The sequence below is a fragment of the Micromys minutus genome (genome assembly GCF_963924665.1).
Source record: "Micromys minutus genome assembly, chromosome: 1".
Lineage (NCBI taxonomy): Eukaryota > Metazoa > Chordata > Mammalia > Rodentia > Muridae > Micromys > Micromys minutus.
Genome location: NC_137969.1, coordinates 174673558 through 174808557, shown reverse-complemented (window position 1 = coordinate 174808557; position 135000 = coordinate 174673558). Strand labels below are relative to the sequence as shown.

At 45.4% G+C, this 135000-nt stretch overlaps 3 protein-coding genes across 4 annotated transcripts; all 3 read left to right on the top strand.

The window, feature by feature from the left end:
- Window positions 1–2117: 2117 nt before the first annotated feature.
- On the top strand, window positions 2118–26466 carry COLEC11 (collectin subfamily member 11; the record flags this gene model as incomplete). Of its 2 annotated transcripts, none has more annotated exons than XM_080931123.1 (6): window positions 2118–2256; window positions 6257–6328; window positions 22286–22357; window positions 25301–25354; window positions 25797–25892; window positions 26057–26466. In XM_080931123.1, the coding sequence occupies 6 exons, from the start codon at window positions 2124–2126 to the stop codon at window positions 26464–26466; spliced, it is 837 nt and encodes a 278-aa protein (XP_080787249.1). The 2 variants fall into 2 exon arrangements, with proteins under 2 accessions (XP_080787249.1, XP_080787248.1); XM_080931122.1 differs by having other exon boundaries at window positions 2124–2256; window positions 26075–26466.
- A 17284-nt stretch (window positions 26467–43750) lies between these two features.
- ALLC (allantoicase) lies at window positions 43751–75653 on the top strand (the record flags this gene model as incomplete). Its single annotated transcript, XM_080940010.1, has 11 exons — window positions 43751–43840; window positions 46797–46847; window positions 50364–50451; window positions 51560–51685; window positions 52823–52902; window positions 53631–53763; window positions 61759–61914; window positions 62464–62537; window positions 70180–70288; window positions 73442–73566; window positions 75444–75653. The coding sequence occupies 11 exons, from the start codon at window positions 43751–43753 to the stop codon at window positions 75651–75653; spliced, it is 1242 nt and encodes a 413-aa protein (XP_080796136.1).
- Window positions 75654–76913: 1260 nt separating this feature from the next.
- On the top strand, window positions 76914–113230 carry DCDC2C (doublecortin domain containing 2C; the record flags this gene model as incomplete). Its single annotated transcript, XM_080916107.1, has 10 exons — window positions 76914–77200; window positions 82109–82160; window positions 88417–88493; window positions 92807–92935; window positions 99014–99151; window positions 100466–100508; window positions 102345–102468; window positions 104269–104369; window positions 112645–112713; window positions 113156–113230. The coding sequence occupies 10 exons, from the start codon at window positions 76914–76916 to the stop codon at window positions 113228–113230; spliced, it is 1095 nt and encodes a 364-aa protein (XP_080772233.1).
- Between the last annotated feature and the right edge of the window lie 21770 nt (window positions 113231–135000).

Sequence of the window (135000 nt, the reverse complement as noted above, 5' to 3'; positions counted from 1 at the left end):
AGCAAGGCCTCAAGATACCAAGGTCAGCGAGTGCAACCCTCTCGGTCTGTACCCTAAATAGTATACCCTTCAATCCTGCACCCCTTCCTTAAGCCTCACCTCTGCTTATGCTATGCTAACTGCCCCCTTAGGCCCCACCTCTACTTAGGTGGGCAGTCACCAACTCCTGCCTCTGAACTTTTCTTTTATTGCCTCTTGTGGCGACTCTTTTCAGAGCCTAAAGAGGAGTCTCAGATGGTGTCCCTTCATACTGCAGAGACGATTGATTCATCACCAGATGCAGCCTTCCTTGTCTGACACAGAGTGGCAGTATGTCTGTGGACATCTGGACTCCACAAATTTTGGGGACAACCCATCTTTGGAATCAAACGTAGCAGGGGCTTGGTGTTGCCAAAGTGGGTGTCAACGCAGCCAGGTAGGGGGCTCTGCAGATTATAGAGGCTCTTGGGACTTGGTCTGTGCCCTTGATTTGTTTTCTGTGGAGAGATGAACAGGATGATCTCACTGGCTGTGTGTTGGTTGGTCCCTTGCCTCTAATAGATAGATGGCTGGAGTCAGGCGGGATGCAGAGCATCTTTATCTTTGAGTTGGGCAAGCTAAACCATTGCTTTGTCCACCCAAGTTTTGTAGCTTGTTAGCCATGGGAGTGCCACAGGCTTCTTTGACGACATAGACAAATCTAGACCTGACCCCTCCCTCCCCCATGCTTTCTCTTCTCAGGAGCCCCAGTTCTCCAGACCTGTAGCTGATCCTTCCCTTGCATTTCCCACAGAATCCAGTGACAACCAATCAGCACACCCCAACTATGCCTTTCTTCTCCACCTCTGCCATACTGTCCCCACAACCCTTTGCTACTGCATACTGTGGTCTCCTTTGTCTGGCCTCCTCAGCCCCACTTATTCCAATAAATACAATCTCCAAAGAAGAGCCAAGTGGACTTCTTATAAAGCTATGTCCTGATCAAAAGCTTTTATGTTGTTTTGAAGGACCCCAAGTCCAGTAACACCAGCTCTGAGTTTTCACTCTGTTCCGTGGGGGCTTTTTCTCCTTTGTATTTCTTCCCAAGCTTCATTCATTCATTCCTGACACTCCTCCTCACCTCCCCACCCCCATCCATCTCTAGATTGCAGTACAGCCCATGTATGTTCAGGCCATCTTGCCCTGCCTCTTTTCCCAGGGGAAGATTGCTCTTTTTTGCTGCCTCTGGTTTTTCTCTCCATCCTTTTGCCTCTTTTTAAAAAGATTGATTTATTTTTATGTCTGTGTATATTTCCATGTGAGTATGTGCCCACAGAAGCCAGAAGAGGGCACTGGGTCCCACGGGAGTGGGACATTACAGGTGGTTGTTCACTGGCACGGGGGTCCTGAAAACTGAACCTGAGTCCTCTGCAAGTGTAGAGGGACTCTTAACCACTGAGCCACCTCTCCAGCCACTGTGTCTCCTTTGACTGGAAAGGAACTTTTTCTCTACCTCAGCACCTGGAGCTATACGTAGCAGAAGGTTGGCACTTGGAAATATTGCTAAGTGATTGACTGACCCAGGGGCTAGGTGCCAGGGAGCATCAGAGATCTTCTGGGATAGATAATGCTGACACCATTGTGTGGCTCTGATTCACCAAGGGGAACCCCCTCCCTCTCTTGCCACTCCAGTTGGCCTTTCTCATTTCCTCTCTTCCTTTTCTGCTCTCAAGCCATCTAGTGCAAATCTCTGTTTGTACTCAGATGTCCCTGCGGGCTCTCCCCCACCCCCAGTCATGCTCCAAGCTCTGCAGGGAGGCTCATTGTCTTCTTCAAACCTGAGTCTCTGCCATTAGGATATGTTGGACCTTCTGGGCAGGCCTTGTGTTCAGTGACTTGTTCTGAGGGAGACCAGTCAGTGCAAGTGACCTTCAGCAAAGGCTTAAGGAAAGAGGTCTGGGCACACTTGGTGCTCTAGCTGCCTGGGAACTTCAGGGACTCTTCAGTGGACATTGGTAATTGGTATGTGACCGATCTAGTGAGAGAGGCATCAAAACTCCGCATGACTGTGGCCTGCTGTTTGCAGTGCACTGCCCTGTCAGAGCCTGTCAGCCTGTCACTCTTTATGGCTTCCTTCTTCCAGGAGTCCACGTCTGCCTGCACACATGATGATGAGGGACCTAGCTCTTGCAGGCATGCTGACTAGCCTGGCTTTCCTGTCCCTGCTGCCAGCTGGATGTCCTCAGCAGACCACAGAGGACGCCTGCTCTGTGCAGATTCTTGTCCCCGGCCTCAAAGGTAATGGTTACTCTGCTGCTCTGGTGTTGCCTTGTTCACGACTCTGGGTGTCTCCTGGATGGCCTGACACTTCAGCACACACTCACAAAGACTGGCTCTGGACCAGGCACATCCTGGGAAATCTGCCCAGCTGTTGGGTCTGGGATTCCATGACTAGGAGACCAAGGTTCCACAACATTTAAGCCCTTTCTAGTCAAGAAATTGTAGATTTCTGGTTAGCCATGCATATGCAACACAGCCTTCTCCTCAGGAGCCTTGGGTAAAGGTCCACCCATGTGATCCTTTCCTCTCCTGAATGAGTCAGCCAGCTGAGGTCAGCCAGCCTCTTCCCTATTCTCTGATGCCAGAGTGTTTACATCCCCTGGCCTGTAGGAATAAAATCTACTTGCAGAAACATTTGCAAATAGAACAACAGTCCAGGGATGCCTGTGGCTTTTCTTCAACGGACAATGAGTATATCCAAGTATTTCATGCTCTTTGTGAATATGATGGGCACGCCCCTTCATTGTCAGGTCATATATAACCAAAGTGTGACCTGGCTGAAGGCTTTGTGTGTGTTCACAGATTTAAATCTGATTTGAGAGGACTCAAGTGGTAAATTATTTCTTCCTCTTTTTTTTTTTTTTTTTTTAAGATTTGTTTATTTCATGTATGTGAGTACAGTGTCACTGTCTTCAGACACCAGAAGAGAGCATCAGATCTCATTACAGGTGGTTGTGAGCCACCATGTGGTTGCTGGGATTTGACCTCAGGACCTCTAGAAGAGCAGTCAGTGCTCTTAACCGCTGAGCCATCTCTCCAGTCCCCTCAACTTTCTTTTTGAGACAAAGGATCTCACTTTGAAGCCCTGGCTAGCTGAGAGCTCACTATGTAGCTAGGCTGGATTAAAGTCCCAGATCTCTGCCTGCCTCTGCCTCTGGAGTGCTGGCATCAAAGGCGTGCACCGTCATAGCTAACAAAACCAACTTTTTATGATAAAGTACTTTCAGGACATACGTAATCATGGATAGATTTGGGGAATTGCATTCGGGGGAGCTTCAGAGCCTGGGTATCAAGGTGTTTTGGGGGAGACCAGCAGTGGGAAGCTCAGGAGTCTTGTCCCCTTCTATCCACTATGGGTGAAATGGGAAAATTCTCCTGGAGAATGACATATAAGTGAAGACACTTTTCTGATTGAGAGATAAATTATTTTTTTTACAGGTTGTGTGTGTGTGTGTGTGTGTGTGTGTGTGTGTACACAAGTGTGTGCTTTGTGTGGGGGCTAGAGGTCAACTTGTTGTTCTGCAGGTATATCAACTTTGGTTTTAAGATAGGGTCTCTCATAGACTTGCTGCTTACCAATTAGTCTAGTCTAGCTAGCCAAGAACCCCAGCGGTCCTCCTGACTCTACCTCGCCAATACTGGAATTACAGGTGTGTACTGTTATACTTGGCCTTTTGTATGGAGTTTGGAGATCAACTCCAGTCCTACCCTTGCTGTAGCAAGCATTTACTGACCGTCATTGCCTTAGCCCCATGCATCATGTTTTAGAATGTCCCCATTAGTGCGATATTTCTCATTTCTGCTCTAGTGGTGCTGTGCCAGAGGCTTCTGGTGAGTTGGGAATCAAGATGAGCAGTTTTCAATAAAATTAGAGACAGACACAGGATGAAAGGGGAGGTTGGGTAGAAGTTGTGTGGTGGGTTTAGTGACCTTCTTGCCTTTTTTATTAAGAGGTGAGGCCTACAGGTAAGTCACAATGTAGTGGATGATTGCCTAGTTCACTCAGCTTTATCTAATCCAGGTAGGGATTAGGAATCAAAGAGGCTATGGTCAGCCCAGAGCCTGACCTTGGCCTGTCACTCAGCTCTCAAAGCCCATGTTTTTATTTACACATACCCACCTGTCCGCCTCAAATGAGTAAGAGCCATGTGCCAACTCTGGGAGCTTTCTAGAAAACTTCTAGAAAAGCTGGAAGGTGTGCTCAGGGTTGGCTCTCAGTGAATATTGCCAATGCTCCGCCCATGGGTGAGGCCTTCCTTCAGCTGCTCTTAAGTGATTTCATCCCCATGGAGAGACACACTATGGTAGCTGCTTACTGTGACACACACTAGGAAAGAAAATGTAGCGCCTCCCTTGCCCCTCTTTGGTGGGTCTCTGCAGCAGGAGGTTTTGCTGTTGTTTCTCCATGGGTGATCTGTTGTCCCCTGTGGCCCTGCCTCTCAGTCCATCCCTGGCAGGCTTATCTGGATAGCCTTTGCTTCGTTTAAGCAAGAGTGCCCATCCATGTGTCTTTCCTCTGCTCTGCTAGCTGCTTCCTGCTCACTGCAGTTTCAGCTGTAGAAACCATTTCCTTCACTAGGGAGACATCCGATCTGAAACATCCTATGTCACTTTTGCTGGAGTTTGTGCCTTCTTCCATCCTATACCCTATGTAGCTAATGAGACTCCTCATGTCAGTTTGACTTAAAATATTTTTCCTCCTGGGTAGCTCTCAGAATGTTCTCTTTGTGGTGACGTTCCTTCTGCAGTGTCGCTGACACGTCTTTGCTGTTTGGCCCTGATTTTTCCCCCAGTGATTCTCTGCAGGCTTTTTATTGTGTTCTTGCTTTCATTCGCCCCCGACCCCCACCCCAGTACTGGAAAGTGCATCTGGCTGCTCTTCACAGGATCTCAGGCATTCCTTTTCTCTCTGCTCCTGAAATTCCTGTGAGATGGGTTTAGGCATTTATGAGTTGTGTTTTTTTTTTCCTTTGACCTCAATTTGATAACTTCAAAACAGAACCATCAAGGCTCCACAGATGACTGCTTCTTAGCGAGGAGAATGCCTCATCCTAATGTTTTGTCTCATGGGAAGTGAGTGAGCTCCTTGTTCTGGCCACTGCTTTCTAGCTGTGAGAGTGAATTTCAATCAGAGGGTCCCCAGTGGGCCTGCTGTCACGCTCATTGCCACACACGGCCATGTCTCTTGCCTGTCTCTTTCTTTTTCTCCTCCTTCTCTTCCTCGCCCTTCTCCTCTTCTTTCTTTTCTTCCTCCTCTTCTTTTCTCTCCCCCTCCTCTCCTTCTTCTTCCTTCTCTTCTTCCTTTCTCCACTTCTTCCTCTTTCTCCTGTTCTCTCTCCCCCTCTTCTCTCTCCTCCTCTCCCTCCTCCTCTCCCTCCTCCTCCTCTTCCCTTTTTTCCCTTTGTGACAGGGTTTCACTCTGTAGCTTTGGGTAGCCTGGGATTCACTATATAGACAAGGATGTGTAGGCCAAAAAGTAGAGACAAGTAGATTTCTCGGAGTTTGAGACCAGATCGGTCTATAACTCAGCATAGCCTTTGGTGACTTTCTGTCTTTTAGGAAGGGAAAAGAAGAATCAAACTTGTGTTGTAGGAAGGTCATTTGATCAGGGTTAGTTGGGGTTGAGGTTAGAGAATAGGTGTGGCCCTCTGGTTCCCTGTGACCCACCCCCATCCCATGGACTCATCTTGTCAGATATCCTGACTGCTTATGTATACCTCTGTTTCTTGTACCTGACCACTGAACCTCTAAACATGGAGGGCATACTCTATTGATCTCAGGCAGCCCATGTGGAAAGCCACCATGAGTGTTCCATGCATCATGCTGAGCGGACCAGTGGACACCCTGGTCTATTCTCCCGGCATGCCACCAGCCTACATGATGTTTCCCTGGGAGCCACCGGATACACTCCTCCTCACTTATTATGGCTAGAGTGCTGTGGAGAGTCCTATACGGTAGGGAAAAGATTAGGAACCAGCCCAGAAGGGACAGTGGAGGGAGGGAAAATCTATTCCCTGAAAAATAAAGCAGCATAGAAAAGCACATCCTAAGCTTAGACCTGGGTACCCAGAGCTCACCCTAGTGAGGCTGGTTGCAGCATGCAGTAGGGTGGGCAGGGAGTAGGGCCAAACTGGCTGCACCATGAGTGACAGCCTTTTTAGTTCTTCTGTGTGGATGCACAGCACCATAGTCTTGTTCTAGCCAGACTGTGCCTAAACAGATATGACTTCTTCCACAGGGGATGCAGGAGAAAAGGGAGACAAAGGAGCCCCAGGACGGCCAGGAAGAGTCGGCCCTACAGGAGAAAAAGGTATTCACAATTCCAGCCTCCATGGGGAGGAGGTGGCTGGAAGATGGAGGAGACAGAGATCAACTGAGACAGAGGTTATCAAGGGAAGGCACAGTGCTGGCCTGCAGGGTTCTGGAAACACAGAGGTGACTCCCTGCATGCCAAGGTTTAGGGTCATGACTACAAATTAAATAAGAAGGCAGCCCAGAAGGAAGGGTGGGAGGAGGCAGGGCACAGGCTGGCGTGTTTCAATAGTAGCTGACCCACCTACCAAGCAGAAGTGGTTGGATGGGAGTGGATTCCACTTTAATAAAACAATGTGACTCTGCCTGTGGGAGGCTGGTAAGACCCAACTGTATATTTAAAGGAGTTAAAGCCTATGTGTGAAGGAATTAGGACACACACACACACACACACACACACACACACACACGGATGAGAACATGCATGTATAGAAATGAGGGTATGCATGTAGAGAACAAGCTGTGGATATTGGGAAGCCACATCAAACACAAAGGAAAGTTAGGACATGCACTGACAGAATCAGAACATTCAGGAACTAGATGACGTCCCCAAGGGAAAGAGCTAGAGGGGGGAAGCGCTCCAGTTTATATACATGTAATAGAATTTGAACATACATGATTACACGTGAATGGAGCCTACCATAACAGCAGGTGCTCAGTGAGTGTGGCTGCCATCTATAGGATGGTGTCACCTTGACTATTTTATATTATATTTTAAAATGTTTTACCATTTTAATAAATTATTTGTATAGGTATGTGTCTGTGTACGGGTTTGTGCATGTGAGTGCAGTGTCTGTGGAGATCAGAAGGGGGTGTTGGACCCCTTGGAGCTGGAGTTATCTGCAGTGTTTACTGGGCCCTCTTGCAAAACAGAAATCACTAATTTTTAAAAGATTTATTTTTATTACTTTAATTATGTGCTCATGTGTGTGTGCGTGCATGTGTGTGTTCGTGGTGGTATGTAAACATGAATGCCAGTGTCCACCGAGGTAAGACATGTCTGATTCTCTTGGAGATTTGGTTACGGACAGTTGTATGATACCTGATATGGGTTCTGGGAAGCCAGCTCTTAACCACCAAGCCATCTCTTCAGTCCCAATGTTCTCTCTCTCTCTCTCTCTCTCTCTCTCTCTCTCTCTCTCTCTCTGTCTGTCTCCCTCTGAGACAGGGTCTCACTATATAGCCCTGGCTGGCCTAGAACTTACTATATAGAGCAAGCTGGTGTTCAATTCACATAGTTCTGTCTGCCTCTGTCTACGTTACATTTTTATTATTATTAAAAGGTATGTCTCCAGGCAGTGATGACACATGCCTTTAATCTCAGCACTCGGAAGGCAGACCCAGGCAGATCTCTGAGTTTGAGGCCAGCCTGCACATTGAGTTCTAGGAAAGGCTATAGAGAGAGACCCTGTCTCAGAGAAAAAAAAGAAGAAAAGACTGTAAAGAAAAGCATTCCCAAGCCAGGCGTGGTGGTGCAGGCCTTTAATGCCAGCACTCCGGATGCAGAGGCAGATGGATCTCTGTGTATTCCAGGCTATCCTGGTCTACACAGAAGGAGGCCCTGTCTTCAAAAAGTGAATAAACAGAGAAGAGAGAGGATAGATAGTGCTTTCAGCATGTGTGTCTATCTGAGAGAACATGTACTAGCTATGTCAGGACCACAGTTGATCCTGGGACATTGGAAAATCTCTTTCTGTTTAAAAAACTACTAGAATGACATATTTGAAGCTCTTTGAAGTGTGATTTATGGACTCTTTCTGATCACGTGCACAGGCTAGGTGGTTTTGAGCTCACATCCTGTCAACCCCAGGCACTAACTTTTTTTTTTTTTTTTTTAAAGATTTATTTATTTGATTTATATGTGTACACTGTAGCTGTCTTCAGACTCACCAGAAGAGGGCATCAGATCCCATTACAGATGGTTGTGAGCCACCATGTGGTTGCTGGGATTTGAACTCAGGACCTCTGGAAGAGCAGTCAGTGCTCTTAACCACTGAGTCATCTCTCCAGCCCCCCCCCCAGGCACTAACTTTTACCTCTTATTTTTTCTGTTACACATAGAAATGAATTACAAATGATGAATGGGATAGTATCATAGTCCAGAGATCAAAATGGACCAAGATATTGGCTGCAAAAGGACCATACTCACCTCTGTGGCCCTGGATAACTTTTTACACATTTTTGCAGAGTGATCTTATGCACTGGCAAACACGTTTATGTGTCTCATCCCTTTTGTGCAAACAATGGCACAGGACTTACTTTTGCACCTTGCTTCTTTTCCTTAATAGCACATCTTGGCAATCACTCCAGGAGAGGATGCAAAAGTTTCCTCATAGTTTTTATTCAGCAGTTGGTGAGCTGAGGTGTGTGTTTATTCTGATTTTCCTCAGGTTCACATTTTCTTGGATGTTTGCTGCCATGAATGTGTGTGTGTGTGTGTTTATGTATATGTGTATTTGTATGTTTGTGTGTGTATAGCTTCAAGATATACTCTGATCTTGGGATTGCTCATTAGACTGAGTGTGCATTTGCATGTTTGGGTAGATGTGGTACTGCACACCTTTAATGCTAGTACTCTAAAAGCAGAGGCAGGAGGATGATGAGTTTGAGGTTGGCCTGAGCTACACAAGATTCCCTTTCCAAAACCATGCTCATCTCAGATTTACTTTTGTTAGTTAATGTAAAATGTGTAAAGACAGCCTTAAGATGCTTTTAAGCCTGTTCCCCAAATTGCCGTCTATTGCTCACTGCAAGCACTGTGACTCTTAGGAGTGGGAAAAGCCAGTCATGGGGGCTCACGCCTTAATGTCAGCACTCAGGAGACAGAGGTGGGCAGATCTCTATGACCTTGACAACAACTTGGTCTACAGAGTGAGCTCCAGGCCAGCCAGGACTACACAGAAACTGACTTAAAAATAATGTAGGCTTCCCAAGAATCTGGTCCAAGCCCTGGAGTGGGATGGAGTTGGGGCAATTCACAGCCACTAAGCCTGGTCACAGGCTAGCTAGCACATGAACCTGCGGGAGTAGGTGGGGTGCCTGCTGAGCTATCCAGAGCAGAAAAGAGCTGCAGCTGTTTATCGTCTTGGAGAACGTAACTCCAGGCCTTATAGGCTACGGCCTCATATCTCTAGAAGGAGACCAGGTAACGTCACAGTGCTGGGAGGTACAGCTGGATTCTTTCTAGAAAGCTCTGTTCAGTCATGCTTCAGTTCTAACTATTGTTGGGTTGTGGATGTGAAATCCAGGTCCAAAGGTGGTGGGTTTTTTTGTCCTGTATAGATGCAGTCCCAAGGCTGCCCAAGAGCCCTCTCTAGCTTCTTGGCTTTCCATGTCTCACAACTGAAGACAAGATCCATATCTTTAGTTGGGTTTGGCCATCAACTTGTGCCAACATCCTTTTATATTCAGTGGAGCATTGGCTTCTGAGTAGTGTCATTAGGACCTTCTGTTCTTCTAGAACATTCTCCTATGGTTGTTTTCTCTTTTCCTGTCACGTGAGGTGTTGATGCTTTCCTCAGCTAACTTGAAACCAATTCTCACTATGTCCACATTGGGCACTGTTCGGGATGTCACCCCAGCGCCTCTCTTCACATCTCAAACAGATCTGTTGCCAAGCAGCAAATGAGGCAGCAGGAACCAACTACTCCCCACCTTCAGTCTGGCTAGCGTCCAGCTCACTGAGAGGTATGAGCTGCCCTCCCCACAAGGTTGCATGATTTATGGATATCTATTCATGGTATGTGCTGTGGGTGGGCCCTGCTGGGGCCTCTGGTTCCATCTGTTGGGGATGATGCTGCTCTTTCCCATTACCTCCTGGAGGTGTGAACAATCTCTCTCAAGTATGGTTCTGATACCCTTGCTTTCCTATTGATTTATTTTTGGGGATTAAGACTCGTGGCATTTTGCTTTTCTAGTACCTGAAGGTAGGGCACAGGCATGTTCTTCTGCTACAGAGTTCCCCTGAAGAGGCCTAGATGCAATCCCAAGCCCAAGTGTGTGCTCCCTGCTTGCGGCTGCCATGTTATTACTGTGCTCTCCCTCCTCAAGGAATTTCCCTTTCTCTCTTTCTTCTTCCACATTATCGTTTTCCTGCTGTGTCCCAAATACAATGAATGTGGTTATGCATACCTACCATCCAGCACCCAGAAGACTAAGGCAGAAGGGTGGTGAGTTTGAGGCCAGCCTGGGCTACATAGGGAGATACTTTCTCTAAAACAAACCATAACAAAAACAAACAAACAAAAAACCTTTGAAAATGAAATCAAACCAAAACACAATACATGACATCATGCCAGAAATGAAGGGCAGCTGAAGGCATGGGGGTAAAAGCATTGATCAGGTTGGAACAGATGTAAGAAAGTTTAATGAAGAAATGCACAGCAGGAGACAGATGCAGAGGCTGAATTCGGGGGGGGGGGGGGCAAGGGGATAGGAGGGGAGAGAGCCCGAGAAAGATTTTTTATAAGGGTTAAGGAGAGCTGCATGGTCTGACCTTGTATCCAAGAGGGGGTCCATGTTTGGACAGACAGGCAGGCACCTAAATATCTTGTTAAGCAGTGAATGCTACAGCAGGAGTCATTGTTCTTGATTTGGGCCATTGGGGTGAGATCTGCAGGCTCTAGGTGTGTGTGAGACATCACAGACTTCTGGGGTCTGATTGTTAATGTGGAATTTTCTGACTCTTCTTTGAGACGAGCTCTCATGTATCACAGGCTGGCCTTGAACTTGTGACCGAGGGTGACTTTGAAATTATCCTCCTGCTTCAGCCTCCTGAGCGCTGGGGTTAAGGGCGTGCAGCATCACACCTGGTGTACTGGTTGCCTTTTCTATTGTCATGACAGGACACTCTGACCAAAGCGACTGTAGGAAGGATTTGTTTTGACTCACACTTGGAGGATAAAGTCTGTCATCTCGCACCGTGGCAGAGTTTGAAGCTGCCTTTTAGGTCACCCACCACTACTTAAATAGCCTGATCTTATAGAAATGAGACCCACTGGAGATCCCAGGAGGTCAACCCATTACTGACTGGCACCTTCAAAGGATGGGTGCTCAGTAAGTGCCACAGTTGAGTAGCACGCCGCCATTTCTTTTTATTCATGACACTCCAGCAGCATGTGGGCAATGAGGACACATCTAGATCGCCCTAAATTCTGTGTTCCTGGCTCTCAGCCTAACACTGGTACCCCGACAGCCCTTTTCAGTTGCTTGAAATATATCTTGAGATTTAATATCTTTAAGTATCTTTGAAGTCCCTGGGTGATCTCAGCTCTGGCTGAGGGCCCTGGCTCTGTGCACCCTCTATCCCCCGCAGCCTCCGAAAGGCACTGATGTTGGCTTGCATTAATAGGCCTAGGTGCTGCTGCTGTAGGCAGCATTTCCTAGGGCACTGGACTCCCCACTCTGGGTCTGGACAGCTCAGCTTCCACCAGATGTAACTGGTGCCCACCTGGGGGCTGGTCTGGAGTTAGTGGCTGATTTGCAGAGTGAGCAGCCCCCTGCCAAGGGGAAGCCTGCTGGTGAATCCAGCTTACTGAAACAAAGCCAGGCAGACCGGAGCCAGCAGAACTGCCTGCTGTCATCTGCCCTTTATTGAGACAAGAACACTATCTGCATTTTTGGGTGGCGTGCTGTGTGGCAGGCAGAGTGGCTCTGCTTATGTGACTTGATATGTGTATGTTGTCCCAGATTTTTCTGTCTGGTTCCCAGACTTACGCTGTGACAAGAGCTGCGGCTGCCCCATTCCCCTGCCATAGAGGCTGGGCCCCTCCTGGCACATTAGTGGAGGGCAGCTGTGCCAGTACCGGGCTGTCATGAGCTGTAGCGCACACACCATCCTTCATGAAAATCGCTGAGGAGGCTCAGTTGCAAGTGCCCCCTTTGCCCCATCTCCACTTCAAAGGGCGCCGATATCTTCATTAAAATTAATAAGAATCAAGCACCTGCTATGAGCTGCCCATCCGCTCCTATCCTCCTGCGTGTCTGGAGAACAAATGGGAGCCATCCGACTTCTCGTTAGAGTAATGGGCTGTAAGGATGGCAGGTCACAATGGCTCCCAGCATTCTGAGTGCCTCGGTAAGCTTCTCTGCTTAAAGGCACAGGCTCTCAACATGTCTCAGCACAGCTGACCTGGTGTGCATATTGCATAAAGCTTGCCGTTCTCTGGAGCAGCCGGAAGACCTTCCTGGAAGTGGGAAGGAAGTAAAAGCTTTTGTCGGAATCTCCTCCTGCAGAGTCTTTAGCCTTGTTTTTTGTAACCAGAACACCACTCTGCCCATGGAGCTAAAACGAGCTTGTGACCAAACATGAAGGAGGAGCGGACAGTCTAGATGTCTCGGAAGATGTTCTTTTTTCTTCAACACATCCAAATGATAGGATAGTCCCAGCAGCAGCAGCAGCAGCCGATCCAGTGTGAAGCGAAGATGGTAGAAGGTCAGGTAGCAAAAGGTCTCTTCTGCTGCTTTGGGTAAACTAACTCTAGTTAGTTTAAATAACTAAAAAACTTTACCATCCTGAGTTGTGTGAAGATCAACTGTATGCCTATACACATGTGCTTGCACACATGTATGGTATGTATCTTCACACACACACACATGCATATGCATTCACAGTATGTATATGTATATGCTTATATGTGGACATGCATGTGCACATGAAAACATGTGTGTAAATTACTATTTGTATGTTTGTATGACTATATATAAGTATACATATATAAAGTGCCATGTGTTTGTGTGTCCATATATATGTATACATGTGTATATATGTACAAATAATCTATGTATATATGTTTGTATTCACATGTATGGTACAGCACCCTGTATTGTTATATGAACATACATTCATGTGAATAAATTTATTTATATGTATATATGTGCACACACATATTTGCATATACATATGTGAATATAGGATTGAAGTGTTTCTATATATGCATTATTACATGTATGTATGTATGACTATGAAGCATCTAGTTGTACTTGTACAGTCATGATTAAGTATGGTGCATATGTGTACTGTATGTATGCATATTTGTATATGTATGCTCTAGTTATTTTTGCTTCTCTTGCTGTGATAAAACATTTTGACCAACAGTAACTTAGAGGAGAAAGTACATTTCAGCACACAGTCCATCACTGAGGAAGTCAGGGCAGGAACCTGGAGGCAGAGACATCGGAGACATTCTGCTGTCTTGCTCTCTTCATTCACAAGCTCATGCTTAGCTGGCTTTCCTATATAGCCCAGGACTACTTGCCAATGGATAGTTCTGCCCACAGTGGGCTGGGCTCACATACATCAACTAATAAATCAAGACAATGGCTCACAGACAAGTCCATAGGCCAGTCTGATCTAAACAATTTCACAGTTGAGGCTTTCCTCTCAGAGGACTCTGGGTTGTGTCAAATTGACACAGTAAAATAGGACAGTGTGTTAATGTTGATGTATCTATAGTATGTATGTTCACGTGTATGTGCACCTGTGTCTAATATGCATGTGTGTGTGTGCTGTGTGTATGTATACATATGTTGCTCAGATCCAGACCTGACTCTACCAGATGTTCTGCTCCCAGCATCTGCTCTTGTTCTGGTGGGTCAGAGACTGGGGTAAGCCCAGAGATGTCCATGGGAAGGCAGTGGCTCTGTCTGCCTGGCCCAGACTGTCTCACAAAGGCCTTTTTGTTAGTGTACCCACTCTTCTCAGGACTGAGGTGCCATGGATTGGGTATGGCTGAAAGTTTGGGACAGAAGGGAATGAGGGGCTCGACAGGAAAGGTAGAGTTGTCTGACTGCCACTGGCTAAAGGTCCTCATACTCAACAGTTACAGCAGGACCCCAAGAGGCCATTGCTTGCTTTCCTATAGGCTTGTAAGACAGTGAGCCTGCACAAGTTCTTCAGCCCTGGTTCTTAGAACTGTATCTTTCATTACTTCCTGAGCCAGTGAGGAGTAGGCTTGGAGTGCCCTGTGGGCACAACTATAGAGGTAGAGCCTCAGGTACAGCCCCCTGCCCAAGAACTGAGGCACATTTGGAGCCCTGATGGAGAGTCAGGTGACATTGGTCTTGATAGAATCTAGTCATTTTGTATCTGCCTATGACCTATGCATGCTGCTCTGGCTTCCTGATACAGTGACCTGGGATTCTGGGGATATTTAGGACATCATTTGCAGGTGAGAAAACAGGTTGAAAGATGGTTACAATGTATCCAAGGGTGTATAATTGAGAAGGTGGATATAGTGGCTCACATCTTTAATTCTAGCATTTAGGAGGTAGAGGCAGGTAAATCCCTGTGAGTTCAAGGCCAGCCTGGTCTACACTGTGAGTTTCCAAGCCAGCCAGAACTCGTGGTCTGCATATAGTTTATGCTTGGAATCACTGGACAATGGCATTCACTGGTTCACTGTGTGACCCATGGAGGTCACCTCCCTTTTGGGAGTTACTTCTTTGCAGGAGCAGAAGACAACTGGGTCAGTCAGTTTGACGGAGCAGTTAGGTTGTTCTTCTCCCATCCCTGTGCTCCCAGAAATAAAACTCAGACTCAAAATATATTCACAACTACCTTGGCCATATAGCTAGGCTCTTCTCTGAGTAGACCATAAAGTAAAGAACTCATTTATTCTAATCCATGCTGGCTGATGGTTTGTTTCCTGTGCTTGGGTACCCTGTGTTTGTCTCATTACATCTTCCAGGCAAATCTCCTGCCTGGCTCTATCCCAGAATCCCTCCTGCCTCCCACCTTCTATTTCCTGCCTATAGACTAAAGATTTATTTATGTTTATCGGTTATTTTATTTATTTACATTTTAAATGCTATCCTCTGCCTCTACAAGGGTGCTTCCCCCATTTGACCACCCACTTCTGCCTAAGAGGCCTAGTGTTCGCCTATCCTGGGTCATCAAGCCTCCATGGGACCAAGGGGCTCTTCTCCCACTGATGCTAGACAGGACAGTCCTCTGCTACGTATCCAGCTGGAGCCATGGATACCCTCTGTGAACTCTTTGGTTGGTGGTTTAGTCCCTGGGAGCTTTTGGGGGTCTGGTTGGTTGATATTGTTGTTCTTCTTATGAGGTTGCAAACCCCTTCAGCTCCTACAGTCCTTGCCCTAAATTCCCCATCGGGGTTCCCACACTCAGTCCAATGTTTGGCTTTGTACATCACATCTGCATTGGTCCAGATCTGGCAGAGTCTCTCAAGGGACAGCAATAGTGGGCTCCTGTCAGTAAGCACTTGGCATCAGCAATAGCGTCTGGGCTTGGTGTCAGCAGATGGGATGGATCACTAGGTGGGGAGTCTCTGCATGGCCTCTCCTTCACTTTCTGCTCCACTCTTTGTCCCAGTGTTTACTTTTGACAGGAAGAATTCTGGATTAATATTTTTGAGGTGGGGGAGTGGCCCACCTCATAAAATCCCCATCAAAATTCCAACTCAATTCTTCACAGAGATAGAAAAAGCAAGTCTTAAATTTATCTTGGATGACAAAACAAAACAAAACAAAACAAACAAACAAAAAAAATCCAGGATATATAAAAAATCATTCTCCACAATAAAAGAACTTCTGGGGGACTCACCATTCCTTACCTCAAGCTATACAACAGAGTAATAGTGATAAAAACCACATGGTATTGGTACAGAGACAGGCAGGTAGATCAATGGAATAGAATTGAAGATCCAGAAATTAACCTACATACCTATGGTCACTTGGTCTTTGACAAAGGAGCCAAAACCATCCAGTGGAAAAAAACCCCCAGCATTTTCAATAAATGGTGCTGGTTCAACTGGAGGTCAGCATGCAGAAGAATGCAAATGGATCCATTCTTATCTCCTTGTACAAAGCTCAAGTCCAAGTGGATCAAGGACATCCACATAAAACCAGATATGATGAATCCAATAGAAAAGAAAGTGAGAAAGAACCTCAAACTCATTGGCACAGGGGAAAATTTCCTGAAGAGAACACCAATGGCTTATGCTCTAAGATCAAGAATTGACAAATGGGACCTCATGAAATTGCAAAGCTTCTGTAAGGCAAAGGACACTGTCAATAGGACAAAAATGACAATCTATAGATTTGGAAAAGATCTTTACCAACCCTATATGTGATAGGCTAAAGATTTATAATTGATAGGTGCTGCATCCATACAGATACAAGAAATTTTCTCTACACTTGTGCTACTGTGGAGAGCTACAGAACTATGACTTGAACTATGGAGATTTGTTTCATTGAGTGTTGGAGACTGGAAATCCAAGATCTAGGAGGGCAGAGCTGTTTTCTCCATGGCTTGAAGACAGCTGCCCTTTCTTTCCCCTGTATCTCCATTGCAGTCTGTCTTCTGTGCATATCTGGCATTTCCTTTTAGAATGTTACCAGCAATGTTGGATCAGGGTTTGACCTATGACCTCGGTGAACACCCATGGCCTCTTTCAAGATTCTATTCTCAGGTCCTGCAGGGCAGGACTTCAGCACAGACTTTCAAAAGCTGGAAGTGATGGGCTGGGATGTGACTCAGCCAGCGAAGTGCTTGCCATGCAAGCATGGGGGAATCTGAGTCCAGTCCCAGAACCCATGTGAAAAGGTCAGGCACAGTGACATATATGTGTTATTCCAGTGCTGAGGATGCAGAGCCAGCCTAGCCAAATATATATGTGTATGTTTATATGGGTATGTATATGCATATATATATTCACATATATAAACATATACATGTATACATACAAACACATACATACATACAGATACACACACACACACACAATGATAATGATGTGGCATTGGGCTTAGTAGACTCATGTGAATGTACTATCCTGGCACAGCATATGAGAAGTGTCTGCATTTGTTCCTTAAGGAAGGAGAAAGGAGCAGACTTAGTTTGGGGTGCCATACATCTCACTGTAGCTCCTCACTTGCTCCTTCTGCCTTCAAGGAGTGGGTGGTGGTGGAATCTCAGACATAGTGATAGAAGCAAGGTCTAGGCCAGTCCTAGCGGGCTTTGGTGCCTATCGATCACTTGGACTGTGTTAACGTGCAGGTGTATGTGCACCCGGCCCTAGGGGCTGGCTGTGTGGGTTGCCACACTTCTAGACACTTGAGTGACTCTGCATGTGATGATGAATGATTGTTGCTGGGGACATGTGTGTTCCAACTGCTATGTGCCAGGTGCGGTTCATGGTGATGTGCCTGTTTCTCCATCATTCAACCAGGGGCATTCTGCCAACCCTGTTTCATAGGTGCAGACCCAGCACGAGGGCCACTGAGCCAAGCTGGTGGTGGCACAGAGCCACTGAGTAAGGCCGTCAGGCACTGGGGTGGTGGTTGGGGAGAAGACAAATGGCTTTTTTGTGGGTGTTTTCTTTCAAAATCCTTTACTACAGGAGTTCAGCTTCTTATTTTAAAAAAGTGTTAATTTCTGTATATAAGTATTTTTCTTGCATATATATTTTCTACGTTCCATCTGTGTGCCTGTTTCCAAAAGTATCAGATCTCTTGTGAGCTGCCATGTGGATTCTGAGAACTGAACCCAAGTCCTCTGAAAGAGCAACCGGTGCTCTTTAACCACTGAGTCATCTCTCCAATCACCTGTATTATATATGTTTTGGGACAGGGTCTCATTCTATCTTATCCTATTGCTCAGGTTGCCTTGAAACTTAACTACATAGACCAGGCTGACCTTGAATTTACAGCGTTTTACCTGCCTCTGCTTACCAAGTGCTGGCATTAAAGATGTGATCTACCTTAGCCAGCTTACTTACTTAATTACTTACTTTATTGATTGATTGATTGATTGATTGAGGCTGGGTTTCATGTAGTTCTGGCTGGTCCTGAAATTATATAGTTAAGGACCCAAGGACCTTGGACTTCTGGTCTTCTTGTTGTTTTTTTTTTAAATATTTATTTATAATAAAATTTATATATTTATTTTTATGCATACATCATACAGCTTTCTGCCTGCATGTATGCCCGTAGGCCAGAAGAGGGCGCCATATTTCATTACAGATGGTTGTGAGCCTCCGTGTGGTTGCCAGAAATTGAACTCAGTACCTCTGGAAAAGCAGACAGTGCTCTTAACCTCTGAGCCATCTCTCTAGCCGACTTCTAGTCTTCTTACACGTATCTCCTGAACACTAGGAGTTCAAGCGTGTGCTGCTATGCCAGTTTCCACTATGCTGGGATTGGATCTGGAACATAGTGTATGTTAGCTAGCACTCTCTCAACTAAGCCACACCTCAGCAGCAGATTCCAGCTTGACAGAGGTGAAGACAAAGGCTCAGAGAGATTAGATGACTTCTCCAGGGCTATTTAGCTCTGTAAGGTCAGAGAGGATGTTCAGACTTGGGGCTGTCTCACTCCTTGTCTCCCCAGACCTCGGCACATCTTAAACCAATGGCATCAATGTTATGTGCGTTGTCCACACTCAGATACCCAAAAGCCCCCCTCCCCCCACCCAAAGGCTGCAAGCTGCTGCCTACACAGGCCAACTGGCAGTGATTGCTTTCTAGGGCTCCAGACTCTTTCTCTCTGTGTCCTTCACCTCTCGGTGCTGAGTTGTGCCTGTCTCCACTGTGCCCTGTTTCTCACACTTGCTCTTAGTTCCCATGTTCCCTGGTGGCAGGGCTTGGCATCTACACTTCTCCAAGGACAGGAGCTGAGTGTGGTGCCAGCTTGTACCTGGAGCCAAGTGTCAGCAACAGCTTTGAAGCCCTGCTCCTGTTGGGCTTTGAGAGTTAGGGATGGGCTGAAGCCAAGTGTTCTCGAATCAGCCTCAGGTCGTGGGTGATTTATGACAGCCGGACTCACGCTGGACTCTCATTGCGCACACTCAGTCAGTGGACTGAGTTGGACAGTGGAGGGATAATTGATTGTTATGTCAAGGTGGGAGTTTTGCAGGAAATTTAAAAAATCACCCTGAGTCATTTGCGATACAGGCATTTTTTCCTCCAAGGATTCTTGAGCTTCTTTATCCTGTCTGCCTGTCCCTCAGGGAGCCCAATCTTCTACCTTATATGACTGGAAGGTTGAGAAGGAAGAGCTGTGGTGTGACTTTTCCTGTACCACAGCCTTGAACCAGTTAGACATTTCTCAAAGGGAAGCAGCCCCATGGAGGACCAGAGACCTCTGGGTCCCTTCCCATCCTTCCCTATATAGTACACAACAGGTTGTGCATGCACACTCAGGAGCCTCAATCCCACCAGCCCTTGTGGTAGCAGACAACAGATCTCCCAAGGTTTTGGGCATTTAGTGGGAGCTGGTCTTTTCGGGGTAAGAGTTTTTGGTTTTCATTTTCTAGGATCCATCTATCCAGCTGCTGTCTGTCTAGGAATGTGGCAAGCCTGGGTATCTGAATGACAAACGTGTCTGTGGGGTGCAGTGGGGTGGAGAGTCCCCAGGTGGGCAAGCTAAACCTTATATTTCCCAAGTACACTATGTGAACTTGGGCTGGAAAGGTCAGCTCACTGGCTGGCCTTCAGTAATGGTGGCACTGGCCTCCTGCATGTGGGGAGCTGCTGGGCTCGCACCTCCACTGTGGGGCTTCAGGGGCCATTGTGACATGTCCAGTCTGTGGCACCCATGCTTCATGCCAGCCAAAGACAGCTTCATTAAGATACCAGGTAGTTTTTGTGATTTCCTTAAAAACTTCACTGCATGGTCTAGCATGAACTACACTGATGTCAGGGGAGTCTTAGGATTTCAAAAGATTGGGCACAATTGCTAAAGTCTCCCCTTCTTTTCCTGTTATTTAACTCATTGATCAAGACACTGACAGATGTCCTGATGTTCTGACAGGTCTGCTGCCTGCCCTGGTCTCAGCCTTTCTCCCTTCTGAATGCCTTCCCTTGCCCCCTGTAGGGGTTCATGGAGTTATTGCTGCCTCCCATCTTTTCTGCTTCCCTCTGGTCCTCCTGGATTCCTTCTTTACCAATGTCAAGCCTCATTCTGCCCCGAAGTTTCTTCCTGCCTGTCCCCAGGATACAAGAGCCCAGTGCCCTTTCTGGCTTTCCTGAATTTAGGATGACACACTCTGCACCTGGGTACCCAGGCTGGAAACTTTGATCTCACCTCATATCTCAACACTGAGGTGCTGTCAACTCAAAGACACTTCCCAGTTAGGAGGTTTCTTTTCAGTCCCCTATGCTGTCTGGCTAGCCACCAGCTGGCCTCTATTTACCTTGTCCATTTCTCAAGCATGGCCAGGTTTCCCAAGCAAGCATCTCTCTTTCTCCCATCTTCCTGACTCTCTAGTGGTCCCTACTGCTGCGTGGATGCATTATTATTCTCAAATGCCCTCCCTAAGCCTCCAGATGGGTCAGGACCCCTGGCCTGGGCCACCTCAGTGCCTCTTTCCTTTCCAACAGTTGTACCTCTTCCCTAAGTTGCAATTTCTGGATTGTCCCCTGTGCCCTCTGCTCATACTCTGTACCCTGCCGGACCAGTGACTTGTTCTGCTTGCACCCACAGAGACTTGACCTGTCTCTGTTTTCTGGCACCGGGAGAGTACAATGGTTTTCAAGTCAGCAGATCATGGCTCTTGATCTGGTTGTGCTGGACTTAACCTGGTCATTTAATCTTAGAGCTGCCTCTGTGCAGTGAGCCAGCTCTAGAAGCAGTAGAGAATGCTTGTGCACAGATGTGTTTTGCAAGCAAGTATTTTGTTCTCATGCTCTTCCCGTGGATGGTGTGTTTTCAGTCAGCTGTGGCTCACTAGAGCCAGTGCTCTGACCTTTGGACTCCATCTGATCTACAGTGAGAGGATATTCTACCCACTTCCATAAGGGGAGGCCCTATGGAAGTGCTGTGCTATGAGGTGCATCAGCAGCAGACAGTGCAGTCCTCCATCCCGTCTGTCTTGAGAGCTTCCATTTGTCTCTGTGATCCTAGGGGCAACAGAAGGTCAAAAGATCCCAGCATCTTGACCATCCATAAACCTGTTCATGGTGAAGAAGTTGCCTGTCTCTTCCTCAGGGCTTTGCCGTATGCTTGCTTTCAACTTGTGCTTTGGTGTCTCACCAGTGAGGGCCCCAAAAGGTTACAAGAAACATCACTGAGTGAACAAGGATACTCGGGGAAGGACACAGCATTGAGAAATGTCTCCCGCCTTGATTTGTTGTGGATCTGGGAGAGGAGAGCTGGTCTTAGCCATTTTAGCTCTGTTCCAGTGATTAGTGTTCTCTGGGGTTGGTAAGGCCAGCCACTGCTCCGTCCTGCAGTGGATGAGAGACAGCAGAAGGGATGGGGACCTGTGTGACTGGACTTGAGCGAATCCTTGCTGACAGAAAGCAAGGCATGTAGACAGCATTGTTTGCATCTCTCTGAGCCATCTGTCTCCTGCAGAGCTATCTTCAAATGCAGTTAGAGGTGTTCAGGGCTTCGGGGTGCCCAAGAGCATCCAGCTGTGCCCGTACTCCAGAGGGATGTTTTTGGTTTGGGTGTGAGAACAAGCTTGGGAGACACCACTGAGCTAGGATGCAGGACAGAGACCGGCCCTTCCTGATCCAGGCTCAGAGGAGAGCTGGTCTTGACTGAGTGACTCAGGAGTGCTGGCCTGTCTGCCTCCCTTCTGCCATTTCAGTGACTTATCTCCTCTTTTGGAAACAAAACCAGCAGGTTATCTGTGAGGAGTCAGCCTGTGAAAGTCATATGTGCCCTTGAAGAGCCCATGCTTTGTGAAGTCTCTTCTTGTGTTGTGTGCATGTGTGCACATGTGTGAGGGTGAGGAGGGAGCACATAAGATCATCTGCACATATATGATGTGAAGGAGGGGCATGCCAGATCACTTGTGCCCTATATGATAGAGAAGAGGAGGTGTGTCAGATTGCCTGTGCATTTGTGATGGTGAAGGAGAGGGGTGTTTAATTACGTGTGTGTGTGTGTGTGTGTGTGTGTGTGTGTGTGTGTGATGGTGAGGAAGGGCCATGTCAGATAACTTGTTGGGCATCAATGAACTTTGACCTTTTTCTTTTTTCCACAGGAGACATGGGGGACAAGGGACAGAAGGGCACTGTGGGCCGCCATGGAAAAATTGGTCCTATTGGTGCAAAAGGTATTTGTGACACACGTCTCTCCCCATATTCCCACTAGGCTCCGTCTGGGAACAGCCGCTGACTGTGCCCCTTTACCTGGAGCCCCTGTTTTCACGTGTCACCCTGATAAGCTCGGTCACAGTATTCTTACTCTGGGGAAACCAAAGGGGAATGCTGGCTCTGTGAGCATCAGGGTGGCTGGAGTCACTGCAGCCTGCAGCACTTACCGAGCAGAGCGTTTAACCTCCCGGATGCTGGACCCAGATCCCAAATCTTTAGCTACACCTTTCCTATTATGCGTGATGAAATGGTGAGAGACTCACATGGTTAGGATGGGTGTGTCATGAGTTCACCCCACCCCCAGGTTCATTTTCCCAGTATTTTGAGACTGTGGAATGATTCTCAGCCTGAACAGCAAGTCTGAGGTTGGAAACTCCAGTGTCAGGCAGCACCCGATGCTGCATGTGACTTGTGCAACTCTGGCAGGTTAGGACTCCCTCCCTGTGGCCAGGATATCAGGCACAAGGGAGTTAATGGACAGCTGAATGCTGTACTGTCCTGTTTTATGTCCTCTGGTGTACATTCAGTCAACAGATACGTTCTGAGCATTCGGACCTAGGGGACAATATGGTCATGTAGCTTCCTGTGTGATCTCATTGAGGTTGGCCTGGGGTCCTGCTGTGGGTTGGCCATGGGGAGACTGAGCTTCAGTGGTCAATGGCTGGTGAGGAGCTATGCTGGCAATCAGAGGCAATAAAAGAATTTGGCTGTGGTCTTCCCAGCTCTGTCTCTTGGGTTCTTGTACTGGAGCAGGTTGACTCTTGGCCCTAAGAAGTCCTTGTTTGAAGTCTGAGCTGTGAGTTGGTTTGGGTGGTTTGTTCTGATCCACATCATAAACCTGCTTGCAGCCTTGTGTTGTCCTTTCCGAAAGAGACCATTGACTAGGAGTGTTGGGAGGTGAGCACTCAGTTGTCTCTTCTCGGGGACAGACCTGCTATCAGACATCATCTGGACAAGCACGGAGTGCTGAGGGACATATTTCTGATGAGCATGGAATACTGAGGGACTTGCAGGCTACAAAACCTTTACAGAATCAAGATAAAGCATCAGTCTCATAAAAACTGCCATTTCAACTGTTCCAGCTGTACAGTTCAGTGGTGCCAACACATTCGCAATGTGACGCAACCATGCCTATTGCTTCCAAAAGCTTTTTATTGCCCCACAGAGATGCTGCACCATTAAGCAGTACCTCTCTCCCTCCTCCTTAGCTCTGACAACCCAGAGTCTGCTTTTTGTCTCTGTGAATTTGCCCATCCTACATATTATACGATGGGATTTGCCCTTTCAGGCCATCTTGTTTCTCTTAGTACAATGCTCTCCGAATTTATCGTGTAGCAGTTGTCAAAATTCCCTTGTTTGAAGGCTGAATAACACCTACTTCATAGATAATCTGTGGTTTTGTTTTTCTAAGTATTCTGAGAATTCCTTCTCTGGGGATGCATCCATGATGTCTATCCCTCCTAAGGTCACAACAACAAACCAAAGTCTATCCCACCGAAGTTCAATCTAGAGGACAAGTAGACTTATTGGGTTTATATGAGAGGAGTTACTTGCAGAACTGTGGGGGACCCCCAAAGTGGTAACACTGGAAAGTCACAGTGATGAAGTCCCCTCTTCTATGGAAAGTTAACCTTTCCTACCCTATATTCTCTGGTGCTCCTGAGACCCCAAAACTCCAAGGTCACATGAAGTCAGGGAAGAACTACATATAAATAGCTGTCAGGGTCCAATGACCTTCCTATCCCCCCATTAGTCATTGGCACCTTGCAAGTAGGCACTGGTATGATGAAGATGGGGGGTGATTTGCTCAGAAGACTGCGTTCTGTGCCACAGTCTCCCAGGCTGTGGACATTCAGGCCATCTGTCCCCACTGGCTGCTGTGGACAATGCTGTAATAAGCAAGGGGAAGACAGAAGCGACGCATATTCTCCTCTACACAGCATGAGTGCCAGGCACAGCTCCAAGTCTCATAGGGGACCAGGACCACCCTTATTTGGCTTTGATTATTCGATTGGCTTTGTCTCTGGGTGGGACTTTCCTCTTGGGTCCTGGTCAGGCTGAGGTTCTGATGGTCCTCAAGCCCCTGACAGAACACAGAGGAGTGAGTTGGGCAGGGTCTGCCTAAATGCTTCCCTCCTTATGTGGATGGACTGTGAATCTACAGATGTGGGGTCCTTCATGGAAACAATTCTGTACGTTAGGGATTCTAAAATGACTGATACAGGCATGTTCGTGCGCGCGTGCGCGCACACACACACACATACACACACACACACACACACACCACGGCTTGATCTCACAGTGGCTGGACAGCTCCATTGTTCTCATTGTGTTTTATACTAGTGTGTGTGTGTGTGTGTGTGTGTAGAAATTGGAGGCTTGACCTATCCAAGAGGTTAGGCAGAAGTCCTGGTGTTAGGCGCTTCTGTGATACTACACTATCTGGAGTGGTTTTAGAGGAATTTTACAACTTGGGGTTATCGGTGTGTGAGTTTGACAAAAAGAACTTCCTGGATCTGGCTATGCACTGGGAGGTGGCTCACCCCACCTCCCACAGAAAGCTGGCCTACTCTCATCTGCTCATGGTGTTATGGCCACACAGTGCTGCCTGTGAAACACTTCCCAAGGGGAGGAGTCAGAGCTGACTTCCAGCATGTCATTGGTTTCTCCCCCAAATCCCATAAAATGCAAATGTCCATATTTTCAAACAGCCTGAAGAGCTGTCTAGGGAGCACGGTGATGGAGAGACATGGCATTGAACCCAGAGCCTCAGACATGCTGTATACATATATACTGAGCTACATCCTCAGCTTCAGTAAATCCGATTTTTAACTTGACACATTCTAACTCAAGGGATATTCCACCCTCCAAATGCTAACCTTCATTTTTCTTTTTGCCTCTAGGTGAAAAAGGAGATTCTGGTGACATCGGACCTCCTGGTCCCAGTGGAGAACCTGGTAGGACATAAAGGGCCAGAAGCTTTTAATAAAGCCATTTACATTTGTACTTTAAGGACATAAACTTTGGGGCTGGAGTGATGGTCTAGCGGTTGAGAGCTCTGGCTGCTTTCCTAGAGCATCTGGCTTCAATTTCCATCAACCATAACAATTTGTAACGCCTGTTCCCGGGGATCAGATGCCCTCTTTTGGCCACTGGGTCACTGTAGACACACGTAGTGCACAGACATAATGCTGGCAAAACACACAAACACAAACACACCTTCTCAGGGTTGTAATTCATCTGTAAAGTATCAGGTAAAGGTTGGGATACTCATCTCCTGATCCTTCTCTCAGGAGCATATGTGTCGTGTGTGTGTGTGTGTGTGTGTGTGTGTGTGTGTGTGTGTGTATACCTTCTTTTTCAAAACCAGTCCAGCGCATAACAGGCTGCTTCTCACAGGTATTCCATGTGAGTGCAGCCAGCTGAGGAAGGCTATTGGGGAGATGGACAACCAGGTCACTCAACTGACAACTGAGCTAAAGTTCATAAAAAATGGTACGTTAGACTGAGGCCTTCCCTTTCCCTACTCCACCCCCCCCCCAAGCTGGACAGCAGTGGCTTCCACGTGCTGCTCAGCGCCCGCTGCTACCGTGCCTGTGGCTGTGGTGTGGTGGGGTGCGTTGAGTTTGTTTATAGAAATGCAAGTGCTGGCCTTTCAGCACTGCCCTCCCCTGCAGCTGTCGCTGGTGTCCGTGAGACTGACAGCAAGATCTACCTGCTGGTGAAGGAGGAGAAGCGGTATGCAGATGCCCAGCTGTCCTGCCAAGGCCGAGGAGGCACACTGAGCATGCCCAAAGACGAGGCAGCCAATGGCCTGATGGCTTCATACCTGGCACAGGCTGGCCTGGCCCGTGTCTTCATCGGCATCAATGACCTGGAGAGAGAAGGGGCTTTCGTGTACTCGGACCACTCCCCTATGCAGACCTTCAACAAGTGGCGCAGCGGGGAGCCCAACAACGCCTATGACGAGGAGGATTGTGTGGAGATGGTGGCCTCAGGTGGCTGGAATGACGTAGCCTGCCACATTACCATGTACTTCATGTGTGAGTTTGACAAAGAGAACCTGTGAGTGCCGGCAGGGGAGATGGGCCATCTGAACCCCACTTTTTTATAGACACCAGCAGCCACACGCTATCCCTGAGCACCAGTCACCGCGTCTGCGGGTTCCTTTCTGTATGGGACGTGCGGAGCCTCATTGACAGCTGGAAGGGTTGTTTGATCCATAGGAGGAGAGAAACCTTGTTTCCGGTGTTGTTCTGAATAGGTGGCATTTTTATCACCTCTTGCCTTGGTCCAGTCACAAACCGTGGTGCCTGTTGCAGCAGCCAGCAAGCAGTGGTTCTAGGGGTCTAGGGGCAGAAGTTGCCACCCACCCTATAAACTACACAAAAAACCCACCCAGGCGGTGACCAACGTTTCTATAGGTTGCTCTGCCACATAGATTCCTCAAACTATTATCCAGGTAGGACTACTGTTGCTCTGTTTCAAACCCCCTGCTTCAGGGAAACAAATAAATCCTTTGATGTCTGCTATGGAACGTGTGGCGTTTTTGTGTGGCTCCTTCTTCATTCATTAGCGGTGTTGTCTATTTAAAGAAAATCACCCTGAAATGCAGTGACCTAGAATCTCTGCCACCACAAGGTGTCTGCAGGACAGCAATTCACATGAGGCCTAGCAGGTCTGTCACAGTGAGAGCTCGGTCACACCACTTACTTGGTAGGGTCCCACTCCTCTGAAACTGTAGAATGGAGAACCTTGGTTTCTCACTGGGGAGCAGAGGCCACCACAGTCTTCGCTAGGTGCCGGTTCCTCTAAGACACTGGTCAACATGGCAGGGGCAGTGGTCAGAGCAGTAAAAGGTGGGGCCCTGGAGACCAAAGCCACACTCTCCTGACCTGGCTTGGGCCATAGCCTTCCGCCTTTGTAGTGTTCCGCTTATTATATAATAAGCTCCAGCCCACTGGTGGGAGCAGTAGGGACTGGCTCTCTGGGGAGCTTGAGTAATAGCCTCCACTTTCCCCTTTTATATGTCAGAATCTTTAGTTTAAAAAAGTTAACCCCTTACTCCCCAAAGAAGTACATCATCACATGCGACCCAACTTGGGATGGGGAAGAGAGTGAATTATGCTTGACAGCCTCCTTGGGCAGCTGGTCTTTCTGTGTGTCCTTGCTGCCCTATGCCCTGGATCCTTTCTTTCTTTCTTTCTTTCTTTCTTTCTTTCTTTCTTTCTTTCTTTTTTCTTTCTTTCTTTCTTTCTTCCTCTCTCTGTGTTTTTTTTTCATGGAAGGATTTTTCAAGATAGAATTTCTTGGAGTAGCCCTGGCTGTCCTGAAACTTGCTCCACTGACCAGGCTGCCCTCAAACTCTCAGAGATCCTCCTGCCTCTGTCTCTCAAGTGCTGGGATTAAAATTATGTACCACCACAGCCAGGCTGGATAATTTTCTTCTACTGACATGTGTAGAAGGACCTCTTCCTGGACATTGACCCCAGGGCCTTACACAGGCTTAGACTGCTCCATGAAGGGTGTTTGCATAGTGAGCTAATTTGGAAGATGAAGTTGGTGTCTCCCTTGTATCTTGCCTTACAGTCACAGGAAAAAGATGCTGTGGTGCTGGGAGATGGTGAACCTGTTCCCACTGTGGTGTCCCAAAGGAGGTGTCTGCTTCTAGGTGAAAAGGTAGGCATGTTGTTGCTCATTACAGTGCATCCAGGTCCCTAGACTCAACCATCCCGTGTGTTAGCTGTTGTGAGTGCTGGTTTCACGTGCTTTACTTGAGTCCCATAGAGACTGAGTGTGGCTGTCAACAATGAAGTCCTTTGTCTCCAGGAGTCCTGTGGTTCCTGTCAGCATCCACGATGCTGAGAAGGCTAACATGATGGCTTGGAAGAGGGCACCTCAGACTTTCATTGTTTTTTCATATCTATCTATCTATCTATCTATCTATCTATCTATCTATCTATCTATCATCTATTACATCCCCAATTCACTTTCCCCTTCCTCTCCTCCTAGTCCCTCCCTCTCATCTTCCCCCCTCTTCCCATCCCATCTACTCCTCCATTCTCTTCAGAAAAGGACAGGCCTCCAAAGGATATCAAACATCCCGGGCACATCAAATTGCAGCAAGACTAGGCACCTTCTTTCCTATTAAGACTGGACAAGGCAACCCAGCGGGAGAAGAGGGTCCCAGAGGCACGCAAAGGAGTTAACGATATCCCCATCCCCACTGTTAGGAGTTCCACAAGAAGACCAAGCTACACAGCTGTAACATATGTGCAAACGTCTTAGGTCAGATTCACACAGGCTCCCTGGTTGGCGACTCAGATTTTGTGAGCCCCCGAGAGCCCCGGTTAGTTGATTCTGTTTCACAGTTCTTGACGTACATTTTTTTGTTTTGAAATTTCTTTGGAAGCTTCTTTAGACACCATGATGTTATGCAGCATTGTCTCTAAGTAGGACAAACCACATCTTCATAAATCTAGTGTCTAATTGTAAAAGCACATCGCAGTAGGCTGGTTGGCTGTTGACATTCCCTTATAGCAGGAGTGGAAGTTCATTGGCCTGAGTATCCAGCCACTCCTGTCTGGCCGTTTATATGCAATTCCGTTCTAACTGCAAGTGTCTTCGGGTCTAGGGAAAGGGAGCTCCATCACCCATGCCGAGTGCACACTGTCCAGTTTGGCTGTTTCAGGGTCACTTACATTCTTGAACATAACCCCCCACCCATGCAATTCATTAGTTCTTCAGCATGAACTTGGGTGGACCTGGGCTTTGCCATTGGGGTCTTAGATGGAGGTGGGGTAGGCATTCCCTAGCTTCTTCTTCACACCAGGGAGAGAAATTCTTATAATGTATGATGCCGAGAGGTTCCTGGTTTGTTTGGGAGAGGAGGTTCCTGTCTTTGGAAGTGGGAAAATGGAAGAAAGCAAAAGGTGCACAGAGATGCTTATCTGAGCCCCTACGGGAGGTCAGAAGTCACCAGTCTGCTGCTGCTCCTCTCTAGCTTTGGACCTGGAGAGGCCTGCCTTTCTCCCCTTCTTCCTGTTGGTCCTTCCCTTTGGTGCCACCGCCACCAGTTCTGTTGATCTGTGGGTTTGTTACTTGGCATTTCTTCAGTGGATGTTCTGGCTCTGGTAGGCCTGGCTGTTCAGCATCACAGCTCCATCCTTTGAGAGTGAGCCAAGGACTGGGGACGATGGCATACCTGGGGGACAATGTCATACCTGAGGGATGATGGCATATGGGGGGACGATGTCATACCTGAGGGAATGATGCCATATCTGGGGGTTGATGTCATACCTGGGGAATGATGCTATACCTGGGGGACAATGCCATACCGGGGGGACAATGCCATACCTGAGGGATGATGGCATACGGGGGGATGATGTCATACCTGAGGGATGATGCCATATCTGCGGGGCAATGCTGTAGGCAAGTCCTCAGAGATTTCAGTCTTGATCTGGCATAGCTGAGCCTGTGTCTATTTTCCTAAAGTAAGCAGAGCTCCCTACTCCACCATGTTGTGTTCATTGGTGTCCCCTTCAGAAAAGACAAAGATAGGCTGGGGTACAGCTTGTTTGAGTACCCCGAGTATGTGTGAGCACAGTTTGCTTATGTATTGGTAGGAAGAATGGGAACCCCCTCTGGAACCTAACTGTGGAATTGAACTTCCTGGTTGGTTTCTCCCTCGGATGATGTGCAGCACGTTCACATGGGATGCAGGTGCAGCACTATCTGTAGCACGTGGAAATAGCGTGTAAGCTGACCGAGAGAAGCCCAGGGAGTCCCCAAAGCCCCCTCTAGGATGTCAACCCTCAGAGAAGCCAGAACAGGGAGACCCCTGACTGTTGAGAGACAAACCAGATGACTGAGGACCGAGTACTTAATACCACGGACGTGTGGAGAGCTCACTGAGAGGCAGTACAGTCCTGTCCTGCTGTGGGTACACAGAAGTATCCAGGACACGATTCTCAACCTATGGGGTTGCGGCCCCTCGGGTTGCATATCCTATTTTACGTTACAGTTTCTAACAGGAGGCAGAATTGCAGTTATGAAGTAACAACAAAATAATTATGATTGGAAGCCACCACAACATGAGGAACTGTATTAAAGGGTGGTTGAGAACCCCTGGTCTACGATGTCTTAGGAGCGTACTCTTAACATCCCAAGCCTTGGGATGGAACAGAAGGTGGAGCAGAGCTCTGCACACTGCCTCCTACCTTATGGGGGATTAGAAGTATCACACGCCTTGTTGTTTCCTCTGTTAAGCTCCATTTAGGCAAATTTGTGTTAATATAAAACATAGCAACGGCGTTCTAGCCATTATTTGTACCTGGTAACGGACATTTAGATTAGGGTGACGATTTTGAAGCAGATCAGGTTGGGTGCAAACACCTGGGCGCGGAACCAGACCTCTGTCCTCAATTCCCTTCCGGAGGTTCAGCAGGAAACCTCGGTTCAGACCGGGGGCGGGTGGGGGCGGGGCTGACTGCGCCGCAGGGCTGTGCCGGCTCAGGCGAGAGCTGAGATTCATTAGGTGCCGCAGTGAGGCGTGACCGGAAAGCTGGCGTGGGTGTCCTCTTTAAAATCCTCTGAGGAGCACGGGCTCAGATAGACGAGCAGAGAGACAGCCTCGCCTCAGGCAGTGGGTCAGGGGTGTCAACCCATGGTGCCACACTGCCACCCAGTGGGAAAGATGGAGAAAGCCAGACAGAGAGGTTTGCAGATATGGAGGAGTGCTCGGACACACACTCTCTCTCTCTCTCTCTCTCTCTCTCTCTCTCTCTCTCTCTCTCTCTCTCTCTCTCTCTCTCTCTCTCTCTCTCTCTCTCTCTCTCTCTCTCTCTCTCTCTCTCTCTCTCTCTCTCTCTCTCTCTCTCTCTCTCTCTCCCTCCCTCCCTCCCTCCCTCCCTCCCTCCCTCCCTCCCTCCCTCCCTCCCTCCCTTCCTCCTACGCATGCGTGTAAGAGAGGAACTACGGAGAGGAGAGGAAGAGTCAGTAAGAGATGGAGAGAGGCAGAACAAAGAGTGGGGAAGGAGAACTCTAGCCTAGGAGGCCAAGGCCATGGTGCCCTTCAGAAAACGGTTCCATCCACACCTTCTGTGGTTTTCCACCCTCGGGACCGTTCAAATGTGTTTGCACAAGTCTAGTGACCATTTAGGTAGAGCAGGAATAAAGCTGGTTAAGAAAGCACTGGTAATGACGGGTTAGCTGTAGGTGGAGGGATGTGGCAAACTTCCTCCAGGCTGAAACCCTGGGAGAGAAGGATGTAGGGAATTTCTGTTCTGTCGGGCTCAGCCCCATCAGTACTATTCACGGGCAGCCATTCACCTGGCTGGTCCAGCCTCTCCAGGCTTGGACAGTCATTCTCCTTTCTGTCTACACCTTGTCACACAGTGACTGAAGGATGTCTGGGAACCCTGCCATCAAATTCTGTTTTTGTTTTTTCTCCTACAGGGAAATGTGGCCGGGAGGAAGATGAGCCCTGCACTGTCCAAGTTCTCTTCTCTGTTGGCTTACAGGTCACTGTTCATCATGAAGGGGAGTTGGGGTTCAAGCAAGAACCCGGAGGCCGGAAGGGATGCTGCTTTCTGGCTTGCTCCTGTGGCTTGCTCAGCCTGCTTCCTTACATAATGCAAGGGTGCACACAGTGTGCTGATCCCTTCCACATCAATCAGACATCAAGAAGACACCCTACAGACTTGCTTATATGCAAGTGTGATAAAGGCAACTCCTCAGTTGGGATCTCAGATCATCTAGATGGGGTCAAGTTAAAAACACAAACAGACAATTAACCACTGATCCAGTCAGCAGATTCGATCCAACTTACTAATCAAAGGCGGGTGATATGTAACCTGTAAGCAGAAAAATCAGTTTGGTAAATTTACACAGAAACAAATTGTCGGAAAATCTCAGGAACAACCAGAAGCACCAGTTGTGGGAGGAACAAATCCCATGAATCACATTGCATATGGATCTGTGTGGGGGTTCCTTGGCTACTGTGGCTGTGGATGCTGTTGCCAGGCTGCTGAGGCTGTTGTCATGGAAGCTGGCTTACTGATGTGCCTGTACATCACTGCCTTCCCACACAGAGTCTGCAGGCAAATCTGTGTGTCTGGGTACCTGGAGTCAGGGCCACGTTTGATGCACAGGTTGTATACTGCACAAATCCAAAAACAAGCAAACCAAAACCAAAAGCCCTGTCAGCCTACATGTCATGGCTTGTGTTCCTAATGAATTTCACCTGGAAAGAGGGACCGAGGAGAAGCACGTGGAGGCCTCAGGCCATCAGAAGAACCGAGTGCAGAAAAATGGGCTGAGTGTGTGCAGGTTCCTCAGGGAAGTTGGACCAGACGTTCACACGAGCTTTCTTCAAACACAGTAATCCGAATGCTTTACTTTCATTTCCAACTTGACACAGTCTACAATCACCTGGGAAGCTAGTGATTTTCACTGATGAAACGTTTACAACAGAATGCCCCCTGGGCACCTTTGTGGGGGATTGTTTGGATTGCTTTAAATCTTGTGGGAAAAACCTACCCTAAGGGGAACACCTGCTGATAGCTACCCAGATAAGGACTTGGAGAAAGGATAACCTTGCTCTTCTCCTGGCTGGGCCTTCACTCCTATTGGTAAAGTCATCTGCCTTTATATTGCTGCTGCTGCTGCTGCTGTCACTGATAGCTGAACCAGCTGCTTCTGGCATCCCAATTTTCCAGGAGCCCTCTAGGCTGTTGATGCCAGGTAGGGACTGCTGAGTCCCTATCATGAACTGAGTAACTACCAGATTATCAGCCTATCTGGTATGAGACAGCCATTGTTGACTTACCCAGATCATGTTGTATCAGCCAATCTAACTCAACTTATATTAATTTCATTGGCTCTGTTCCACTAAAGAACCTTGGCAAATACAGGTTGGGTGCAGGTGTTGGAAAGGGGAGGTTGGACTCGGGAAAGGGAGTCAAGGAAGGGAAAGAGGGGTCTGGGATGGAATATTCTGGGACATAGCTGGCTCCTGAGACTTCAGAAGTTCTTGTGTCTCTGCATCTGGGTTTCTCATCTGCAGGGGGTGGGGGTCGGAGGAGGCATTTGCTCCCAGGACATTCCACCTGCCTGCTGTGTCTCAGCAGCCACCCAGCTATCTGCCTCTCTCTATGGGGCTCTAGATGGGGGTGGGATGCACTGACCCGTGTTGTGAAGGGAGATAACACATTACGTGAATGTTCCTCTCAAATCACTGCAGTTCTTTACATTGCAGGAAATTTTGTGTATGTATGCATGTCCTTGACCATTGGGTCCCTGGCTTATAACAAATTCCCTCAACAGCCCTTGTGTTTTCTAGGATGTCAGAGGCCATTGCAGAGTAAATAGACAGATGCCTTGGAGAGACACAATGTGAATTCAAGGCCACAGCTGGGTGGGACGGCAAGGGTTTCAGGCATCATGGAGGGAGTAGGGCAGAATTGGCTAAAGGCGCTGGGATCAGTAGGGTTACATATAGAGAAGGGAACAGGCCTGCTCCAGCCATCACCCATCAGACAAGCTGCTCCCTCAGCTCTATTTCCTAAAGGCCTTGTGACATCACAAAAGAAGGTTCTCTCTGCCTTCTATAAATTCTAATGTTGCTGGTATGAACAGTTCAAAGCACTGGATTGTGGGGAGTGAGAAATTCAATCCTGAGCACTGGGATCTGGACTCTTAGGTGAGATTGGAGATCTGTTTATCATACTGAATCACTTGTTATGCCTAATGTTGATGTCGCTAAGGGAATGAGGTGGATGAAGTCCAGTCTCCCAGAATACCAGACCCTGGTGTTCTATTAGGGCACTAGGTACTGTTATCAGCATGGAGTCCTAGGGCCCAGATGAGAAGGACCGAGGAAGACTTCATATTCTCGTTCTGATCTTTGTCCTACTGGAGTTTAAGTCATATGACTTTTGTCTTTAAAAAAGATATAAACACGGGCCAGGCATGGTAGTTCACACCTTTAATTCCAGCACTCAGAAGGCAGAGGTAGAGGTAAAGGCAGACAGATCTCTGTGAGTTCAGGGCCAGCTAATCTCTAAAGTTCCAGGCCAGTCAAGGCTGGGAACAGAGAGAGACAAAGGGACTCTGTCTCAAACAACAACAGCATCTCAACACCGAGCACATAGTGAAGCAAACCCATTGCTTCAGTTTGAACACAAACACCCCAGCCCCTATGCAGTCCTGAATTTGCATACTAGTCCCAACTGGACTTACTGGTTTAGGAGGTTATATAACCTTGAGATCTAGGTGGATGCAGGGCTATAATGAATTCAAAGAGACACAGGTAAGATCACCGTGTAGTACAGACTGGCCTTGAACTCATGGCCTTGACTCAGCCTGCTGAGTGTTGGGGTCACTGGTGCACACTACCACACTTATGCAGATCTGCTGGTCTATGGCCAGGACTCTCTATTGCTGTGGTTCCTGGGGCTCTGCCTCAGCTCTCTCAAGCATTGTCTCAAACAAACAATGCCCTTCTTTAGTTCACTCCAGCATTCTTTCTTCCGGCAAAGCTTCTCTAGATACTAACAGTAACACTTAGAGATGATTCTAAGGCCAGGGCAGCCTCCTCTGACTCACTGTCTGTGACGCTTCCCTCAGCAGTAACTGCCTTAGTTACTGGCCTGTGTCTTACTTGTGTGTGTGTGTGTGTGTGTGTGTGTGTGTGTGTGTGTGTGTTGTGTGTGTGTGTTTAGAACTGTATTTTCAAAAACTATCATTTTTCTATGGAAGTAGAATGTAAATTTTGTTTACAATAGAGTAGAGAGTTTTACTTCTACATCTCTGAAGTCGCTTACCGTAAAAACAGCTAAGCATACATTCCTAGGTAAATCAAGTTTTAACAGAGACAGTGTCTTCTTGAGTTCCTTGCAAATATTGGATATTAGACCCTTTTCAGACGTAGGGTTGGAAAAGAGACTTTGCCAATTTGTAGGCTGCCCTTTTGTTCTCTTAACACTATCTGTTGCCTTGCAGAAGCTTTTCCGTCATGAGGTCCCATTTATCAATTGTTGATCTTAGAGCCTGGGCCACTGGCGCTCTGTGGCTTTCCCCCATGCCAGTGAGCTGGAGTTTCTTTCCCACTTTCTCTTCTATTAGATTTGGATAAATATGGCTCTATTTTTGTTCTTCTACATGTAGACGTCCAGTTAGACCAGCACTATTTGTTGAAGATACTTTATTATTTTTTTCAGGGTAAGGGTTTGGCTTCTTTTTTAAAAAATCAAGTGTCCATCGGTGCATGAATGTATTTCTGGGTCTTCAAATCAATTCCATTGATCAGCATAGCATGTCTGTCTCTGTACCAATACCATGTGGTTTTATCGCTATTGCGCTGTAGTAGAACTTGAAGGTCAGGCATGGTGATTCCCCCGGAAGTTCTTTTGTTGTTCAGGATTGTTTTGGCTGTTCTGAGTTTTTTGTTTTACATATGAAGTTGAGAATTGCCCGTGTGTTGCTCTTGATGGCTGGGAGTGGACTTGGCAGCAGCCAGGACCCACTTCAGCATGGCTTAGGGGTGGCTGCTTCCTGGTCTCAGTAGCAGCATGATATTTAAACAGATGTCGGGGAGGGTCCCATTAGTCTACAATTTGGGCTTTCCTGAGAGAGGGGAAGGGAGAATGGTGGGAGTTGGGAGGGGTAGAGCAACTATTTATGTCTCCTGCTCTCTTGGAACTTAGCTGATTTTTTTCATTCATTCTTTGGTCATATTTCTTCCCACCAAATTCTCTTGTCTCCTCCTCACTGGAGGACTTCTCCACAAGTCTCTTCCCCCCATTTTCATGTCTTTTTAAATGGCTGATGCATTTAATTAAGATTGTTCGAATGTGTACTTACATGCATGTGTGTGTATACATGTGTATATTTATGTAAGCAAGTATGTGCGTGAATGTGTACATGTGAGTGTGTGTATGTGTGTGAATGTGTGTGAGCATGTACATGTATGTGTGTATATGTGCATGTAAGTAAGCATATGTATGTGTGTGTGAGAATGTGTGTGAGTGAGTGAGCATGTGTATGTGTGAAAGTGTGTGTGTATGCATGCATAGGGGTATGAGTGTGTGTGTCTTGCTATGTGAATGTATATGTGTGAGTATCTGTGTGTATTTGAATGAGCATGTGTATGTGTGTGTGGGTGTATGTGTGTGAGAATGTGTGTATGCATGTATGTGTGAGTACATGAATGTGTATGTGTGTCTCTGTGTAAGTGTGTGTATTATTTTCTTGAGCAAGGGAAACATCAGTGGCTACAGGGCCACTGATGTGACCTGGGCACAGACGATAAGGAGACAGATCACTGTGGGAGCAGGAGGTCTTTTCAGGGGAGACGTAGGACAGAGTCAGAAGAAAGTAGCACACAGTCGGGCCAAGTCAGCAGGAAGATAACCGGGCGACTTTGCACAAGGGAAACATGGTTCATCTCTAGAACATTACAGAGAGAATACAGCAGTCTTGGGACTGATATCCTAGCCTGGGACAACAGGAAGAGTTGGGCTCTCAGGGTCTGAAGCCACAGCTTCCACGGGGCCCTGGCCCCAGTCTTCTGCTGGCCGTGCTCCTTCTCCATACACCAGGCCTCAGGGAAAGCCTTGGGCAGCCCAGCCCTCAACAGGTGGGTCAGGCCCAGAAGGGCTTTGGTGCTCCTATGACAAACATGGAAGGTGGGGCTCTTTGGCTAAGGGAGCTGACAAGGTTTGGAGACTCTCCTCACATCCTGAAGCTCTGCATGAGCATTTTTGAAGTTTTTTTTTTCTTCTTGTTGTTTTTTTTTTTTTTTAAATTCCAGTGTCTTAAATATTTTTAAAATTTATTTTTCTTTTAGCATTCTATATAGACAGAGGTAAAAGAAAATGAAACAAATGTTTAAAAGTCTTAAAGATCCCATCTGTAATGTGATAACACCCACACCAACCCTGAGATGGTTTCTCTGTGTAGCCCTGGCTGTCCTAGAACTCTTTGTAGACCACGCTGGCTTTGAACTCAGAGATCCACCAGCCTTTGGCTTTTTTTTTTTTTTAAGATTTATTATTTTGTGTATATGAATACACTGTAGCTGTCTTCAGACACACCAGAAAAGGGCATCAGATCTCATTACAGAAGGTTGTGAGCCACAAGGTTGTGAGCCACCATGTGGTTGCTGGCATTTGAACTCAGGACCTCTGGAAGAGCAGTCAGTGCTCTTAACCTCTGAGCCATCTTTCCAGCCCTGCCTCTGCCTCTTGAATGCTGGGATTAAAGGTGTGTGCCACTGTTTTTGGTGGCCTTGGCTTGGGGTGAGGGAGGCTCACGACTCTATGCTGCATTTTCTTCTCTAGTTTTGGGTAACATGTTACTCTTTGAAATAAAAAAGTGAGTGGGCACATGCAAGATTTAAAGTAGACTGCGTTCTTCATTCTCATAAAGAACCTGATGAATCCCCAGGGCTCAGATGAGGGGCTCACCTTGAGCTCAGGGTCCCTGGAAGAGCCAGGAATGCTGTGGTGAGCAGCGCCACCTGGTGGCCTGTCTGGGAGAGGACTCCTGGCAAATGCTTTTTCAGACAATGGGGGTTCCCTTAGGCCAGGGACATTCCTGGCTATCTAATACCAGTAGCTCCCCTTGTTCTCCTGTGGTAAGACACCAGGCTCTGCCACCTGAGAAAGCATCTTGCCTTTTCGGGCTTCAGTTTTCCCATCTGTACATTACAGAGCAGGGGAAAGATATCGAGTCTCAGTCCCACCAATACCAAAGCCCACCAACCAGGTTCCCTCTCCCTCTACCCCCACCTCCCCGTGTGTTTTCCAGGAAGTTTCGTTAGTGGTTATTTACAGAAGTATGGCCACTGTACCACTATTCCATGGAAGAACATTGATGGGACCATTTCTGTGCAGCTGCTGCGAGTTCATACATGCAAGGGCCAGAAGCAGCCCCACACCCCTCCTTTCTCTGGTTCTTAAATTCTTCCCTCTTCTTTCATGATGTACCCTGAGCCTTGGAGATGGTGACATTTATGGCTGTGTATGCAACAGACACTTGTCTCAGACCAGTCATGAGCCTGCAGTAACCATCACTCACTGCAAAGGAAGCTTTTTGGCCAAAGTGTTCATCTGAACACGCAATAATCTAGAAGGCAATTTGATGGACACATCTTATTCACTAGCAAAACAATAGTTTTCCTCCAGGGCCTGGGTTCTCCTCTGCCTTGAGCTTTTGACAGGTTTAGAATACCAGACACCAGTTCTGTTCCATGAGCCTCAAACACAGTAGTTACATGTCCCTGTAACATTCATGGCACAGTTGCATGAGTGGTCCACCCTGTGGATTCTGAGCATGTGTGTGGGGTGGGGCTTGGGAACTGAGGCTTTCAAATCTCAGAGGTGATCTGAAGAGACACACTAAGTGAGAAATCCAGCAGCATCAGCAACTCACCCTCCTTAGCACTCACCCTGATCAGAGTTCACTTCTCCCTGATGTCAGCATGGGATGCTGAGGACCGGCAGGGACTTCTCTGGCTTATTCTGTATTGTATGAAATATCAGGTTGAAACTAACCTAGAAAGACTCCACTTAATAAGTGAGAACCTTGGCCTGGGTTACTCAATTTGAATGTAAGTGTCAACAAAGAGTGACTTTACACCTTACCTAAGGTAATAGCCACCATCTGCAAGAGCACCAGGAAGCACCAACTGATAAATGATTTATTTGTGCCAATAAATAAGCCTGAAAATATTCAAATCATATGATGAACACAGACACATGAGCTTATCAGTCATAACAGATGGAACCCCCCTCATGTGGGACTGTAAAGAGGGATCGCCCTGACACCGGAGTGTGGCAGGCATGCTGGCTTGCGACTTGTATTATCTGGGAAAATTGCCACAGTGCAGGTCTCCAGCTTCTGGCATGGGCTCTGATGCGAGTGTCATTTCTTAACCTGTGTCAAGCTGCCATCTTACTCTAGACGTTGTGTAAATGCTCTCATAGTGCGGTTGGATAAGAGGCCTGGAACATCTGCTTCTCTTTTGTGGCAATCGCCCTCATGGCCATTCCTTGCGAGCTGCCTTTAGTCTGGGCATTCAGAGCTCAGGGACCAGGTTGTGTCTCCTGGGAACCCCCCTCTCCCCTCTGAATAGCCCACGGTTGGCAGATCTTGGGTCTGGTCTTAATGTTTGCAACCATCTCTCTGGATGCGCTTGCCCACCCCTCTCAGTGTAGGATACCTCCTTTCTGATAAGTAAACGCCTCTTACCTCTCCTCCTTCCCAACAGGGTCCCTGCAGAGTCACCAGCTGAAGGTCGCTCACTGCCTGCTCTTCAGTGCTTGCTTTCTGCTCAGTTCCTAAATCCTGTGCACAGGGCACTCTTTGCCCAGACTCCCCACCCACACTTCCTCTATTTCTCTCTCTCTTTCCAGGATCATATGTAGCCCAGGCTGGCCTTATACTTACTATAGTAGCCAAGGATAGTCATGAACTTTTTATGTCAAGTGCTAGGATTACAGCCATGCATCACCATTCCTGTTTGGAGGTGCTGGGGACCAAGCCCAGGGCTTCATGAACACACTACCAAGTCCTCTATGAGCCACATCTCCAGCCCCAAGCATTTCTTGCCTGGATTATATAATATTCTTTAACTTCTGATTCTGTCTAGTCCAGCATCCCCTCACTGGCCAATGAACAGTCTGCAGTGCACATCTGACTATTTTCCTACAGCTAGAAAGCATCTAATGAAACAGTCTCGGCTGTGGACACATGCAGAGATCCCCAGTGTTCACCTCTCCTACCTCAGACTTAAGTTCACTTTCTGTTCATGCCTGGAATGTGCCTCCCCCTCCTTGGCTTGGTCAAGGGTGTCTGGTGTTGGAAAGGGTTTTAAAGGCTTCTAACACCCATTTGTAAAGTCTGATACTTGCTGGGGTTATTAATGAAAGGGAGCTTAGCACAATGGCTGCTCTCCTATAACACACAGGGGAATGATAAGCACTCCTATGCTTTCGGTAGAAACCTCTGCGGTGTGCAGACTTACCTTGATACCCAGAGCAGTAGTTAGCAGCCACCTGTGTGTCCTGAACATGGGACCTGTTATAAATACAGTGAAGAAGCTAAGTTTTCAATGATGCTGGATTCGGATTTTCATGCTAAATGTGTCACCTGGTTCCCATTGTGACATGCGACATTATGGTGGGTACCTAACCCCAGAGTTCGCCTCTGTTTCATGGGTATCTTGCCTTAGAGACAGAACAGTGAAGACAGCGTGGGTGACCACGGAGGAAAGCGTAAGCTTGGTCCTTCTTACGTCCCCACTGTTGTGATTGGCAAACTGCTTCTGAGTTCAACATTCTTTTGAAACTGACTCGGGCAGGGAGCCATTGGTGAATTTTACAAGGGCCTGTGAGTTTTCCCTCTTCTCCATTTTTGGGCATAGAATCCCATGTAGCCCAGGCTGGCTTTAAAGGTACTATGTTGTAGAGGATAGTCCTAACTACTAACCCTCCTGCCTCTGCTGGGATTGCAGTTATCTGCTTGGTTTATGTGGTGCTGGGATCGAACCCAGAGCTTTGTGAGCACCAGCCGAGCATTCTGCTAACAGCACCATTCCAGCTCCTCCTTGGCTTTGCTTTTTCTCCATGTGACACATTTTAAACATGCTTAAGCAGCAGGGCTTCCGCTGCAAATGTAGCTTTGCCAGGGGAATGGCAGAGAGCTGAGTAGTTCCCAGAAGTGACCATGAGGGTCTTAATAGCTTCTCATCTCTAGTGAAGCTTGTAGCTGGAGTAAGTGAACAGATGACAACCCTCGGAGAGGTGAAGGACAGGAAAAACTCCTTCCTCTGTTTAATTTTATTTCTGCCCATTTAAAACACATTTTTACAATAGGATTTCTGCAGTGGCTTTTGGGGTGTTTTTTTCTCCCCCTGTGTATACACACAATCACATACACTTGCACATACATGCACATAAGTAAAAACGCACACGTGTGTGTGCACGAGCACACACAGGGCAGGAAGAGTGTGTCTGCTGAGGGACCAGCTGCAGAAGGCAGGGCAGGGCTTTGCTCAGTAATACTTGCTTGATGCTTTCTCTATTCCTGGTGGAGGTTGTTTGTCTTTAGGATGTTGTAGCCTAGGTTGGCATTAAAGTTACACAGTCTAAGGTGTGTTCAATCTCACAGCAACTTTTCTACCTCAGCCTCCAGACTGCTAGGGATAATGGCTCGAGTCACCGCACCCATAGGCACATAGTGGAGAGCGTCACCAGGGCAGAAAGGTGACACTGGCTTCTTTTCTCTGCCTCTCTTCATGTCTCTGTGTGGTGTAGCAATCTGTACAACTTTGGGTGTGTCTGAGAGCATTCTAGCACTCACACTGCAGTGTGGACCCCCCACACAGCCTCCATCATATAACCTCGCTCACGGTTGATAAGTCTCACCTGCTCTTACTCATTTCCCTCCCTCTTATGCTGGAGGCAGTTCTGGGTTGAGCTCCTCCCCCTGGGTCAAGATCCACCTTGTAGGCTGACCTTCGAGGTCCTCATGCTTCCTTATCTCTTCCTCAGGCCGGAAGAGGAAGGGGATGAAGGCATTTTAGGTCTCACTCAAGTCACTGTGAGGACAGCATGCCACTGATCAGGATGAGAAAGCCCAGGGTGGTTGTGGGCGGTTTAGGATGCACAGGCTCTGGGTTGTAGATCTCCAAGGGGGAAGATATTTTGAGCTGGTGACCTACTGCTTAGGAGGGGGTGACACAGAGATAGATGGATGTGGCTGGTCATAAGCCCCGAGCCTGGGTAGGGTTGTAGGGAAAGAGAGGAGATAGAGCTACACACAAACACTCTTGGGGGTGGGTTGCCTCACATGCATGGTGAGGAAAGAGCCAGCCTTGGAAGATCATATGAACTGCCTTCTAAGGTAAGCTGCTTGCTCACTGGCTATTCCTGCTTTCTCTCTGACCAACTGTAGATTCCGAGTAGATGTGTGTGTGTGTGTGCGCGCGCGCGTGCGCGCGCGCGCGAGTGCACTTCTGTGACTGAATCATACCAAACCCTTAGATGTGGTTTGAAGGTGAAGTGTTCCCTCCAAGTCTCATTATCTAGCCACTTGGTGCCCAGTTGTAGTGTGACTTTGTGAGGTTTTGGAGACTTTGAGGTATAGGGCCTAGCTAGAGGAAGGAGGACACTGGAGAAAGGTTCTCAGGGAATGTCCCTCCCACTTCCTTGTCATAGCTTTGTGCATCCTGAGCTATCATGACATAAACCTCTGTCACATGCTCCTGTGCCTTGGTCTGAGTGAGACCCGGAGGCAAACCAAATCTTAAACTGTTTCTGTCAGGTGTTAAATTGTTGCCACAGTGGTACAAAGTCACTAATGTATTTTTTTATGTGCTTTTCTCTGTTTTCCTCAGGAGCAAAAAGGTGGGAGGACAAGGGTTACCCATTAGTTTAGGGATAGGGAGGCCCTGGGGCCTCTTTGGAACCTTTTTCTATTTTACCAACTTCAAAATAAGAGATGAGTAAGGCTCCTTGTTTTCCTGGTGACATGAGTCCTCCAGGCCTATGGCCTGGTCTCTGGCTGAGGTGGCAGCTGCCCACCTGTGCATGGTTTGCCTCTACAGTAGGCACGCCTCATGCTGCCTGGTTGCTCTAGGGTGTTATTAGAATGTACTCAAAGACAATTAAAAGCAAGTTGTTCTTTTTTAAAAAATGAATATTTTCCTTTTAGGCAATCGTAGTGGTTTGAAGAAATGATCCCACCACCCCCCCTGCAGCACACAGTAGGTGCTTGTATCTGGGCTGACTCATCAGGGAGCAGCTCTGCTTGAGAAGAATTAGGAGGTGTGGTCTTTCTGGAGTAGGTGGGGCTTTGTTGAAGGAAGCTTATCACTGGGGTAGGCTTTGAGGTCTCAAAAGCCCAAGCCTGGCCCATGACATTTCTCCCCTGTGGCCTGTGGATCTGAATGTAGAGCTCTCTTCAGTTTCTCCAGCTCCAAGTCTTCCTGCATGCTGCCGTGCTCCCCATCATGATGATAATGAACCCGAACCTCTGAAGCTGGAAGGAAGCCCTAATCAAGTATTTTTATTTTACACAAGTCTCTTCACAGCAATAAAAAGGTGACCACAACAGTAATCAAGGCACAACAGGCCTAGTGTGGCTGTGACTGGCATCTGCATGCTAAGTGGTGTTTATTCTTACCTGTCTCTAACTTCCTGTCTGTTTTGGTTGCTTAACTCTCACCAAGGTAAAGAACAGTCCAGCCCTTTGCTGCCTCACCTCCGAGGGCCTCCAGGCATGGTTTCTGAGCCCTCCTCATTTTTGAAGCTTTCTGGCCGGGCCTGCCCTTCTCGACTCTAGAAAGTATGGCTGATACTCCAAAGGAAGGAAAACTAACTAGATTTCTGGACTTTACCCAGCTGATTGACTTGGCCTCTGAGTGCGTGGGAGGAAAGGTAAGCAGGGCTCTCAAGGGCAGGCAGTTGATATTCGGTCCCAACACCGAGGGACCACTCAGGCTACCTTGACCTAAAGTAAATTGTGGTCAGGCTGAAGTAATCAGTTGTGGAGGAGGCCCAGCACTGCCAGAGTTCTGAAGAAATGAACTGAATCTTGGGCAATTCTGGGCTAGGGCAGCAGTGCTTATATGTGTGATGTGGACATATGTGTATGTGTGACTGCGTGTGTGTATGTGCATGTGTGTGTAGGTGTGTGCATGCATGCATGTGTGTACACACGTGTGCACATATATACGTGCATGTGTATGCACATATGTGCATAATATATCTGTGTGCATGTGCGTATGTGTGCACACATGTAGGTGTGCGTGCACATATGTGTACATGTATGTGTGCATGTGTATGAGTATATGTACATAATGTATGTGTGCATGTGTATTATGTTAATAACACCTGTGTTTTCAGGCATTTGTATGTGCATGTGTATGTGCACATATTGCACACGTGTTAATGTACATATACAGAGGCCAGAGGATGATGCCAGGTGTCCTGTCACTTTTCACCTTAGTCCTTTGAGACAGGCTTTCACTGAACCTAGAGACTGCCATTTTCCAGACAATCTGGCAGCCAGTGAGCCACAGAAATCCTCCTGTCTCTTCACCTGCTGCACTGGGGTGCAGGCCCACACAGGCCACACCAGGCTTTTTACATTGCTGAGGATTTGGACTAAGTCTTTATGCTTTCTTCCATAGTGAGGGCTCTTTCCCACTGCGTCACTTTTCCCATCCCCCACGTTTGTTTTTTATAAGATGTTTGCTGTGCACGTGTGCAAAGTTCACTATCTCTCTGTGGTGGTCTTATTTTTAGAGTGGAACAGAGTTTCCAAAGACTCTACATTCCCACTTCAAATGATTGGCATGGTCATGGTTGTCATAGCAACAGCCTTCTATGTATTGACATTTTTTGATCCATTTTTTTCCTAATTGCTATGATAAAATGCCTGACAAGAAGCAATGAAGGGGGGTTGGTTTGTCATGATGTCAGGGTAGGGAGGGCAGGGTAGGGAGGGCAGGGCAGGGAGGGCAGGGTAGGGAGGGCAGGGCAGGGAGGGCAGGGTAGGGAGGGCAGGGCAGGGAGGGCAGGGAAGGGAGGGTAGGGCAGGGAGGGCAGGGCAGGGAGGGCAGGGTAGGGAGGGCAGGGCAGGGAGGGTAGGGCAGGGAGGGCAGGGCAGGGAGGGCAGGGGAGGGAGGGCAGGGGAGGGAGGACAGGGCAGGGAGGGTGGGGCAGGGAGGGCAGGGAGGGTAGGGTAGGGAGGGCAGGGCAGGGAGGGCAGGGAGGGAGGGTAGGGCAGGGAGGGTAGGGCAGGGAGGGTAGGGTAGGGAGGGCAGGGAGGGCAGGGTAGGGAGGGCAGGGCAGGGAGGGCGGGGCAGGGAGGGCAGGGAGGGTAGGGTAGGGAGGGTAGGGTAGGGAGGGTAGGGCAGGGAGGGTAGGGCAGGGAGGGTAGGGTAGGGAGGGTAGGGTAGGGAGGGCAGGGATGGTAGGGTAGGGAGGGCAGGGTAGGGAGGGCAGGGAGGGAGGGCAGGAGCAGCAGGAGCAGCAGGAGCTGGTCCTATTTTACTTACAGTGAAGGAGCAGAGCTAGATGAATGCAGGTGCCCAGGTAGCTGGTTCATTTTCACCCAGGAGGCCACAGTGGACTTTACTCAGGGAGAAAGTGCTTCACTGGTGTGCAAGGAGTGCTTGGCTTCACTCGAAGTGTAGGTTCAGTGGGGACATCACCAGGACAGCTGCTGCAGCACCATCTCCTTGGAGCCATTTGTAGGGAGAATGGTGGCCTTTAAAGCTGAGGTGTGATCCAGTGAGCACTCTTTTCTTCTTCCCTCCCTCCCTCCCTCCTCTCTCCCCACTCCCTTCCTCCCCCTCGTTCTTTCAGGTGTGTGGTATGTATGTATGCTTCATGTGTGTTGTATGTATGTATGTGTGGACATGTGTCTGTGTGCAAGAGTGTGTGGGTGTGCCCAGAGGCCAGAGGAGGAAATTGGATTTCTTCCTCTACCTTTCTCTACCTCATTTTCCTTGAGACAGGTCTATTACTGAAACTGGAGCTTGCTGTTTTTCCTTTTGCTAGGCTGATGGCCAGGGACACCAGTGATACTCCTGTCGCCACCTGCTTCCACTGTTGGGGTGACAGGCGTGTTTGTGTGTCCAGGCCTAGCTTTTTTTTTTTTAATGTGCTGGGGATCTAAACTCAGGTCCTCACAGTTGCTCTTAACCACCAAGCCACCCCACCCCCACCCCCAGGCCACTCCACCCCCACCACAAGCCACCCCACCCCCACCACAAGCCACTCCACCCCCACCACAAGCCACTCCACCCCCACCCCAAGCCACTCCACCCCCACCACAAGCCACCCCACCCCCACCACAAGCCACCCCACCCCCACCACAAGCCACTCCACCCCCACCACAAGCCACCCCACCCTCACCCCCTGCTCCACCCATCTTTATAGAAGAACCTGAAGGCTAAAAAATGACTCCCAGGTTTGGTGGGTAGGGAAGGAGGGTGGATCTGGGAAGAGGGAGGGAGGGAGGGAGGGAGGGAGAGAAAATATGATCAGAACATGCTTGTACAAAATTCTCGAAGAACTTTATGGGAACCATGAGCCTGAGAGAAAGGCGCTGGTTATTTACGTTCCAAGTGTGAGACATTAGCATTTACATCCAGACTGTAAAAGAGATTCAGAAGGAAAGATGGGGAAGAAATGATTCAGGAGGAGGCAGGCTTGAGACCCAGATGCTTACAGAGCATTGCAGGGGAACACCACTGTCTCTTCCCTTAGGCCATTCCACACACTCTTTTTACTGCATCCCTTAATGTTCCTCTAGAGGGTAGAATAAAGTGTGTTTTAATTTATGGTAATTTCGTCTTGATTCCTTTGTTTTCTCTTTGTTCAGGTTTTGTTTGCGACAGATGACTTCTTTGGCCCTGCAGAAAATCTCATAAAGGTATGGCTGCAGGCATCCTCTGTGACAATGGCTGGCTTAGAAGTTCTGCAGCCACACTGAAACCCACTGTCCCAGAAGCTTGTGTGGTATACTGGACGGGGAGAATCAGACTATTGGAAACACAGCCAAGCCAGCTCTCAGGGAACACAGAGGAGCAGGTGGAGCCAGGAGAGGAAGGGAGGGGACAGGTTGGCAAAAGGATTTTGCCCCTTGATTCATGTGAATTTCATACCCTGGGCTGGGAAGAAAACAGACTCGTCTTGAGACTGGGGGACATCTGCCTGATAGGTAGGGCATTTTTGGTTAAAAAGTAGGCCAGTGGCCTGACTTGACTCACAGGCTGTAGGACCTGAGTTTAATACCTGTAACCCCACAGTAGAACCAGAGAACGGACTCCTGGGAGCTACTTTCTGACTCCACACACATGCCATGGCACACCTCTACCACACTCGAGCACTCGAGTGCGTGCGCGCATACACACACACACACACACACACACACAAACACACACACACCATTAATAATAAAAATTAAACTGTGGACAGATAGAGCTAGGGAGATGGCTCAGTGGTTAAGGCACAGAGTGCATAAAGAAACTGGTCACAGCGGTGTATGTACCTATAATCCTGGCACTAGAAAAGTAGGGTCCTTGTGGCTTGTTGGCCAGCCATTGTAGTTTAATTGGTGAGCTCCAGGTTGTGAGAGATCCTGTGTTTAAAAGAAATGGGTGGGGGTGGTTAAAGAAGACAAGATAGACATCTTGGGTCTGTCTATCTCTGGAAACCCAGGAGTACGTTAGTGAGTGTGGCTGCATTGCCCGTCAGCCTTGGTTAGAGGTCCCTAGAGATTGTTCTGTCAGGGCAGGACCTGGCTGAGCTCAGAGCAAGTTGACTCACAGAACTCTGAAGGCACTGTCTATATATTGACTTACTTTTTACTCAGGGGAAAACAAAATAAAATGAGACGAGAATGAAGGCTCCAGGGAGTTGGATGAGAGGGTGCGACTCTTCCAGACACACACTCCAGGAGCATCCTTGAGAATGAGCAGGGGATGGGGGGGGGGCTTCATGCAGAGGACATGCAGGTGATAGGAGCTCACCGGACCTGAAGGCCACATGCCACACTGAGAAGCCCAAGCGGTGGATTTGGGTAGGAGGGTGAGAACAGGCCCTTATTTCTTCTATTTTACATTCTAGTGTATCCGTGAGCACGCATGTAATACCCTCACACCAACACACATGAGCACATGTAGTCACACTTAAAACATTAGGCATGGATAAATTAAAGCTTATGGTGGTCCACGTGCCTCAGCCTCATGATTCTAGGTGTGCCTTATCATGCTTGGTGATTTTTTTTTTCTCCTTTGTCAGGGAAGGAGATAGGGAGGGAGGGGGAGGGGGATGAGCAGAGGGAGGTGGGGAGTAGTGAGGGGAGGGGGAAGGGAGGGAAGTGGTTAAGCCTAAGACCCCTTCTCTTATTGGTCATAGCCCACTCACTCCTCAGCCTTCTCTTGGCAGAATGGATGCTACCCAGCAGTAGCTTTGGTCAGTGTGTGGTGTTAGAGCATCACACACAAGAGACATACACATCAAGTGTGTGTTCCTACAGCTTGGAGTCTGGACACCTAAGGCGAAGGCTGGTAGAGTCACTTCACTGTGTCCTTATAGGTGCAGGCAGGGCCGCTGTGCTCGACTCTTATGGGGCCCAGTCCTATCTCGAGGGATTCGGCCAGTCAGCTTGAAAGTAGGTAGAATGTCAGAGAGGAGTCAGCTTTTAAAGAGGGAAGGTTATTTTTGCCTCACGGTTTCAGAGTTCTCGCCCATGGCTTCTTGGCCTGTTACTGTGTGCCTGGAGCGGCACAGAGCACCATGATGTGAGTGTGAGGTGGAGGCCTGCTCACCTGAAGGCAAGAGAGGAACAAAAGAGAAAGGGCCTGGGCTTTAGCCCCTCCACCAACACCTCCAGAAGACCCCTCTTTAGGCACCACCTCATAATGTGTAAAGCTGAGGATTAAACCTTTGTTTATTTAGTACCTTTGAGACTGTTTAATATCCAAACTATAACATGTTCTGCTTTTGTGACCAAATCACTCCCAAGCTCCCACATAGTCACACCAGTTCATGGGTGGGGGCCTTTGACACAGGAATCAGGATCCGGGGATATAAACATTCAGTCCATATCAGAGAAGTTGATGTATCTTACACTTTAAAGCAATCATATATATATACATATACAATATGCTTTGTAGTTTTTAATGTTCTTATGTCTTTTAAAAAATATTTATTTATTTTATGTATAAGAGTACACTGTAGCTGTCTTCAGACTCACCAGAAGAGGACATCAGATCCCATTATAGATGGTTGTGAGCCACCATGTGGTTGCTGGGATTTGAACTCAGGACCTCTGGAATAGCAGTCAGTGCTCTTAGCCACTGAGCCATCTCTCCAGCCCATGTTCTCACGTCTTAAGTACCTGATATTCTGGAACTATTCTCTCTTCACTGACTGAGCATCTACCGTGGTCTTTGCAGACCCAGGCTGCTGCCCTCTTCACTGCTGAGTGGCTGTCACTGTCCCCTCTCCCTGTCCATGCATTTGAGTGGATCACATTTAACAATGTGCCCTTCACTGTAGGGCAGGCTCTGGGCTGTGAGGGAGCCCCAGGGCTAGCTTAGGTTCTTTATTCAAATATGCAACCATCACCCTTTCCACAGAGTTTTTTTTCTTCCTGTCACCCAACCTGGAGTGTGAGGACTTTGGAATATTATAGATGATTAGATCAAGGATGATCTGTGATAAAAGCAAACGTGTTGCCAGCTCTCAACTCTAAGTAAGCATGGGGACTTCTTATGCAGCCTGGCATGTTTCAGTGGTGGCCTCTGCTTCGAGACAGCACTAAAATTGTCTGCCTTTGACAAATGAAGGAAATTGAGGTATACAGGGGGTGAGCCTGGCCCACAGGCCCTTGGCTGGGAGCTCATGGAATATTCCGCTGAGGCTGTGTAGTCATCCTGGTTCTCAAGGATGGAGCCTATTGCTCGGTGGTTCATCCTAGGAGCCTGCATTGGCATCGTCACTACCAGGAGTCCTTGCTTTCCCACCATGGTGGCACAGTACCTGCAACACAGGGTCTCCAGTGTTTATCCTGACCCCAAGCTTCCAGTGGCCTCTCCCATGACCTGGCCTGGTGACCTGTTCCATGATCTCTTTCATACCTTGGAAGTACTCCATCTTGCTCAGTGCCCACCTATGCCCAGCAAACAGGCAGCACTCACGGGGTCTATGTGTGATCTCTGTTGTTGCTGGTAGTGGTTCATTCTGTAGACCGAGGCTCATAGACAAGAATTCTGTTTGCAGATGATGCCCTCTGATTTGGTGGTAGAGCTGGGTGGGCATGAAGGTGGCAGACACTTGCAGTAAGTCCTTGTTTGCTTTCTCTATCTCTTTGGGACATAACCTGGCAGGCTGGCAACCCAAGCTCTTCATGAATGCTGACATCTCTTGTCCATCTTCTTAGAGAGACAGTCCGAGTTTTAAGGAACATGAATACACCGAGTTTGGGAAATGGATGGATGGATGGGAGACCAGGCGGAAACGAATTCCAGGTAAGGAGGAGGTCCTCCCACACTGTGTTTGGTGGCTGCTTGGGCTGAGGATGAGGTTCAGATGGTAGAGAGCTTGCCTGCTGTATTAGTCACTTTTCAATTGCTGTCATAAAATAATATGACCAAAGAAATGCAGAAAAAAAGTTAATTTTGCACTTCCAACTCTCAAAGCCTGTCTCCAGGGACATATTCCCCTAGCGAGGTCCCACCTCCTGTGTGTCTCTAAACATCACTGCTAATTGGGAACCAAGGTCAAATGCATGAGTCTATAGGAGAAACTTCCCATTCAAACCATCACACCTAGCATCCAGGAAGCCTTGGGTTTGATCCTTAGCACTATATAAACCATGTGTGGTGGGGGCACACCTATAATCCCAGCCCTGGAGGTAGAGGCAGGAAGATAAGAGCTCAAGGTATTCCTTGGGTTACCTCAATAGGTAGTTTGAGCCTACACTCTGAGACTCTGGAGTGGTGGTCGTGGGCTCTGCTGTAAAGCCAGTGTCTTGAAGGCTTGGCTAGGTATGTAGGCATATTGGGGCATGGCTGTAGGGAACCCTGAATTGTAGAGAGTAAGTTTGTAGATGAGCCAAGTTGGCAGAATTTCACACTACGGGGGCCGCACTAAAGCTTTCAGAAGCGAATGTCTTCCCTGGCTTAGAATTGGAGAAATGAGCCCTTGAGAGATCTGTGATTTGCCTAACACAGTAGTGGGAAAGGAGAGGCTTGGAAATTGAGTTGGTCTCTCTAAATCCTTTTTTTTTTTAATTAAAATTGAGGACCCTGTGGGTCATGGTTGTCACAGTGGGGGAATTACCCTGAACATGTGCTTTTATGGTGGAACATGGGGCCTCATAGCTGCAGTCATTCCCCAGTGGGACCCGTGGGTGATATCCTCATCTCCCATGGGATTTCAAGGATTCTCTTATCCCCTATGGGCTCCCATTGATGTTCCTGTCATCTCTATGGGTCCCATAGGTGCTCTGGTCATCTCCCATGGGACTTCACAGGTGGGAGCTCATGGGTGCTCTCCTCATCCCCCCATGGAACCTCATGGGTGCTCTTGTTCTCTATTGAATATGATGGGTGTTTTTGTGGTCCTGTTGTACAGGTCATGACTGGTGTGTCATCCAACTGGGAATAGAGGGCATTATTCGCGGTATCGACGTGGATATTTCTTACTTCTCAGGGAACCATGCTCCTCGCATGTCAATCCAAGCAGCAAACTTGAGTGAAGGTATGTGGGAGCTACTGGCTTCAGAGAGGACTGTGGGATGGGAGGCTCCTCTGATTCAGCCTGATGCTCGTCTTTCTGTAAGAAGCAAATGTGCTGATGCTCTGAGGTTGCTCGGCTGCAATGGCATCTTAGAAGTAGATCTCTGATGGACTGCCCCGAGGTTTCTGATGTTCACTGTAATAATGTTTGCTGGCCCAAGATTGCAGCCATCATCCCCACAATGCTTGGGTCGGCAGAGGTGTATCCTTTTGTGTTCTCTCTGCGTCGAGGGGCATTTGCTGAGCTGGCTGCTGGGGAAGGTGGTTCCAGTGGACTGTACCTCAGAGTAACCAGGGCTAAGGTAACTACAAGCTAGAAGCTCCGCCCACTTCCAGCTACCTAGGCAGCTCTTCAGTGTAGCAACTCTGGGGGCTCCAGCAGGCATCTAGCTACCTAGGGCTCACCACTGTGCAGCAGATCTGGGGTTCTTAGGCAGGGCCCCTTTCTACCCTTCGGAACACTGGATACTGTAAATTATTCAGGTTTCATAATTTATTCGCATCATCTGTTGCTGACATTTGAATTAGTTAGTTCATGGTCATATTTGTGTCTCTGGACACACTGATACTGACAAAGTGCTGTGTGCACAGTACCATGGTTCTGCATAGGTGAGCTGGTCCTACTACCGTCAGGTGTATAGGCACCTGGGGAAGTTAATGATGGTTTGAGAGATGGGATTTTACCTGCAAGACATGGCCACTGAGATGTGAGAGACAAGTCAGAACTGCTTTGTCTGTGGATGCTGCTGTTTCTGAGCTGGCAAATTCTGAGCCTGAGACAGATACTCGGGGAAGGAAGAGCTTGTGGAACTAACCTTGAGATATCTTGAACTCAAAAAGTGATCATTCTGTGGGATTTGGCTTAATGTGAAATGATGAGCAAATGTGGTCCCATTGTCTTCCACGCCCTCTAAAGTAAGTTAGCAGGTTGCACAGGGAGGGACCCCAGGTGGCGTGCCAAAGTCTAATCAGTAATTCTGTGACCAAAGCAAGGATGTTGTTGGGGCTGTTGCATAGATGACAGTTGCCACACACCTTCCGAGAGAGTTTCTTTTCTTTGCTTGTTAACCCTGATCTTGCCTGGCTGTTTTGCCTTCAGATACAATACCAAGCATCCCACCAAGAGGAGTGAAGATGGGAGCTGCAGCGACGCCTGAGGAATTCGAGGCCATTACTGGGGTAAGATGCCGGTTCTCCGTGGGCCAGGACTGTAAAGAGCCTGTTGCAGGCCTGGGTGTGTGAGGCAGTTGCCTGGGATGCACCACCTGGCATGTTGTATCTCTTGTATTTCCACAATGTGACAGTACAGAGGCCTCCTCAGTGGTTCTCTCCCTCTGTGTGAGAAAATGGCCTGGGTGTCCGCAGCCTTGAAGGGTCATTGGGCACCCCCTGTGGCTGCACACTGCTGTTGGTCCTACTAGGAAACCCTTCACATTTACCCCCCACAGTGACTTGATGAAGTAACTTCGTGTCTGACTTAAGATAAACTTAAGACAAACAATGTGGCTTGTGCTTGGCACCTTGTGCTAAGTTTGTTTAGTAATTTGTTACAAATGTGTTGATCTTGGCTGCTGGGGAACAGCGGACCAAATCAGATTTTTGAGAAGCTAGCTTTCAGCCAACTGTCTCCTCAGGCTGGGTTTTAGCTGAAGGCCCACTTTACCGCTCTGGTTTCTTTTAAGAATCAAGGAAGTGGCATTTGAAAGCTTGTCAGTTTACAAGTACCACCAACACCTATGTTATCAGTATAGGGGGAAAATCCCCAACAGGAAGTTCACTTTGATTATTATTAAATTGTGTCAATGTGTCGTTCAGCAACCATTGCAATCTCCTTCCTCAATGCTTGCACAGGTTAAGAGGTGTTGTTCTCAGGAGCCCAGTGCTGACGTTTCTGTATCTATTACTAGCTGAAATCGCACTCCTGGGATTACCTGGTTCCCATGTCGGAGCTTAAGCCAGGGGACCCTGACTCCAGCCACAACTATTTTTTTGTTAATTCCCAGCAGAGATGGACTCATGTAAGACTCAACATCTTCCCAGGTACGTGTGTGACAGGGACCTTCGACAGGTGTGCAGGACTTTTTTATCTTACATTGTCATGTTTGCACAAAATACAAAATAAGTTACTTTTCCCTGGCAATTCAAGTTTGGTACATTTTACCATTGTGATTTCTCTTGTGCTTTAAGAAGCAGATACTCTACTCACCAATTAGAAGCTAATGAAAATGTATCAATTTCACTCGGCGGTAGTGGTGCCTTTAATCCCACTGTTTGGGATGCAGATATAGGCAGATTTCTGAGTTTGAGGCCAGACTGGTCTATAGAGTGAGTTCCAGTACAGCCAGAGCTACAGAGAAACCCTGTCTGGAAAACCAGAAACAAACAATGTACCAACTTAAGATGTTGGGAACTGTGCTAGAATTTCATGTCTCCTACTGACTTCCCCCCATATTTGGATAACAAAACAAATAAACAAATGAACAAAAACACCTTTTTAATCAATTATATGTGAGTGTCATATCATGTACCCCAGTCTTGCTCATCTCCACATCCCCTCATATCTGCCCTTCAACCTTGCAACCCTCCCCCCAAACACACACACACACACACACACACACACACACACACACAAACAAACCTCAAAAAACCAAAAAAACCAAGCATAGAAAACATGTCATCCTGGAAGTTGCAGTATGTCACAGTGTGTCCTACAGTGTATCCCTTTGTTTGGGTTTGAGATCTTTGGCTTCTGTGACACTGTCAATATTGGATCTTTCCTGGGCTGCCTGCCTCCTTTTTATCTTATTGCCCTGTATCGTGGAGATCCTGCTGCTTTGGATCAGCAGAACTGCTCCTTCCAGATGTCTCAACTGTTGGTAGATAATATAGATTTGGGGTGGGCCAACTCAGAGCCTTTGACCTGGGCCTGGGTGGTAGCTGGGTTGGTCAGGCCGCCAGCTCTTCCTTATCTGGAAACCAGGGCAAGCTCTCCAGCACTGTTCTGGCTAGGCCACACAATGCCACACAGGAGGAGGCAGGATGAACTCTCCAGCTCTGTTCTCATGATCTCAGGCCCCACGGACCCACACCCCTGCCACCAGGGCCAGCTCTACTGTGCTGTTTGGGCAAGCCATAGGGCTCTCTCCCCTGAATGCTACAGCCAATGAGGGGGCAAGAGTAGCTCTCCTACACTCAAGCCCTCAGGGCTAGCTCTCTCTACTGCATGTTTCTACTGACTTTTATTTCAAAAGTATGTCAAAAGTCGAGGTAGTAAATAGAAGACGCTACTTTACATTTTTTTCTATCTGTGTGTGTATCTCTGAGTATGCACACGTATGTGTGAGCAAGCACAGGGGCCTGTGAGTTACAGGCAATTGTGAAGTTCCATGTGGATGCTGGGAACTGAACGCTGGTCCTCTCAAAGAGCAGTCAGTGCTCTTAACCACTAGCCCATTTCTCTAGTCCCTATTTTATTTTCTTCTTACATGGGAGCTTTAGTGCAATGTCACCGTAACATAGGACTCACCCATTTGATGTGTACAATTAAGGCACAGGCACAATTAAGATACATGACACATAGGTAATGTGAGGGCATAAATTTTGTTAACTGTGAAAGGCATGCAGTGCCTTGAGGCTGTGCCTGCAGCCCAACACCGGCACAACACTTGGCTAGTATATGCAAGGCTTGGGTTCCGTTTCTCTAGACATTGTCCTTTCCTCCCCTAGTCCTAGCCACCAATATACTCGTCGTGTTCAGAGATCCGACTACTTTACACATCAAAGGAACAGAGTTACATTTCACTGGGATTTCTGTCTCTGGCTTCCTTTACTTAGCATAATGCTTTCAAGAATCATCTTGGTCGTGCCGTGCATGGGTACTTCATTCCTCTTTTCTATTATATAGTTAGAGACATTTATGTATCTGTCCATTCATTGGTAGACATTTGTTCCTATCCATTCATTGGATACATGGATACAATGAACTATGCTATTAATGTTCACTTACAATAAGAATTTTAAAGCATTATATATATATATATATATATATATATATATATATATATATATATATATACATGTATATGAATGTTTTGTCTACTTGTATGTCTTGTTTGTCTATGGAGGCCCAGAGAAAGGCAGCAGGCCCTCTGGAATTGGAGTTACAGATGTTTGTGAGCCACCATGTGGGTGCTGAGAGTCAAATTCAGGTCCTCTGGAAGAGTAGACAGTGCTCGTAACCACTGAGTTATTTCTCTAACTCCACCTTAGTCAATTTCTTTTCTAGCTCTCTGTGTGAATATTTCTGTCTTTAGCTTATACCTTAGATTGACATTTCTGGATCATATAACTCTGTGTTTGAGGATTGGAGAAATTTCCAAAATGGCAGCCATTTGTAAGGTGTTTGCTTCCTTCCAGTCCCTCCCAGTGTATTGTCATCTGCAGGGTGTGAAATGATGTCTTGCTGTCTTTTTGATTTGCATTTCCTTGGTGACTAACGATGGTACTTGTGTGTTTATTGGTCATTGGTGTGTGTATACATATATATATATATGTATACATACATACATAATTTTTTTTTTTTTTGGAAAACTGTCTTTGCAACCATTTGTTTTCTTCATGATAGACAATCCGACTGGTGGTAAGATGGGAGCTCAAAGCAGTCTTAATTTACATCCTTCTTCTGGCTGAGGATGAGGAACACTTCAGATATTGGCCATTTGTCTTTCTTCTTTAGGGGGCTGTTTACTCAGTTCAACCCATTCACTGATGAGATGGTTTGGTTTTATTTGCTCATCTTTTCCTTTGTATGTTCTAGACATTGGTCTCTCATCCTATGCATAGCTGACATCTATAGGCCATGTCTTCATTCTGCCCGTTGCTTCCTTTGCTGAGCAGAAGCTTTTTAATTTTATGCGGTTCCATCAGTTCTAGAGTTATTTGTGGTACTAATGGAGTCCTTTTCAGAAATTTATACCTATCTTCATGCTGTGAAATATTTTCCCCTAGCAGATTTAGGTCTTTTTTTAAGAAAAATTGAACAACTGTATTTTAAAAAACAAAGAATAATTTTTTAATGATTTTTACAGATTTTAAAAGCATTTTTGCATAAAAGTATATGAATACATTTTTGTCAGTACTTGATTTTTTTTAAAGGTTTGATAGTATGCCTTAAAATCTTACTAGTTACAATGAGCATAAAGTACATGTAAAACAAGATGTAACCTGGAAATAGTCAAAATTTTCTTAGTGTGTAAAAAGATTAAGCATAACGGTTTTTCATTTTCTTTTTTATTTCTTTTTTATTTTTGGCTTTTGCTTTTCTTGAACTTCATATAGTCTGTAAATTGTTTCTGGGGTGTTCAGAGCTTTCTGGGGTTAGTATCTAATTATCAGTGACTGCATATTATGTCTGTTCTTTTGTGACTTGGTTACCTCACTCAGGATAATATTCTCTAGATGCATCCATCTTCTTAAGAATTTCATAAAGTCATTGTTTCTGATAGCAGAGTAGTAGTCCATTGTATAAATATACCACAAGTTTTGTATCCATTCATCTGCTGATGGACATCTGGGTTCTTTCCAGCTTCTGGCTATTATAAATAGGGCTGCTATGAACATTGTGGTGCATGTGTCTTTGTTGTATGTTGGAGTGTCTCTGGGGTATATGCCCAGAAGTGGAATAACTGGGTCTTCAGGTAATACTATGTCCAATTTTCTGAGGAACCACCAGACTGATTTCAAGAGTGGTTGTACCAGTTTACAACCCCACCAACAGTGGAGAAGTGTTCTTTCTCCACATCCTCGCCAGCATCTGCTGTCATCTGAATTTTTGTTCTTGGCCAATCTGACTGGTGTGAGGTGGAATCTCAGGGTTGTTTTGATTTGCATTGCCCTGATGGCAAAGGATGTTGAGCACTTCCTTAGATGGTTCTCAGCCATTCAATATTCCTTGATTGAGAACTTTTTGTTTAGCTCTGTAACCCATTTTTTAATAGGGTTGTTTGATTCTCTGGTGTCTAACTTCTTGAGTTCTTTGTATACCTTGGATATTAGGCCTCTATCAGATGTGGGGTTGGTAAAGATCTTTTCCCAATCTGTTGGCTGCAGTTTTGTTTTCTTGACAGCATCCTTAGCCTTACAGAAACTTTGCAATCTCATTAAGTCTCATTTGTCCATATTTGACCTTAGAGCTCGAGTCATTGGTGTTCTGTACAGGAAATTTTCTCCTGTGCCTATGAGTTCTAAGGTTTTTCCTACTTTTTCTTCTAATAGTTTCAGTGTACCTGTTTTAATGTGGAGATCTTTGATCCACTTGCACTTGAGCTTTGTACAAGGAGATAAGAAAGGGTCTATTTTCATTCTTCTGCATGCTGAGTGCCAGTTGGACCAACACCATTTGTTGAATAGGCTGTCCTTTTTTCATTGAATGCTTACAGCTCCTTTGTCAAAAATCAGGTGACCATATATGTGAGGCCTCATTTCTGGATCTTCTATTCTATTCCATTGATCCATGTGCCTAATTTTGTACCAGTACCATGCAGTTTTTAGCACAATTGCCTTGTAATATAGCTTGAGGTCGGGGATGGTGATTCCTGCAAATGTTTTCTTGTTGAGGATGGATTTCACTATTCTAGGTCTTGCGCTTTTACAGATGAAATTACACATTGCTCTTTCCAACTCTATGGAGAATTGGGTTGGAATTTTGATGGGGATTGCATTGAATTTGTAGATTGATTTTGGTAAGATAGCCATTTTTACAATGTTGATCATTCCAATCCATGAGCATGGGAGTTCTTTCCATTTTCTGAGACCTTCCTTTATTTCCTTCTTTAGAGATTTGAAGTTGTTTTCATACAGGTCCTTCACTTGCTTAGTTAGGTCACACCAAGGTATTTCATAGTTTTTGTGACTATTGTGAAGGGTATCTTTTCCCTAATTTCTTTCTCCACATGCTTGTCCTTTGAATAGAGGAAGGCTACTGATTTGTTTGAGTTAATTTTATATCCAGCCACATAGCTGAACTTGTTTATCAGCTATAGAAATTCTCTGGTGGAATTTGTGGGGTCACTTAAGTACACTATCATGTCATCTGCAAACAGTGATGTTTTTATTTCTTCCTTTCCAATTTGTATTCCTTTGAATTTCTTTTGCTATCTAATTGCTCTGGCCAGGACTTCTAGTACTATGTTGAATAGGTAGGGGGAGAGTAGGCAGCCTTGTCGAGTCCCTGATTTTAGTGGGATTGCTTCAAGTTTGTCACCGTTAAGTTTGATGTTGGCTGTTGGTTTGCTGTATATTGCTTTTATTATGTTTAGGTATGGGCCTTGGATTCCTGTTCTTTCCAAGACTTTTAACATGAAGGGGTCTTGAATTTAGTCAGATGCTTTCTCAGCATCTATTGAGATGACCATGTGGTTTTTTTCTTTGAGTTTGTTTATATGGTGCATTACGTTGATGGTTTTCTGTATTTTAAACCATCCCTGCATCCCAGTGATGAAGCCTACTTGATCATGGTAAATGATCGTTTTGATGTGTTCTTGGATTCAGTTTGCAAGGATTTTGTTGAGTATTTTTGCATCAATGTTCATAAGTGAGATTGGTATGAAGTTCTCTTTTCTTGTAGCGTCTTTGTGTGGTTTAGGTTACTGTGGCCTCAAAAAATGAGTTAGGTAGTGTTCCAGCAGATGCTGGTCTTATATTGATATCTTTGATCCACTTAGATTTGATTTTTGTTCATGTTGAGAGATATGGAGGTGTTTTATTTTTCTTTATTTATTTTTCCCTTTTTTTCTTTTTTCTTTTCTTTTCTTTCTTTCTTTCTTTCTTTCTTTCTTTCTTTCTTTCTTTCTTTCTTTCTTTCTTTCTTTTTTTTTGGGTAAGACAGGATTTCTCTGAATTAGAGTTCTGGCTGTCCTGGTTTTGTTTTATAGACTGGGCTGGCCTCAAACTCACAGAGATTGGCCTCCTTCCTGTCTACCAAGTGTTGGGATCAAAGGTTGTGCGCCTCATTTTTCTATATGTGGATATTGAGTGTTTCCAACTCCACTTATTGAAGAGGGTGCATGTCTCATTTTACATGGTTTATTTTTGAAATTTTTGTGTCAAAAATTAAGTGGTCCAGATCATGGTGTGGAGGAAGACACCCCTCATGGGAAAGACCTGAACAGGTGTTTTCAGTATCAGTGAGCTAATCCCACTCATTCTGAAAACAGTGGAAGGGGGTGTGTAGGAAGAGACAGGAGAGGAAGACATTTCCTTACTTGGTAGTTCAGGAAACTCTGGGGGTACCCACTTTGATAAAGGGACTGAGAGTGTCCAGAAGGCATGTGGGGCAGTGTTAAGAGCCAGTAGTTGGATGAAGATAGGACTGGTGCCTGTCAGCATTCAGCATATGGATAGCTTACTACCACCCCAAACAGGCTGAGAGTGGAGGTTCCGGAAATGTGTCCTGTCTGTCAGCTGACACGGTCTTTGTATGAAACAGTGAAGACACCTGGAAAAACAAAGTTGATGTATTTAGATAAAGCCATAAGAAATTTCCATTTAAAAATATAGCTTTACATTAGCTGTGTTATATGTGTGCACACATGTGCAAGCTTGTGTCTGACATGAGTGTGGTGGCCAGAAGACAAGGTTTCTAGAGATTGAGTTCCCTTTTGTTTGACAGCAAGCAACTTTATCTACTGTGCTATTTTACCAGCTCCAAGAAATGTCTATTTTTGGCGTGGCAAATGAAAATTCATGTGTTCAACTTAACTTGCTTGAAGTTTAAGAGCTGAAAGAATGTCTCAGACATTTCCCAGGGTAAGCCTTGCTAGGTTCAATCTAGAGGGTACATGGGTACCTTCTCAATTAGCCATTGCCTATTGCTTGGACACCTTCTTTGAGTTTTCTTCTGTCTCTTTGCTGATTCCCTGCTGTTTTGTGATGACTCTACCTGAGATACAGTTTTGGAAGGGACAGGTTCTGTAATCTATTAGGATGCTGTCACTGAGCTGTGGAGGATAGAGAGGCAGTTTTGAGATTCCTTTCTCATTTTGAAGGTGTGGCTGGATAATTAACTCTATAAAGAACAACCTTACCATTAAGGGACACAATTGGATTTATACCTGAGATATAAATAGCTTAGTGCTGAAATGAAGCACTGTACCTGGGTACCAGAGCAGCAGACTCCATCTTGTTCTTTCTAAGATATCATGCCAGTGAAGTCTGATTTTATTGGTTGAAAATAAAGATATCTATCTATTCATTATCATAGTATTTTCAGGACACTCAACTTCACATTTTTTTCTTTTTTTGGTGGGGAAGTGACGATTAAGACATGATTTCTCTGTTTAGCCCTGGCTGTCCTGGAACTTACTCTGTAGATCAGGCTGGCCCCAAACTCAGAGATCTGCCTGCTCTGCCTCCAGAGTGCTGGGATTAAAGACATGTGCTACAATGCTAGGTACCAATTCTTTTGGATGCTCTTAAGTGCTGAGCCACCTCTCCTGCTCCCAGACACATTATGGACAACTTTCAGTTGAAGTTTGACTTTACTTTAGTGGATTGGTTTCATAAGGAATCTGGTGCTCTGCCATGTGCTGGGAACTGCACGGGTATGACACTTTGTAACTGGTCTGCCCTCCAGGGACTTTGTACTCTGTGTCTGCAGCAACAGCATTAGCAGAGATATAAACAAAACAACAACAGCAACAAAAATAACTGTAGGCTAGGATTAGAGCTATGGAGTGAAGGAACGGGTTACCTGGTGAGTTAGAGGCTCAGAGAATGAGCAGGGAAGGGCTGCTGAAAGCAAGTGAAGGCGTCTTTGGAACCATGGCATTTGAGGGTCAAGAATGACAAGTAGTGTGGGAGACCTGAGAAATTTGCTCAGGTACAAGGCGGTGTCTGCTGCAGGAGCCTGGGCAGGGGCCCAGGCAGCTGGCTTGCCTTGCTATTTTGTAAGCCCAGAGGGAAAGGAGATGGGAAAAGGCTGACACGCCCTAGGGTCCGTGACACAGCAACAGTAACACAGGCACTTTTCCTTCTCAGATGGCGGTGTCGCGCGCCTTCGAGTGTACGGGACTGGACAGAGAGACTGGGCTGCCCTGGATTCTACGAACCCTGTAGACCTGGTCGCCATTGCTTTTGGGGGTGTCTGTGTAGGATTTAGTAATGCACACTTTGGACATCCAAATAATATGATAGGTGAGAGGGGATCCCATGAGCCGGACTTCATGTAGAAGTGTGGGCTTCATCATTGCAAGCCGGTTACGGCCAGAATGATGATGCCCCAGGAGGGGCGAGAGGCTCTTTTGAAAAATGAGGGTGACTCAATGCCTTTGTGATATGGATTGGGTCAGCAAGAGTCATGGTCCTGTTGGGGAGTAGTGGTGTCCACCTTTAGTCCCGGCACTGGGGACGCAGCAGCAGGTGGATCTCTGTTAGTTCGAGGCCAGCCCGGTCTGCAGAGCAAGAACCAGAACAACCAGGCCGGTTTCACAGAAAAAGCCTGTCTTGAAAATCTATTAAAAAAAGTGTTACAGTCCTTCTTAATTTCAGCCCAAGTAGCTGCTATAAGGGAAAATTAATTAAATCAGTCAGTCTGGTGGCTGTGAATTTATAGAAATGCCAACTCCACTAAAATTAATGTATGTAGTGATACGTGGGATTATGGGATGTGGAATTTAATGACAGCAAGCCCATTATCACATTCAGATGAAATCAAAGGTCATTAACTCCAGCTATTTCCTGTAGGTGTCGGCGAACCTAAGTCCATTGCAGATGGCTGGCAAACTGCGAGGAGGCTGGACAGACCCCCGGTGTTAGAAGTAAGACCAGCCACAACTGTAGTTTCCAGTTTCTATAGAAAACGTTTAAAAAAATACTTCTTTCACTTTACATCATGGAGAAGTGAACTTCATGAGGGATCTGCTTAAGGTGGGCATCTTGGCTCTCTGGGGGAGTCAGAGGCAGGAGCATCAGGAGTTCAAAGCCATCCTTGGTTACTTTGAATGCCAGTTTTAACTGCTAAGTTGACACAACCTAGAATCACTCGAGAACAGTCTTAGGGATTATCTAGAGGAGACTGGCCTATGAGCATGTCTGTGGGAGAGAGTGCTTTGGCTGTTAATTGATATAGGACCCAAACCCTGTGCATGGCATCATTTCTTTGTTTGGGGCCCTGGACTGAATCAAAGGAGAGAAGCCTATCAGAGTAAACAGCATGACGCGAACGTGATGTGACCACCCAACTGTGTTCCTGCTTTGACTTCCTGAGATGCTGCTGCTGACAGGGAATGGTCAGCTGATAAACCCTGTCTTCCTTGGGCTTCTCTCTGTTAAAACGTTCTAGAAACAGGATAAAACCAGGGAAGGCATAGGGAGCTCTAGGCTAGCCTGTGCTACATGAGGCTATGTCTCAAAACACAAGCCAATAGAATCCCTGAAACCAAACCAAAGCAAAGACCCATAAACCTGTATAATTCATGGTCTAAGTTTTTGTTATTATTCTTTGTATTTTCTTCAAATTTCCTACTGTGATTCACCATTCTGTCTAGTACAGTATTATAGTAAAATTTACCAGAAGACTAAATCTGTCTTGTTGGCCATTTATTCAAATTTTCTCTCAATTTTATTGGATATTCTCTGTATTTACATTTCAAATGTTATACCCCTTGCCTCCAACTCATTTCCTTCCTCCCCCTCAACTTGCTTCCATGAAGGTGCTCACTCTCCCAATCACCCTCTCCACTACAGTGTCTTAGCTGGTTGATTATGTTGTTCTTCCCAGGAGGTTGCAAACCTTTCAGCTCCTTAAGTCCTTACTCTATCTCTTTCATTAAAGTCCCTGTGTTCAGTCTGATGGTTAGTTGCAAGCATCCTCATTTGTATCTGTATGACTCTGGCAGAGCCTCTGAGGAGACATCCATATCTGGTTTCTGCCAGTAAACACTTCTTGGCATCAGTAGTAGTGCTTGGATTTGGCTACATATGGGGTGGTTCTCCAGGTGAGGCAGTCTCTGTAGATCTTTTCTTCAATCCCTGTTCCTCTATTTGACCTTGAATTTCCTCCCATTTTGTTTCCCCTTCTAAGAAGGACTGAGGCATCCACATTCTGCTCTTCTTTCTTTTCGAGCTTCATAAATTCTGTGGATGGTATCTTGGGTATTCTAAGTTTTTTGGCCTGTATCCACTTATAAGAGAGTACATACCACAAGTGTTCTTTTGTGACTGGGCTACCTCACTCAAGATGATAGCTTCAAGTTCCATCCATTTGCATAGCAATTTCATGAACTCATTTTTAATAGCTGAGTAGTACTTCATTGTGTATATGTACCACAATTTCTGTATCCATTCCTCTGTTGAAGGAAATCTGGGTTCTTTCCAGCTTCTAGCTATTATAAATAAGGCTGCTATAAACATGGTTGTGCAAGTGTCCTTGTTAGATATTGGAGCTTCTTTTGGGTATGTGCCCAGTAGTGGTATAGCTGTGTCCAATTTTCTGAGGAACCACCAGACGGATTTCCAGAGTTCTTGTACCTGCCTGCACTCCCAACAACAGTGGAGAAGTGTTCCTCTTTCTCCGCATCATTGCCAGCATCTGCTGTCATCTGAGCTTTTGATCTTAATCATTCTGTCTGGTGTGAGGTGGAATTTTAGGCTTGTTTTGATTGCATTTCCCTAATGACTAGAAATGTTGAGCATTTCTTTAGGTGCTTCTCAGCCTTTTGATATTTCTCAGTTGAGAATTCTTTTGTTTAGCTCTGTACCCCATTTTTAAATAGGATTGATTCTCTAGAGTTTAACTTCTTCAATTATTTGTATATATTAGATACTAATCCTCTATCAGATGTAGGATTGGTAAAGATCTTTTCCCAATTTGTTGGTTGCCATTTTGTCCTTTTGATAGTGTCCTTGGCCTTACAGAAGTGGCCTTACAGAAGCTTTGCAATTTCATGAGGTCCCATTTGTTGATTATTGATCTTAGAGCATATGCCATAGTGTTCTGTTCAGAAAAATTTCCCCTGTGCCTATGTGTTCTAAGCTCTTCCCCACTTACTGTCCTATTAGTTTCAGTGTGCCTGGTTTTATGTAGAGGTCTTTAATCCACTTGGACTTGAGCTTTGTACAAGGAGATAAGAAGGGATAGATTTGCATTCTTCTGCATGCTGACTACCAGTTGAACCAGCACCATTTATTGCAGAGGCTGTTCTTTTTCCATTGAATGTTTCTAGCTCCTTTGTCAAAGATCAAGTGACCATAGGTGTGTGGGTTCATTTCTGGGACTTCAATTCTATTCCATTGGTCAACTTGTCTGTCTCTGTACCAATACCAGGAAGTTTTTATCACAACTTATCTGTAATGCAGCTTGAGGTTGGGGATGGTGATTCCCCAGACTTTTTTTTTTTTTAATTGTTGAGGGTGGTTTTTTGCTATCCTGGGTTCCTTTTTTATTATTCCAAATGAATTTGAAAACTGCTTTTTCTAACTCTATGAAGAATTGAGTTGGAATTTAGATGGGTATTGCATTGAATCTGTAGATTGCCTTTGGCAAGATGGCCATTTTTACTATGTTGATCCTTCCAATCCATGAGCATGGGAGATCTTTGCATCTTCTGAGGTCTTCAATCTCCTTCTTCAAAGACTTGAAGTTCCTGTCGTATAGATTCTTCACTTGCTTGGTTAGGGTCACACCAAGGTATTTTATACTCTTTGTGGTTATTGTGAAGGGTGTCAATTCTCTAATTTCTTTCTCAGCCTGTTTGTCCTTTGAGAAGAGGAAGGCTACTGATTTGTTTGAGTTAATTTTATATCCAGCCATTTTTCTGAAGATGTTTATCAGCTGTAAAAGTTTTCTGGAGGAATTTTTGGGGTTACTTAAGTATACTATCATACATCTGCAAAAGTGATATTTTGACTTCTTCTTTTCCAATTTGTATCTCTTTGACCTCTTTTGTTTTGTCTTATTGCTCTGGATAGTACTTCCAGTACTATATTGAATACGTAGGAAGAGGGTGGACAGCCTTGTCTTGTCCCTGATCTTAGTGAAATTGTTTCGAGTTTCTCACCATTTAGTTTGATGTTGGCTACTGGTTTGTTGTAAATTGCTTTTACTATATTTAAGTATGAGCCTTGAATACCTGGTATGAGCCTTGAATACCTGGTATGAGCTTTGAATACCTGACCTTTCCAAGACTTTTAACATGAAAGGGTGTTGAATTTTATCAAATGCTTTTTCAGCATCTAGAGAAATAATCATGTAATTTTTTTTCTTTGAGTTTGTTGATATAGTGGATGACATTGATGAAATTTTGTATATTGAACCATCCTTGCATCCCTGGGATAAAGCCTACTTGATCATAGTGAATGGTCATTTTGATATGTTCTTGGATTTGGTTTGCAAGAATTTTATTGAATGTTTTTGCATCAGTGTTCATGAGGAAATTGGTCTAAAGTTTTCTTTCTTTGTAGGGTCTTTATCTGGTTTAGGAATAAGCATAATTGTGGTTTTTAAGAATGAGTTGGGTAGTGTTCCCTCTGTTTCTATTTTGTGGAATAGTTTGGAGAGTATTGGTATTAGGTCTTCTTTGAAGGTCTGATAGAATTTTGCATTGAACCTATCTGGTCCTGGGCTTTTTTTGGTTGGGAGGTTTTTGATGATTGCTTCTATTTCTTTAGGGGTTATGGGGCTGTTTAGATGGTTTATCTGATCTTGATTTAACTTTGGTACCTGGTATCTGTCTAGAAAATTGACCATTTCCTCTAGATTTTCTATTTTTGTTGAGTATAGGCTTTTGTAGTAGGATCTGATTATTTTCTGAATTTTCCCAGTTTCTGTTGTTATGTCTCCACTTTCATTTCTGATTTTGTCAATTTGGATACTCTCTCTGCGCCCTATGGCTACTCTGGCTAAGGGCTTAACTGTCTTGTTGATTTTCTCAAAGAACCAGCTCTTGGTTTTGTTGATTGTTTGTATAGTTCTTTTTGTTTCTATTTGGTTGATTTCAGCTATGAGATTGATTATTTCCTGCTGTTTACTCCTCTTGGGTGGATCTGCTTCCTTTTGTTTTAGAGCTTTTAGTTATGCTGTCAAGCTGCTAGTGTATGCTTTCTCCAGTTTATTTTTGGAGGTGCTCAGAGCTATAAGTTTTCTTCTTAGCACTGGTTTCATTGTATCCCCTAAGATTGGGTATGTTGTGCCTTCATTTTCATTAAATTCTAAGAAGTCTTTGATTTCTTTCTTTATTTCTTCCTTGACCAACCTATCACTGAGTAGAGCATTGTTTAGCTTTCATGTGTATGTGAGCTTTTTTTTTTTTTTAAATTATTATTGACGACTAGCCTTAGTCCATGGTGATCTGATAAAATGCATGGGATTATTTCGATCTTCTTGTATCTGTAGAGGTCTGTTTTGTGACCGACTATATGGTCAATTTTGGAGAAGGTGCCATGAGGCACTGAGAAGAAGGTATATTTTTTTGTTTTAGAGTGAAATATTCTATAGATGTCTATTAAATCCATTTGATTCATAACTTCTGTTAGTTTTACTGTGTCTCTGTTCAGTTTCTGTATTCATGATCTGTCCATTGATGAGAGTGGGGTGTTGAAGTCTCTTGCTATTATTGTGTGTGGTATAATATATGCTTTGAGCTTTAGTAGAGTTTCTTTTATGAATGGGTGCTGTTGTACTTGGAGCTATATAAATGTTCAGGATTGAGAGTTTATCTTGATAGATTTTACTTTTGATGAGTAAAAAATGTTTACCCTTGTCTTTTTTGATGACTTTTGGTCAAAAATCTATTTTTTTGATATTAGGATGGGTACTCCAGCTTGTTTCTTGGGACCATTTGCTTGGCAAGTTCTTTCCCAACATTTTACTCTGAGGTAGTGCCTATTTTTGTTGCTGAGATAAGTTTCCTGTATGCAGCAAAATGCTGGATCCTGTTTAAATATCCAGTATGATAGTCTATGTCTTTATTGGGGAATTGAGTCCATTGATGTTAAGGACTGTTAAGGAATAGTGATTGTTGTTTCCTGATATTTTTGTTGTTAGAGGTAGAGTTATATTTGTGTGCTTTTCTTCTTTGGTGTTTGTTGCAAGAGGATTAGTTTCTTGATTTTCCTAGGGTGAAGTTTTCCTGTTTGTGGTGAATTTTTCCATCTATTATCCTTTGTAGGGCTAGGTTTGTGGACAGATATTGTGTAAATTAGTTTTTGTCCTGAAATATCTTGGTTTCTCCATATATGGTGATTGAGTTTTGCTGGATATAGTAACCTGCACTGGAACTTGTGTTCCCTTAGGGTTTGTATAGTGAATGTCAGTTCAGGATCTTCTAGCTTTCATAATCTCTGTTGAAAAATCTGGTGTAATTCTGATCGGTATGCCTTTGTATGTTAACCGTCCTTTTTCTCTTACTGCTTTTATTATTCTTTCTTTGTTTTGAACATTTGTTGTTTTGACTATATGTGCTAGAAAAAATTTCTTTTCTGGTCCAGTCTATTTGGGGCTCTGTAGGCTTCTTATATGTTTGTAGTCATCTCTTTTTTTAGGTTTAGGGAAGTTTTCTTCTATAATTTTGTTGAAGATATTTACTGGGCCTTTCAGTTGGGAGTCTTCGCTCTCTTCGACACCTATTATCCTTAGGTTTGGTCTTCTCATTGTTTCTTGGATTTCCTGGATGTTTTGGGTTAGAATCTTGGTGAGTTTTTGCATTTTTTTCTGACTGTTGTGTCAATGATTTTTATGGTATCTTCTGCTCCTAAGATTCTCTCCTCCATCTCTTGTATTCTGTTGGTGATGCTAGCATCTATGATGCCCGATGTCTTTTTTAGGTTTTCTAACTTCAGGTTTGTCTCCTTTTGTGATTTCTTCATTGTTTCTATTTCTGTTTTCAGTTCCTTCACCTGGTTGTCTGTGCTTTCCTTTAGCTCTTTAAGTGATTTTTGTGTTTCCTCTTTAAAGACTTCTATTTGTTTATTTGCGTTCTCCTGTAATTGTTTAAGGGAGTTATTTATGTGCTTCTCGAATATCTCTACCATCATCATGAAGTATAAATCTAAGTCTAAATCTTGTTTTTCTGGTGAGTTTGGAAATCCACTATTTGAAATGGTGGGAGAACTGGGTTCTCATGTTGTCAGGTTGTCTTGGTTTTCATTTTCTAGAGTCTTGTGTTTGCCTCTTGCCATCTTGTTATAGGTGATGCTAGGTGATCTTGTCTCTTACTAGAGCTTGTCTCTCTTGTGTGTCTGTGGGCCCTTGGTTTCCAGAGAGAGATTGTTCCTGGGTGCTCATCTCTCTGGATAGGCTGTGAGTTCTGATGGCAGAGCCCAGTCCTGATGCAGCTGGGCGGGGTCTGGCCTTGGGCTAGAAGTGTGTGCTCCTAGGCAGCACTGCCACTTGTGCCATGAGAGTTCTGGGTGGCCTCTCCCGGGATAGACACGGGCAGAAGAAGTTGACTCACCCCTCCACTTAGGATGGAGAGTCCTCCTGCAGCTCTTCAGAGCACCCAGTGACTTGTCCATTTTTTTTGAACATTCTATCTATTTACTAAGGAAAGAAAAGAATCGAAATTATCTTTAATTAGTTAGTTAGTTAATTAATTGTCAGCCTTGGGTTCTTCCCTTCACGGTGTGGATCTGGGGTATTGAACTCAAGCGTGGTATCAAGTGCTTCTAACTGATGAGCCGTTTTGCTGGTCCTTCAGAATTTAAAGGTTAATGAACTCAAAAGAGATGAGTACATTTTGTTGGAAGGGCTGGATTACACACCCTTTTAAGGTCCATGCTCCCTAGGGTGAGATGGCTTTGATGAGTCTGTGACCTGTAGAGGGTGTTAGAGCCAGTTCCACAATTTAATGAAACCTTGACCAAACCAAACCCAAACCCCATTCGTTTTGCAAATCTCATTAAAAACTTAGAGCTCAATCTGGGGTCAGATTTTCTGCCTCCTCGTCCTACAAATAGACCCCTAGAGAAACAAGGTTTGGAGGTCAGTGGCCAAGATGCTAGATGCTGACTAGGGAAGCACTTGCTTTGGGAGGTCAATGAATTTAGAGAGCGCACAGGCTAAAGTAGATCAGCATCTCTGTGATTTCTAATGTTCTTCATGGACTTGACATTGACACAGAAATCATATCAGAAACTTATGAAAATTTGCTGAGTATAATGAACTCAGGAGGTGACATGACCATCAAAGAGGCAAGGGAGCAATTCACATGTGAAATGTGTAGACGTTGGTTATAGTGTGTGTGTGTGTGTGTGTGTGTGTGTGTGTGTTAACTTGGTCCCAGTTAGACAGGCTGGCCTTGAACTCCTTACCCCTACCCTGTCTCTTTTTCCAAAGTGCTGAGGTAACAGATGTGCACCATGTCACCACACTTGGCTTGTTTGTAGTAAACAGAATATGAGAGGCAAGCTTCTTTTGCCAGCACTTAGGTTGGTTTTTGAGTTATTGTTTGTTTTGAATTCCAGGGAAGTGAAAATGGCTTTCTCCAGGTCCCTGGTTGTGAGTGGGCAGTGTTCCGATTGGCACATCCTGGAGTTATCACTCAAATTGAAATCAATACAAAGTACTTTAAAGGTAAGTTGTTGGCAAGGCAGGCAGCACCATGCAGCTGGTGGGTGTGCTGTAAAGGTAACAAGTGCTGTGGGAGTCGGCTGAAGTGATGCTCTTCCCTTTCAGCCTTGCAGCTTTGAGGAGGGCCCCTTTAATCTGTCATCCGGTGTCTCTTGAGAGGCCCCAGTTGACTGCATGGCTCTGAGGGTCATATTGTTAGAAAGCTATGAAAGGAAGAAGGCTGCAGGTCTAGGGAAGAGCTTGTTCTAACTTTGCAGGCTGTGAGCTAGAGACTTACAGAGACAGACCGTGACTCACACAAGATTCCAGGTTGAGGTGAGGCAGGTTTCCCTTGGAAGGTACAAAGACCTTGTGAGAGAGCAGAAAGGTTGATCCAGTAGTAAAAAGAATTTGGGCATTAGCCTGGCTAGTCTGTACTTGCTTTTTTTATGAAACATATATGTTGCCTATTATAATAAAAAAATCAAAGAGGCTGGGGAAGTATCTTTTGGGTGATGCAAGTATTGGATCGGGCATCTCATGATTGTTTAGCTGTCTATATAGCAGGTGGTGGTAGTTTATAGTCATATTTTGGATGATTAGTTTTAAAGTGACTTCCAAATCATAATTTTAATATTGATTATATAAAGGCCCAACAATAATAAATAAGATCATTAGCAGCCTTATTTATAATAGCCAGAAGCTGGAAAGAACCCAGATGCCCTTCAGTAGATGAATGGATACAAAGCTTGTATATTTGCACAATGGAGTACTACTCAGCTATTAGAAACAATGACTTTATGAAATTTCTAGGAAAATGGATGTATCTAGAGAATATCATCCTGAGTAAGATAACCCAGTCACAAAAGAACAAATATAATATGCAGTCACTGATAATTGGATACTATCCCCAGAATGCTCTGAAAACCCCAGAAACAACTCACAGACTCTATGAAGCTGAAAAAAAGAAAGGCCACAAAGTGGAAGCCTCAGTCCTTCTTAGAAAAAACAACAACAACAAGTGTATAGCACACACTCAGAGTGGGGTACACCTAGACCTTAAATCATAACAACTCATGAGCTAAGAAGATAGCCTTGTGACAATTTTTGGTATTTAAAAATCATTATGTTTAATCTATACACACCAAGAAAACTTTGACTATTTCCATGTTACATTTTGTTTTACATGTACTTTATGCTTATGGTAACTAGTAATATTTTAATGCATACTATCAAACCTTTAAAAAATCAAGTACTGACAAAATATATTCATATAGTTTTATGCCAAAATGCTTTGGAAAATCTGTACATGTATCTCTCTCTCTCTCTCTCTCTCTCTCTCTCTCTCTCTCTCTCTCTCTTTCTCTCTCTCTCTAAAAAAAAAATAAAGTTGTAAGGGAAAAAAAGAGAAACATTATTCAGTAACAACAGCAACAACAACCCTCCCAATACAGGAAAAATCAGGTTTATTAGAGGGTATAAAGTATTCTTAAAACCTTTTATGTTTTTGACTCTCCTTTGGCAGATTGTGGCTTGTTTAGCCTGTGAGGTGCCTGTTGTGTGCATGTATGTGTGTGCTGTTGTATGGGGGCCAGAGGTTGGCACCATGTGGAAAGACCTCATGTGAAACAGTACTGATCTTCTCACTGATCATTGAGGTGGACAAGCTTATTCTGAGAGGCAGATGACATGTCAGCTCATTTGTGCATACTTGAGTTTTAATATCATCTTGAAAATATGTAGTTCTCTTTGTGACTAGGATAACCTGTTTTGTTTTGTTTTCCCTTGAGGGAGTTTAGTCAAAGACAAAAGCAGTAAATCCTGATAACTCGTGCTCCAGATAGGTCAAGAATATAAGCTGCTGGACCTTTGGCATCTCTCATCCGACCCAGGAAGGAGGGAGCATGACAGCATCTTTGGTTTCAATAATACAATAGTTATCTCCAGTTGGTTCAAGGGTATATAGCTTAGTGCACACAAATATGCACATGTCATGGCACGCACATGTCAGAGACAGACAGGGCAGCTTGCATTGTTCACCCTGTATTCTGGGATCACAACTGACCCACAAGCAAGGCTACTTTCCCAAGAGATGAACCACAGGCAGTGCATACAGCCAGCGAGGGTCTTCTGCCTTGGTTCAGAATCTCCATCTTAGAGTACTCCTCACAGGAGCACGCGACCCTTCTCCTAGGGCCTCTGACCCTTGCATGAGATTGAATGAAGTTCCAAAAAGAGACTCAAAGCTGAATTCTTTTCACCTACAGACACCTTAGCCACCCCACTAGTATAGCTTACAATTACAACCACCCTCTTTTTCTTTGTCTTTTCCCTCACATTAAATTTTTATTTCTTTTTGGGCTGGAGGGATGGCTCACCAATTAAGGGCACTTACTGCTCTTCCAGAGGTCCTGAATTCAATTCCTAGCAACCACATGGTTGCTCATAACTGTCTGTAATGGGATCTGATGCCCTCTTCTGGTGTGTCTGAAGATAGCTACAGTGTACTCATACTTTATACATCTTAACAATTGTTTGCTTATTTTTCTGTATAGGAGGTATGACTGTGCAGGTAACTATGGTACCTAGATGGGGGTCAGATCCCCTGGAGCTGGAGCAAAAGGCAGTTGTGAGCCACCTAATGTATGTGCTGAAAGATGAATTCAGGTGCTCTGGAAAAGTATGGAGCACTTTTAACTGCTGGGCCACCTCTACAGCTCCAGGATTTCTTTTTATTGTCATATTATAAAGTGACATCATGACTTCAGATGCTATGTAGCAGAAAGAGATTTAGTTCCCAGTTATGATGCTAATCAAGTACAGCCAACTTTCCAAGTATGAATGCATCCAACCAGTACATGACTGGCCGCTTCTCATTCATCCGAACTGCATACGTTCTCATGCCCCACAAGGCAGTCCAGCCCCGCTCTTTCCTTTCTCCTTCATTACACTCTTCTTTAGAAGGAATTCTGGCTTGTTCTTGATTTTAGTTGTTGTTCCTGTTTTGTGGCTCCGGCATTTGAATCTAGGTAGGACCTCATACACACCAGGCAAGCGTTCTACCACTGGGCTATCTTCCCAGCTCATTTCTGGGGTTCGATCGGATTGAATCCCTTGTATCTGAGAAGCTGAGGTACGCTGAGGGCACAGTGTCCACGTTTCTATTTCCTCCAACAGGTAATTCTCCTGACAGCTGCAAAGTGGATGGGTGCGTCCTGACCACACTGGAAGAGGAAGACATGATCAGGCAGAAGTGGAATCTTCCTGCCCATAAGTGGAAGACATTGCTTCCAGTCACCAAGGTTTGTGTGCAGTTTGAGGACTGACCCTCAGTCTATGGAGGAACCTGGGAGCTTGCATATGTTATGAAGGCTACTAAGCTCTTCCCCTCCACACTTCCCTCCCTCCACACCATCTCCTTACTCCTGAACTTCACCCCTACACATCTCTCTACCACTGAGCTCCACCCCTACACATCTGTCTACCACTGAGCTCCACCCCTACACATCTCTCTACCACTGAGCTCCACCCCTACACATCTGTCTACCACTGAGCTCCACCCCTACACATCTCTCTACCACTGAGCTCCACCCCTACACATCTGTCTACCACTGAGCTCCACCCCTACACATCTCTCTACCATTGAGCTCCACCCCTACACATCTGTCTACCACTGAGCTCCACCCCTACACATCTGTCTACCACTGAGCTCCACCCCTACACATCTCTCTACCACTGAGCTCCACCCCTACACATCTCTCTACCACTGAGCTCCACCCCTACACATCTGTCTACCACTGAGCTCCACCCCTACACATCTCTCTACCATTGAGCTCCACCCCTACACATCTGTCTACCACTGAGCTCCACCCCTACACATCTGTCTACTACTGAGCTCCACCCCTACACATCTGTCTACCACTGAGCTCCACCCCTACACATCTCTCTACCACTGAGCTCCACCCCTACACATCTCTGTACCACTGAGCTCCACCCCTACACATCTGTCTACCACTGAGCTCCACCCCTACACATCTCTCTACCACTGAGCTCCACCCCTACACATCTCTGTACCACTGAGCTCCACCCCTACACATCTGTCTACTACTGAGCTCCACCCCTACACATCTGTCTACCACTGAGCTTCACCCCTACACATCTGTCTACCACTGAGATCCACCCCTACACATCTCTCTACCACTGAGCTCCACCCCTACACATCTCTCTACCACTGAGCTCTACCCCTACACATCTCTCTACCACTGAGCTCCACCCCTACACATCTCTCTACCACTGAGCTCCACCCCTACACATCTGTCTACCACTGAGCTCCACCCCTACACATCTGTCTACCACTGAGCTCCACCCCTACACATCTCTCTACCACTGAGCTCCACCCCTACACATCTACCACTGAGCTCCACCCCTACACATCTGTCTACCACTGAACTCCACCCCTACACATTTGTCTACCAGCTGCACTCCTAGCCCTCTTTTTCATGTTTAGAGAAAGGGTCTTGATGAGTTTCACAGGCCAGTCTTGAACTTGTAATCCTCCTGCTTCTGCCTCCCAAGGAGCTTGGATTATAGCTCTTCAGAGTCACTTTTCTATAAGCCTGTGCTCAGTTTGACAATAAAATTAATGAACTGTAAAAAGCCAGAGCAATGTTTTCCACAGAAAACTGTGGACTCTGACTTCTGCATGCCCTACAAATCAAATTTTGCTAAAATAGCAAAAACCCACCATGCTAAGAATGTGTTAAGAATACACACTCAGACACGTGTTTCAATAGTATATTTAACTTATTAGAAGGGTGCCGGTCACACCCAGAGTTATCATGCTGTGCCCATGTATAGCACGGATACTCTCATATGTGTCAGAGTGTCTTGGACCAGCAAAGTGGTCACCATGGTGGGGTGAGGTTCTATGTAACCATGAAGACAGCAGCTTACCTCCTCTTTCCCTTGATTAATTCATCTGCTTGCTAAGAAATACATTTGAACATGCATGTCATTGTCATGTGGGGTACCCTTTCCACATTAGCTGATTCTTGTTAGGCCCGGATTCTTACTGAGAAGCATTTCTTAAAGCCCCCTAAGACCAAGCCTGACAGACGGCACAGGGGGAGTCCCACGAAACCCTTCTACAAGGACCTCGCATCTGCCTTTTTCCCCTCAGCTAATACCCAATCAAATTCACTTGTTGGACAGCAAGACCCTGGAGCTTCAAGATGTCATCACTCATGCCAGGATTACCATTGCCCCCGACGGCGGTGTGAGCCGCCTTCGCCTGAAGGGCTTCCCTAGTTCCATCTGTTTGCTGCGGCCCCTCCGGGAGAAGCCCATGCTGAGATTCTCTCTTAAAACGGGTTTCAGGGCGAATCTTTAAAGAGCTCATCCTACACACCCACTGTCTTCAGTGTTCTGGACACCTGGTGGTTCCAATAAACTGGTCACCCCACAAACTGGTCTTGGTCTCTTTTTGCCACCTGGTTGGTATCTTAAGAACTGGCATAGCTGTGAATGGTGGGAAAGCCTCCGGAAGGAGTGCTTTTTGGAAAAACACCACAAAACGTTGTTCTGCACCATTTGTCTGTAGATTCAACAGATAATAATGCATCCTTAACCCTTGGCTTTCAGATCTTGTTCAGGCACATTAAAACTTTTTGAGTAAGTATTTCTAAAGCTATCAATTCAAGAAACAATTGGCTTGTCATTATCCTGGATAGGGATGACTTTACCAAAGGTCTCCTCCCCCGAATGTCACATTTGGGTACTAGTGGCCATAGCAGACAGTCCCTTACATACTCTATGTGGTGCTGAGCCTGGAGTCTTCCCCCAATGTGGGGTGAAGGTAGGAAACAGAGGCTCAGAAGGTGCTATGCTTCCGGTAACCCCCAGTATTAGTGGTCAGATGGCTCTGGTCTCTTTTTCTATGGTGGAAGGTAGCAGCAGGCTGGGAGGTCAGGATGGGAACTCTTGGCTTAGCACCTCCTTATCCCGGTTCTCTTCGCTGAGCTGTATCTCCTCTCCTCTCTGATGCCCGCTGACCTCCCTCCCCCCCCACTCCCTCCAGCCCGCTGACTTCTCTTCCCCCCCCCCCACTCCCTCTGGCATCTTATTATGTACTCGCGGTTGGCCTGGAACGTTCTCTCTAGACCGTTCTGGCTTCGAACTCTCAGAAATCTTCCTTCCTCTGCCTCCCAAATACCGGAATTAGTGGCAAGCACCACCTCGCTAGGCTTTCCCTTTTCTCTGTGACCGCTCACCTGTCTGAGCTCTTCCTGCATCCTCCTAGCCCTGGTTCTCTGTTTCACACCCCTTCCAGATCTCCGTTTCAGGCCACTCAACTCCCCGAGTTTCCTACTGCTCCCAACCTATTTTCCTGCTCCCACTTGTATGCATTCTGAATCCCTTCTGTATCCTTCCTTTCCCTGGTCAGTCACCCCTGTCCTGCCTGGCTCTCTGTCGCTCCTCTCCTACCTGCCCAGTCACAATCGCCCCTGGACGTCAGCGTGTGCTGCAGGTTCAGGACCCATTAGCCAGGCAGCCCAGTCCCGCCTGTGGCCCGCAGCCCGAGGGAGCCCGTGGGTGTGCTGGGCGCCCCCTTGCACAGTTCTGCGTGTCCCAAGGCGAGCGAGCAGTGGCCATGGGCACGCGCGGACCCTATGCTCTGGTGGACACCACGCCGGCCAAGACCATCTTGGTGTACCGCAACGGGGACCAGTTCTATGTGGGCCGCAAGTTTGTGTTCTCCCGGCGCCGCGTAGCCAACTTCGAGGCTCTGCTGGAGCAGCTGACCGAGCAGGTGGCGGTGCCCTTTGGTGTGCGGCGGCTCTACACGCCCACGCGCGGCCACCCGGTGCTCGGACTGGACGCGCTGCAGACCGGTGGCAAGTACGTGGCTGCTGGACGGGAGCGCTTCAAGAAGCTGGAGTAAGTGCAGCCTGAGATCTCGTCCCACCCAGACTAATGCAATAGCACCCCCAACCCCCACCTAGCCCTCTGCACACAAGCGCACCTCACCCAGGGCCTTAGCCTGCTCTCAGGAGCAGCACACCCCACTTGGGGCCTCATGGGGCAGCTGGCTGCAGGAGCTCCCCACAATACATGGGGTTCAGAGAATCTAAGGGAGCAGCAAGGGGGTACAGATTAGTTTGCATTTTCCAGGCCCCCTTTTTTTGCTCTGAAATAGATGCACGGTATCTGCGGATGAGTCCAACACAGAGAAGCATTTAGCCTTCATTTTCTTCACTTCTTAGTTAATATGTCAGATTGGGCTCCTGTCTGCTGAATAAAACTAGGGAGCGTTTTTCCACTGGCCTTAGGTTCTGTAAGGCGCCTTAGGGTCTGTAACTGTGGAGTCACTGAGCAGTTAAAATTAATATCCACCAGATAATAAGATTCTAATCCTGTCACTGGCAAACAGACGCTTGCGACATCTAGCAGTCCTGGGGTTTCCGCCCGGGGATGAAAGGTCTTTCTCCATAGAGGAGCCTGCTAAGAGATAGTTAAATGAATTCGCTGTTTAAGTCAAATCTTCTGGGGGGCTTTCACAGCATCACCTCCAGTCCTGTCATTCATGTCAAGGCCTGGGGGGGTGGGGAGAGGGTGTGACAGGCCAAGAGTTAGGAGAGATGACTTAAGGTGTTAAGGTCGGGTGAGAGAGCCAGGAGAATGGGACTGAATCCAGGCATCCTCTCCTGAGGAACTTTGGGTACCAGCTCGAGTTCTCATAAGTAAAGAAGGCTGGTGGAAGTCCACCTCACCGCACCACACAGGGGCTCAGTACATGTCCTCCTTCAAAGTGCCTCCCCAGGATCACTTTACATCTCCCTCTCCCTCTGGAACCCCAAGGAAGTTACTCAGTGACTACCCAGCCCCAGCAGCCTTCCTCCCAACCCCCACCTTACCATCCCCCCCAACCCCCTGCTTGCTGGATGCTCTCTCTGGTCTGTGTTCTTGGGAGTGTAACACAGAAGAACACATAGCACTTTGCTGTTTTTGTGCCTTAATTTTCTGAATTAATTTTTTCGTTGTTGGGAAACATAATGGTTATCAGTTCTCTTCTGGGGGGACTACTGTTTATGAGAAAGTATGAAAACCAGGATCGTCTTAGGGTTTCCACTGCTGTGAACAGGCACCATGACCAAGGCAACTCCTATAAAAAAACATTTAACTGGGGCTGCCTTACTGGTTCATAGGTTCAGTCCATTATCTGGCAGAAGCATGGCAGTGACCTGGCAAATATGGTGCGGGAGCTGCTGAGAGTTCTACATTTTGTTCAGAAGGCAGCAAGAAGACTGGCTCCTAAGCAGCTAGGAAAAGGGTCTCAAAGCGCATGCCCACAGTGACACACTTCAACAAGGCCACACCTACTCCCAACAAGGCCACACCTCCTTGGGTCAAGCATATTTAGACCACCACAAAGACTTAAACTTAAAACTGACTAGCAACACTAGCTTGGAAAAAATGGAGCATATGAGACTCGTAGGAAGGTTAATGAACAGGCCTGTGGATGGACAAGGGGAGGGGCAGAATCCTAGGATGGGCAGCCATGGGCCAAGCTTTGCCTGGCTCACCCAAGTTTCAAAGAGGGAGCATAATATTTACCTTTTCTTTCTTTTAAAAATTAATTAATTAAACTATTTAAATCAATTAAAATTAAAGTTTAAATGAAATTAATTAATTATTTTATTTGAGACAGAGTTTCTCTGTAACAGCTAGCTGGAACTTGCTTTGTAGACCAGGCTAGCCTTGAACTCACAGAGATCTGCCTGTCTCTGCCTCCTAAATTCTAGGATTAAAGGTGTAGACCACCATGCTCAGCTTCTCGTTTGTTTGTTTATTTATTTATTTATTTTAAGGAGTGTTTAGGAACTGGAGAGATGACTCAGAGGTTAAAAATACTTTTTATTATTTATTTGTTTGTTTATTATATATAAGTATATTGTAGCTGTCTTCAGACACATCAGAAGAGGGCATCAGATCTCACTACAGATGGTTGTAAGCCACCATGTGGTTGCTGGGATTTGAACTCAGGAACCCTGGAAAAGCAGTTGGTGCTCTTAACCACTGAGCCACCTTTGCAGCCCAAGGTTAAGACAACTTCACCTCTTGCAGAGGATCCCGGTTCATTTTCCAGAACTTACATGGTGGCTCAGAGCTACCTGAAACTCCACAATTCTGGTCTCTGAGGGCATGGGTCAAACATGTGGTACATATACATGCATGCACATAGGCACTCATGTGTACACATAAAATAGACATAAATTAAAACAGCCACCAGAAGGACTAGACAAGGATGTGCTGTCCTGCTGGTGATTATATGCATAGTTCCCAGATCACTCCCTTGTGGAGACCCATCTTTTCTCTGCCTTGCCTGTGGGGGTTGGGCTTTGTGACTTGACTTTGTTAGTTCTTTTTTTTTTTTTTCCATCTCTAAGTTAATGCCTCTCTGCCTGTGGTTAAAACTATAAAGACTGGCAACACTAAAAAATGTATAGTGTGCTTTATTTTCTGTAACAAAGAAGGAGCCTTAAGATATGAATCTTCAGCTATTCTGTATTACCATTTAAAATGTGCTTTATTCTGCGGGAACATAGAAGCTAGTTTGAAAATCCTAAAGGTCAAAAGTTCTGGGAAAATGAGGACATCTCTGAAGCCTTGTGAATGAGTTGTAGGGTTCTCATTTCAGAGTCTGGCTTCTACTTAGTGCTGGCATGCAGTCAGGTTTCATCACAGCAACAGTAACCCTAACTAATTGTTAACAGGATCATGGGAGTATTGCTGTGACAGGCATACCATACGTTTTTGGAAGGATTGTGGGAGGATTTTGGAACTTAGGGCCGGAAAAGGCACTGAATGTACAGAACTTGACTGAGCTGCTCTGTGGGAGCTTGGAAGATAATGTGGAGAGCAGTGAAGACGACAGAGACCCTGCCCTGGGAAGTTCCACAGGGAAGTCTGAGAGTCACTTAAAGGCTATCAGGGCCGCTTGCTACTTTGAATTGAGGATTGGTGGTTTTGGTTAGACCAGAAGTACGGAAGTAAATCTTTCCTTTATTGGGATGATTGATGATGCTCAGACCTCAGCAGGTTTGGAAATGCTACTATCATCAGATGGTTGCCAAGAACAGCAGCAGCTGTGGTGGACTGGAGACTGCCTGAGCCTAAAAGACAGGGTGTTATAGAGGACAGAGCCTGAGATAGGGCCCAGGCCCTTTGGAGGAGTCAGAAGACCAGGAGGGAATCCAAGACACTGTGATTTACACTGTTGAAGTTTGGTTTTGATTTGAGCTGATTGTGACTGTGCCCTGGTTCTTCCCTCTTGAAGTAAGAAAGTATTGAACTTAATTTTGATTTTTACTGTTTGAGAGAATTTGACATATTATTTTTTAAAAAGACATTGAATGTTTTAAAGAGATGGAACTTTTAATGTGATTGAAGTTGTAAAGGCTGGGACTTTTGAAGTTCTTTATGTTTTATATTGTTATACTAATATTAACTTAGGGATAAATGAGAGAGATGCTCCAATTAAAAAAGTGAGGTGTTTGTGTGTCGAGTTGACAAGGGGTCAATTGTGCTGGCTAGTTTTATGTCAACTTGACACAAACTAGAGTCATCAGAGAGGAGGGAGTCTCAACTGAGAAAATACCTCCTCTGTAAACTCAGGCTGCAGGCAAACCCATAGGGCATTTTCTTAGTGACTGAGGGCAATGGGCCCAGCCAATTGTGGGGGGTGCCAATCCTGGACTGTTGGTCCTGGGTTCTATAAGAAAGCAGGCTGAGCAAGCCAGTAAGCAGCATCCCTCTGTGGCCTCTGCATCTGCACCTGCCTCTTGGTTCCTGTCCTGCTTGAGTTCCTGCCCCCACTGTTCTTGATGATGAACTGTTATATGGGACTCTGAGTGACATATAAGCCCTTTCTTTCTCAACTTAATTTTTTGTCATGGTGTTTCATCACAGCAATGGTAACCCTAACTAAGACAGGTAGGAACATTAATGAGCCCAGGGTCCTGGTCCTTTAGTGATCTGTTTGAAATGGTTACAGTCACTTTGGGAGAGTGGTATGTGAGGGTGTCCACTCTGCAGCACAGTCTTGTCACCTGCTCCGAGTTTGCTCCTTGATGAGCAGAGATGACTAACCATGTTTGTGTGCTGGCAGTCCCAGGCCTTCAGAGCCAGTGGCGTGAATGTGACAAGTTCTAGCACAGCCTAAACTACAGAGTCAAACAATCTAAAAAAAAAAACCTAAAACAAAACCAACAAACCAGCTAACCACCCACCCAACCAACTAAACGTCACTCCCTTCACCAGAAAAACCAGAATTAGTTAATTTCTTTTCTTTAAAATATCAAAAAGGGACTTATCTACTCTTAAAAATGTATATGCATGTCTTGCCTGCATTTTATCTGCATTAAACCACGTGCATGCCAGGTTCCTGCAACGACCAGAATGAATAGGGCTCTTGAATCCCGTGGAGTTTTACAGATGGTTCTGAGCTGCCGTGTAGGAGTTGAGAACTGAACCTGGCTCCCTTGGAAGGACGGTCAGTGCCCTTAACCACCAAGCCATCTCTTCCTCCTTAGATCATCACCTCCAAGTTACTCTAATGAATCCATTCCTAGGAGGGAAGAGTCCTATCACTGGAGGGGGTTGCACAGGGTAAGGCCAGTCAACACAGCTGGAGGTGCCCCAGGTCACAATGCGATTACATGCTGACGCGGATTAATTTCTGACTTGTGAGGTTGTCAGCTGCGTTGCTGACGTTGGCTTCACTGGGTGGAGGTTCATGGGTCAGCGTGAATTGTCCTTCTAACCACATTTTTTTTTTTTCTACAGCTATATTCATATAGTTCCCAGGAAGCCTTCAAAGATGAGAAAGTTGAAGGAAGTAAGTGTTTGAGACTAATAAGTGTTGAATTGGGCCAGTTGGGAACAGGTTTTATCAACTCTTTAAGCTTTTCGTGAACTACCATCTGGCTTTACTGGTTTTCCCATTTCCTATTTCCTGTTTTGTTATGTCTGCTCTAATTTGTGTCTCCCCCTGACCCCCGTTGTATAAGGAGGTGTCTCTCTGAGGGAACCTCTTTTATACCCCTTCTCTTTCCCTGTAGAATATACTACCCCTTACTCAGAGATCTACCACTGTGCCGGCTTGGTGACTGTCAAGGGCTTCTCTAAGTTAGTGACAGAGTTTTGGTTTAAGGAGGTCCCAGTGGGAGTTTCCAGGTTTGCGGTCAGACTGATGTGGAAAGTGCTTTAGACCATTGCGGGTACAATTGCAGCTTGCTGGCTTCCTTCCTGAACTCTCTCTACTTCTGTCTGAAGACCTGACTCCCTTCCTTCAGGCTGGCACAGAGGCTGCTATGATCCTGTTAATCAAGCATTTGATTGGACCATGTAGGGAAAGGGCTGGGTAACCACAGCAAATACTCCTCTGCTCAAACCCAGGTTGAATCCCTCCAACTCCCTCTAGCCTTACTGTTGCCCTGGAGGTTATCAGTTTCTTTCTTTCCCCATTCTCACTTATTCTTTTCACAATGGTCTTCCTTAGAGCCTGGCAGTGAGGAGATTATAACCCAGGGATGGCTGGGTCTCATTTGATACTCCCTCCACCACGTTTAAAGGCTACAATTGAAGATGTTCAGGAGGTTGAACAACTCCCTCCAAGTACATTATTGGAGGTGTGGTACAGTCTCTCTCTCTCTCTCTCTCTCTCTCTCTCTCTCTCTCTCTCTCTCTCTCTCTGTGTGTGTGTGTGTGTCCCTCAGCATGTGTATTTTCTCTGTTGGTGAAAAGAGAGACTTAAGCTCCTAGGTGGTGACGATGTCTCTGTGGGCACTGCTAGGCTGAGCAGTGTACTCCTGCTTCCTTCCTAGCCTCCCAGAGAGGACTATCCAAAGCACATTAAAATGGCTCAGTCATACAACTCACCATTAAAAAAATTGTCTATGTATGTGTGTGCCAGGGGTTCAAACTCAGATCCTCACACTTGCATTGTAAGTGCTTTACTGACTGAGCTATCTCCCCAGTCCCCTGTCTTGTCATTTTTAATGTAAAAGAATTGCAACATGTCCTAAAAGATGAATACCAAAGTTCACGAAGACTAACCCCACATGAACCTCAGTCACACTTGCCTGTGTGCATGGCAGGAGTCCACAGTTTCATGCAGAGACAGGGCTGCAAAAACCAGTGTCTTTCAAGAGCTGCCTTTCTCCTCAGGAGATGGCATGCTTCAAGTGAGTTTTGACCTGTCTCAGTTTCCAGACCTCACTGCTTCGGGGTAGCTGACCTTGTGAGACTATGTAGTCTTCTGGGAAAGAAAGAAGCAGTTTGATTGCACAAAATTGTAGATTTAATGTACAAAGTGATCTTGGAGTGACCCAGGGTGACTTAATATACTTTAAAAAGATTTGTTTATTTTACGTATATTAATGCTTTGCTTGCATGTTCTGAAGGTGGAATCCGGAGGATTTGGGCTCAAAGCTGTCCTCAGCTACAAAGTGTGTTTGAGTACATCCTGGGCTAAGTGAAACCCTGCCTCCAATCCAATCCAATCATCCAATCCAATCCCAATCCCAATCCAATCCAATCCAATCCAGTCCAATCCAATCCAATCCAATCCAATCCAATCCAATCCAATCCAATCCAATCCAATCCAATCATATCCAATCCAATCCAATCCAATCCAATCATCCAATCCAATCCAATCCAATCCAATCCAATCCAATCCAATCCAATCCAATCCAATATCCAATCCAATCATCCAGGTAGTAGACTCTAGGAGGAAGACAGACAGAGGTCTTCAGACTTCCATGCCACCCACAGACCTGCCTTCCAGTGCATGGCACAGGCATGTCGGCACATTACATACCATAGATGTAGGATGTCACCCAGGGGGCCTGCCAGCTATGTGGCCAGCCTACAGCAGGAGCCACCATGGTGTGCATGTAGGTGGAGAACAGATGGGGAAGAGAAGTGGAACAGACTGAACCTTATGAAGAGGGATAGCACTGGAAACTCAAGTGTGGACAGGAGGAGTCTCTTGTGAGTGGGCAGCCATGCCACCTGGAGCCAAGATGAGGTCACAGCCAGAGCTGCCACTGAGGGCCATGTCTGGGTCTGTGGCTACACAATGGCAGGGGTTGGTGTTGATGCTTGTGGCTCAGATTACCATTAGACAATATGAGGATGTCCCTGGTCTGGGCAGCCTCTGGGGACCACCTGGATGCTAGGGGCTGTGCAGAACTGGTCCCGCCCCTCACTGGATGCAGAGGTCTGGAGAGTTGGCCACATTTCTCATGGCTGGCAGCACTCAAGAGAGTGTGCCCTCTGCCTCACTCAGGCAGCACAGTAGGGGTGTGGGTGAGCCAAGTCAGTCACTTGTCTGCCATGAGATGGCATGGGTACAGAGATGATGCCCCCTAATCCCCACCCCCACTGACAACTGGGAAAGCTTCCCACAGGGTTGTGAGCTCAGGAGAATTAGCTCTACCCCTCTGCCAGCTGCAGCATTTGGGAGAGCAAGTAAATGCTGTCTGGGCAGCCCCAGGAGTGCCGGAGAGCTGGCCTTGCCGTGCATCTGCTGTTGAGGTGGTGTGGGTGCAGGGGTGATGCCTCCTCCCACTTGCCCCCAATACCTGTGACTGGTCCTGGAGTCAGGAGAGCAGTGAGCTAGCCCTGGCCTTCATTGGCTGAAGTACTCAGAGCTCTGAAGCACTGGGAGAGTGGGCTCCCCCCAGAGACTTGCACAGTGCAACTGGCTCTGAAGGCAAGGGCGTGTGAGCTGGCCCTGAAGGCATGAGAACAGAAGAGAAGGCTAGCTAACCCTACCTCCTGCTGAAGGTAGCACTGGTGGCCTAGCAAGAGCAGTGCTGGAGAGCTCCCCCTGGTGGTGCCCAAAAGGGAGAGCAGGTGGGCTGAGCAGCTCAGCTACTTTCTAGGCTCAGGTCCAGGGCTCTGAGATGGCCCACCCCAAATCCGATATCATCTATAACAGTTGGGTTGTGTGACAGGGCCAGTCCTGTTAATCCAAAGCTGCAGGGTCTCCATGACACAAAGCAACAGTAGGATGACTGGGAGGAGTCTAGATGAGGATCCAATACTCAGAGTGTCACAAAAGCCAGAATTCTTGAACCAGGCCAACGACTCATTGTGCTAACACTTGGAAGTGAAGTCGTGTGGCAAGAGATGTTCTGTGAGATACAGCTCTCATGATGGATGTCATCTGTGCTTTGTGTTTGTGTGTTTTCTGTTTTGGGGTCAAAGGGCAAATAGGAGGGGATAGGGAGATGAACAGGACTGGGGTGCATGATGTGAAAAAGAATCAGTAAAAAGTTAAAAAAAACCCCAACAAAACAACAGACACTGGGTCTGGCGGTTCACAGCTGTAAACTAATTAATGCTGCCCACATGGGCATGGGCACCCACTGGAGCACGGGCAACAGGCTATGTGACACACTGCCTCTCCGGGCAGTCAGAAACTACTAATATCTCTGTAGCTTGGGGTGGGTCTCTTAAGTCCCTCTCTTCTCTATGCTGGCCTGATCTGTGCAGGTCATATGCTGGCAATCACAGCTACTGTGAGTTTATAAATGGAATGTTTTTGCCTGGAAGATGTTATTTTGCAGCAATGTTCTTTGACTTTTGGCTTTTATACTCTCTTCACCCCTTTATGGAGACAGGAGGATCCCTGAGGGTGGCCATCCGTGACTCATCAGTTAATTACTTCCAGTTCCAGTAAGAGACCCTACCTTAAAAATGCAATCATAGGGGGCAGTCCATGACACCTGAGGCTGACTACCTGCTTCCACATGTGTGCATACTTGAGCAGAACACACATGTATGCACACATGTGTGCACACACGGTTGAGACAGCCAGAGATGAGTTAGGAAGAGCTGGATGTGGACAGAGTGGCTAGGGATGGGTGAGGGACAAGGGACCAGGGCCCCAGATGTGGCTCTGAGAGCTGACACAGTTGCTGGTGGTTTAGCTGAGAGGAGCCAGGTATGGGAAGAGGTCAAGGGCCCCTCACCTTCAGTGTTGCCCAAATGGATTTGTTGTTATCTATGATGAGGTCTAGATTGGATGTGTATGAGGGTGGTCAGTAATTCTCCTAAGACTGAGATGTCTAATGGACTCACCTCTCCTCCCCTGAGCATGTTAGGGACTATTGTATTAATATGAAGTACTTATTACAATCTGATAGGTACTACACAATGCCTTTTATAAAACATTCATTTAATTATGATAATTCTATAAGGTCTATCATCTCCACTGTTAGAATTAGCGAGCTGCTACTCAGGTTACTCAGCTCTGCCTGCTAGAGTTATGATCTGACCCAGGTCATCCAGCTTTCAGCCTGTGACTTCCTACCTGTGAGTCTGTGAGATTTGTCCCATTTCTGCCTCCTGGTCATATATATCTCTGTTATAGCCACTGGTAGCCAATGGGTAGAGTGGATGTCAAAGCCTGTACCCCTCCCTCTTCCAGGCCTGGCATGTCACATTCCCTCCCTTCTTCTAAATGTGGTTCCCAGTGGTCAGTGTCGGTACATTCTTGCCTCTGTGTTGTGTGATGGGCTGTTTCTTATTTCCTTCTCTGTTTCTGTCTTTGAAGTGAACTTATTGGTGACTTTTTATTTCTCTTGAGATGTTCAGACAAGCTCCTCAATTTGGCGGACTATGCTATCTAGTGCTGAGGTGGGGACAGTTTGGGAGGGAGAGATGTGAGTATGGAGCACGCCAATAAGTCCCCTTGCTGGACAGGCAGAGCAAAGCAGGACTTGGGAACTGGTAGAGCAAAGGTCTCAGTAGAGGCAAGGCCCCCATCCTGGTCTAAGAACCATATAGAAAGTGTGGGATGGAGGTGTTTGACCAAAGTCCTTCTGTGCCTCTAGATAGATGCAGATCAGAAAGTGGAGGGCTTAGCAGATTAAGGAGTTGAAAGAGACCGTCTGATAGTGTGTGAGATGTGAAGTACACTGAATAACCCTACAAAGATAGCATCCTGTGCAGTGTATGTTGTGTGAGACGGGAAAGCCCATCAGGCTTCATGAGGTGTTCGTGAGAGATGGCTCCTCAATGTCACTCTAGAGATAACTTTGAACTTTAGAAGGCAGTAAGTATGAGAGAGAGGAGGGCCTGGATTATGCTGAGCCACAAGCCCTCATATTTTGCCAATCCTGCAGCCTATATGGAAACGAGATAGGTCAGGGTTACCAAATGACAGAGGATGAAGAGGCTGATAGGTGTGCCAGGGAGGCACACTATTAGAGGCCTTATGCCCCAGGTGGGGTCTGCCATGCTGGGTGCTGGCCTGTGGTGGTAGTGACAGTGACAAGGGGTGAGATGTGAGAAAGGGCTCTATACTGTTCACATGGTGGATTGAGGAATAGAGACCAGTGGTATTGGCAACTCATGATAGCAAGGAGTGGCCCACAGGGTCTCTGGCCAGTCTGCTGTCTGGCACAGGGGTAGCCTTGACTCCCGACATCCTCTCCTTTTGCTTCTCTGTGCACTCCTAGCCAATGGGCTGGAAGAAGAGAGCTTTTGCTCTTCTGAGCCAGGGCCCCCAAAATTGCTTCCTATTTGAACATCCCGAGGTGAAGTCTTGAGAATGTCCTCCTCTTGCCTCTGCACATTCATTCTTAGGAAAGAGCCCTGTAGGCTTGGAGAATGTCCCACCTGGCTACCATATTCCACTCTGTAGTCTGAAAATGAAAGCCACCTCCTCTACTTCTTATCCTGTACTTTGTCCAGCAGACCATGGAGACACCTTGACTACCACTATGCATTTCTTGGGTGTACCACTGGGTCTGTCTTTAGTATGAGCCACATGCCCTCCTCAACTTTGTAACCCTTTTCTGTGTGTCTCCCTCCAGTTCTTGGAGTGCATGACCTTCAGCTTACATTACCCGGACATGGCCCTTACTGGCACCTAATGGAATGATGTTGGACCCCTGGTACACACCCACCTCTCTGAGTTCCTGGGGACCCATCCTCAGTGGTCTATAGACCTGGTGGTTTTGGGGTTGTGTTGCCCTTATTGTTGGTACTGACTAGTATTTGCTCATCTGAACTGAACTCTGAGCCCTGTGGGTTTTTTCTTTTTTCTTTTTTTTTCTTTTTGTTTTTTGTTTTTGCAGATCAAGCCGGTGGTACATTGTGACATCAACGTGCCTTCCAGGTGGCAAACACAGAGCAGGACATCCCGATACATAAAGTGAGTTCAGTGTCATGACTACAAAACTGGAGCATGACTCCTTAGGGGCAGTGCTCTCCAGCTGGGCCACCTGTTCTCAGCCCCTTCCTCACATCCTCTTCTGCTTCCTCTCCTCCGTCTCGCTGACCACATACCACCTTCTCTGTCATCAGCCCTCAAGCATCCTTCTCTGAGGATGCTATCCAGTAGGGTGCCACCATCTGCAGTAGCTTCCCTGAGGTAACAAAACAAAATAAAACAACAACAACAAAAACAAAACAGAGACAGTTAAAAAAGCTTTGCTTTTCCCTCTTTCTTCAAAGTTTCAAGGACTGTGCCTTGAAAGTCCCTCACCTTCAGTTTCTAGAAGGAATCATTTAGAAACACAGGCCAGGAGTTCCCATAGTACCCCCAAAAGGCACAAGCCTCCAGAGAACCAGAATCTCACCATAGGAAGCCTTTCTGGATCTGTAGTAATGTGCAGTTTGTTTAAAACGTAAACACTGGGAGCCTGGCAAGATGGTTGAGTGGATAGAGACTTGGCCACAGGTCTGACAACCTGAATTCAACTCCTGAGTACTAAAAGGTGCCAGAAAAAAATTGACTTCTGTGATCTCCACATTGGTTCTGTACTCACCCATTTATACACACATGTACAAATGAAAAATAAATAAAGGTTTTGGGGCATTGCTTCAGTGAGTGAAGGTGCTTGCTATCGAACCGGATAACCTCAGTCCTTGGACTCACATAGTAAAAAGAGAGAATTGACTCCTGCATGTTGCTTTCTGATCTCCACACAAATTCTGTGGCATACACAAGCACACACGTGTACACACAGGTACATGTGCCCACATATCTGTATGCACACACACACACACATGCATATACGGTAAAGGCAATTAAAAAAATACTCAAAAAGTATCTGGGTTTCTCTAACAGAAGTCCTGGTGTTTCTGAGTTTTACAGACAACATCTTTCTCTGTAGATCACATCTCATCTTTGGGAAATGTAACTTGCTTGTGAGTCCTGGCTGATGAAGATACACATTTCCATAGCTTCAGCTTGGGTTCAAGGCCCAGTATATCAGTGACTCTTGCAGAAGATGTATTTCACCTCCTTATGGGAGTGCTGGGAAGTTCCACTAGATGGACCCAAATAACCATCTAAATGCAGCATTCTTCCACCACAGAAAAAGCTGATCATGTTGGCCTGGAGAACTCAAGTCTGTGAAAACATGTGGAAGTTAGGGGTTCAGTGTCAGGCACTTAGGATAGGGAGGACTGTGACCTTTCCTTGCAGTGGAAGGAACAAGGCTGGCATGGCTTGTGAAGTGTGGCTTTTGTTCTGTGGAGGGAAAGCCTGGAGCTCTTTGGTGGGACACAGAGGCATCACATGAATGGTTGTGACCATAGAAGTGTAAAGTCTTTTATGCTGGAGTTGGAGGTTGAGGCTCAGAGTCAGGGGACCTGGTTCTGGCCTCTGAGATCAACACTCTGTAAGGACATCTCCCACCTCTGACACTCTGTAGTGGGCCCTCTCAGTTTGTAAAACACTTTCTTAGAAGTTTGCTGGTAAGAAGTCTCTAAATGCTGTGAGTGGTTTCCCAGGGACTCTGTGCTCTGCATAGGAGAGTGGTTTAGGCTAAGGAGGTGAGGTCATTAGAACTGGGGATAGAGGGCAGATATTTAGTCTGTTGGTGAGCAGGAGAAGGCAGGGACACAAGGTGACAGTTAAGATCATGCTCTTGATTATAGGTAGAGGTTGACTGTGTCAGAATCATGTCTGTGGTACTGCTCTCAGGGAAGCTGCCTGTCTGGCCATTACCAGCTGCCTAAGGCTCTCGGTAAAGCTTCAGGTTGAAAGATCTATTTGGAGACTTTGCCCATCTCAGCAGCTCTTCAGTTTTTTAGTTGTGAGACCTGGACCCGAAGTTTAACAACAGTGTATGCAATGAGTATGTGATGGTTTGAATAAGCTTGGACCAAGAAGTGGCACTATTATGAGGTCTGGCCTTGTTGGAGGAAGTGTATCATTGTGAGCATGGGCTTTAAGAGCCTTATCCTAGCTCCGTGGAAGTCAGTCTGTCCCTTTTTGCCTTCTGAAGAAAAATGTTGAACTTTCAACCCCTCCTATGTCATGCCTGGCTGGACACTGCCATGCTCCTGCCTTGATGATAATGGACTGAACCTCTAAACCTGTAAGCCAGCCCCAACTAAAGGTTGTCCTTATAAGAGTTGCTTTGCTCACTGTGTCTGTTCACAGCAGTAAAACCCTAACTAGGACAGAGTATAAGCATGTGGAATCCCATGTGAGTTGAGTTGTTTGGCTGATGTGGCTCTCCTCTTTAGGAGTGGTGGTGATGGTTTACACAAGTGGGCAACTTTGGTGGCATTGGCCTTGGAGGCATTTTGGCAGAAGAAGTGAACACTTAGAACACTTAGAAGTTATGTGTGTCAGAGTGAGTCAAAGTGGTCTTTGCTGTTAATCACAGAAAAAAATCTGTCTGCTCCTGTGGAGGAGGAGACCAGGGACTAGCTCCCCCTTACCTGCACCACATCATTGGGTTTGTTGAAGCTGTATTTGTGGTAGAGGTGAGGATAACTTCTGGTCAAGATGAAAGTTAGAGTCCCAAACCACCATTACTCTAAAGTATCTGTCATTTGTCCCTGCTGCAATGAGGACTCATATTGTATAAATGAGATGTGTAAACGACTCTTGGGATAGGCTTAGAGGCCACCCAATGGTCAACCTGTGCTGTGTTCACTGAGGCCCTGTCTCCTCCTTTCTGAGACAGTAGCAAACTGGGATTCATTTGCGGCTGGTTTATCAGCAGCTGATGTAAATTCTTCAGTTTTCCAGTTTTGGAAGTGGGGAAGCTGAGGCCCAAAGAGAGCAGCAGCAACTTCAGTTGTCTTCTGGTGCTTCATCTGAACCCGTCCTCCGATGGGTATTTGCTATAGGTACCAGGTCAGAGAAGACCAAGAAACTGATGGAGACTTGTACTAATTAGCTCACTGTCCATCAGGGATGGGTGGTGGGACATGGAGTCATATTGTCCTCGAATCAGCTTTAGAGACCATGGCATTGACTTTAGCATTGAGGACCTTCCAATTCAACTCAGCTTGCAACTTGAATTGGTTCTTGAGTAAAAGTGTTTGGGTTGCTTTATCATAGTCTAAGTTATTCATATTTAAGAAAAAAACCTCTCCCACCTCAAGCAAACAGACAAGCGAGAGAGAAACAACAGCAAGTAACATAAAGAAACTTCCAGAAGTTTTCAAGCCTGAGTTGTAAAGTTTAGCTCACACACTGTTAAAGAATAGGCTAAAAGAAATAAGCCTTAAACAAATAAAAAACAGGTTCTATGTGGTCCAGGTGGTACCAGAACTTAGCATCTTCCTGCCTCAGCTTCCCATGTGCTACAAATGTGTACCACCACACATGGTCAATGTGTTACCTTATTTTAAGGAAAATTATGAGACTTGGAAACTATTTTCAAGGAGTGGTGATTGCTGGGCAAAGCAAATGAAATAGGAACTTTGGTTGAACTCTGAAGAGCTTCTCAGTACCCCTCTCTCCACATGGGAAGAATTAAAAAAGCTTCTTGGGGTCTTATTGCAGCCTGGAGACTGAGAGTAAGGCAGGAATTTTGCCGACTATTCAGAGGATCATACAGCATTTCTGTTGAAAGTATGTCTAGGCTCTATAACAAGGAATGTGCCTGCATCTTTTACAGATAATCTCTTTTTTAATTTTTGATCTGGATATGATTTTTTTCCCTAATTTACCCATCATAGGAAATGTATTTTTGGGAAGTATAATTATGTCACATTCATTTTGGCACCTTTAGTTATATAAAAAGATGCTTTCCAAGCTGTGCACAGAGCTCAGCTGTTAACCATGTGGCCTCACATGCAGAAAGCCCTGGGTTCCATCCTTAGTGATTCATAAGCCACAAGTGGTGGCATATGCCTATAATATCAGCGCTTGGAGGTAGAGACAGGAGCATCGGAAGGGCAACACCGTTCTTGGCTGCACAGAGAGCTAGAGATCAGTCTGGGCTGTATGAGACCCCAGCACAGCACAGCACAGAACAAAACAAAACACTACTTTTCCTAAAATCATTGTGTCAGTGGACTCGAAGACTGTCCTGCAGGACTCCGTGTACTCTTAAGGGTTAATCAGCGTATCAGAATGTTTTTGCGTTTCTGTAAGTACATCTATTTTTTTTTCCTTTTTTTTTTTTTTTTTTTTTTTTTTTTTTTTTTTTTGAGTGCAGTGTTTCCCTTCGGTTTTAAGGCAGTAATGATGCTTTTTTTCTCTTACCCTTACAGTGTTTTCACAAATGGAAGATTATTTATCCCTCCTATAAAAATCATTATACCCAAATTCAGCTTGTCAGATTGGAATAGCGTGCTGGCCATGATTGGAGAAAAAGTCTTCCCTCTAGGAGGAGTTCGAAAGTAAGGTGCTCTCATGTCAGGGTTAGGGGTCAGGGGAGGGCAGAGAGCTGGGTGTCCTACCTTTATTTTAAGCTGGTTTCATTAACCAATCTATTCAACAGACACTGGGCTGTGCAGAAGACCTCAGGTAAGATGGCTCAGTGGGCAGAGTGCTTGCCCACGTACTTGATGATCTGAGTTTGATCCCTGGAACCCTTGTGGGCATGGAAGGAGAGAACTGACCCCAAAAGGTTGTCCTCTGACTTTACACTTGCCCTCTATCACACATGTATCCCTCTTTGTGCACACACACACACACACACACACACACACACACCACCACCACCACCAAAGAACCTTGCTTCCCAGAACCTCTTCTTAGGTGAGCAGCAGCTGGAGGAGGTGCTGTAGTTGGTAATGGTCTACAGAAGTTGGGGGACCATGTGAGGAATCAGTCTTCAAGACAAGACACAGAAGATGAGTGAGGAAGTTTTGCTTATACAGAGCAAAAGAGCTCAAAGGAATCAGCCCAGCACCACAGCCTCTAGCCAGAGCTTTAGGATCAAATCTTGTTTTTCTATCAACTGAACTTTGTGATCATAAAAACATCCATTTTTGATACCTTTCTCTAGTTTACCTAAGTGCTCAGTGCTTCAGTCAGTGTGGCATGCTGTATGTGCCAACAGAGGAGCAGTGATGCTGGTTGGTAAAGTCTGGATAGATATGGTGCATGGGGGAAGGTCCTAATCTGTCACTGAAGGAGCCATATTGTCCTGGTTGTTCATGTTAGTGTCATTGGGCTGGGATCTAGGCCACTAGGATTATGATGTTTGAGGGATTTCTTGGTGTAGCCATCCAGTGTCATCTTTGTTGGGTAGATGTTCCCCTTTTTTGGTTGGCGTTGCCTAATCTGAATCTTAGCCATGTATGGGGGATGAGGGGTACCTGGGTCCCAGCCAAGTGTGGTGGCTGTGGGGTTCTGATAAAGAGCTGTTCTGTCCATTGGGACAGGAGAGTCTCAGATAAATGGAGATGGGCTAGAAGGAGAGCCCAAAAGGGGAGGTGGGAAAGGACTAGGGAATGGAGATGAGCTTGGAACAGTGACTCCTACAGGCGGGCTGCAGCAGGATGAAGGGTAAGTCTGCAGATGCTGGAATTTAGGACAGGAAGGGAGGATGAAGGTCCTCTACCTGCCTAGTGTGGCAGCTGTGTGTACCTGCTAGAAAGAAGTTCTATGGGTCAGTGGAATCCCAAAGGACTGGAGATGGGCTAGCAGGACAGGTTGAAGGGGCTGTGAGAATGAACCAGGAGGGCCCTGGTTCATCACCAAGATTCTGAGTCCCTAGGGAGTCAAACTATACCTTTATTTTGGGAAAGTAGTTGAATTGGCCATTAAAGCAAAAGTTTGGAGACATCTAGAGGTGTTTATCATATTCTCTCTCTCTCTCTCTCTCTCTCTCTCTCTCTCTCTCTCTTTCTCCTATTTGTGTGCGTTCATGTGCATGTGGGGTGTAAGTCAGAGGTCTCTGCCAGGTTATTCTTGGGAGCCATCACTTTGTTTTCTTTAGGTCGGGCCTTTCACCAGGGGAATTGCTAAGTAAGCCTGTCCATCATACCCATGGGATCCTCCCACCTCTCCCATCTCCATGGTGGGAATTACAACTGCATAGTCATGCCTGGCTTTCTCTGGCTCCAAGAACCGATCTTGGATGCTCAGGTCACGGAGCCATCTCCCCAGACCCTATACTCCTCAATTAGTGAGCTTCATCAACAGTAACTTACGTAGAATGCTTCCAACTGCTGTGCCTAATGTTGAGATAGAGGGTACGTTGTTTAGTTACACGACCTCACTTGTTCATGTATTTTCCATTTGCGAAGTTCCTTCTCTGGTACTGGTCCAGCTGCTCTGTGTGCTGTGCACTCTTCCTGTGCAGGGCCATACTCGGCGTCATGCTGAGGGACGAGCTTTCTCTGCACTCTCTAGAGCATCTCTTGAGTCCTTCAATCCCCAACTTCCTTCTTTAATTCTGAAATTTAGTCTTTCACGGCCACACATCTCCTCCTTTTCTGTTTTATTTTAACTGAGTTTTTAGATACTTTTAATCTGGATGTTAGCATGTCTTCTCACCCCCATATCTTAGTTTTTCTTATACATCATACTTATTCCCATCTTTTCCTTGAAGAGAGTTCCAGAGTCTTCCACACAGAGATTTGTCTTCTAACCATTTTCTCACCACCTCATAATTCTGTTCTCATTATTCTATTTCAAATCTGCTTTTCTCATGTTTTTTTTTCCCTCTCCTTTTATTTACCACTGGCAATCCTTCCCATCACATTGCCTGGCCACTCCAGCACTTCTGGTTTTGGTGGGACACCCTTTTTGGCTCTGCTTTCTGCCCCATAAGACTGAAGATGGCTTTGGGCAAGCCGCCTTCTCAGGTTTCAGTAGTGAACACCACTATCACAAAGCTATGCTTCTCTGGTCTTAGCCTTTGCAATACCACCTCTGCTGGGGGCCCATGGCCTTCCTTCCAAGCTTGCTCTGGGTTTCCTGGGCTTGCCACTTCTTTTTGTTTTGTTTTGTTTTCCTTTTTTTTTATCGGATATATTTTATTTATATTTCAAATGTGCATCCCCTTTCCCTGTTTCCCCTCCATAAACCCCTATTCCCTCCCCCTGCTTCTATGGGAGTGCCTCCTACCTACCCACCCCCTCCTGCCTCTCTGCCTTGACATTCTTCTACACTGGAGCATCAGAGTCTTGGCAGGACCAAGGGCTTCTCTTTCTATTGATGCCCAACAAGGCCATCCTCTGCTACATATGCAGCGCGAGCCATGGGTCTGTCTATTTCTACTCTTTGGATAGTGATTTAGTCCCTGGTAACTCTGGTTGGTTGGTATTATTGTTTTTATGGGGTTAAAAACCCCTTCAGCTCCTTCAATACTTTTTCTAACTCCTCCTTTAGGGACCCTGTTCTCAGATCAATGGTTGGCTGTGAGCATCAGCCTCTGTATTTGTTCTAATCTGGCAGAGCCTCTCAGGAGACAGCTATATCAGGCTCCTATCAGCATGTACTTCTTGGCATCTGCAATATTGTCTGGGTTTGGTGGCTCTATATGGTTTGGATCTCCAGGTGGGGCAGTCTCTGGATGGCCTTTGCTTCAGTCTCTGCTTCAAACTTTGTCTTTGTATTTCCTCCTGTGAGTATTTTGTTCCCCCTTCTAAGAAGGACTGAAGCATCCACACATTGGTCTTCCTTCTTCTTGAGTTTCATGTGGTCTGTGAATTGTATCTTAGGTAATCTGAGCTTTTGGGCTAATATCCATTTATCAGTGAGTGCATACCATGTGTGTGTGTTTGTGATTAGGTTACCTCACTCAGAATATTTTCTAGTTCCATCTATTTGCTAAGAATTTTATAAAATCATTGTTTTTAATAGCCGAGTCATGCCCCACTGTGTAAATATATCACATTTTCTGTATCTATTCCTCTGTTGAAGGACATCTGGGTTCTTTCCAGCTTCTGGTTATTATAAATAGGCTTCTATGAACATAGTGGAGCATGTGTCCTTGTTCTATGTTAGAGCATATTTTGGGTGTATGTCCAGGAGTGATACAGCTGGGTCCTATGTCCAATTTTCTGGGGAACCTTCAGACTGGTTGCACCAGCTTTAAATACCACCAACAGTGGAGGAGTGTTCCACATTCTTGTCAGCATTTGCTGTCACCTGAATGAGTTTTTGATCTTAGCCATTTTGACTGATGTGAGGTGGAATCTCAGGGATGTTTTGAATTGCATTTCCCTGATGAATAAGGATGTTGAACATTTCTCTCAGTGTTTCTCAGTCATTTGATATTCCTCATTTGAGAATTATTTGTTTAGCTCTGTCACCCATTTTTAATCAGATTCTTTGATTCTCTGGAGTCTAAGTCCTTGAGTTCTTTGTATATATTGGATATTAGTCCTCTATCGGGTGTAGGACTATGCCACTTCTTAATCAAGCCTTTTCCTTGCTGTGGTATCAAGGTGTGCTACTTCTTCTGGGCCTTGTTAGGTCAAGGATGTTTCATTATGTCCTCTTATCTAAACACCTGGAGAAGTGGTCCTTCTGTCCTCACTGCAGAGGCCTCTCTCTTCCCTGTCTAACCCCCATAGACCTGTTCCAGCCTCAGTCAAGGCCTCTGCTGTGTCACCGAACCTGCTCTGCCCCTGTGGCTCTCTGCTGTGATCTCTGCCATGCTCTCCCGTGTTTCTTCTAGAGTTGAGCCAAGGCAAGCAGCTCTCTGGAGAGGCCCCAGGAACAGCAACAACAGCATCCTACACTTGATGGAAATGAAATGGCCAGTATGAAATTCCCAGGCCTTGAATCAGATTTATGAGTCAGCTGGAGTGTCAGGTGGCCACCCAGGGATCAAGTCCTCCCTGGAGAGAAGGTTAGCTCTGTGGGTTCTATCTGCTCCTTTGGTCTCACAGCCACCGGCCTGTCACTCCACAATGGACTGGGCCATTTCTTTCTGTCATAGCTTTCTGACAACAGCCAGATGATTCTCTCCTCCTTGAAAGTCTTCAGTCCTTTTTATAGGTTAATGATAGAATCCCCTCCTGAAATGCAGGCTCTTTATGTGAATTGCCCTTCAGTTACATGTTTGCGTGTGTTGTTGGCATTTTGCCCTTAGTGATAGGCAGACCCCTGGGTTTTGGGCTTTTGTATAGGTCTCTCTGGTTATTTCAGAATGCTTCACTTATTCCTACATGGTGGGTAGCCTGCTGCCATTCTTCAAGATAAATAGATTCTTCTGCTTTGTGAATCCCATGGTTGCATTATATGTTCCTGCCCTTGAACTAGAAAGTTGAGGGATTTCAGCTTTCTATCGCTCTAACAAAACACAGGACATAATTGCATTGATATGGAAAAGGGTTTGCTGCAGTCTGTTGATTTGTTTTGCTCACTGCTTTGGCTCTGCAGTGAGGCACCACATCATCCTGGAAGTACACAGATGAGGGAGCTGTTAGCCTCATGATGTGGCAGAGAAAGGGCTGGTATCACAGTCAGGGTTTCTATTCATGCACAAAACATGACCAAGAAGCAAGGTGGGGAGGAAAGGGTTTACTCAGCTTACACTTCCACATTGCTGTTCATCACCAAAGGAAGTCAGGACTGGAACCCAAGCAGGTCAGGAAGCAGAAGCTGATACAGAGGCCATGGAGGGATGTTACTTACTGATTTGTTTCTCCTGGCTTGCTCAGCCTGCTTTCTTACAACCCAGGTCTACCAGCCCAGGGATGGTACCACACCCATCATGGAAAATGCCCTACAGCTGGATCTCATGGAGACACCACCTCAACTGAGGCTCTTTCTCTGTGACAACTCCAGCTGGTGTCAAGTTGACACAGAACCAGCCAGTACAGCTGGGGTCCTAATACTGTCAAGGGCCTGACTCCATTAGCACAGCTTCACACCAGCTCTGCACCCTAAAGGTCCCATTGCCTCCCAGTAGCACAATGGGCTGGCGACCATGTCATCTCTACAGGGCTTTCAGGGACAGCAGTCTCCACAGGTTGCTCTGACCCTTGGAGGAGCAATCACCTCCATTTGTGCTGTACCTCCTTACTGTCCTATGTGTAATAGATCGACAGTTGAATGAATTGAGTCTTTCCTTAACCTAACCAGACAGAGATGAGTTGCCAGAGAGTAGTACCGAATGCAGTCATTTGGTCATGATAAAAAGGCCCATTATTTGCTTAACAAATGTTGATTTCTTTCCAAAGTATTGTTACAACAATGTAAGCCAATTTGTATTAATTTTAGCTGCTACTAGTTAAAATTAATTGAATACCAACTAAGAGCTGATCATGTTCCTGAAATCCTCTGAGGACTTGTGCATAATGAAAAATACAGTTTAATTAAAAAGCTCTAAGTGGAAAGTCTGCAGTTCAGGAAGAGCAGCTTCTAAAGGCTTCCCACCTTGTTTTATATGCTTGCTGGGGAATGTAGCTTCTCAGGTATTTGACATACTGGTTATCAATACAGGTGAAGCAGTACCTTTGTGTCCTCTACTCTCATGTCCCAAACCCCACACCATTCTTCTGTGTTCACAGGTTGTTTACGATGGATGGACATCTTTTGGATGACTCAAAGAATTTGCAAGACAATTATTTTTATGTTGCTGCAGGACTGGAGACTTTCAAATCCATTCCTTATTGGAAGTCCTCACGTGTCCCCAATGAGATCCAGCAGTGAGTATAACTTGTACTTTTCTTTTACATTAAAAAATCTGTGTCTGTCTGTCTGCCCATCTACCTGCCCACCCAACTGCCTGCCCATTTATCTATCTATCCATCTGTCTACCGTCTCTCCCTATTCATTTATTAGGGGGTGCATGCCAGAGGAGATCAGAGGATAACTTGTGGGAGTTGTTTCTCTCCTTATTCATTGCAGGTCCTGGGGATCTAACTCCGGTTGTCAGGCTCAGTGTCAAGTGCCTTTACCCACTGAGACATCTTCCTGGCCTTTTCATTTTGAGTGTTGTTGACATTTACCTTTTTGGTCTATGTCCTTTCCAAAATATGTTGAGTTCAGTTACTGGTTACTTTTTAGTAGTGAAATTTGGTGTGATGTCTGTCAGTCAGTCAGTCAGTCTGTCTGTCTGTCTGTCTGTCTGCCTACCTACCTACCTACCTACTTACATATCTATCTATCTATCTATCTATCTATCTATCTATCTATCTATCTATCTATCTATCTATCATACTTTTACACATTCTCTATGTGCTTACATATATATACATTTTGAACCTTAAATTTCTAAAATTAGTCATGGAGTGATGGGCTGCACAAATTCTGAGAGTCCAGAGTCTATACTGTGGACACAGACAGGCCAGGCCAGTGCAGTGGCTCCCTGAACATGGAGTTGGAGAGGCGTGATCCACTGGTGTGTGTGTGTGTGTGTGTGTGTGTGTGTGTGTGTGTGTGTGTGAGTGTGTGGTAGCTGTTGGTACAGGCCTCTAGTGCCCATGAAGTAGGGAGGGGGTATAGAAGCATGCAAAATGGTAACTCAGACCAGGGATTTATGTCTGGTGGTGTTTAGGGGACAGGCAAGCTTGGATCTCAGTTCTGACACTACTCAGCTCTGAGGTGTGTGATGAACTTGAATCTTTTAGGTCTTGGTTCCTTGAAGAGCAGACAGCTAGTTCTTGCTTCACTGGGTAATGGTGAGAGCTACACAAACAAGTGATATCTATGTGCATAATTCATGCTTTGGAAAGCATCCAAACCATGAAAATGCACACTCCCTTTAGCATTCTACAGAACCTGCTATCATGCCACTCTCTAGACCAGGGACAACCCTACTCTACTAAACCTTTGGCCATCTGATTTTCAAAGATCTCTTGACCTTTTCTCCCAAGCCAGGAGATGGCTGCTATCATCAGCTAGGTCTTTGGTAGAGAGCAGGCCTCCTTTCTCAGTCAAGGATGTGCCTTTAGTTTATAAAGACAAGGGGTGTCTGAGCTGTGCTTGAATGCATTAACTGTCTATCTTTTGCTTTTCAGGAGGTTTGGGGGCAATGATAAATACACACAAACAAAGAGAAAAGTAAGTTCTGAAAGGAGAATAACCACTGTTAATGATTCTGTTGTTTCTTGGTCTTCTGAAAACCTTGGGTGGCAAATAACTTTGAGGGAACAGGGAAGAGCTAGACCTGCCCCTGTGAGAGAGAGGAGGAGTATGGAGGGTAGGCTCAGATCTTTCAGAAGTTATTTTCATAAGAATTTTAAAACACATTAACCTCCCTTCTATCCCACTACCCACCAGAGGTAGTGGAAAGGAAAGGTTAATAGGGCAAAGGAGGATGTGGATTTATTTAGAAATAGTTCTTTGGGGGTGATTCCAGTCTTCACTGTCAGGATAGCAGCAGTTTAGTTTACATGAATCAGCAGTAGTAGCCCAATCCACTCAGAAACACCATCACGAATCAGCAACAACAGTTCCATTCAGAAGAAGCCACGAGGCTCTGCCAGATCTACAGAAGCATCATGAAGCCACTAGAACACCACCAGAAGTTCTTTGGTGCATTTTTTCTATGAAGCCATGACAAATGATGATCAGCAAAGAAGGCAAGGTGAACCAATGCCACAGCATCATCAACAAAGACCAGCGTTAGCAAACCCCAAGGAAGACCAGCAAAGTGTAGCAAGGCAAACCAATGTCACCAGTGTCCTCCACGGTCTGCTGGGTTATACCTCTACCCTTTCCAAACATCACATGTCCTCTCCTGTGTCTGCCCACTCTAGCAAAACATGACATGTCCTTTTTCTCCCAGAGAAACACTGTGTTTCTGTTCTCAGCAAAGCATTCTCCAAAAACATTTTTTTTTTCATAAGACAGTTTTCAGAAAAACAACTCACAGCACAACCGAGTTACCAAAGGAACCAGAAATTTTGACTTCAGTGAAGTTTTCTTTGGAGCTTGGAACCCAGGGAGGAAGGCAGAGATGGCATTGCAATCTGCTCTGAGAGTTCAGGCACTCAGATCAGCACACTGGGGATTAGGCATGGATTATCATTCCAGTTAGAAATTTGTCTTTTAAAATGCATTTATACTATAAAGCAGAGGCGATTGGGCACTCAGTGAGCATTTCACAAGAACAGTACCGAGCTCTGGACACACATACTGTCAGTGTTAAATGGGGTACATTGCAGTGTGTTGAAATGCTGCTACTAAAAATTAGATCTGCTGGGATCCTGCTTCCTGTACTGATGACACAACTCTGGTTTACTGCAACATCCTTTAAAACCATCAAGCGCATTTAACTTGGTCTCTTGTGTGAGGTGAACATTTATATATTTGGCTGAATTTGCTTCCAAACACTTAAATTAAGACAGGGGGAAAAAGAAAAAAAGAAAAAAAAAAAAGAAAAAGGAGAAGAAATTATTTACAGCACAAAGATTGGTGGGCTATTAAGAACCTTTGTTTTTGTGGCATATTTTATTGTTATTGTCTACAGGTAGTATAGAAATTATAGAAAAATTCAAGTTCCCCTTACTGTGCTGTGGCATGGCTGATGTTTGAGCCTTGTTTTGTGTATACAGTGTGTACTGTGGCAGATTTGGAGTGCTCCTGAGCAGTAAGCTTTTGGTAGGCTTCAAAGTATGTCCTCAAAAGATAGGAGGAGTCCCCTTTGTGTTACCTCTGGTGCACTACCCAAGCTTAGGATGGGTACTAGGACATAAGCCAAATAACCCCCAGCAGTGGATCTGAGAAGGAGGCAGGACTATTTCTTTGCCTCCTTCAGAAGGGAAACGGAGGAAAGTAGTGATGCCCAGCGAGGCTTCTTGGGTTCCTGGGTTTCTTTTTCTTGTCCACTCCAAGGACCAAGGATTCAATGTGGCCTCTATGCCTGATACCTTTTGTTTTTAATCTGCATATTAGGTGGCGTTAAAAGAAAAAGAACCTCTTCAAAGTGACAGTGTCCCACCTAAAAGTCAGGATTCTGTTTATTATGCCAAAGAGAAAAAGCAGATGGATACAGAACCTTTAATTCAAAGTGGTGCAGGTATAAAGTGGGGTGTTTTATCTCCTGCAGGCTACAAAAAGTGCTTTCTCTATATGTGTGCATATGTGGTATGTATGTTGTGTATAGTGTATACATGTGTATTGTGTGCATATGTTTCACATGTGTGATATATGTGTGTGTATAGAGCGAATGGTGTTGTGTGTGTATATATGTTTGTTGTGTGTAGTGTATGTGTGTGTATGGGATAGGTGGTGTATGGATATGAATGGAATATGAAGTGTATGTGTGTGCATATGTATGATGAATGTATAGTGTGTGTATGTAAGGGGTATGTGGTGTACATTTGTGTATTGTGTCTATATGTATGATGTATATAGTATACATGTGTATTGTTTGTGTGTATGGTGCATAGTGTATGTATGTGTATAAGTTTGATGTGTGTGGTCTATGTGTGTGTGTAGTGTGTATATGTATGGGGTACATTATATATATATAGAGTGTGTATATATGTATGGCATATAAGTGTGTGTATTATAGTGTATATATGTATGATGTATGTGGTATATGTATATGCATAGAGTGTATATGTTTGGTATGCACTTCAGACAAAGCTTATTCTGTAATCTCTTAGAACTACTTGATTATTAAGTTTGATAATCTCAGCTTGAGGAGAAGCAGTAGGCTGCTGACAGGATCAGTAACATTTCAAAGCTGAGGGCAATGGGAGTTTAAGTAGGAAGCCTCAAAAATGTCATATATGAAATAAATTTTACATTTACACCCACATGAGGACTATAGATACCCTCACTGTGTCAACTGAGCTTACCTTTTGAGGGAACCTTGAACACAGACGCCATTTAGCTTGTTCCTGTGTACCTTTAGAAGAGGGATCTAGCCCTCACCGTAACATGGAATAATTATGATAGCTTTCGCCATGCCTACTCTCATTCTTATTGCTGTGCTCCCCTCTCTGCTGCACCCTTTTGAGTGCTTAAGTCTAATGAGGCCCTTCCTGAGGTATGTATCCATTTCTAGTCTGACAGATGTGGGGGAGGGTCTTCTTAGTGTTTGATTCTGAGCACAGACAGGGAGCAGGTGAGACATGTGGGAGATGTCCATTTTGCATAGCTCTACTGACAAAAGCAGGTGGGAGAAGACCCTCCCACACTGCTCTGCAGACAGGAAACAGGTAGGAGATGTCCCTCCCACACGGCTCCACAGACAGGAAAACAGGTAGGAGATGTCCCTTCCACACTGCTCCACAGACAGGAAACAGGTAAAAGATGTCCCTCCCACACTGCTCTACAGACAAGAAAAAGGTAGGAGATGGACCTCCCACACTGCTCCACAGACAGGAAACAGGTTGGAGATGTCTCACCCACACTGCTCTACAGACAGGAAACAGGTAGGAGATGTCCCTCCCACACTGCTCTAAAGACAGGAAAAAGGTAGGAGATGGACCTCTCACACTGCTCTCCAGACAGGGAGCAGGTGAAAAATTGGGCAATTTGGGAAGCCTCTGGATACCGAGATGCACAAGTTTCAAGATTTAGGACCTTTGTGGAAGTAGAGACTAGATAGGCACTGCAAAATTTGGGGCCCATTGAGCTGAGACCTCCACAGAAGCAAAGACACAGAGATAGACAAAGAGAGGAGAGAGAGCAGATATATGCATGGGGGGGGGCATTTGCAGTTGGGGACTTACCCCATCTGGGCTTCTGTCTGATGGTATAAGAAGCTCAGGAGCTACTGAATTGAAACTTTGATTTGGGTCAGAAAATATAAATTGGAGATCAGTTTCTCTACTGCTTTGAAAGGATTGTCTGTTACTTCCCTTAGAAGGTGATGTGTATAGAGCACAGACTCCTGCTAAGGAGGCCCAAGAAGCACTGGAAGTCAAGGAGGACCCAGAGGTGAAGGTGGAGGTGCCAGTTGATCAGGTGGGTAGCAAGGGCTGGTGCCATTTTGACTCAGTTGTGTCAGCCCTGACTTCTTCTATTCCTACTTCAGCATCACCCCAAGTTCTCCTTGGCCTCTAAAAGGTTCTGTGTATGGCCAGTTAGCTACTTACCCATCCTTAGAGTCCCCATGTCAGACATTTTTTTTTTTTTTTTTTTTTTGATCTCTTCTTCCTTCTTCAAGTACTTCTGCTGAAAGGGCCATGAACAACTGTCACCTGTTTACTGTCTTTGCCTCTGTCTAAGTTGCATATGCCACAGAGTAGGGGTAGCCGTCTGCTTTGTCTAAGATTGACACCCCAGAGTCCTTCAGCTTCGTCTGTGAGAGAATGGAATGAGAAATTAAAACACTGCTCACCATATGCTTACCCACACAGATGGAGGTGACTCATGACTTGACCAAGAAAGGGCTGCACATTGGGTACCTGGTATAGTGCCCTAGGTCTGGTACCATCTAGTTACTGCCTCCTCTGCAGGAGGAGTGACAAATAGAAAGTCTCAAGATAGTCTCAGGGAAAAGGAGGAAAGCATGGAGAAGGGAAGAGATAGTGACCTTGGGGCTTCTAAGTTGGTGACTAGACAGGGGGAAAACAAGATGAAAGGGGGCCAAGTGAAGGCTGCGGGTGCAGACTGCAGGGAGCTGGCAGGGGCAGGGAGGGATGGGTATGAAAAGGCCATGTGCTGGAAAGTTCTGGTCTCACTTGTTCCATAAGAGCCCCCGATTCATTTCAATAGTTGGGCTCCCCTTATTTTCCTGCGAAAGGTTGTTCTAGTAACCCAAAAGAGTACAACGTTATTGTAATTTTCCATCATGAGGTGGTAAACACCACTTCCAGTTGTTAACCTGGGGGGAGAAAATGTATAATCTGGGAAGGGTGTTTATTAGCATGTGAGCCCCACGTACACCCCTGTGAGACAGACAGGTATAGCTGCTTTTGGAATCAAGGGCACCGCCAGGGGAAACATTGAGTCCTCCTCTTTGGGTAACCCGGCACTTGAACTTTGCCTTTCCTATAGCACAGTTTTAGCATATTCTAGCCATTTGCTGGCTTCCCACTGACTGGGCATTGGTCCTTTCTCCGTGTGGGTCTGGCTGCAATTTCCAAGTCACAGTGAGGTTATTTACTCTTGTCTTTGACATGGCAAAGAGATGAGCAGATTTGTTTTCTTCTCTCTTTTTATTCAACAAAATCATATGTTTTTTTTATTTACAAATATACAATCACTTGAACTATTCACGCATCTTCACCAGCAGCTGGGACTTCTCTCCCTTGTGTTCCGGGTGTAAATCACTTGGGCTCTGTGCTTTGAAACCAGCTTTATAAGTGCTTTACTAGGCAGCTTCTGAAGGGCTGTCCAGGCCAGGGAACCCCACATCTATAGTCTCTCAGAGACAGCAGCTGGGGTGGTAAGGTTAGAGCTGGGGCTCTACACAGGGAGAAATGGCTGAGCTTGTCCTCAGCTTTGCCTTTGGACTTCATTTTGGCCTTGCTCCTCGACTGATTTATTGGTCATTGTCTGTCTTCTTGTCATCCTTGGGTGTTAAAATCAAGCTCAGAGATCAGTGTCAGCCACTGCAATTCCACTAGGATGTTGGACAAGAAGCCATTTTCCTTAAAAACTCTAACCATTTAAATATTTTTGTGCCCTTTAGAGTCTCATTGTGATAAGAAAATTGTTGCTATCTCTATAATCACTTTTATGTGATGTTGGTCCTTGTTACTGATGCATTACTTTGTGTGTTCTGCATTATAAACCAACATTCCCAGCATAAATTTTGCTATTTCTGTCCTTTTTCTTTCTTTTTGATACAGGGTGTCACTTAGTCCGGGCTGCTCTGGAATTGGTTATGTAGACCAGATATATGACTGTGAACTCAGAGATCCCTCTGCTTCTGCCTCCCAAGTGCTGGGATTAAAGGTGTCTACAGCCATGCCTGGCCAACCTCACTGTTGTGTACAGTGGATATGTGCACTTCAGTTACCTGTGCATTTGGCATTCATTGTGTTTGACACCGTGCAGTCAGGCAGAGGGACACTCAGGCCATATAGACAGACTAGTCCCCCTGCCCCCAGCCTTCCTGGGTTCTGATCTTTGAGAAGACTTGAGATTTAGATGGCTAAAGGGCATGGGCTCCTCTGGAAGCAGTATATACCTGAACTATTTTTTTTTTGATAATAAAAATACCTTGAATTATTGCTTTCTCTTTGTCCAGAGTCTAGAAACATCCCCTAGAACCCAGTACCTTTCTGTCATTTTTGGAGAACCTTTCATCCACACAGAGGCCAAAGAGGAGGGCAACTGATTGGTTGCAGGCAGGAGGGTTGGAAACATAACTTTAGAAGATGATTGTCAGTCTTCTGTGTTCAAGTTCATGGTGCATTTAAAACATTTTTAGACGAGGTCTCACTATGTAGTTCTGGCTGGCCTACTACTCACAGAGATCTACCTGCCTGTGCTGGGATTGAAGGCATATGTGACCAAACCTGGCCCCTTCCAAATTTTACTTTATTTATTTAGTTTGTGTACATATATGGGGGTCTAATGTGCCACAGTGTGTGCAGAGGACAAACTGTAGGAGTCTGTTTGTTTTCTCTGTGGGTCCTGGGGATCGAACTTAGGTCATCATGCTTGGTTTGCAAGCACCTTCGCCCACTGAACCATTTTACTGGCTTTTCATTGTATTTTGACTGAGATTTCTACAATGTTCCTATCTCTTGCCTTTAAAAAAATACCTTTTTAGGTGTGTCCTTGTATATATAAAAACATTCATGACTAGATCCACATGGTTTTGATCATGCAGACCTCTTTTTATGTCTTTCAACTTCTGTTATTTGGCTTCTACCAACAGACATATTTACAGTTGATTTCTGAAGAGCCCTACTTTACTAGCATACTTTAAAGGGTTTACATTATAGCATCCTGGCTGTCAACTCAGAAGCTCATTTTTTAGTTTTATTTGTTCTAATTTTAGGCGTGTGTGCTCATAGTGGCCAAGAATGCTGGAACTCTCTGGAGCTGTAGTTACAGGCAGTTGTGGGCCACCTAACTAGGGCACTGGGATCCAAATCGGGTCCTCTGCAAGAATAGTATAGCCCTACCATCTGGGGCTCATGATGGCACCGGTCTTTTTAATTCCTGCTGCCTTATCCTCTCTCCCCTCTTCTTTCCTCCCCTCCCCCTTCCAGGCTATGCACTCTCATATCTTCCTGCTCTTTTACTATAGTGCTCAGAGCAGTGAGCAGTAACCATGTCATAGCCTGGATGTTCTCCTTGTTTGAAATCACCAAATAACTTAGTTTACTTTTGAATTCAGCCACTCAATTTGTTTTTCAAGCATCCAGCTCATGTTCATAATTTGTAACTCATAGTCAAACTAGTCAGATTCTGTTGCAGTAAGTAATAGGAAAGGCCTGTTGTCCTATTGCCCATAGGGTCTTTGTTACAGTTTGAAACCTCATTAGCAAGGCTTTCATTGTTTGAGTTCTCTTGGAAGTCTGTTTTTCCACGCTCTTACCGGAATGTTCTACTAGGCTCTGCTTACAGCATTCTGTGGCTTTTTTAGCCTGTAGCTTCTTCAGTTTTTCTTTATTCCCCTCACAAATCAGTTGCAGAAAACTATGACCCACATGGTCAGGTTTACCACAGCAATAGTCTAAGTTCCTTGGTACAGTTGTCTGCATTAGTTACTTTTCTCAATGCTGTGTTGCAGTGAGAAGCAACAAGAACCAATTTAATCAAACAGTCTTGGTTGGGAAGTAACTGTGGATCATGAGGAGGTGGTCATGTTTTATCTGCACCTAGGAGATGAGTGCTTTGATGCTCATGTATAATCACCAATGTTGAGATGTTGCTTCACTTAAAGATGTTGACTAAAGCAACTTGGGGAGGAAAGGGTTTACTTGGCTATCTACACTTTCATATTGTAGTCCATCACTGAGGAAGGCAGGGCAGGAGCTCAGATAAGGTTGGAAACTGACAAGAGCTGATGTAAAGATGATGGAGGAGTGCTGCTTTCTGGCTTGCTTCTTATGTTGCTCAGCCTGCTTTATTACAGAACCCAGGACCACCAGCCAAGGGATGGCACCACCCATGATCAGCTGGGCCCTCTCCCATCAGTCAGTAATTAAAAAAATGCCCTACATCTGGACCTTATGGAGGCATTTTCTCAGTTGAGGTTCCTTTCGGATAACTCTAGCGTGTGTCAAGTTGATATAAAATTAGTCAGCACAGCTCTGATGAGTAATGACATTTTTTATGAATACAATTATATTTGTTTAAATGTGTTTAAGGATAGACAGGTTTCTACAACTGCAGGCTCTGGTTATCACAGGACATGGCTCTTTCCTTCCCTCCGTGAGGAAATGGTTTTAAATTCAATCTGCACATAGTTCTATTTCAAAAGACCGGAACCTGTGCCATTCCTGGGTGATAAGTCATCCAGGTGAGACTTGGAAAGGGTGAACTGATGGAAACCAGGAGGGACTGAACCTGCTATCTAATCTGCATACCTGGGCCTAGGCCATTTGTAATGAACAGAGGCTTAGTACCTCCTTGTCCTGGAGGGTGGGAAGTCCAGTGTGGAGGCATTAGTGAGCAACTCCCTGCTGTGTCATCACATGGTGAGACTGTGAAACTGCTTTCACACAACAGCAGCTTGTGCTGGGACACTCAGTGCCTCCCACTACCGTTATGAGGGTGACTGTCCATCAGGAATGTGGAGAGGGACGATCACTCAAGCCACGGCACCGATAGTCACTGGCATTCAAAGAGTCACAGTAAAAGTCTTTGCTTCCACACCAACACAGCACATCCTGACTGCCCCTCCTGGGCTTATCAAGTTTCCCTCCCTAGAGTCAAGAACAAGTGGCTGGCTAAGTTGAGATGATGGTCTCATCAGGAGAAGGTCAGCGCGGGTTCCTGTTCTCTGCTGGTTGCAGAATTAGAAGACTAATATGGAGTAATGGAGCCTTAGAGCTTTGGGGTCTCTAGGTATGGAGAATGGCTCAGAGGAAGCCAAGGAAGGTCCTGTGGGTATTTGCTTTCATGAGTAGATTAAAAACACAATTAGGCTCTGCATCCAGGCACACTGTAAAGGATGGAGAAAGCTCACAGAGCAGATTAAGTATGGAGCACATAACCGTTGCCAAGCACCTGAGATACATGAATGCAGGGGCCTCGGTGAGATGCAAGGTTCTAGAGGCAGCAGGTTCCCCTCCTGCCTTCCTCTACACACTGACTTTGGTCTCAGGCTTGCTAGCTCAGGGTGCTGCCCCAGTTCTTTGTCATGTATGAAGCAAGGCTGCTGTTGAGGAGGTCAGAGGCTACCTCGTTTCAGTAGAGACACATTTCCCGAGGGGCCCTTGAAAGACCTTTCTAGTCTTTATCTAGTCTGTATCTAGACATCCCCCACCCTCCCCCAGCCAGGTAGAGGTCTCTGAGCCCTGATGGTCAGGCAGGTTCACTTCTGGGGTCTGACTTCCCTGAAGTTTATGAGTGATCCTTGAAAAATAGTTGCAACTTAGTTTGTAAACAAAAACAGGGTAAAGGTTGACTCTGAGGTTGACAGTGTCAGGTTAGGTCATTTGTGTTCAACTGCACCCACGTGCCCTTCTCAACAGTGGGTAAGATGTCTGTCCTGCAGGTTCTCCAGGGTCTAAACAGGGTCATTTTCTCCTAAGAGCCCCGCAGAAGCAAGAAGTTTTAGGTTAATAAGGTGTTTTGTCCCCCATCCCCACATCCAACCTTTCCTGCCTTTGGAATCCCACCTGTCTAGAATGTCAAAGCCCTCCTGTTAGAGAGCATGGACCCTGCTTTGACCTCTTGCTAGGGGCAACAACCACCTATCTAGCGGGTGCAGAGCTGGCTTTTCCAGGGAATGGCTTCTCCTATCTTCTTCCCCTTTCCCCATCATGTTATCTGCTGGTGCTACTCCTGAGCCCACGTCCACACTCAGGATGCTCAGCAGCTCTAGATGGCGACCTTTCCCTCCATCTGGTACCTCCAGCCACTCTATTCCCTCAGAATCCTCTTCCAGCAAAGCTCTTTAGGTCTTTCAGAAGCACCATTCCGAGCCAGCACCCCACTTTCCTTCTGCTTCTGTTCACGTCTTCCTAGAGGTTCAGTGCAGGGTCTGTGTTAGGGCCTCTTTTCTCACCTTGTAGGCTCCCAAGACTCATCTTCTAACCGTTCCATAACCATGTTCTGCTATTGCCTGGAGCCTACCCAGCCTCTTCCTGAGCCCATCACTCCCTTAGCAGCATCTCATGGCTAGATCTTTGCATTCTTCCTGCTCTCTGCTCTGACCTTCCTGCAGTCCCAGGGTGCTGTGTGTCACCTGCGGCACGTTTTACAGTGCCGTCCCGCTGCAGGCATGAGCTTCCAGTTCCCTGTTTGCTTATTTGTGTCCTGCATCCTTCACATTTTAAATTAAATGTGACCAGAGGCAGGCTTTCACTGGCTTCCTAGCCGTGTTAAACACGGTTTTGCTCCCTCTCAGCCCCGTGTATCTCCCTCACACCCCTGACAGATGTAGCTCTGTATTCAAGCACTGACGGTCTAGTGAGTGTTCATTTCTCCATAGGACTTCCGATTCTTGAGGATGTGTTGGTTTGCACTCAAGATCTCTGGCGTCTCTAACAGAGTGGGGATTCAAAAGCAGTGGGCGTCCCTTTTCTGTTTATTGGATGAATGCGTGACACAGCCTTGGCTGTCACATCAGATACCTTCTGAAGAGTTTTGAAAAATCTGTCTTTATGTGGTTTACGCAGTCCTTGCACGTAGGATTAGGGCTACTTGTCTATGGGACTGCAGGAATATAACATCTATGGCACCCTGGTCTGACTAGTGTGAGCTAATGAGATTGGGGCATTGGCCACCAGCCCACATGTCCGTATAGCCATGCCCCTCTACTCTAACGTGGCTAGGATGGCTGGCAGCAGAGTACTCAGGGCTCTTTGCTCAGGGAAGCTCTTTGCCTAGTGTCAGTTCTTTACCGTTTTAGCTCAGGTGTGCCGCGTGTCCTGCCTTTCCCCACCAGTGGGGGCAGCTCCAGCTTCTTGTGTTGACTTCAGTGTCCTTTGGGATCAGGAGAGTAGAGCAGATCTTCCCCCACTGAGTGTCCTGAGTGATGTGGTGAAGGGGCAGGGTTCTGGCTGGCCCCGTGAGGACATGTGGTGCACACATGTGGCTTGCTGCTGTCAAGTCAGCCTGTCTCGGCAGATGTGCCGCTGAAATGCAAGTGGCTCTGAGCTGCTCAAATGAGAATGGGGAGGGGGAGGGGCAGGGAGTGCTGAGCCCTGATATAGTTGGCTCACTTCCTCTTTCTCACACATCCCCAAGACATGGGAAGGATAAGAAGCTGAGGGAGGGTGCATTGCTCTGAAGGGCTGAGAGCAACCAGGCTGCAAAGGGTACCTGCCGAACGGGGAACAGCTCTTTGCCTGGGGTCCTGTAGGTACACCGAGAATTAAGAAGGAACTACTGTTTGCTAACCAGAGGCACCTGGCATGGCCATAGCATTTTAAGTGAATAAATCAACCCGTTACAAATATTTGTTGGGTGTCAGCTGTCATCTTTCACGTTGTTTATAGAGCTTGCCTTCTGTACCCCAGACTTGTTGACTCAGGAGCTGATGGGGGAGTCTCCTGCCCCTGCTTGCTGTCTCACAGTAGGAGTATTTGGGGTATACATGTGCACATCGGTATCCAGATTTGACATGGGTTATGGGGATCCAGACTCAGGTATTCAGACTTATGCAGCAGGTGTTGATTTACCCACTGAGCCATCTCTCTGGATTCTTATTTATTTATTTATTTATTTATTTACTTACTTATTTACTTATTTATTTATTTATTTATATTTATTTATTTATTTATTAGACAGAGACTTCTGTGTTGTCCAGGCTGGCCTTGAACTTTTCCTATAGCCCTGACTATCCATCCTCAAATGCATGATTTTCCTGCCTCACCCTCTTAAGTTCTGGGATTACAGGTATGGGGGTAACATGCCTATCTCCTGGCATTCCTGTTTACATGGAAAAAAGTTTACAGAGCCTCTCTCTAAAGATTTTTCCATTTCCTTGGGGGAACTACTTATGGAGTAAGTAATCCTGTGACTGGAAAAACCTGCACTTCCCAATTCCAGTTCTGTCTGCAGAACTGGTCTGGAATGGCACAGCGGGTTCCCACGCGCTCTGCTTCTTCAGAGGAGTTCCACACTGACCATGCCTCAGCTTGATCATGCATTTTCTCCCCAGGCACCAGCTGAAATTGTTAAAGAAATCGACGAGGTCAGCGATAGCAGCGCTGCTCTGGAAAGCAGCATGGTGAGTAAACTTCCTTTTACTTTTGAGAGTAGCGTTCCAAACCACTTTCTTGCGATAGGTGGGCAGAGCTCATGGCTGATGGTCAAGGATCCGGGAACACAGGCTGGTCCCAGATCACAAATGCATATCAGAGTGGATTTCAGCACACTGTATTTCAGGAAGGCACAGAGGTAATTCTAATATCCTCTGTGCCTGTCTTCGCTAGTCCCATCGCAATGGTGTTAGCTTTTCTCCAATGGGTTTTAGGGTATCGGCAGGTCAGGGTACTGAAGTTCAGCAGCCTCTGTGAGGGCAACTTCCTGTAACGAGACAGCCATCCACACTTACCAGCGGGTGCTGTGTCCACAGCCCCTGACTGGGAGGTCAGGCTGTGTGTGGCTACCTGCAGAGGGCAGCTCAGCCTTGTCCAGGACACAGCTTTCTGCTTGTTCTTCCTGTCCAGGTGTCTTGGAAACATCGTCTGGGGAGGCAGGTGTTCCGGGGTCTCTTGAGTCCAGGTGGTGATGAGTCTACATAATATGGGCGCACTGGGAAAGCAAAATATACTTTCCATGTGCAATCCTGATGATGTCACCAAGGAATGAATGTCTTGGTGTGTTTTCAACGTTCTATCTCTAGGTGTTTTTCAAAGTAGTTTATGTCTTAGACATTTGGCCAGGCAGACATGGTGTCTTCCTCAGCTGCAAACAAGCATGGGCTTCAAGAATGATGGAAAAAACATGAAGACCAGTTATTCCACTTCTGGGCATATACCCAAGAGAAGTTCCAACATACAACAAAGACACATGCAGCACAATATTCATAGCAGCTCTATTTATAATAGCCAGAATCTGGAAAGAGCCCAAATATCGTTTAGTAGATGAATGGATACAAAAATTGTGGTACATTTACACAATGGAGTACTACTCAGCTACTAGAAACAATGAGTTTATGAAATTCCTAAGAAAATGGATGCATCTAGAGAATATCATCCTGAGTGAGATAACCCAGTCACAAAAGAACAGACATAATATACAGTCACTGATAGTGAGATACTAACCCCAGAAAGCTCTGAACACCCCAGAAACAACTCACAAGAAAAAAGAGAAAACAAAAAACCATTATGCTTAATCTTTACACACCAAGAAAATTTTGACTATTTCCAGGTTACATCTTGTTTTACATGTACTTTATGTTCATTGTAACTAGTAAGATCTTAATGCACACTATCAAACCTTTAAAAAAAAAGTACTGACAAAAATGTATTCATATACTTTTATGCAAAAAATGCTTAAAATTTGTACATTTATCTTTGTTTTTAAAATAAAGTTGTTCAATTAAAAAAAAAAAAGAATGATGGAAAAATTCCAGAGACACCCTAGAGTTCCTCCCCTGACTCCCAGTTTGGCAAGTGGCCATTGAAGGAAGGTGAAGGAGCCACAGGACATTTGTTAGGTTTTTATAGACACACTAGAGGATCTTGGGAATCTTAAGGGGTCATAAAAAATGGCACCCTCACAGAGTCGTTCTTCCTCTGCACACATCCCCAAAGGGCTTGGGTTTGGGGGGTGGGTTTTAGTGAGAGGGGTTACTGGGTGTGTCTAGTGGAATGAAGAACAGGGTTAATTTTTAATTTCTCAGGTGTTACAGAGTGAGGCTGTTCTGGGAACAGGCATAATAATAAAGAAGGCTGCCCTAGAGGATCAAAGGTTAAAGGTGAAAGGGACTATTTGTTCCCACAGGGATCATAAAAAGAGAGGAGAATGCTCTTGGGTTTATGGCAGGGAGGCACATACATTTCAAAGCTCTCTCTTCACAGGGTATTTACACCAAGTCCACCCTGTCACCCTGATTTACTAGCCCCTAGGAGGGGTTTCATGCATTGGTGACAGATTTAATTTTTTCGGAGGATTCAAAATATCTCCCTTAACAAGAACAATGTTGCAGGAATAGCTACAGGTACTATTAGTACCCCATCTTTAGAGAAGGGGCCAAAGCCTAAGCTTTGGTGAATGGTAGCAGGGAGCAGGCACTCTTTCTTTAGTTGTCAAACACTAGGAAAGTTATGTTGACAGGTCAGGTCAGGGGGGCCGGGGAAGGCTGGGACACCCTGAGTACTTCTGAGTGCCCCCGGGGCACACACTAGTGCTGGCCCAGGTCTTTAAAGCAGGAGTCAAAAACAGATGAAAAAGAGGGAAAACTCGATGGAAAACAACTTGTTAACACTTCAGTCTGAATTCAATGGATGGGACTCTGGATTTCAACCTTGATTTCAACCACACCAAAGTCTGAGTTATTCCCTGCAGTGAGCCCAACCAGTTACTGGTCTTTCCTCTCAATAGATATTTACTGTCAGTTTTCCTGGTCCATTTCCCACAGACAGGGGAGAACCAACTGCCTGGTGCCCTGTTGAGAGTTGGTTATTCCAAGTCTGTGCCTTTTTCCTTGCTTTCTAGCATGCTCTGCACGAGCGTTTCTCTCTGCTGTGTTCTTTCTCTCTCTGTTGGTGTGAAACACCCATGGATTTGAAATTGTTCGACCCTAAAATCTTCCAAGCCAGGACTTGGAAAGTTCTGAGTGATCCAGCATTTGTGTGTATTATCATAGCAAGCAGTGGCCCCGAGAGAGAAGCCACTGACCAGCAGGCCACTGTGGTTTTGTCTTACATTTTCGGTTGTGAGTCTAGCCTTTAATGGCTGAGCCATCTCTCCAGCCCTGTATGCCCACTCTTATTGAGACATTTGTACATTCACTGGTAAGTCTACTTTTAGGGCATTTGGGATTGACTGTATTCAGTTTCTTAGACATGTTAGTGCTGGCTGACCACTGTTAAGATGGACTGTGACATCCCTAAGCAGCTGAAATGGTTTCATCATTTCACACATCTTCCAGACTTGTTTAAAAGCTTTGAGTGACTTGTGGCTCAAAATTTGAGTCATTCAAATTAAAATATAGAATCCAAAAAATAAAATAGCTAGTCGCCTCGCGATGTAAGAGACACTGTTAGTGTGAACAGTATCTTAAAATATATTTCTGATATTTGATCACAGATTTTCTATTTTTTGATGGTAAAACCATATAAACTTTGCTGTTTCGATAGTTTTTAAGCATGGAATCCAGCGGCATTGCTTACATTCATGCTCTACACACAATCTATTCCTAAGACAGTTTCAACCACCACACAGTCCGTCCTGGAAGCAGACTCCCTCTCCTCTGACTCCTCCAGTTCCGAGGATCAGCACTAAGCCTTTGACAGCCTCAGCCTGAAGGAGCTTTTCAGATGAATTTGTTAGGATTGAGACCCTCCTTAGGCCCAGGAGTTGTGGATAAGTGTGTTCATTTTGTTATTATATGTGCAAAATAAAAATTAAAAAAAATAGAGCTATGCTTCCGTGTGAGAGTTTTTCCTCCTGAGGACCCTGGAATAGCTGTAGTGTGCAGTCACAACTGTCCTGACAGCAGCCATACTCAGTACTGTCCCTGTCATCAAAGTGGAAAGTTACTAACGTTAACTAGTGGGAAAAGCCCCTCTGGGAAGTAAGAATGAAGTGTGTACTTTGTCCTTTCGCACGCTTGTTCTCATTGAAGGTGACTTTAATCACACTGGGTGAGTACTTTCATGCTCAGGTGGACTGGAATACTCTCCAGTTTTAAAAATTACATTTATTTATCTTTCTATTTTCATGTTTGTTATGTGAGTACTATGGTGCACATGTGGAGGTCCTGGGACAGCTTGCATGAGTCAGTTCTCTCCTCCTACTGTGTAGACCTTGGGAATAGAACTCAGACCATCAGGTTGGTGGGAGGCACCTTTAACAGATGCACCATCTCACTTAGCGCTGTTCTCCAGCTCCCAATGGTCCGATCTGTGTGGTACCACTGGTTGTAAATGATTTATAGAGAAGCAACGCTTTACAAATCTATATGAGCTGATTGTCTTGTAAAACCAGATATAAAGATTTGGGAAACATGAATTTCCTTTTCAAATATATAGAAGAAAAGTCTAATTGGCAGCGTATGTCCAGACAACATGATTCGGACTCTGTGTAGAGAGTCTGCATTTCCCACCCATCTCCAGTGGGGTCTGCAGGCCAGCTCTGTAGGGTCCTATAGAGAAGCCTTCAACTTGGAAATGCCAAATTTTACAGGACTCCAAGGGTTTCCTGACACAGGGTTGCCCATCTTTTAATTTTTTTCTTAAGTTTTACCTACCCTGGAGATCCTATATAAAACCTTCAGGGCTGGAAGGGTTAACTTAAAAGTGCCTGCTCTGAAGGCACAAGGAATTGAGTTTAGATCCCCAGCACCCACATAGAGATGATAGTGTGCACACATCCTCAGTGAATGTAGTACATGTGTGGGGTGAGGTGTAGAGCTAGGCAGAGTCCTGAAGCTGCCTGATGAGCCACCCTAGTGAAATAGGTGAGCCCCAGGTTTGGTGAGATCCTGTCTTAGAAAATAAGGCTTAGAGAAATTCAGGAAGGTACCTTACGTTGACCTAGTGACATCTGATAGTTACATTCGTGAGTATAAATGCATGTATATCTGCATATGCCCACACAAACATGCACACATTACAACACACACACACACACACACACACACACACACACACACACACACACACACACTCACACACACACTCACCTCTGAGAGGGGTCACTGGAGGAACTGACTTTAAATTTTAGGTGATGAGATTTCCTCTCCCCAAGAACAGACGTCATTACTTCTTGCTCATGTTGTGTGGTACAAGCTGCTGTCCTGTCTTCTGTCAGTCCAGTTTTGACATTCCCCCATAGCTCCCTGCAGGTGCTGCCTTCTTTTTCAGTTCTCTGGGTCCCCCATGAAGGTTGCTCTCTGACAGTCCAGCCTTCATAGACTCCATTGCTGCCCACAGAGTCTGCCTTCTTTTCTCAGCTCTATGGATTCCCTGGGCCTCTTCTCCATAGCTCCCCAGCCATTAATTCTTGTCCCGCCATTGAATCAGTCTAGCCCTTACTAGAGTTATATGTGTACCTGAGCCTGGGTTCCATTCACGTCCTTGTCATCTTTAGCACTCCTCCCATTCCCAGGTCCACAGAACTAACTGACCTTGAATCTGATGGAGAACTTGGCAGACACCAACCAAATTTTGAACAGCCAGGGAAGCAGCACGGGGCCCGTTAAAGGCACAGAGTACTAGAGTTGGGTGTTAGTCTCTCAATTCTCTATCACCTGTAAGAAATGAGCATTTCCCAAAGACTTACTGGCTTTCTAAATGGAAAACCAGGCTTTTGTCTTTGAAGAAAAAATTAATGAGGTTAAAAGTCAACCAAAGCAGAGAGAAAAATACTTGCCATGCAAACCAATGTTTCTTAATTTGAAAGAGCTCCTAATGTCACGAATACAGTGACAGCCCAATAATAGAAGGCAGATGGAAAAAAGTAGGAAACTCACTGAAGTGACAGCCCCTCAAGTTCCTATCTCCATGTCTCAGTCCTATTTAAGGAAGAGTGAATAAGCAATGTGGTGTTTGCCACTTAACTCAGATCAATGATGCCCAGCGCTTAATAAATTTAGTTAATGATTTCTTATAGAGTATCCTTGCAGATAGCTGACAATATTTATGTAAATATCAATACAGAAAAGCTGTAGTACTTCTTAGGCTGGCTTATGAATCAGTGCAGTCTTTTAAAGATGATATTTTACAGGTTAAATTATGGGTATGTGCATATCTGTGTATGGGTTTGTACACATGAGTACAGTGTTCATGAAGAACAGAAGAGGGCATCAGAACCTCTGGAGCTGGAGCTACACACAGTTGTGAGCATCCCAACATGGGTACCAAATTCAGGTCCTTTACAGGAGCAGCAGGCCCTCTTAAACCCAGAGACATCTCTTCAGCCCTCTGGTGCAGCCTTTCGGAAGAAGTAGAATTTTGGTTTTTATTAGAATTAAATCCACACAGTCTTTCCAAGCTATCAAAGTGATAACTAGGGATTGCCCACATGTACACTCATTAATAACAAGTGGTAGAGACAAATGCGGCATTCACGCGTGTTGGCTAATTGGTGATTCTGCCTCGGAAGGAGCACTGACAGTGACAGCTGATCTGGACGTATGAGAGGCTGGAACGTCTCAGAGGTTAATCGAGCAAAACCAAACCCAAGTGCAGCAGAGTAGAAAGCTGTTACCATCTTGTGGTCATTGACCACATGCTGGTAGAACAGCACACGGAAGGAAGACGTTAAGGGATCCTGCTTTCAGACACTCCCTGCCTATTAGGACCATGAAGGCATAGCACAGCTCATGGTGGTTGGAGCACATGGGATATCATGAAGAAGAGATAAAGCTGGGACCAGGGGAGTGTGTGTAATCTTCTCAAGTGGTCCAGTTCCTCTATGTCAAATCTGCTAAAGCTGCCATGGCCTTTCTGGGCAGATGCATCAGCTGGGAAGCACGTCTTCAAAACCTGATCCTATGGAGACATTTCACACTCAGACCCATTGAACATTAAACAAGCTGAACATAAAAAGTGTCTAGAAAGGGAAAAGTATATGCTGAGGGAAAAGAAGGAAGGATCAGGAGGAACAGGGCATGTGGATAGCATTCTGGAGCGGGGTCGGGACTTAGCATGGAAGCATGTGGTATTTTTGATGAGAAAGAATTTGAGCTAATGGAGGATGGGAAAAATAGATGAGGAGAGGCTAAGAATTTATTTATGGCACCTTTCTTGCAGATACTTGATGACCATATATTTTTTTTTCCTTAATAATAGGAAAAGGAAGTGGAAAGGCTTTATGAAGATATTGACAGAAAGGTTTGTATCAACAAACTGTAGCTTTGTGCTTCTCACGAGGAAGACAGGGTGCTCCCTGGACCCTCAAACACATCAGGTGCTTCTTAGGAATGCAAATTCCTTACCTGTCAGAAACCCTGGCCCAGTTCTTGAGGTTAGAAACCAAAGTCAGAGGTAAAAAGGAACACCCTCATAGCTTTTCAGACAGGCAGATGCTCTACTGTGAAGACAGCCTTAGGCAGCACTTCCAGGGAGCGCTCCCTGAGGAGGTATAGATTTCAGCTTTCTAGCAGCCTCGTGCTGTGAGGGGCAAGTTGCCTCCCCTGGGTGTGTGTGGGAGCCCCGGACAGAAATTGTTCCCTCACTTTCAGCTCCGCAGCAGCTCTGTGTTAAATAGGATTAAATTATTATGGTTGCTATGTGAACGTTGATAATGACTTTGGTTGTGTATGTCTAACTTATTCCGCTGACCCTTTGGTTCATTTGGGCAATTACATCATCGAGGACATGGGACATGCTTGGAAATGTGAAGGTCAGTTATGTAATCAAAGTGATCATGGGTGGCTCAGCCTAGTTACCACAGTTACCAGGATGGTGGCTATGGGAACTCACCTTAAAACCTCAGGCTCTGCTTCCTCCTCTGTTAAAGTTTTATTGCTTAATCATAACAGTCCAACCATACAGTGTTCATAAAACCTGCCCAGGGTTGTTTTCTTTGAATTAACCGATTTCTGTTATTTTTGCATTAACTGGGGATGGGTGGCTCTGTGAGCTCCAGGCTCCTAAGACTATAATGTATGGACAACCATGGGTGACACTGGTGTGTTGTGTCAGCTCTTCTCTAGGTGTCACTGTGAAGTCACTCGCCCACTGTGTACTTTGATCACCGTTTTCCATGTTTGCAGGCTCAAGGGTCAGGGAGACACCAACCTGAAAGACCTATAAAACATGACCTCTCAGCATAAGAGAGGGATGATGTGATTGTACTATTACTGTTCTTGAATGCTTGTGTACCTCTGCTTGAAATCAGGCATTAACTCAGGTCATTAAACCCTGAGTTAAAAAGCAGGGCATCAGCTCTGCCGTCTGTCATCCTGTCTGGGGAACAGTGGTCAGCCTTTCCAATTGGGCTGGAGAGACAACTGTGTACACAGTGATTCCCCATCTGTGTAAATGGTTTAAGTGTCAAGCAAGCCTTTGCAAAACTCACCGCTTGTCTGGCACATGTGTTAGGAGCTTCTCTGTGTAGTCCTGGTTATCTGGAACTCACTCTGCAGACCAGGTAGGCTGGCCTTGAGCTCACGGAGATCTGCCTGCCTCTGCCTCCTGAGTGCTGGGATTAAAGGCATGTGCCGCCACTGCCCGGCTCTTATTTGCTCTTTTTTTTTTTTTCAGAAAAAATACACCAAAAATTATGTAATAAAAAGGTTTAGCACTCAGGAGTCAGCAAGGACAGGTTGATCTATATGGTGAGTTCCAGGCCAGTCAGAGGTATTTGGTGAGACCCTGACTCAAAAACAGAACAAATGATTTTAGGTTTGGAGCAGCACCACATGTGGACAGTGGACAGTTGTATCATTTTGAGCTTTTTAGTTCCTTTGGGAAAGTGGGATAACTCCCAAATGATGAGGCCAGTCTACGTTTCCTAACAGTGGCCAATAGTGAATAACTGACGTATGCCACAGGACTACCAGGAGGAAAACAGACAAAGAAAGTGAAGTGTCAAGTGTCTACCTGTTTCTTCCAGCCACAACCTGTTTTCCTCCACTAGAAGCTGTTTATGCCTCTACATGTGCTTTAAGAGTGGTTTCCATTGTTTACCTTCCTTTTCTTTTCCTTCCTCTGTCCTCCCTCTCTCCCTCCTCCTCCCTCTTCTTTCTTTCTTTCTTTCTTTCTTTCTTTCTTTCTTTCTTTCTTTCTTTCTTTCTTTCTCTCTTTCCTTCCTTCCTTCCTTCCTTCCTTCCTTCTTTCCTTCCTTCCTTCCTTTCTTTCCTTTTTCTTTTTCGTGTTTTTAAAAAAAGATCCCCCAAAACTATTTTCACAAATGTGGGCTGTATTTGGAAGGCAGAGGCAGGGGGATTTCTACTTCCATGCTAGAATGGGCTGTATAGACTTCAACAGAAACAACAACAAAAAACCCGGACCAACCAACCGAACAAAACAACTCACCCCACCCCAAAAAACTGAGGAACCAAAGAAGGCATCACTCCCTAATTATGTAATTAATACATAATACAAATAGGACTTAACTTCTAATGTTAATTCTGTGAATTAATATTGAGGTCATTTTCAGTGTTTAAAATTTTGTTCCTGATATACATTGGAATGTTCTTACTGGTTTGAGATGGGTTTAGGCTTTCTAAACTGAGTGAGGCTAGTTCATATCAGAAATATTAGCATCAGTGACAGACTCAAAGTGGACCTTGTGCCTGCCCTGCTCCCTCAGAGAGTTGTTCTGTGGTGTCAATTTTAGATGAAGATTAAAAGGGGAACTTTCCATTTTTGTATTGAACAAATACTCAATCTGATTTCTTACATGGTGTATTTTTTATAGTTATAGTTAAAATCAAGAGAGAAACCTATAAAGGAAAAAGGAAACAGACTTGAGAATAGGAGATGTTGTTCTACATCACCAGTCTAGGTGTTAGCTTGTTTTACTGACAGACTGTTCTGTATTCGTCTGATAAGAACTTTGTAGATCATACTGACAAACACTGGAGAGCTCTGGGCATAAAGGTTCTTGTTTTTGTCATACAATATGACTACTGGATCCTTTCTGATGTCTGAGCATCCATGGTTGCTATAGTGACAAATTCAGGTACAAAGAACAAGGATGCAAAGATAATTGGGCATGTTTTTAAGAGGCTTTAAAATCAATTATAAATAATTATGATTAAAATAAGTTTTGCTAGCTGAAAAAGAGTACCTAGCATGAGATTATTAGCATCCACATTAACTCCCTTTATAAGTTTTATAATAATGCCAAGCCTCTTGCATATGCTTAGGCTAATGCCCAAGCTGGTTGAACATCATAGGCAGAGCATTTTCAGTTTTCTGGAAAAGTAGTAGTTTTTTTCCCCTTAAATATCTGTATTCTGGTGTATCCAGAAACAAATGTGGAAAATCACCAAGCAACATGTGGGTACATGGCTGGCATCAAATATACCCTTCGGTATACTTGTAAACCTAAAAATAATGTGCATGCAATTATTTGAAATCTTGATGTCAAAATTGAAACACTTAGAATGTAATATAACTCTAGAATCCTCCCCGGTCTGGCCTGGCAGTGGTGTGTTGAGTGTCCAGTTACTTACCAGGATTTGAGGAAAGCATTCCTCAGACTCAGGCTTGCGCCTTCTCTGCAGTAAGTGGTTAGCGTGTTTCGGCGAGTTCACAGCTAATTCATAGCTAATGCTCCAGCCCAGAAAAGTTCCACTGGGCTGTTGATGTAGAGAAACAGTGCCAGGTGAGCAGCGGGACTGGTGTGTCACTGGGGGACGGCTGGCCCTACAGTGCAGCTGTGCGATCTCTCACAGAGTGCCACCTGTCCTTCCTTTCGCATCCAGATGTCCCTATTTCTATGAAGGGAGTGCTGGCTCCCACAGATCTCTTGAAGGAATGCCTTACCAGATGCTGCCAGTTTTCTTGTTCACCTGACTTAAGTTTATTCCTCTAGACTGATCTTTAAGCATTTTCCCCATCCTATGTGTTTGTTTCAAGCCCCGCCTGAGGAAATGTGTTGTCTCAACATGCTAAACCTTGATTCCCACGGTTTTAAGCTCAGTAAGGTCAGTTCCTCTTCTCAAGCAAGGCTAGACTTTTGTCCCAGGGCAAGTGTTTGCTCAGATTCATCTCCTTCCTTGCCAATAGCAATTTGCTAAAACAATTAAAAAATAAAACCTTAATGATGAATTGGGGGCCTCTAAGATTTAAGAGTCAGGGTCAGAGGGCTTTGGTCTTTCATACCTTCTCATGTTTCATGCTGATGGCACCTAGGAATCTTCAGAGCCATAATTTGACTTAAAGTCTTTGCCATAATGACAAGAACATTAAAAATTTAGAAGCTGTGGTGATGGGGCTGGAGAGAGTGGCTCAGCAACTGAGGGCTTGCTGCTCCTGCGGAGACCTGAGTTCAAGTTTCTAGTATCTGTGCTATATGCTCATAACAGCCTGCAATTCCAGTGCCAGGGAGTCTGATAACCTCTTCTTGCCTCATTCAGGTGCTTCCAACCTCCTACACATGACACACACACTACACACATACACTACACACATACACATCCATCACACACACACACTACACACATACACATCCATTACACACACACACACACACACACACACACACACACACAGACTACACACACACATTCATTATATACACTCAATTAGATATGTTGGATGGCTTGGCTGCAGCATTTGCGATTAATATCAGTCAACATGAATGATATTTAAATGGCTTAATATATTTTAATGAGTGGTGAGCTAAAAACATTTGACAAGTTCCTTCCCCTGCAGCTACTGCTGCAAATAATCACTTAGCCGTCTTACTGGAGTAAATAAAAAGTGTGTACAATTCCCTAACAGTAATCTACTCTTGTACACTTAGTCAGCAGAGGACTCTCGTTTAATCGACACTGACAATACTGCCAATAAGACCAGTGTCTTTTTCTGATCCAGCATTGTTTCTGACTCAGGGTTTTTGTAATGAGATGAGCATCACATTGATGCTTTAATTGATCTCTAAAATTCATTACCTGCCCACTGTCCTCTCTGCTTTTCCCTCTTCTTTGTCTTGGTGCTACTCTGTCGCCACAGCTAGCTATTTGATTGCTTCTCTAAGAGACAGGGTCAATATTGATTGATACGGGGTCTGGAAAGCTAAGTGTACGTCATCAATAATGCTAAGTGGGGATGATGATGAATTAAATATCAAGTAATGAAACTTTTAGAGAAACACATGGTTCTAGAAAAATGAAATGTAGATTCCCCTGTACTGACGAGATTCACTTGGATTTTCACTTTTATCTGAAGTGAGTGCTTTACCCCTTTCTCAGCTATGTGTTGTGACATGGGTGGTGTTGGGCAACAAAACCAAGGTTGATGTCTTAGAATAGTCTGTCTTGTCCCATGGTGAGCAATATGGAGACAGTTTTGTGTCTATGGAAACGTTAGAAATCACAGTAAGTAAGGGTGCTACAGTAGGATATTGGTACAGTGTCTCTGGTCTGGTGCAGAGAAATAGCCAGTGGAAGACCCCTGATAATAGTTCAAGTCTAAGCATCTCAGTTGTCACCTGGAAGCTCTGTGCTTTGTGCCTGGTTTCTAGCAGGAACTTCTCGTCCCGTCTTCTAATCATCAGTAGAACTGGATTCCCCTCTTAGTACCAGTGGAGTCAGAGGGTGTTAGTATATCTTCCGTCACTGTAGATATTTACATTCTGTGCCTGGAACAGTGGCTCCATCCCAGGCCCAGGCCAAGCTCACCCTCTGCTATTATTAGAACCATCTTCCTCTCTGAGCCATTACCTCTTGGCTGAGGGCTGGTGGAGACAATGTTTTTAGGGCAGGCTTCTCCTGGCTCTTTCTGTCTCTTAGATAGAATCCCCCTGTGTTTGCTGACCTTGACGTTGGAAAGGTAAAGGGGATAATACTGAACCCAGTGCCCAGGTAGGCACCTACTCATCAACGGCCTTTGCATTTTCTCATTACCAGAAGTATCTTCTAAAATCTGAAATTTTACGTTGATGAATAAAATTCTTCTTTACTTCAGGCCATCTACTGAGACATAAAACAGGGTTGGTATTTTCTGGTGATGGAAATTTCAGAGTGTAGCCTTGGTGCCTCTGAGGAAAAGTGAGCAGGTTAAAGTATCTTGTAGAATCTCATAACTGGTCTGCCTGAGTATCCGGAGTAGGAGACAGGAGTTAGAGTGGTCCTTTCTGGGGCCATTCATCTCTGGCATCACACTCTTGTTCCTGTCTGTCTGGATGGCTATTGTATCACACTTCTGCCTCAGAGTGAAAGGTTTTTATTAAAATGTAGCCACTCAGATCACAGCAACTGTGGGACTAAGTGATCTATTTTATGTAAGCCAGTCTAATAAATTCCCTCTTGTAATTCAAACCAACTCAAAACAACTGACCAGTCAACCAAATCAAACTAACCAAACCAAACCAAACCAAACCAAACCAAACCAAACCAAACCAAATTGAACCAAACTGAACCGAACAGAACCAAACAGAACTAATCGGACCAAACCGAACCAACGCAACCCAACCCAATCAAGAAATCTTTTGAGCTAAAATCCCCATGGAGATATCTCTTTGTTAATTAAAACACTTCAATGCAAAAGTCTTTAGTAAATTTATTGTACAACTGGAATATCTGAAGACAATTCCAATTGTCTAGTGTATGTTCTGGGGGAGCCAGGGCCTATGCTAGGTTCATACAGAGTAGGAAACAGTCAGCTGAGAACTTGATCATCTGACTTCCCTGTTATTGAACTTCTGGGAATCAAAGGTCCGGGCATGGTGTGGGGATGCTGGCCAGCCTGTATGCGAGGGGTTTGTAACAAAAGGAGGAGATTCTGAGACAGTGCTTTTCATTGGCTGAGAACCCATTAAGCACTTTCGATTGGATCAGCACAGAGCCCTGGGAATCTACCTTTTTCTATCTTTCTGGCATTGGTATTACAGGTGTGTACCGTGCCTTGCCTTTTCTGTGGTTGTTTCTGTGGAGCTCAGGTTCTTATACTTTTCAGCAAGTCATTTCCTGAGTTGCTGTCCCAGCCTCCATGTTAAACATGTTCAAGTAGCTCTCCTCAGATATGGCCATTAGGACTCCTTGTATAAAACCTGTTAAGGATTCATATAGCTTTTGTGGGTTATATCTTTCGGTAGCTACCGTGTTAGGAATTAAAAGTGAGAAATTCAACTATTCAGAAGGCCGAGGCAAGAGGATCAGGAAGATAAAAATCTTAAATTAAAAAGATTTAAGTATGTCTGGTTATATAACTTAGTGGTAAAATACTTGCCTGGCCTATGAGAGGCCCTGGGTTCAAACCTCAGCAGAAAAAAAATATCACCACACCATACATCAACACACCTCAACACAACACACCACACTGTATCACAGAAACAATAATCTAAAACCTAAGGACTTCAACATAATATATCCATTGACTCATTTCAAATTAATCACAATCAATTAATAATAATAATAATAATAATAATAATAATAATAATAATAATAATAATGGAAAACAGTTCTGTTTCCCCAAAAAGCAGGGTCAATAAGAACATACATGTTTCATTTTTGGCAAGTGCCTTTGGTTCATGGAAGGCAGCCATTTCTCATGTCCATCTGCATCAGTCAACTGGAATAACCTAAGAGCATCCAGCCCTCATAGGTCATGGCTGTGAGAAGAGAAATATTTAAGTAACCTTTTAGGTGTGTGGGCATTCTTGGGTGCCACACCTAAGCTTGATACACATAGTCTTTTAAAGGTTAGCTGCAGTGTGAACCAGAAATCACCCCTATAAACTTTGGTTCCATCATTTTTTTTTTCTATCATTAACATCCACTCTTAAATGTTATGGTTTGAGTGGACCATTACTTATGTATGATTTTTGTACCAGAGTGCATTGGTCATTCGGAAAATACTGGTTCAGGGAGTCACGCAGATGAGGGCACATTAATTATGCAGCATTGAAAAGTCACACACACGAGTACTTCTGCCAAAATCTGGAGAAAAGCCTTTTTAGCGTTGAGAGAAATGTCAAACACACAAGCATGAGATAAAACTTCTTTTTTGTTTTGAATGCTCAAATTTTATTGTTGCACTCAAACACTCTCTGCTGTTTTTATCAGCAGTGAGGCCTCAATTTGTTTGAGAAAACGCCTGCCAAGTACTCCAGGGGACAAGCATAGCTTGTTATTCATGCTTTTCAGTTAGAATATCATCCCACGAGCTACATGGTTAGCTTATGTGCTTTTTGGGAGGTGTTGGTGACCATGGTGGAGATATAGCAGAATTGCTTTGCTTAGGTTTTCATTTCCTTCTTCAGAATACTAATAGCAATGAATTAGAGGCCAATAGTTAATGAAAACAATAGTCTTATTCTCATACGGCCTCTGCCCAACCATAATGGCTCTGTGAGTCTGAACTGTGCAGGTTGAAGCTATGGCTTCATCTGTCCTGATGCTAATGGGTTATGTCTTCTTGTGCTCCACCATCAGCTCAAGAAAGCATTCCTACTATTATAGAGTGTTTGACCTGCCGACCCCTATGTGGTTCGGGGAGCTGTGGACCACTCTAAGAAGCAACGTTTGTGGTGATGGAAGTAGTAAGAGGTTGTCAGGGTTCTTGTATAAGGATGACTAGGTCCTGATGAAGGCTTTGTCGGGCTGAGCTGGAGGGCAGGGCTCTGTGAGTGCTCCTTAGCCTACACTCTCTTCCTTCTACCATGTTGGTGGTAAGACTTCATGAGAGGGTGAATTACTCTTGCCTGACACTGGGCCCCCATGAGACATTCACTGATGACCGTTAATGCTATTCAACAGGAAGGTTTAGTGTTTTCAACTCAGAAATCATCTCCACTAGTTTACAACTGCGCTTGGAAATGACAGCAATTATGTTATATTTGGAACAGAAAGATCAAGCTCACCAAACCAGCCTTTGGTGGCTAATGGTCCAGCCAGCTCCTTGCTTCTTGTTAACTTCTGATTTGGCTTCTGCACACAAGGCTCTCTGTTATCTCAGAACATGGTTCCTCTTGATACTGAGTAGCTCTTTCCTCCCAATGTGTGCACACTGGCCCATTTGCCAGGCACATTTTTATTTCCCAGAAGCCGCTGTCTCTTTCAGAACCTTCCTTGTCACTAGCTGCATAAACTTGAAGGGCACTGTGTAACCTTTCTGTAAGTGGTGGCACGAGCTATTCAATTCCAGTCCCTTACCTTTGCAAGAGTAAATTCCTTATTTCACAGAGCTGAGCAAGAGAATTCCAGAGGGATTCTGGACTTCTTACCCTTGTCCCAGGAACTGCTTTTGCCTCTTTTGGCTAGGACTGACCTTTCTCTCTGACCCAGGTGGGCTGCTTACCCTTCCACCCAAATCCAACCCCACCTCTTCCAGTGGTAATCGAAGCTGGTTTTCAATGGTAACTGAAGATTTATCCAAATGCTAGGACAAACGAGCACGTTGTGTATTTTTAAATGTAAGCAGTATAGATGTGATATATCTGCTGTGGATAGAACTCCAGGTCTGGCTAGACCTTTGCTGAGCACAGCAAGTGCTGTCAGCTTCTTAGTCAGGCTGCCTTACGAGTGTCCTTGTCTAGATTGAGAGAGCAGAATACCACAGGTATAGGGAGCTTAGCAGGAGTAGACATTCATTTCTTTGAGGCTAGAAAAGTTCAAGGCCAATACTGTGGCCCCAGTGGCTGGTGCGGCTTCTTGATTGATAGACAGTACCTTCTTGCCACATCTTCGTGTGAAGGAAAGCAGATGGGGTTTCTTTCTTACGGAGATGCTAATCTTATAGGGCTCCATTCTCATGTACTAATTACTTTCTAATGGCCCCGCCTCCGCTGAGGTTTCAGTAGCTGACTTCTGGGTGACACAATCATTCAGGGCAGAGAATATACCTTTTCTTAGTTCCCTAACCTTTGGTATCTTCTGTCCAACTCTCGTGTGTGCGTGTTCATCCTGTGTGCACGTGCATGTTCCTTCTGGAACCAGGAACCTTTCCTTCTCTGGAAGTCTCCTTTGGCTCCACAGCCAACGATGTCATTCACTTTGAGACATTGTTCTGGGTCCTTCCAGCTACTTGTGCCCATTCATCAGCCTAAATTGTTTGCTGCCGTGTGTAGTGTGAACACTGGTATGTACACGTGACTGTGGTTGCTTCTCATGTCTGGTCACACTGTTTCCACCGTCTTCACTGTTCTCCAGAAGAGCTTGTGTCCTAAGAGCTAAGTTCAGCCTGCCTGCTTTACCAGTCTCATACCCTTGGGGCTAGTTCATCAGCAACGCCTGCAACCAGGGCCAGCTCTACCCTGCTGCCTAGGCAAGGTGCAGGACCCGCTTTCTCACGTGTTGCAGGCTGTGAGAAACATGGCCAGCTCTCGCACCTGCTATAGATAGTGAGGGGAGATTGCTGCTTTTATTCTTACTGTAAGCTATTATTATTATTACTATTATTATTAATTAATTAATTAATTTTTTTGCTGTTCAAAAGAATTTGCCTTTCCAGACTAATATTAGACTTGGTTTGTTGATTTCTGTAGGAATCCTGGCTGGGGAACAAAGATCTATAGATCATTTTTGGGAGATTTTAGGTACTAATAATGTTGGATATGATGGGCCATAAACATTGCCTGTTTTCCCATCATTTAGATCTGTGAGCTTTTTAAATTGTTTTTTTGAAGCCGTCTCTCTGGGTAGCATTGGCTGTTCTGGAGCTTGCTCTGTAGACCAGGCTGACCTCGAGCTACAGAGGTCTGCCTGCATCCGTCTCCTGAGTTCTGGGATTAAAGCTGTGCACCACCACCACCTGGCTACATGTGAACTTTCAAATAAATGTTTGTGTCATTTAGTATACCAATCTTAGATACAGCTTGTAGGATTTATAAACAGCTATTTAAAATGTTGGTGTCTAATAGTTTATTGTTAGTGTATAGGAAGAAATAGATTTTTGTCTATTGATCTGAATACATAAACATTGAGATTTCCAAGATTTTTTGATGGCCTTCCAAGGCTTGCCCACTTTTTACCTTGCATCAGGAATTATTTCATTATAGATTTGGGTATTCATTCCATTGTGTCTCGGCTTGTCTTTTGTGTTTGGTAGAATCTATCAGTGAAGACAGTTGGGCTTAGGTTGTTCTTTTTTGGGAGGGGGCTGATACTGAACTAATCTCTTGTTCTAGTTTGGTATTTTCTATTTCTCAGGTCCATTTCAATAGTGTCTTTATTAGAATTTATTCATTTTATATAGCATGTTTAATTTGTTAGCAAAATTTACTCATTGCATTTTTCATAATCCACTTTAGTTTTGAATGTTCCATAGTGGTATTCTGAATATGTTTTTAATTTTATTAAACTGTGGGTTCTTTTTTTGCTTGGTTAGTATAACTCAAGATCTGCTGTATTTTCTGACCTTTCAAAGAACTTTAGGCTTCACTGGTTTCTTTCCCTGGGTTTTCTGCTTTCCCGCTTTGTTCCATTCTAACCTTGTGAATGCTTTGGACTAAGTCCTCCCTCCCTCCCTCCCTCCCTCCCTCCCTCCCTCCCTCCCTCCCTCCCTCCCTCCCTCCCTCCCTCCCTTTCTCCCTCCCTCCCTCCCTCCCTCCTTCTCTCTTGCTTGTAGTTTTGTAAGAGTTCTGTAAGACAGACTTTCTGGTTACTCACTAGAGTCCATTCTTCCTTCTTAAAGAAGTAAAGCTGTGGATTTTCTCTGAACATTTCTGTCACCATGTCACACACACACTGGGTTATATTTTAGTTTTCATTCATTTCAGAATATTTTCTTGTTTCCCACTGGTTTCTTCACTGACCTACTTTAAGAAATCAGTAGTTTGATTGAAAATGTTTCTGTTTTCCAGGCTTCCTCCTGATACAGAGTCTAATCTTATCCTGGTGTTTTAAGCAAACACGTCACATCGCTCCGATCTTCCCACATTTACGAAGATTTGTTTTGTGGTTTAACAGTTGGTCTCTGCTGAACAGCTGTTTCGTTCAGGGTTTTACTTTGCACCAGAGCTCATGTATGGTTGGTTTCTGGGAGGTATGCTCTGCTGGGGTCTTCCTACTACACACTTCCCCTGCTTTATTTGTTGGGATGCCCAGATGTTATACTATCTGAAAGTGGGCTATTGAATGTTCCAGATAGCACTGGTGAGTTATCAGTTCTCTTGGCTTGATATGCTGCTGCTAAATGCATTCGTTTCTGAAGGACATTTCCACACGATAGGGAACTCTTGCTGATAACACCTTTTTGATTTCTAACGGCACCATTCTACCAACTCTGGATTTCCACTGTTTCAGGCTAGAACAGATTCCTGTCATGTTCCCTTTCTGGATTATGTTTCTGGACCATCTGGCTTCCTTTACAGTTTTCTATTCAGTTTTTCAACTGTTCAAAATATGACGTGCCTCAGCATTTGGGCTTCCCTCCCCTTCTTCCTTCCTCTGTGTTTCTCTTTGTCTTTTTGTCCTTAGAACGTCTTCTCTCCATGGATTGATAAATTTCAGTATTTTAAAAAACTCTCAGCTGTAGTCCCATCAGAGAGTCTGTTTCCTATATATGCATTTGCTACCTGGAATTTCAACTCCCCACGTTTACCATGAAAGATATCATTCCATTGCCCTTGGATGCTCTGTCCCTCTTTTCTTTTCCAGTTGCCTGTCCAGCATTGACTTGTCCTTGGGTACCTGATCTTTTATTGACTTTACTTTATGACAGAATGTATCTTATTATCCATCACCATTCAGGTGATTTCTAGTACTTACACTGGATACTTCCTAATAGCTCATTCCCTTTGGCGATGTTTCTCATTTATTAATGCATGGCATTTACTTTTCTATTTTAGTAGGGTATAGGGAATTTTACCTAAAGGAATGGGGAGCAAATATTTCATCCTGGGAGCTGTATAATCTCTGTTTTAACTCTTCATTTCTGCCATTAAGGGCAAGTGTCCACAGGCAGTGGGAAGAGATGGTGTGGCACATTCTGGTAGAACATGTAGGCAAACAGGCAGCAGGCTAGACTGGCCACAGGCCTCTTTCTGCTTGTTCTTGCACTGGTAGCTAATACTTAATGAGTGCTGTCTAGATGCTCTCTTGGATGGTTTCAGGATATGGGACATATCAGTGTCTGGTTTCATGGATGGTTTTGTGACTTTGTGGGAGGTAGTTTTTCTTCTGTTTGCAAGTGTTTGAGAAATTTTGCTTAAAACCTTAAACTTGCATGCAGTACATCTTGGCAAACTTTGTTTCCTTCTCTCTGTTTTTTGGTGAAATGCCTGAAAAGAAGTATTTTAGGCATTCTAAACATGGCAGAATAGCTGCAGATAATGCATGAGCTAGAATACTAACCACTTGTATCCTAAGAAATCTTTATGTGCAAAAGCAGGCATAAGGCTGGATTCAACACACACAGGCTCTACAGACTAATGCTGGTAGTACCTCTGCCACAACAGCCACCTCCTCTACCATTAGGCTCCTAGAAAGGCCTTGAATCAGCCCAGACAGGAGGTTAGATCAGTGCTCTTGTTGCCATGGTTACTGAGCTATTACCTTGTGCTGAGTGCATGCCTGGTTTTTAAGGAGATATATTATCAATTTTCCTGGCCCATCTTCAGCTCTAGTGTTCTGGCATCAGCCCCACCTCTGCTGTAGAATCCTGTTAGCTGTCACTGATGGTTAGTGGCCTGCTGTTTATAGGTAGGTGGTGGGTTTTTGTTTGTTTGTTTCAGATTTTTATTTATGTGGTTTGGTTTCTGGGTCTAGAGGTAAGATTTCCCAGTTATCTTGCCTATCCTAGTGGTTTTGGATTTGTCATGGACTGGGCACAAAACTGTTCATGTCCCAGAGGGAAGCTTTGCTCTAGTTCCTTCTCCAACTCTAGTGGACCTTCAGCAGTGACCCGAGGATGGCAGACTTTGCTGTCCTGCACTTAGTGTAGAGGGTTCTTACCTAACCTTCTTTTCCATTGCATGGTCTTTTCTATTCTCTGGGAGCACCCAGTGGGGTAGAGGTAGAGCCCAAGTAAGGCATATGGGAGACTTCCCAGGTCAAGGCATGTTCTCTCCTCGCTTTCCCAGATTCTGCGAACTCACCGTGTGCTCATCTGTAGCTCACGGACACTCCTGGAAGAAAGCATCTGATGACCCTGTTGGGTACTCTTGCCATCCTCCTGGGCCAGTCGGTCTCTGGGATACCAGGCTGTAGTCATGTATCTCTAGGGCCGAATCCTTCTTCATTTAGTTATCAGTTCTCTGATGGGTTTAAGTTAAAATTCATGAATTTATTTGGCTGCTTGGGGTAAGGAGGGACTCTCCAGTTTTGTAGCTTCCAAGGCGAAGTCGGCTGAGTTTTGATGTAGAACGTGTTTGGAGGATGGAAAGCTTGGAGAGACCGATTTGGCCTAGGTATGGGTTGAGTGCTTCCATGCTGGCCCCATCGAGGTGACCGAGTCCCTCTGAGAGTGCAGCAGTCAGGACCCTAGAGTTCATGTAGATGGTAGTGGTCTCACTGGCTTCTTATGCCTCAGTCTGGAAGTCTAGGCTTGTGCAGAATCATGTTGACTTTGGCTGGCTATGTGAGTTGATGACCTCCTAGTGCCAGCCCTCAGGTCTTGGTAGATCATCTTGGATGTCTTCTGTGAACTGAACTTGGTGGAGCAGGTTTCTGCCATAGCTGAGTAATCCAGTTCTGAGGACTTCTTGCTTATGAGCAGAGGAGGAAGTATCATCTGCTAACATAACTGGTTTCTATTTCAGGGAGACCATTCACGAATGTCTTTTAAGAAAAGGTTTCCCTTAAGACACCACAGAAAGAGAAAAGGTAGGTGATATAGACGATGAAGAAATAGAAGTGTGTACAGGCTGTAAAAACTCAGCAGCTGCATGAGAGTATGCGTAAGATCCTACTGTTAACAGCTAGTGTACAGCAGGCTAAGCTTGGCTCTTGAGAAATAATTAGAATATGCAACATAAGAAAAAGACCCAACTTCCCACCTTTCCTTTCTCTACCATAAAACCATCACAATAATAGCACTAAATTATGTATACTTTTCCTCATTTTTCATAATTTTATTCTTTACCATAACTTTTGCATTTTTAATTTATCTATTTGTTGGTGTTTTAAGACAGGGTGTAATGTAACCTAAGCCCTCCTTGGGCTCCTAAATCCATTGCCTTCACCTTAGAAGTGCTAGGATCACAGGCCTGCACCACCATGCCGAGTTCCCATTGATCAGTTTTCTAGACGGGTCCAGCGTCTGATTTTCTTGGTGTAATGCCACAGTTACACTAAGGGTAGGAAATGATATATGACAATTTTAAGTGACATTGTACTTGGGGCCATATTTGGGAGGACAGTAAAAACCCTTTGGAGGCAATTGTTAATTTACAGATAGGGAAACTGAGGCAAAGAGGGTGAATACTCAGCCCAAGGCTATTTCCTGTATCTGGAAGCTAGCCAGAGCTCATGCACAGAATCATCTAAGATGTCAAGATTCCTGCTGTTGGGTAGGCATGAGAATCTCAGCAGCCCAGTGCTGAGTGTGGTACCAAGCACAACATCCACAGCAGCTGTGCCTTCTGGGTTCAAGTAATTTATGCAAACCAGGCACCTACAGTTGCTCTTTTTAAAAATAAAGGGCAGAGCAATGAACTGCCAGGAGGCAGCAGCATTCTGTGAGATCACCTAGTAAGGCTTCCAAGACACCATGGTGCTTCATCTTCCTGTCCCTCTCCACCCCACTTATTTATTAGGTGGCTGTTGGTGTGAGGAAGGAGGAAG